This window comes from Spermophilus citellus (assembly GCF_964194105.1).
Source record: "Spermophilus citellus genome assembly, contig: SCAFFOLD_191, whole genome shotgun sequence".
NCBI lineage: Eukaryota > Metazoa > Chordata > Mammalia > Rodentia > Sciuridae > Spermophilus > Spermophilus citellus.
Window position 1 is genome coordinate 449,760 of NW_027673194.1, and position 144,179 is coordinate 593,938.

The 144,179-nt window shown below is 36.9% G+C and overlaps 1 protein-coding gene across 1 annotated transcript; it reads left to right on the top strand.

Annotated features, from left to right (window-relative positions):
* Positions 1-7,486: 7,486 nt before the first annotated feature.
* Positions 7,487-79,742, top strand: LOC308640012 (trans-2,3-enoyl-CoA reductase-like). Its single transcript, XM_081312086.1, is given in 12 exon segments — positions 7,487-7,818; positions 27,724-27,786; positions 50,407-50,535; positions 61,918-62,033; positions 65,346-65,451; positions 66,708-66,780; positions 68,455-68,498; positions 72,256-72,313; positions 76,566-76,651; positions 77,181-77,226; positions 78,108-78,193; positions 78,198-79,742. Coding segments are annotated over 12 exon segments (1,077 nt in total). The 5' UTR covers positions 7,487-7,584; the 3' UTR covers positions 78,234-79,742.
* The last annotated feature ends 64,437 nt before the right edge of the window (positions 79,743-144,179 follow it).

Genomic DNA, 144,179 nt, shown 5'->3' on the forward strand with positions numbered 1-144,179 from the left:
ATTGTCTTTCCTACTCCCATTCTTTCCCTTCCCTTCTTTACCCTTTGTCTAATCCAGTGAAATTTCTACTCTCTACCTGCTTATCATGTGTTAAAATCCGTATATGAGAGAGAACATTTGGCCTTTGGGTTTGGGGGATTGGCTTATTTCACTCAGCATAATAGTCTCCAGTTTCATTCATTTACAGCAAATGGCATAATTTCATTGTATGGCTAATAATCCACTGTGTATACATACTATGATCTCTTTATCCATTCATCTATTGAACAGCATGCAGGTTGCTTGAATAACTTACCTATGGTGAAATGAGCTGATATAAACATTGATGTGGCTGCATCACTATAGTATTATAATTTTAAGTCCTTTGGGTATATACCAAGGAGTGGGGTAACTGGGTCAAATAGTAATTCAATCCAAATTTTCTGAGGGATCTCCAAACTGCTTCCCAGAGTGGTTGCACCAGTTTACAGTCCCACCATCAGTGTATGAGTGTACTTTTCCCCTCACATCCATGCCAACATTTATTGTTGCTTGCATTTTTTTTGAATTTTTTAAATATTTGTTTTAATTAGTTATACATAACAGTGGAATGTACTTTGATACATCATATATAATAGAGTATAATTTATCATTCTTCTGATTATAAATGATGTAGATTCCCAACAAATAGTATACATGAACATAGGATAATAATGTCTGTTCATTCTACTGTCTTTTCTACTCTGGTACCACTTTCCCCTCTCTTCACTGACCCCTACTTAATCTAACATAACTATATTCTTCCCTACCCCACACCCCATTGTGAATTAGTGGCTGCATATCAGAGAAAACATTCAACTTTTGGCTTGTTGGTTTGAAAAAATAAAAGACCCAGAATAGTTACTTGCATTCTTGATAATTGCCATTATGACTGGAGTGAGATGAAATCTAAATATAGTTTTAATTTGCATTTTGCTAATCGCTAAAGATGTTGAACATTTTTTCATGTATTTGTTGACTGATTGTCTTCTGTAAAGTGTCTAGTTTCTTTGTCCATTTATTAATTAATTGGGTTATTTGTGTTTTTGTGTTAAGGTGTTTTTTTTTTTTTTTTTTTTTTTTTTTTTTTTTTAGTACTGGGGATTGAACTCAGGGGCACTCAACCAGCCCTATTTTGCATTTTAATTAGAGACAGGGTCTCACTGAGTTGCTTGGCTCTTCTCCAGGTGCTGAGGCTGGCTTTGAACTCCAGACCCTCCTGTTTTAGCCTTAAGCTGCTGGGATTACAGTTGTGTGTCACTGAGTCTGGCAGGTTTTTGAGTACTTTATATATTTTGAACATTAGTGCTCCATCTCAGGTGCAGCTGGCAAAATTTTCTCTCAGTCTGTAGTCTCTCTCTTCATGTTTTTGATTGTTTCCTTTGCTGTGAAGTAGTTTTTAGTTTGATACCATCCTATTTATTGACTCCTGATTTTACTACTTGCACTTTTGGAGTGCTGTTGAGGAAGTCTTTTAATAAGCCAACATGATGGAAAGTTGGTTCTAAATTTTCTTCTAGTAGAAACAGGGTCTATGGTCTAGTACCTAGATCCTTAATTCACTTTGAGTTGAATTTTGTGCATGGTGAAAATTTCCAGTTTTCCCAGTACAATTGAAGAAGCTACTCCAAATATGTTTACTATGACTTTGTCATGTATGAGATACTGTATTTACATGGGTTTGTCTCTTTGCCTTCCATTCTATTCCATTGGTCTTCATGTCTGCTTTGTTGCCAATATCAAGCAGTTTTTTTTTAACTAGTTTGTACTATAATTTAAGGTCTGATTATTGTGATGCCCCTTCTCACTTTTCTTGCTAAGGATTTCTTTGGCTGTTCTGGGCCTCTTAACTTTCCAAATTAATTTCATGACTGTTTTTCCTATTTTTATGAAGAAAGCCATGGGAATTTTAATAGGAAGTGCATTAAATCTGTATAATGCTTTTAGTAGTATGGCCATTTTGACAATATTAATTCTGCCTATCTAAAAATATAAGAGATCTTTTCATCTTCTAATGTCTTCTTTAATTTCTTTCTTTAGAATTCTATAGTTTTCATTGTAGAGACTCTTATTTTTATAGATTGACTCAAAACTAATTTTTTTGAGGCTATTGTGAATGGGATAGTTTTCCTAATTTCTCTTTCAGTTGATTCACCATTGATATATAGGAATTCCATTTATTTATGAGTTTCAATTTTTATACACTGCTATATTGCTGAATTCATTTATGAGTTCTGAAAGTTTTTTGGTGAAGTTTTTTGATCTTCTAAATATAAAATCATGTCATTGGCAAATAGGAATACTTTGAGTTGTTCTTTTCTTATTCATACCACATTGTATTTTCTGCTTAATTGCTCTGGCTAGAGTTTCAAGGGCTATGTTGAATAGAAGTAGTGAAAGAGGGCAGCCCTGTCTTATTAAGTTTTTAGAGAGAATGCTTTCAGTTTTTCTCCATTCAGAATGATGTTGGCCTTGGGTTTAGCATATATAGCATTTACAATGTTGAGGGACGTTCCTACAATCCCTAGCTTTTCTCATGTTTTGAACACGAAGGAGTACTGTATTTTGTCAAATGCTTTTTTCATCAATTTATTTCTGTACATTCTAAAGTCTTTCAGTGACATTTCTTTCACTGTGGTGTTGATGGATTATTTTACTGAAGTATCTTGATTTGCTTAGGGTGATTGGTTTCCTTACTTTTTCATGTTATTTTTGTGTCTACCCATCTAACAGTATTTATCTGAGGCAGTTGAGTTTCTACCCTGTAGACTTATGGTATCACTGAAGGTTTCCAGTACCTCAAAGTTTAGGGGGAGACAAATAATAGCAACAAACAAGGTGAACAATATAAGACAGTAACCCAAATAGTTCCTGCTATGACATGTACAACATTCAACATTAATTGTCACAATAAACAAAAATTATATGATCAGTTATTGCCCACAGTAAAAGCATTAAATTTGAAAAAAAAAGGCTTACAATTTCAAATGGTAGACAGGGAGAGAACAAAAGTGATGTAGGAAGTGATGATTATGAAGGAGGAGGAGAGAAAATAGAAGTAAAAATTTAAAGAAACAGTGAAAGAGAACAATAGTTTGACTGTTAGTGTAAGGCAAGCGAGAAAGAGAATCAAGGGAAACAGATAAGTGAGAGAAATACATATATATATGATAGAAATTTTAAAAGTTAATAAAATTAAAAATAAAATAATACAAACCAAAATTGAAATTATTAAACAAACATCCTAGTCCTAAAAAAAAGATCCATAAAAATGTCGGCTTCAAAAATGCTAGAAATGCATAAAAGCACAAATATGAATATGAATAAATGTTCATGAAATATTAGGGTCACAATTAAACAGAATAAAAAAGAAGAAAGATCTCCATTAAAAGTTAAAGAATTTTTGTTCAATAAAGTTCAAAAGATTCTCATCCTCTCTTCTCAGCAGTGCTAGGTGGTGTCACCTGGACTGTGATGCCTGCTCTTCCCTCAGGGTGGGTTTGCTGGAGTGAGAGAGGAAATCCTGCGGGTCGACCTTCTGGAGGTGGGTTTTAGGCATAGCTGATCTCCAGATTTTTTTTGTTGAATTGCAATTTGGAGATTTTAAATCAATACATCTCCAGGGCCCAGCAATTGTCAGGCCGTGATGGAAGACTGCACCCTAGGGATCTCCCCAGGGTTTCACTTATTCAGTGAAGGAGAAAATTCAGTCCCCTCTGTCACCTGTGGACCCTACATTTTCTGCTCTGGGTTCAAGTCTCCTAACTCAACATCTCCTGCCCCTGCCCTTTTGAATTTTGAGCCAGGCACATTTCTCTTAGCCCATCTTTTGAGCAACTGGAATTGGAATGTGAGGAGAAGAGCTGGATGGGTTTCTACAGTAACTATTCTCCTGTGTAAACTCCTCTCCAAGTTTGATTTTCCCCTAGTGTCACCTAGGTACACTCTATGTCATGCAGTGTGGGTTTTCCAGGCTTGTGTTTCAGGCCAAATTCAGATTTTCCAGGAATCAAATTCCCCAGCTGCTGTACCCTTCACTGCAGCTGCAAATTGGGTCCTTCCTTTGTTCTCTGCACACTGTCAGGAGAGATGTGGCTTCTCTGAGCACAAGAATATTGTGCAGACCACCTTTCAGTTTACTTGGGCAGTGTCTTTGATCTCTGAACTCTCCATGCCTCAGGCCACCTAAAAATGAAGGTTTCCTTAATTCCTTTATCCCTTCACTTTGCTTGAAGAAGGATAGCTCTGACTGGGACCTCCAGTGGCAGCAGTGCCACTGGGGTTTTCTTCTTATTTTATTATATCCAAGCTACTGAGTCGCCAATCTGCTTTAAATGTCCAGTATTAATTTTCATCAAAGTCCCTCTCTTTTTTTTCTTTTTTCCACTCACCATGATGTAAAGCTGCTTTTCTGCAGTCTTGCTCTAATACCACAGAGTAGTCAGGGAAGCAACCTTCTCTATTCCATCATCTTGAAACATCCCCCCTCTATTTTCTCTTTATACCTTTATTATTATTAATAGAATAATAATTATTATTTTGGTGGTGGTGGTTTATTTTATACTGTATATTTGGAATTTTTTAATAAAAACCTTGGAAACAGAGTATCAATAATTTTTTTTTGAATCTCTTCAGTGGGCTTCCTGAAATTTAGCATCTTTCTCTTCAATTTGTCAGTCTCTTCTTTGTTTCCCCTATTCATTAGAGGTCTTAGTTTTTTGTTTTGTTTGTTTGTTTTTAACTCAGAGGCACTCAGCCACTGAGCCACATCCTCACTCCTATTTTGTACTTTATTTGGAGACAAGGACTCACTGAGTTGCTTAGAGCTTTGTCATTGCTGAGGCTGGCTTTCAACTTGCTATGCTCCTGGCTCAGTTTCAAGAGCCTCTAGTATTACAGAAGTGCACCACTATGCCTGGCCTATTCATTAGACTTTCAAAGAATATTGTTGAATACTTGCTGGAATGCCCCACTGTTTATATTTTCTGTCTTCACAGTTGTATTCAAGTAATAAGCTGTCGTGCAATAACACATAGATGAGGTATTCTGATCTCATATGATAGTGAGTTCATGATAGAAAAGTGACTATTTGGGGTAATATGAGACTCAGTCACATTGTTAAGATACAGACTGTCTGCCAGATTTCTTATCTATAGAGTTTCCATGTTTCTCTCTGCATTACTTAATTTTTGTAAGTCTGTCACTCAGTAAAATATATACTTAAGGAGAGGATATGTACATATATTATTTGAAGTTGTTATGAAGAATTTTTTCCTTTTTTATCATGTATTTAATAACAGTATGGATTTATCAGTATTTTATTGTTTTTTGAGTTACAATACATTATTTTGATACTCGTATTGCTGTTGAGTTATTCTGACTTTGGCTATGGGAGCTTTCTTAGGTTTTTTTTTTTCTTTTTATCTTTTTTTTTTATTTTAAAGAGAGGGAGAGAGAGAGAGAGAGAGAGAGAGAGAGAAAGGAGAGAGAAAGAGAGAGAGAGAAAGAGAGAGAAAGGAGAGAGAGAGAGAGAGAGAGAGAGAGAGAGAGAGAGAGAGAGAAAGGAGAGAGAGAGAGGAGAGAGAGGGAGAATTTTTTAATATTTATTTTTTAGTTTTCAGCGGACCCAACATCTTTGTTTGCATGCGGTGCTGAGGATCGAACCCAGGTCGCACGCATGCAAGGCGAGCACGCTACCACTTGAGCCACCTCCCCAGCCCTATATTTATCTTTTTGACTATTCTTTTTTAAAATATAAATTATCTCTGATAAAACGATTATATGGCTCATAGTTATGTCATTTTATACAGTACACATAGTTAGAAATACATCATTCTTCTACTCTTTCAAGATGTAATTCTTGCTCATACATTCATTTTTTTTTATTTACTCCATGTTTCTTGAGTACTCACCATTTGCCAGTCTCTGTTTTAGGAACTGTAGATAGTCTAGAGAATGAGTTCAGTGATGTAATAGGGTGCTCAATGGAGTAGAGCACTGTAGACTTTTGTATAGAATTATGGCTTTTTCTTAAGAAAAAATAAGATGCTCCTATAGTGTACTGAGCAGATTACTAAATTAATTGCCCAGATATAAAACCAGATTACTAAAACTGCTATGTTAAAATGAACTATAGTTTGGCAAATGTTCCCAGGGAGATCAATTGGGAAAAATGATAAAAGTGAGGCAGATGATGTTATGATAGCTATGAGGATAGTGAATAGATTGCATTCTAGATTTCTGACAAATCAGATCTTAAGTATGGGTAAAAAATCACTCCAAATGTGGAGCCCAGAACAACTGAGTTAAGGTTATGCAACACATGTGCACAGAAGTGTATGCAAATGCTTGTGCAAATTTCCACACATCATTATATTGAGTATAATGATGATGCACAACATGAAATTATAACTGAACCATATATAAATGAAACTGATGTCCTTATTGTGTAGTAAACATTTGAAAAAAATTTATATTTATTTTAAAAAGTAAAGGGTAGCCTCATTTACATAGCTGAAATTTTTTCCTCCATACTTTTAGCCATTTTCCTTTAAATGTTTTTATTTAAAATAACATTCTAGAATGTTCTCCTTTAATATCCCTTTGAATCACTGACAATATATTTTAGAGTATTTTTCTTGCTAATTTTTCTTCACCACATATAAAATCTAAGAATAGTTGCAGTCTCTTTATGAAAATCTCTCTTTCCAGGTTGTTTATCACATTTCATTGTTTATTCTGAGATTATTTAAATTTGCCCCAATTTGATGTTGTGGGAAGTGTGATGTTTAGTACTAATTTTCTATATCAATTCAATAATTTTCCTAAGACACAGAATGTGTAGAAATGCTAAAATAAGATTAGGTTCTTCTCCCTAAGTTATAAAATTGTCGTCTACATATTCTAATCTCATTGTTTACCATCTTTTCATTCCATGTATTGAGTGAAAACTTCACCATTTTTGATGTGTTATCTTGAGTTTTTTGAAATGTATAATAGTGCTGATGAAAATAAATCTCTCAGAATGTTGTAAATGTAAATGTGCATATATATTAATGTGTATATATATATGACATTAGTCTTTCTTAAGATAAATTTTAAAATGTGTTACATAATGCAATTTTTCATAATTGGAACTATGAAATGGTTTAACTATATTTAACTAAAGTTAAATATAGCTTAATGTGAATGTGCATGCAACAGTATGCATGTTTTTGAAGATAAGCGCATCCAGAATTCAGAAATAATAAAAACTATCTATTTTCATGCTTTGGAATCTCAGATAAGACTGGTCATATTAAGAAGCAGAGATAAAAAGAGACAGCAAGAAATAATTCAAATGCTGGTAAAGTAATACCCTATCAACACTGCAGCAATTCTTAATGTGTGTTATATATAGAAATAAGATCAGTCATTGTTTTCAAGCCTGCTAAATAAAACTGAACTCTCGGAATGGCATGCCACTTGACCTCTCAGGAGTTCGCCAGAGGTATTTAACTGGTGTAAAGGGGACTCACTTGCAAGTGTCTCCTGTTTGCATGACAGTTTCTCCTGCTAGTTCACACAATGTTCAAAAGACACAAGTCCCTTGCCTCAGATCGCAAGCGAGAATTATTCTTCCAAAGAGTTTCACGGTCCATAATGAAGAATGATATAAGAAATTTCCACTCTTTGTCGCAACTTGTACTCTCAGCAGGTCCTCTAAAAGCAACTCCAGCAGTCAAGCACTCAAAAACTACTCACTTTGAGATAGAAATCATTGATGCTCAAACCAGGAAACAGATATGCATCGTAGATAAGGTGAGTTTTATTTACTTAATTGGTTTAATTATACCTCAAACAAAGATTATTACTCCCTTGATTAATTGCTGACAGGACTGTGTTAAGAAAACATTCCTAACTTTTAAACTTAATTTTAAATTGAACAGGACATAAACTTTATGAATTGTTTCAGGGGAAGATATTTGCTGTGTTTTCATATTCTATTTAAATTAATTAAATGGTAAATAATAATTAGGATTTGGTTTTCCAGCTTTCTGTTGACCATTATGCCCAAGTGAATTTCTAATGCTCAATTTCTCAGCCTATGATAAAACTATTTCTAGATTTTCTCATCAGGCACTTTATTGCATGTGCAAATTAGTATAGAATTTCAAGTGTTTGTAGAAAACAATAAGCAAAATGTCATGGAAGTTACCAGTAGCAATACAAAGTATTTATCATAAAATCTAGCCATTTTAAAACTTGATGTTAAGGTGTTATTTGGCTTAAAAAATAACTTTTGTTTGTTTAAAAACACAAGTTCACTTTTGTTTTTTTAAAAAACCCGAGTTAAAATTCCTGAAAAGAATGTCTTTTCACATTCATCCAGTTTATATTCATATTCACAGATGTGTCATTAAGAAATGATAAAATACATACATCTCAAGTGAGAAAATTTAAGTGTGAATATATGTGCACATTTTAGATATACATATACATGTAAAATAATACAAAATAATTTATTTCTCATAAAGTTGAAAAGTAACTAGTTTATGAAGAGAAAGGCTGATGTTTTTAATACAACATTTCCTAATTTATTTTGCTTTAAAAACATGCTGCAAGAGTGTTTGATGTCAACTTAAAAATAAAATTCAATTATACATTCCATTTAATCATTCTCTAGATGGGCTTTTAGATAAGAGGAAAAGAGAATAAATTATTTACTGCTTTTAATTCCCAAGATCATCTGTAGTTTCATGTTTACTAATCATAATAATATAACCAATCTATTAATTGTGCAATATTATTTATTTGTGATGAAAAAAAGATTAAGGACTTTTACAATGACATACAGATCATAGATTGTATTTAATAGATCAAAAAACTTTCTTTTTCTACAATTTTGAATAATATGCTTTTTAATATTTCTACTGGGGAATATATGTGATTAATATATTATATAAAATAGAATTTTGATATATGGACTTCATGCATGATATAATTTCTTTTTACTATCTCAATAAAGGTTTGGATTTTTAAGAAGCATACAAGAATATCATAAACTTAGAAAATAAAATTATCAACCAGAATTTGCTACTGTTGGCAATATCTCATTATCAATAATCAAAATTGTATAACAAGGATACCATTAAATCAGGGGAGATTAGGCAACTAATGGAATAGAAAGAAAGTAAGTCAGATTTCTACCTTGAAGTGATAGGAAGTAATCAGTGTCTAATTAGTTCCTTCATACATGTAAAATATGTATGACTGAGATTTTATTTGAAGGTAAGAGGAATTTTTGTGTTTCTGGATATCACTTAGTTTGAAAAAAAAAGAAAACATTCAGAAAGTCACCATTCTTAAATATTTTTTCTTATTAATCTCATATGTGAACTGTTAGAGTCCTGGTATTTTCACCTCAAGTGGAAAAACTTTATAGAAGTCCAGTAGGCTAAATAGGAGATTAACTTTGGATTCCTCACCTTCCTGTACTGCACAATCAATTTGTAGGACATACAACATACTGTATTCAAACCTTTGACTTCACAGTAGAATTGAATTGGATTGTTTTCTTATTTTTATTTTGTAATTTGGTAAAGTGTTTCATAATGCTTATGGCACACTTGAGACAAAAAAAGTGGATGACTATTTTTTTTTGATTCAAGATTCCTAGCAGTTTGCATTTATAAATATCAGAAAGACAAATTTTGTTTCTTATTCATGACACTGTTTTTCTTAGACAGGTTAGTAAGCTATTTAGTAAGATCACATTAAGCCCTGTTTTTTTGCACTTGGCTTTTACTCAACATACAAAAGAAATGTTGCTTATCACTTGGTCCCTGTCTTTCAATACTTGTCATGTTACAAGTTAGTACAAGTTAAGTATGATGTACTTTGGAACTAAACATGCCTGAATTGAATCCTTGCTACATCATGTCTATGTATGAAGACTAAAAACAAGCCAATCAGTTGCTTCTCCCAGGGCTTTTACTTAGAATATAGGTTAATAAAATCTGTTTTGTGAGCTTATATTAAAGAGAAGAATAATGTCTTAAACATGACAGTAACAATTTCTTTTAATTTTAATAATAATTTTGAAAGACAATGTGGTTTATACCTAAAATCTAAAAAAAAAGAAAACTTTTATATCTGGCTTAAAATTTTAAATATGTTTTTTGATATTTGATTATCCAATGACATGACAGTAAACCTTCTCTCCTTCTACTAATTTCTACAGCTTCAGCCTTTTATTGTCCTTGCTTTCAAGTGCTGTAATTGTCTACCTCATTTGGCTTTTCTCATTCTATGTAAGCCTCTTCTATTACTGCTCAGAATCAGAGCTTGCTGACCTCACCAGTGAGGCAGTTGCAAAATCTTTTGCTAAATTTAAAAGGCCATTCTCATACTATGTTGACAACATTTTCCACTGTTAATAAACTCATTTTTTCTTTCTTTTTTTTTCTTTGTGGTATAGAGGATTGAATCCCAGAGTGTTTTACTACAGAGTTGCATTCCCAGATCTCTATCTACTCCTCTTCCTCTTTCTCCTCCTCCTCCTCCTCCTCCTCCTCCTCTTCCTCCTCCTCCTCTTCCTTCTCCTCCTCCTCCTCCTCTTCCTCTTCCTCCTCCTCCTCTTCCTCCTCCTCTTCTTCCTTCTTCCCCTTCCCTCCCTCCCTCCCTCCATCCCACCCTCCCTTCCTCCTCCTTCTTCTTCTCCTCCTCCTCCTCCTCCTCCTTCTTCTTCTTCTTCTTCTTCTTCTTCTTCTTCTTCTTCTTCTTTCTCTCTCTCTCTCTCTCTCTCTCTTTCTCTCTCTCTCTCTCTCTTTCTTATTTTGGGACAATATTTTGCTAATTTGCCAAGACTAGCCTCAAACTTATGATCTTCCTCCCTCAGCTTTCTGAGTTGCTGACATTATAGGAATGTAATCAGAGCCTCTTCTACAAAATATTTTGTTGAATTTTGTTGAGTATAGGTAGTTTAACCTGTAGTACTTTGTTGGTTACTCCCTTTCCTTTCTGCTGATTCATTATCTGGTGTATTGGGTGTGGATGCTCAGCTCAGGCATAGGAACTTCTTTCCATCTTCAACAACTGCCATATTTAGTTCTATAGTTACAACTATCATCTCCCTATTGATGACTTTAAAGTTTATAACTGCAATCTATTTCCCTTCCTGAATTTTCTTTTTGTTCATCTGTATATCTAGCTATCTAGTTATCTATCATCTATCTAATCTATTTACTTATGTACAATCCATCTGGATCTTTCTAGGTATTTCAAACTTAGTATATCTAAAACATCACTTTGTCTTTTCCCAATAATATTCAACATTGTTCTCCAAATAAATAAGTGGGAACTACATTCTTCAAATAGCTCAAGGCAAAGACTAGAGGAGTCCTTATTCATCATCTCTTAATCTCACCCCACATGAAATCCATCTTCTTGGCATTACCTCCAAAATATTTCCAGACTTTGACAAACTTCCACCACCTCTAATGCCAGAACTCCTAAATCTTTACCCTGCCTTTGTCATTAGCACTCTCAATATATTCCCTACATAGAAACCCGAACCAGCCTGTTGAATTATGTCAGATAATACCATGCTCTTCTCAAAACTAGTCAAAGCCTCCTTTATATCTTAACAGGTATTCCTGCAAACCTATTGACTATTTAAAACTGCTATTTAAACACTATTACTTTTCCTGTTTTAATTCTTTATTGAATTTATTACCATCTAACATACATTTTTTAAATTAGTTTAGTATTTGGCTTACCTTAATGTGTCAGCTTCACAAAGCAAAGATTTTGTTGGCTACTTGTTTTTCACTCCAGTATTTTCTGGGTTTATAGTAGTGTTTGGCACAACGTGTTCAACCAGTATGTAATGAATAAATGGACAGCTGTTTGAGAAGTATGTGGATTTGAAAGTGCACATGTCTAGTAGTGAGAGTTTTAAGGTGGACAAATATAATATTGAAAATACATCTATTTTATGAATCGAATTATTATTGGAATAAATGCAAATACATTAAATTAAAAAGGCATTTTCTAAAATCATTTCACCAAATCCCAAATTCCTCATAGCCTGCCCCAAACACAGATGCAGATAATGTAACTTTGTATTTGTGAATAATTCATTAATAGATAGTCATGCTCTGATGACAAAAGTTAGCACATTTTAGCATTATCAGATGGAGATATTGATTTAATTAATTTAGTTATTTCCCATGAGTGCTTAGCATAATATAACCAATTAAGGATGATTCAAACTGAAATATCAAAAATAAATTTTAAAACTTTTCTTTTTAATTTTTTTTAGTTGTAGATGGACACAATATCTTTATTTTTATTTGTTTATTTTTTATGTGGTGCTGAGGATTGAACCCAGGGCCTCACACATGAGGCAAGTACTCTACCACTGGAGCTAAAACCCCAGCCCCTAAATTTTAAAACTTTAACAATGAATTATTTCCAGTTGTTGCCTATTTTTGCCTTGCTTCTATTTTGGTAAATGTCAGAAGCTTATCTGGTGATAAGTCACTGAATTGAGAGCATGACAAGAACGCTAAAAGCTAGGACTGAAAAATGTTTCCAGTATCTTCCCAGTCATTCTTTGATCTTTTTTCCAAGGAAATTGACCTCAAAAGATCACTTTTTCTGGTGATTTTTTTTTCATTATATCGAAATTCTGAAAAACTTTCTTGATTTCTTACAAATAAAACAAAGTGCTTAATGATTTTCTAATCTTTCTAGTGGCCAAAATAACATAGAATAGTAGGCAGCATTATGGAATTGGAAGACTGCATAAAAATTGGGCATTTAACTCTTAGAAATTTAGAGAATTCTTGGGGCTGGGGATGTGGCTCAAGCGGTAGCGCGCTCGCCTAGTGTGCGTGCGGCCCGGGTTCGATCCTCAGCACCACATACCAACAAAGATGTTGTGTCCGCCAAGAACTAAAAAAAAATAAATATTAAAAAAATTCTCTCTCTCTCTCTCTCCCTCTCTCCTCTCTCTTTAAAAAAAAAAAGAAATTTAGAGAATTCTTGATTGACAATTGTCAAGATGGTCACTTTTAATGTTTTACTTTGCACCTGATACTTTTCCTTGTTTTGAAAATGAGATGTACCTTAGAATGTCTTCTGGAAGTTTCAGAACCTCATGTTTCTTCCCTTTTCTTCCTTTTTCTCTTTCTCTACTTCTCTTTTCCCCTTCCTCTCATTTCTGCCCGTTTTTCTTCTCCTTCTCAGTCCACTTGCTCCTACTGCTTCAGATAGAGCATGACATAATTAAAACCTTATAAGCTTTGAATTCAGATGCAAGAGAATTTTGATACAAACTTCAAGGTGCATTTTCTTTTTTCTTGGAATTTTTCCAATATCTCTATCCATTATTATCCTTTTCTGCAAATGAATTTAACATTATTTTTCTATCCCTTTATAGAGGAAGACATTGTAACACAGAGATAGTGATAGATAGCTATGAATAAAATTGTTCATAACAAGAGGTCTTAATATTCTACCCTGAGAAGCATTAATGAGTGCCCTTAGACTAAATTGGGTTTTGTTAATTTCATGGCTGTAAACTATAAAGATATCATTATTGTCCTCTAATGTAGGAAATGTAATGATACTTTATTTAGAAATTCTACATAAATAAGTTTAGAAAATGCATTTTTTTATTCAGAAGTCCAAGCAAGATAATTTCGATGATAAGGGAGACATTGGTAGTGTCAAAGATTGTTAAGAACCATAGATAAATATTGTAAGCATTCCTGGCATTGAATGTCATGGTGTTTATTGTCGTATTTAATAGGCTACCTTAAGTAAAGGGATTTGAGGGGAAGTGCAATATGGAACAGGTTACGACAATCAGTAGAGGATAAAAAATTTGACTTTGTTGGCAGATATTTCTTTTGTAACCAGTTTATTTTCAGCTCTGCACTCTGTCTTATGATAAGTTCTTGTGATTCCTCTTCTTGGAATTGCTTTAATCTGTTCTCTATTACTACTGCATGTTTCATCATTCTAACCTGCTCACCATTCCTAGACCACATTTTGCAATTTCTATTTTTTGAATTTTGAGCAAACTTGATTCCCTTGATTCCTTTGCTTGGGGTGTTTTCTACCACAATCTGTCCATTTCACAAGGTCCAATGGAGCTGATAAGTCCTTTGTGTGGCACATACGAGATCCTATATGCAGATGTGTTCTTCGTGCCAATAACACTTGCTTCAAACATCCATTATATCTTTTATCTAATAGTTGGTAATGTGATTTTGTAAGCTATCACGGAAAAATGAAATAATAACGGTGCTTTTTCACTCTGATAATAATAATGAAGTGGGACTTCTCATTGCTAAACTAGTATTTAATTATTAGTAATTTATTTTCATTGTATTTTCAATGTATCAGTTCATGAAAAATAGAAATAAAAATGCAACTTTGTGTTACATGGTTTGAGAATCACTGAGTTAGAGGGCATGAAAATGTACTTCTTAAAAATGACATGAAACAAACAAATCATGTCACCTAAATGTTTTTGTACAAGGAATACATATTGGATATAAAATTAGAACATGTCACATCCAGGCTCCTCTTGCACTCTATTCTAAAGATAGCATTCTGTTGACAGGCAAGGTAAAACTAATAACTCTCAATGGTATGTGTTATAAATATAGAAAATAGGTAATAGCTTAAATGACTTAAACTTTTAGACCTTGGGCTGGGGATGTGGCTCAAGGGGTAGTGCACTCGCCTGGCATACGTGCGGCCCGGGTTCGATCCTCAGCACCACATACAAACAAAGATGTTGTGTCTGCTGAAAACTAAAAAAAATAAATATTAAAAAATTCTCTCTCTCTCTCCCTCTCTCTCTCTCTCTTTAAAAATAAAAAAATAAAAAAAAACTTTTAGACCTATGAAAAGAGAATAAAACTGTTTTTTTTAAATTTTTTCTTTAAATAAAATCAAGAAAGATGGGATAGAAAAGAAATGCTAACCATTAGGGAAAGAAAAATAAGTGGACATATTGTACAATTAAAAGAGAGTCTTTTTCTTATTAAATTGAGATTGAATGTAAAAAGTTAATAGTTAAAAACACCTGTTCAAAAAGTACATAGACTTTGATAACATTTCTGTATGAGGAAATAGAGTAATGACTATGACCAAGACAGATAAATAAAGGTGAGAGGTGTATGCCTATTTTGTTATTCATATTGCAGAAGGAGCTATTTATAAGTGGCTACTACAGATTACATGGGTTGAAAATTAAATATTTTTCTTTCTTTACAATATAGGAGCCTTCCTGGAAAGAAAGATTACACATTTTAAAATAAATTGTAATATAGCACATGGCAAACACAAATTCACCTCAAAACCATACTGAAATGGCTATGGAAATAATTATTTGTCTATGAAGTTTAGGTGTGAAGATCAGAGTAAAAGAAGTATTTCATTAAAGGATGCATTTAAAAATCTTAAAAATCATACAAAACAATATGTTAGCCTGGGTGATGTGGAAAGAGCATTCCAAGAAAGAATAATTAGCATATTACAGGCAAAGAGCAGGTAGGTAGCAAGTAAGACTCCTGGCCTAATGTTATTATGTGTATGAATTTTGTTGTAGAATGAAACAAACAGAATAAAATGGTATGGCATGGCTGATGATAGAGGACCTAGATGCCTTGTTAAGGCATTCAGACATTACATCACAATTTAGGGGAGTGCTTTTTCAGAGCTCTGTTTCAGAAGATTAAATCTGACAACTATGTGGAAGATAGAACAAATATAAGAGTTTGAAGATCGTTCAGTAAAACTGAGAAGCAGATCTTTTGTGAGCCTGCTCAGGAGTTCCATATTTGGGAGGCAACATGATCTCTTGGGATTTGCTTAGGCTTTGCAGATACTCAAACACCTCTTATACTTACACAGCTCATGACATTAGGCAAGGCTCTTATTATTTTCATTCCCCTTATATTGATATGTGATATCCTGTTGGAGGTATCCCAAATTACCACCTTCCATAAAGAATTTCCTCAAATTGTTATAACATACAGCCTTCAAAAACTTAGGCTATAGTTAACAAATTGACATTTATAAATTTAATAATAAAACTAAATTCTCACATCCATTATATATTTAGGGAATTAACATATAAAGAAAATTCAATAAAAATTTCACATTCTACTAAAAACACTAATGTAAATACATTTTCCCCCTGTATATGTGCATAATCTGACTTTTTCAAAGTAAGTACAAATTTTTTGAAAGTAAGTAAAAATCTTTTAGTGCATCTTTAAGATGCGCTTGAGCTTTTAAGATGTACACAGATACATATTCTACTTCTGTCTTTACTGCACATCAGTAATCTGTCTTAATCAGTTCGGGCTGCTATAGCAAAATTATCATAGATTAAATGGCTTATAAAAACAGAAATTTATTTCATAAGATATTGCCAGTTAGGAATCCAAGGTCAAGGAGCCAACAGAGTATCTGGTAAGGTATTCCTTGTGTAAAAATGAATGGCCACCTTCTTCCTATGTGTTCATATAGCAAAATGGTCTAGCAAACTTTCAGGTCTCTTCTAAAACTGAACTAATTCCATTCATGAGGGCTTCATGAATCCTTGTTATTTTTCTTATTGTATGCATATCATCAACTTCTGTGCTCTAAGTTATTTACAAACTTTCTTTAACTTATTCCTCATTAAAATTAGCATTTAACAAAATGAGCACTAATCTAAAAAATATTGAGAAAGAACATTCCATTACCATATATATTAAATTATCCAAAGCCATAGAAAGGTCTGAAAGGGCAAGTCTGTATCAGGACAACACTGATAAATTATAGCACATTATGACTTGAAGTTCTCACACCCCATATTTCTGGACACAAATTTGTACTCCCTAAAGGTTTAAGCTTGTGTTATCAGAAGCCTATGAGTGATTAAATGTATTTTTTTTGTTATAATTTGTTTAAAGAAACGCCTAAGATCTGCATAGTACTAAATTATATATAATTGTGATTAATCTGAAATTTACCTTTATTTATGTAGTATCTTACTTTATGCCTTGAAAATTATGCTATGCACATAACCACATGACAAGAGCGCAAACATTTGAATGAAAAGCTTCATTTGAATATGATATTACACCTGAAGTTCATTCAATTGATTATTATGAAGTAGCGAAAAAATATGTTGCACAGTCATAAACCTAGAATATTTATTTCCTTCCTTCCCTTCTGTGGATGTGGTGTTCCACATCCACAGATTTTTATGTCTGAATTTAATATGCTGAAAAAATTGTAACTGAACTGAGTATCTATCAACTGTTTATTTGTATCATTGTTCCCCCAACACTACAGTGTAGCAACTACTTACATAACATTTAAATTGTATCCTGTGTTATAATTAATCTAGGGAAAATATAACACAAACTATAATACAAGTAGGAATAAGGTGCAGATTGAGCCCAAATGATACTTTTCTACTGAAGTAATTTGAGAGTAACTAGAAATCTCTTCCAGTTTTAACAGTTTCAGCACATGGAAAGATTATCATTGGGATGTCTCTAACAGTAAAGGGCAGTCTTTTACAGTAGAAATTACCTCCTCTAAGTGCCTTAGATCCTTGGCCTTTCAGCTTTAACTGAAAGCACAGTACAATAGAGACACTTCTGAAGAGTTCAGAAATGAATGCCAGGATGAATTTATTTCCCACTTAAGGTTTTATATGTGCAAATCCCTCAGGTTGAACACCATTAGTATATAATATTTTATTGGTGGATTTTTAAACTGACAATCATCAAATAATCTTCAATTCATGTTGATCCTCTGGGATTTAACTGAGTAACCTGAGTGAACCCTGTGTCACCACATTAAGCCTATCGATATGGAACCCGCTTAGTTTTCTACCAGAAGTTGGTTCTGTTTGTAAAAGATTTGTTTTGAATTGTGCACTACATCTAGATAACTTACTATATTTGAGAATTAATCATTCCTTCAAGGAATGTTCTACCTCTTCTTTCTTGTAAATTCATCATTCTAATATGTTTTTGTGAAAACAAAAGGAATTATTACCTGTCCTTTTTTCTTATTTCTTTTTGAGTTTTCCCATTATGCATTTTTAATGCCTCTAAAACAGACCCTTAATATTTTTTCAAGTTTGGAAGTGTATAACTTTTCAGTTATTGGTTATTTGACTTGTTAAAAATTATAATCTAATGTAATTAGTAATTTCTTTTAGCAAAACATTTGATGAATTACTGTCTGTCTAAATGAATCTTGTGTTTGTCAATACTGTCTTATACACCACTGAATATGGATTTATTATGTGTTCCTCAGAAACTTCATTTAATAAAATCCAGTTACAATCTTAATTTAATCAGGACTTTAATATAAAACCTGAAGAAATGATTCAGATTTTATATTACTGCCTTTCAGAAATCTCCCAGTAAAATTCTTAATATACTGCCTTTATCTTAAAAGCTAATTTTTTAATGTAGAATTCCTTTAACTCTTGAGATAGTAAGAATGTAAACATCCAAAACGTCACAGATCTGAATTGTTCATTGCTAAAATAAAATGGTTCATTTCAAACTGGAAATAAAAGTTAAATAGTTTTTTTTTTTGTAATTATAAAATAGAGTATTTATTTATTTATTTTTATTTTAATCAGCATTCCTGGCATTCTATAAACCTGATTTCTTTTTAAGAACTTCATTTAAAAAGAATTTCTACAATTTGAATTAATAGTCCATTTATATCATAATTTTAGTATATAAATATATTTTGGCTAAAATATCTAATTTCCTAGGATTTTTAGATTTTTAGGAAGTTATTTTTCATCTTTTAAAAAAACTTCCTATCACATACTTCATAAGGTTGTTTATGTTGTTTATCTGTATAGATCCTAATATAATGCCTGCCAACAATAAGTGCTCAGTATATTTTTCTATATCTTCCATTCTCACTTTATCCTCTCCTGCTAAAGAGTGTAGTGTAGTGGATAAGAAGAAGGTTTGGAACCCAGCTATTTATATTCAAATTCCAACTCTGTAGTTTAATTATGTGATTTTGATAAATTATTTAATCATGTTGAATCACAATTTTCTCATCCATAAAATGGAAATAATATATATTAAGCCATAAATTTGGTGTGTGAATTAAATTATTTAATAAAGGTAAAGGTCTTGAAATAGTACAGGACTTATTAAATATTCAATGATGTTAATCATTACTGTTAGCAATTTTATTAATGATTCCCCAATGTTATGTCGCCACTTAGTAATTTTAAAAAATGTAACAAGAATGAAATAAGCATTTATATATAACACAAAACTAGCTAGCAAATTTACTTCTGTAATTAAAAATTCTAATTTCTATTGAAGTGACAGAAAATAACATTATATATATATAGCATTGAAGTTGTCTAACTTATAACATTCAAAAACACTCAGTTTCTTTAAAAGTCTATTGTTTTTCTACCTATGACTAGGGGAGCAGAAGTAAAATCCCTTATGAGTATAATTCTTTTTGTCTCTGTTTTCTGATGTATTTATCGATAACACTTTTACTTCTTTTGCATTTAAAATTATCTTGGGGGCTGAGGTTTTGGCTCAGTGGTAGAGTGCTCGCCTAGCATGTGTGAGGTGCTGGGTTCAATCCTCAGCACCACGTTTAAAAAAATAAAAATAAAAAAATAAAAATAAATAAATAAAAACAAAGGTATTGTGTCCAAATACAACTTTTTTAAAAATTTTTTTGAACATTTTGATGCATAATAATAGAATTTGGAATTGCATATGATATTACCTATTCTACACAATGATAAAAAATCTACTTTCACATCATAATATTTGTCACTTATATTTGCTTCCCACAAGAAAAGGAGCCCAACATTTATTAATGCAACACTACTGTGTTTTTTTTTACAAAAATCACTGAAACATTATTATTTTATCATATTTTACTGAGCCAGGAATTCCTTATAAGATAAAAATAAAATAAAATTCCAGGACTTTTTAGCAGTCTTTCATGGCTTTATCTACTAATTTTGGGATTAAACTTAGTCAAAGAAAAGCTTAAAGAATTTGTACACAGTTACATTTAAAAAACAATTAAAATGTAAGTCAAACTTAATATAATTAAAATATTTCAGTGAATAATTTTAATAATTCATATTTTAATTTGTGACTTACAGATACAAATGGTGTTTGATACTCTAACAATACATATGCTAACTTTATTATATTTATAGGAAATTTCTGTACGATGTTGGAAGTAAAAAACACAGAAAAAATAGAAAACCAATAGCCAATATTTCTCAAAAAAACTGAAATACTCTCATCCCTTTTTCTATTTTTAATATCCTCATGAAGTTGGCATAAATAGATAACAATCTCTCTTACTAGAGGAATTTAAAAATTATATATAATTATATTTAAAATTTTTATCACTGAAAATTTCTGTAATAAGATTTATTATTTTTTTGCCACAAATTTGAGTTAAACCAAAATTGGAATGATTTTTCTTCTATTTTTAATGTAAGTGGTCTCATAGGTCATGGTCATATTTGTAGTTAAAGTCCTAAATTTAGATACTAGGAAAAGAATAATCTTGTATTGAATATCTATCATGATCAACAAATCAAATTTTATTATTTTGAGATTCTAATATATCTTGGTTTGTCTATCAGTCAAGTATAACCTATATGATGCTGACACGTGCACCACTTCATACAAAGAATGGTGTGATGGGGTAATATTTAAATAATGCAACAATAGCTTAATCATTTTTTAACAGAGTGAGGGAAAAATCAGAAACTGTAAATATAAAAACCCTGGTGGTATAATTATAAAATAATTGCTAAAAGTATTGCCTAAATTAACTTATGGATTATAGTATAAAACTAGTAAATTTGCTGATATAGAAAAATTGGTAGGGATAAATTAACACTGCCAGTGGTTTGCTATTGTATCCCTTTAGCAATGGGTTGTAGAAGAAATGAGTTCACATAGTAGCACAAGTGCTGTCAAACAAACAAACAAAAAGAGTTTGAGCCTACTTTCAAAAAAAAAATATATATATATATATATCAGTCTGGACTAAAAAGAGCTGTGACTTTTTAAATACTCAAATAATTGTTGACTCCTAAACATGAAAGAGTAGGAAGAGAACTCCAGATCAGATAATTCAAAGACTCTGAAATTTGAGCTTGATTCCATGATCAGAAGGAAGTTTACAATACTTCCACAAGAATAGGGAAAATGTATTTTAAAAATATAGAGAATATTGTACCAAATATTTGATGATCAGAAGAGAGAACTCTGTAAATATTAATAGTCGTATTAAGGTGTTTTTTGATTGGTTGTCATATAGGAGCATGTTAGGAGTAAACTTGCCTACCTCATGAAGTAATTTTTTTTGTGCTGTGAAATACAGTTGAAGACATACATTTATTAACACAGGGAAGCTTTAACAATTAAACTTATTCAACACCTTTCTAAAAGTGTCTGCCCTCGAAACAATGTTGTAGATGATAACTGCTTTGTCAGATGCCAGGGTGAAATAAATGCAGAAGGATATACTACTAACTAATCCTGGGAGTACATGTCTTATGTGTATGGAAAATAACCACTGGCTATTTTAAACCACTGAGGTTTGCAGCACAATCTTGACTATTCTAACAGGTACACAAAATTAAACTGAAATTAAAATTGCTTTCAAGATTTTGTCAGTTCATCATTAAAGATTGTTTAAGCATCAGAACCATCCATAACAAAGAAAAAGGATTAAGAAAAGTTTCTCTATGTCATTGTCAAATACTTCTGCTTAATTCTTTGTATACATGTCAATGTCAAACATCATATAAAACTCTATGTCAGAATTACAACGTTATTGTTCATGTAGGGCATTACAAATTGATTATATTAGATAATCTAACCATGGGATTTTTAACTCTTTAATGACTATTTAGTGAGTGCCTAATATATACTAAGATTTTTAGCAAGTAATGTGTATGTGTGTGTGTGTATTAGAGATTTAATCCACTTTAACACTGAGCTACATCCTTAGCCCTTTTTATTTTGAGATAAGAAGCTGTGGAGGGCTTCACTAAGTTGCTGATGCTAGCCTCAAACTTATGACCAGTTTACTTCAGCCTACAGAGTTGCTGGAATAAGAGGCGTGTGCAACCATTTCTGGATCTAGCAGGTAACATTCAGTGTAAAAAAAAAAAAACAGCATAAGAGATCTGATTTTAGATATATGAAGTTGAATCAATAGAATTATGAAATTTCTCAGAATATGAAGTTCAGCTATGATGATGATTCTGGCTTGAAAAATTTTGTGACTATTGATGTCATTAATAGAGTGGAAGCAGATCTTGGACAAACACATATTGCATTTAGTTCTGTTTAATTTGAGCTTAGTTGAGACATCCATGCAGACATGTTAAATATCCAACTGTAGAAATAAGTTTGCAGGTATAAAAACAACTTGGCATTAAGAGTATACATTTTGTAATATGATATTAAGGATATGGCACTAATAATATCCTCCTTCTACATAAATAACTTATTTTTACACAGGATAACAAAGGTGATATAATGAATGTGATAGAACTTCATATATCAGTTAATCTTCAAGCATTTTTCAAAATTTCAAACACACTTAAAGCTAAATGTTCATTGTTCTTTAAGATGAAAAATACTCTGAATTTAAGTGTTCAGAATGAATTATTTTGTGAACATGCAATAAGCACAGTTAAATTTGGAAAGTTACATGATCACTTTCAGTGGCTGACAATGTATAATAGCATTTATGAGAACACTGAGTCAAAGAGGCAGAAATAATTGTAGCCTCTGTCTTTGTGGTTTGATGTCAAGCAGTCCATTAATAATATGAACTCTCCAAAGTTTATTTTCCTCTATAATTATTTTTTCCAGGAGCTCCTTTCACATTGTCTGTACTTTAAAAATTGTAACATAAATCTTGAGGTAGGTAAAAAACACAAGAATATAACTTCAAAGTTTGAAGTGACCTTTTAAAATTTGGTTTCAAAATTTATTATAAATCTGTATTTCTCAGGGTTGTAGGATCTGAGTTTGCATATATCTAAAAAAATCTTAGCAATTTATGATATATAAATATATAATAAACAAGCTTACTCTCAGTAATGATTTCAAATAATCAATAATGTTTTACAACCAATGTTTAATGCTGTCTCAAGTGATATGCCCAATCTGGATGAACTATGGCCTTGTGCTGAGCTCTCTTTGTTTTAGAATCAAATTCATTAAGCAGTTCTTGTAACTTTCCAAACAAATGAGCGGAGTGGTAGCAAACTTCCATGCTGCCTCTAGAAGTTTCCACCTAGATGATAATGTGTAACTTCCTGTCACATTTCACAGGACAATCAAGTCACATGACTATGCTTGAGTTCAACACAGTAAAGATAAAAAGTATTCCATCTAGGAGGCATGTCTAGATAGGGATAACAAATATTTCAATAATTATAAATCTGTAAAAGTAAGCTAGGGCTCTTTGGAAAAAACATATTTATTCAAAAATTAATGTGCTAAAATTAATTCACTATAACCATATAAGACATCCTGATTCTTCATTCAAAATCTATTAACTTATTTGCTTAGTTTTTAATAATCTGGTTTCTAAGAAAGATGTGAGATCCATAGTAGATACGTGCAGGAACAAGTTCAAGAAATAAGAACCAGCAACTTTGAGAGTAAGTACTCATCTTGGTAGAAGTGAATTGCTTCCAGATATGTATGTAAAAACATACAATGCCCTTCAAGTACTAAAACTTAAAATGGAAATACTGTCTCTACTGTCCACATTCCACTAGTCAAAGTAAGTCAAAATGACAAGTCCAGCAACAGCAAGCATCTCTTCCTGAAGAAATGGGATGAGGATTAGAACAAATATTTACTAAAATTCATCAATTTGCAACAGTTCTTCAATCTCCCCCAAACCACTTAAATTACCTTTATCCACAAAGTAAAATAAGAAATATATTAGAATGAGAAGAGTTTTCAGATTGGGTGAATTGAAAGTATTTGATGTTTAAAGAAGTAGGTATGTTCTACTTTTTAGAAAACTGATGTCTTTTCCCAAATGATGCTGTGTATGTTAAAATTGGGGTTCCTGAATCATTAGGGAAATTGATGACACATTTTATGATTTCACATATTTTTTTTGTGTGTGTATAAAATTTGTACAGTGTCTTTTCTACCCTGCACTAAGTATTTTAGTTATATTTTCATAGCTCTGTATGTAATAATTTATATGTAATTTATCTTTCCATCTGTTCTTTCTGTGATTTTGTAGACATTTTTCTTCACTGTGTTTACTGTCAGTTTCTGGTTTACATATTATAATTACTCTTCCAAATGAATTTCTAATAGTTATTGTTTTTTATATTACTTAATTGTCATTCCTCTAAGCAGAATCAATAGCATTTTGGAGTTATCACTTAATTTTAGAAGTTTAAGAAAGTGGTCCAAACTTTTACAAAGAAGTGGTTAGCACCATTGCCAGCCCTGAGCATTGTGGAATCTTAGCTCTTAACAGTACCACTCTTACTGTTACCAGCAAAGTATTTGATTAATTTGATCAATTTTGAGATAAAAATCAAGGAGAGACAAGCAAATAGCAACCAAATGAAATTTTATTGGAGTTTATGCTTGAGCATAAGGGAAATAATGCCCAGGTCAAGTGTTCCTGACTGGCTTTCCCAATGCACAAGGAGTAAAGATTATAAAGCCAAAGAAGTGGGCTCATGCAGACTGACAGTCACTTGCTGTGTATAATCTCAGGATTTTTGCACACATTTTGTCAGCTATTTGATCTGGCACCAGGGTTTTCACTTGAAGTGGTGATTTGCACACATGCATCAATTCAGTCTGAACTAGACTCTTGACTCACAAAAGATGGTCAAGACACTCACTGCTGCCAATCCAGGAAATTATATCTTAGTCATATCCTGGCAGGAGTTGCAGGACAGCATTGAGGAAGAATCAGGAGCTCCTGGATCTGGTCATTGGTGGAAAACCTTTTTTCTTTTCTTTTTTTCTTTTTCTTTTTTTGAAAGCAGCTTTTATTCAGTGTTATTAGGTGGGAAACCTTGGGAAGAGGGTCCTGCTCTAAATACAAGACAATTTTTCTCTAAAACAGAACTTTATTTTGAATGTGAAAAAGCTTTTTCGTGTCCATGAAATGAAATATGAGATAAAGTAATAATGCACCAAATGTCAACTATAATCAGTTAAAATTTAAAAGTGAATTTTGGGGTCAACTAACAAGTACCATTTAGCTTTCTATTTACTATTTTATGTTTCAATTTCCTCTGATGAAAAATTAACATCAATAAAGAGAGTTTTGGGGTGGCCAATGCAGAAATACTTATTTTTCCCATTTGTGCAATTAGTTGTGATTTATGAAAATGAATAAATTACTGTGATGATAATTTGTCCTTTTTACGATGCTAAAAACTGGCTACAAAATAGAAGTTATTATGAATAAACTCCCTGATGAAGCCACTGGAACATCAATTTAACAATCAAAAGGTCTTATGTGCTCTGTTAATTATCATCGTCTCTTTGTGTTCTGAGTACAACTAAAGGACTGAAAGGGCAGATAAGCACAGTCTTGTGGCTAATTGAGTAGATGTATGAATCAATTAGTGGTTAATTTTTTTCTTAAGTTTTTGTCTAAAAGCGCTGTAGAAAGGGAAGATCTCAAAAACTCATTCAGATCAGAACTTTTCTGAGATGAAATTTAAGAAAAATTTTGTTAGAAGTTTTAATACAATCCCATTCAACAAGTAGTTTCTTTCAGGAAAACATAATCTTAGCTTAAAGGAGTGCAGCTTTGAGGGGAAAAAAAAGTCCTATATAGAATTAGAAGATTGTCATTCAAATTATTATGATGTAAAAAATAGCATAGTATTCCATTTAAGAAAGATATTGCTAATCTGATTAATGAATGTGAATTTTTATACTGTTTTCACATGAATTTACATAAATTCATTGTTTACTTTTACAAAAGCTAAAATTTCATTATGTGCTTTGCAGAATACTAACTGTTGCCACACAATTTATAGTCACAGCAGGTCATTGTCCTCAAGATCCTTATAGGTTGAACAAATATAAAATAAGTTACCCTCATAAGGTGCCAAAGGAACACACACTAAATACTTATTGAAAGGTTGTTGCTCATCAAATGCTTTCAAAATCTGGGAGCCCTTGAAAAAACTGATGGGCAAATATTTGTTACCCTAGGAATAGCACAGGCTTTAGGCTACCCTCTTAGAGGAAGTAACATAAAAGTGATGAGTGAATAAATAACTGAGATGAAACAATGGAGTCTATTAAAATAAGTCATGTTTTTAAAAAATAAGTATTAGATGTCAATCATAAAAATTGCAATTAAATACAAAGTGCAAAAAATATAAATGTATATTACATTCTCTATAAACCAGTTTTCTAATATTTCCTAAAATGTTTTAGAGAAGAGTAATGATATAAAATATCAAAAACTTTTATATTTACAGAATTCCTCACATAAGTGAGAATTAATATCATTGCCTAAGACTTAAATCTTACAATTTTCTTATAAATTTTCTTATAATTTTCTTATAAATTAACCACATAGTTAAATAAATAAAAAATAATTCTCACAATTTACTGAATCTTTATAGTCTTATTAAGCCAAAGAATATAATTTTTATTTATTTATTCATTATTAGAATAAAATTAATAATATTAATAAAAATTGCCTGGTCAATTATTATGTGCTTGACTATGCATTTTTCACTTAACTCTTCCATAATAGAGTTAAGGTGATCTTAATGTAGCACAAATAAGTAAAATGCATGCTTGTATAATTATCGTATATTTCATCAAGCTTCTATTCATATTCAGAGAAAAGATATATATTTTATTAAATTATCAAATGAAAATAATCAGAACTGGAGGATGTGAATTCCAATTTGAGAGTTTGATAAGAATAAAGCCAAAAAGTCAAAAACCACTATGATGGCTTCATCCATTTTCATCCGTTTGATGGTAATATCATCTTCAAGAACTTTATAATTTAGATGAGTAAAATTTTCTTTTATTCATTTTTATACTTTAAAGAGGTAGTTTTAGTAAATTAAGACAAAAAATTTGGTCAAACCATTATTCAGTTAAAGGATCCAAATACCATACCTTGAATGTATTTTAATGGACCTTTCAAATATTTAGCTGGAGATTTTAGTAACAGAAACATGGGGCTTCTAAAGGTGATTTTTCACATGCTAAATCTGACATAAACATTTCCTTCTATGCTACATAAATCAATTTCATGTTCTTATACTTCCTTGTGCATTATGTCATATTTTTAATTGCTAATTTCATGAGTTTTGAAGACAGAAACTGGATGTTTAGGACAGAGAAAATTGCAAAATATGTTTTAGAGATAAATCTTTGACTAAACTCATAAAATAACATAATTACTGACATCCATAAATAGAATTTTTAAAAGATATGTTATTATTTGTAATGTATCAAGATGGCAAATTAGCAGTAATTAAAAGCTAAACAAACTAAATATGCTTACTTTATAAAATATTATTCCCTATTCATATTAAAATATATTTCCTTCTTAAATGTATAGAAAAAAATTACACTTTTTCTTATGTTTTCTCTTTTCCTTTTTCAGGTGACACAAACAGCTACTATTCATGATGTTAAACAAAAGTTTCATAAAATATGTAAGTTCTACATATAATTTAGAATATGTATTATTTTTTTTCAAAATAGCTCTAATTTATGTATAAGAATAAGTTAAATATTGTGATAGCAAGAGTTATAGAAATCATATTTTCGCAAGGAACTAAGAGTTAATTCTTCACTGTAAATATTTTCACGTTTAACACAAATTTGTTCTTTATTCTTTAGCAATATATTTTTGTTTATTAGTATTATTTTATTTATTTCACCCATTTTACTTTATCATAAATTATTTCTTTTCATCATTTAAATTTATTTTATCCTAAAAGAATAAAACTCATTAATTGACGTAAAGTATTTATATAAGCAAATATTTTATCCCATTATTTATACTGGTCAAATTTTTTTCCACATAGAAATTCTTAATAGAAACATGCATATTTTATTACTTATTTTATTTTTGTATTTGTTATTCTTTAATTTGTGTATTAGAGGTATTTTTTAAATTAATTTTTTAAAAAATAAATGACAGCAGAATGCATTACAATTCTTTTTAAAAAATATTTTATTAGTTGCTCTTGACAATACAATGATCATACATTTGATTCAAATGGGGTATGAATTCTCATTTTTCCACATGTACAGGTTGCAGGATCACATTGGTTATATGGATATATATATATATATATATATATATATATATATATATATAGCAATACAAGTGTCTATTGTCTTATTACACATATACAGCACAATTTTCCATATCTCTGGTTATATATAAAATATGTTTACACCAATTCATGTCTTCATGCATGTACTTTGGATAATGATGTCCATCACATTCCACCATCCTTGCTAACCCCATGCCCACTCCTTTTCCTCCTGCCCGCCCTATCTAGAGTTGTCTATTCCTCCCTTGCTTCCCCTGCCTACCCCGTTATGAATCAGCCTTCTTTTTTTTTTTAAGAGTGAGTGAGAGAGGAGAGAGAGAGAGAGAGAGAGAGAGAGAGAGAGAGAATTTTAATATTTATTTTTAGTTCTCGGCGGACACAATATCTTTGTTGGTATGTGGTGCTGAGGATCGAACCCGGGCCGCACGCATGCCAGGCGAGCGCGCTACCACTTGAGCCACATCCCCAGCCCAAATCAGCCTTCTTATATCAGAGAAAATATTCAGCATTTGTTTTTTGGGTATTGGCTAACTCCACTTAGCATTATCTTCTCCAATGCCATCCATTTACCTGTGAGTAATAACTATGATTACTTTCTGAACAGGGTTCATTACAATTTACTTAAAATATTTATATTTGGTATACTTTTTGTAGATTTTTGTTTTTATATCTTTTTAATGAAATTTATTGTAATCATTGAACATTGTAAAAATGTCTGTAATTACTGGGAACCATGTTTTTTACTCACTTTATTTTTTGAGCACTTTTATTTTGTACAGAAAAAAATTAAGTGGAAAATACAGACATTTTACAACTACTGATGACCCAACACATGCCTACTTTCTCCTGTTTTAAGTATCCCCCCCAAAAAAATGGTGTATTTACTATCATTGATTATAATTTCAATCATAATGACAAAAATCACTGGGGTTAACTTATGGTGTTTATTTCATATTAGTTTTGCTAGAGAGCATTTAAAAAAATTAGGACTTTCTTGAACAATGCTTCTTTTGTAAAAATAATCTTGAAGTTGACGATTAAATGTATTAAGCCATTTAATAATATTGAAGAGAAAAAATGACATTTCATTATTTTCTTTTAAGAAAAATATAGAATACATACGGAATACTTTCTGTAATTATAGCATTATCTCAGGAATAATGACTACTTCAGAGAAGGTAGAAGATTGTCATTAGCCTTCAAAAAAAGGCTCATATAACCAATGTAACAAAAAATTGTAAACATTTTGGGGAACAACTGTTTAGAATTTAGAATTGAAATAATATATGGGAAACATATATGGGAAGAAATAGAATTCTTTAAAAAATTCTTACATAATTTTAAATTCTTGAGGAGGCAAGTACTGATAATTTTAAAAAGAGACAAAAATTAAAAAAAAAAAGAAAATAGCACAGCATTGTAATGAGATTAAAACTGAATACCAATAGAAAAGAATAGAAGAAAAATGGACAGAACCACATAAATACAGTCATCTGATACTTGACAAAGGTGCCCAAATCATATATTGGAGAAAAGATACCCTTGTTATCAAATGATGATAGGAAAAGAAGATATCTATATGTTCTAGGAAAATGAAACTATATCCCTATCTTTCACCCTCCACAGAAGTCTATTCAAAGTGGATCAATGACCTACGAATTATGCCAGAAATCTTTGTCAGCTACTCCTCCAATGGGGGATTATTTTCCAGAATATATAGATAACTCAAAAATCTTAATGGCAAATATGGGAACTGCCCTCCGACAGGGGTTGGGGAGAATTGCTAGACCAGCTAATGTCTCCAGGCGGAGCCAGAGGGTAAGTGTCCAGGACCCGGCCCGCCACCCAGCCTGGCAAAAATCACACCGAGTTGGGAGTTGAGTCAGCCGAGATGATGCAGCAACTGCACTTTAATTGCAGAGGGGGAGGACTTATATAGTGGAAGAAAGAAGAGAAGGGGTGGGCAAAGGCAGGAGCCAATCAGAGATATGTGCGGCCCTGTTGCTGGGGATTTATTCTTTGTGTTTGCGGAAGCCATATCTTGGGACCATTCAGGCACGTATGTGTAAATCATTTCCTCATTTCAATTTGCCACATACACGGAAATTCCACAAGATCAGAATCACAAGACTGTTTTTTCATACATTTGTAGCTCTGTGGTAAACATAGGCTCCAACAGGCAAAAACAAGTAACTCGATCAATAAATGGGCAAAAGAACTAAACATTTTTTTTTTAAAGAAGAATTACCTATGGCCAACAAATATATGAAAAAAAATGTTCACTACCTGTAGCAATCATGGAAATGCAAATCAAAACTATACTGAGATTTCATCTCACTCAATTACAATGGCAAGCATAAGGAACACAAATAATAAGAAACAGTGCAGTAAAGGTACGCTGTGACATTGTTGATAGATAGGACTACAAATTAGTACCACTTTGAAAAGCAGTATTAGAATTCCTTGACAAATGAGGAATGGAACTCTTCTTCTTTTGACCCAGTCATCCCACTCCTTGGTTTTTACCCAAAATAAATAAAATCAGAGTATAGAGTGTTAGAGACACATGAATGTTCATGGGAGCACAATTCACAATAGTAAACTTATGAATTCAGCCCAGGTGCCTATCAACAGAAGAATGGGTAAAAGAAAATGTGGCATATATACAGAATGGAATTTTACTTAGCAATAAAAAAGAATGGAATTATGGCATTTGCTGGTAAATGGATGTAATTGGAGAACATCATGTTAAGTGAAGCAAACCCAAGTCAGAAACTCAAGAGTTAAATGTTTTCTTCCATGTTTGGAAACCATAATAAAATATGGAAGCAAAATAAGACAATAGAAGGGAGATCCATGGAGTAGAAGAAGGGGGTAGGGGTGAAGATTGCAAAAAAAAGGAGAAACTGAGGAATAACATTAACCAAATTACGCTATGTACATATATGAATTTACCACAGTGAATTTCACTATTATGTATATTCTAAAGCACCAACTTAAAATCAATCAATAAATATAAGGAAGACCAATAGATTAGATGAAGGGGGATAGAGAAAGAAAGAAGAGAAGGAAAAGAGAAAGTCCTGGAGACTGAAATGGAATAAATTGTATTCCGTGCATGAAGGAGCATGTCAAAATAAAACCTACTATTATGCACAACTATAATTAACTAACAAAATATTTTTAAAATAAAATAAAAAGACATTAAAAAATAAATTGATCTTGGATTGTAGAAATGAGAAGACGTTTGAAAATGACTTCTTTTTAAACTGAAAGATCAAAATATATTATAAAATGATTGCACTGTAAAAATTATGTCAAGGTAATAAGTATATTTATTGTCTAAAAATGACATCTAAGTTTAATCTACTTTTTATGGTTTAAGTATTAGGTGTCCCCCAAAAGCTCTTGTGAAACAATTTATGAAAGTTTACAGGAGAAATTTATGAAAGTTTATTAGGTTATGAGAGTTTTAAGCTAATCAGTGCATTTATCCCCTAATAGGAATTAGCTGGGTGGTTACTGTAGGCAGTTAGGGTCTGGCTGGAGGAAGAGTAATGGAGCTCTTAGTTGGCTTTCTCATGGCCATGTCCTGAAATGCTTTTCTTGAACCAAGAGCAATGGAAACAGCTGTCTGCAGACTAAAACCTCTGAAACTGTGAACCTGGAATAAACTTTTCCTCCTATAAAATTGTTCTTCTTAGTTATTTTGGTCACAGGGTCAAAAAGGGGGACTAAAAACATTATGTGTATAAACAATCACCTTAAAAGAAAACTATGGCTTATTTTATGATGGTATACACACATTACAGTTATGTAAAACCTTAAATACTAGATTGAGAATTTTGGTGTTTATGTGATTGGGGCCCATTTCTATTAATTAGAAAAAAAAAATGAAGCCAAGCAACGTTTAGAAAATCTTAGAAATATCTTAATGCATAAACTTGCTAATTAAAAATTAGCAATAACATGGTTAGTTGCAGTAGCTATAGTTAGACTTAAGGATTGGTTGACCATGATCATTTTCTTTTGCAGGCATAGTTTGAGACGTTAAGACGCTTATTTAAACTCTGACCTTTATACTTTTTAAAAAACTCTCTTAACTTTGACAGTTATACAAATTTATTTAAAGGCTATAAATACTCAGGCATGGTGGTACATATCTGTAATTCCAGCTACTGGGAGGCTGAGGCAGGAAGGCCCCAAGTCCCAAAATTAGCATATGCAAATTAAGGAGATCCTATCTTAAAAATTAAAAATTGTTGAATATTTGGCTTAGTGGTAGAACACTACTGGGTTCAATCCCCCTATACCACAAAAAATAAATCATAAAATAAACTAGAAAAAGAGAAATAATTTTCAGCATTTTTTGCATTTATTATCCTATCTTTCAAAATCTTACTGTTCTTTAGTTGTCATAAATGAAAGAAACACAAAAGCATATTTTGCTGTACTACATTACAAAAAATATTTAAAAATCAATTCAGTTTTATATATTATACTTAATATGCTTGGCAAAGCATAAAAGACATTTAAAAATACTGCTAACATTAGAATCTGGGATGATTTGGACAATGGTAACTTTTTAAAAATTGTGTGTTCATTGTTTTCAGATCTTATATACTTAGCATATTTTAAAACAAGATAACATTGAATTCTAAAGCATATATAAAAAGAATAATCATACATATACAAAACTGCAATATCAAATATTTACAAACTTACTCCTAGAGTTTTTAACACCTAAGAGATTTTTTTTTTCTTTTGTTTTTTCTGACACTCTTCATTTTCAGGACTAATCTTATAAGTAAATGAATAAATAAACAACTCTTATCATAACCCTGTGCTTTCAAACACTGTGTTTCCTATCTTTTATCTCTAACCTTTGTTCCCTTAGTTTTTCCTAAGTGATAGTGATCTTGATATTTTGTCTCTCTACAACTTCTCCAACATAAGCTTTACATTTTATTTTAGAGTTTATTTGGCTGTTATTTTTTCTACCCCTTTACAATGATTATCTCAATGCTCTTCCAAGGTTAATAATTTTTAGTTCTTTGTTTTTGTAAGAATCACCATTTAGATGACTCTAAAGAAACAGAAATGAGGAAACCACACTCAATGTGTATGTTGATAAGAAGGAAAGAGCAATGGCTTCCATAAAAGAGAAACAGCTGTGAAATTCATCTTATGTTGTGCTTACACATGCAAACATGTAACTTCACCTATTTCTTTTTTTGTCCTCACTCAGTGCTTCAAAAAATGAATGAAGTTACCTCTACTGGGACTACTCTGTTAGTCTTTCTTTTTTTTTTTTTTTTTTTTTTTTTTAAAGAGAGAGTGAGAGAGAGGGAGACAGAGAGAGAGAGAGAGAATTTTTTTAATATTTATTTATTTTTTCTTAGTTCTCAGCAGACACAACATCTTTGTTTGTATGTGGTGCTGAGGATCGAACCCGGGCCGCACGCACGCCAGGCGAGCGCGCTACCACTTGAGCCACATCCCCAGCCCCTGTTAGTCTTTCTTTATCTCTACACAGGTGCCCCTTAACACTTGTAATTATCACTACTCTCCTTGTATCTTCAAATGTCTCTTGGAGATCTTTGGCAATCTTCACACAATGTCCCTGTATGTCCCTATTAATTCTCATCTTCTCATAAAAGTTGCACAGAATAAACATTATTATAAAAACTGAGTGATCCTCCTGCCTCAGCCTCCTGAGTATCTGGCATTATAGGCATGGGACACTGCACCATGCTATTTATATATTTTGTATGATTAAAATAGTGTCAGAGCAGAGAAGATTTTGAAAAAGTAGAGAAGGTCACAGTATAAATAAGTCTCTTAAAGATTAAAACTGTGCTCATAAAAGACATTAATATGAGTGCTCAATAAATTCTTGGATCTTAAAGCTATTGAAACTAACCATGCTATGTTGTATTTTTCATTACCAATTATTCCCCTGGATATTTCTATAAAGGATTATGTGAGTCCAGGTGACACTGTGACACAAAATATGTGACTATATTCTAAAATTTCAATAAAGATTTAAAAACTTCATATTTATTTTTAATTACATATTCTAGAGCTGTCATATTATTGTTTCAGGTTATTCAAGTCAACTATTATCTCATTTATTTTCTATTTTAACTGTAATTTATCTTAACGTACAATATGTCTTTATGTGAATATGTTTAAAATAAAAAAATTAACGAATTTATAGATCCATTTGGCTTTTATTAGTAATGTATGATCACTTCAGTGATTGTTTAGTGGGGATAAAAACATAGTGTAATTTAAACCATGTTTTTGAAGTTAGGTGAAATATAAAAAGCAATCAGTATTTGAAGAATATTACAATTCAAACTTTCTGAATTGGCAAATCATATACCTTTTAATATGATTCTTTCAATTATGTGAATAATTATATTTTGAAAACATTAAAATTTACACAGAACTAGCAGGATGAACCATGTGAGATTTTGATTCAAGTGAGTATATGTACCAAAGAAATACTAGTTTTCTTTGTAGATAGTGGTAAATACTATGGAAAGTTTCTTGAGATTAAAATTGCGATATTCTTTTTATCAATTATTAAGTAATCTATGTTTTATAGTGTTTTCAGATCATGTTTCTTTTAAAATTATCAAAATCATTTCGGATAAATAAAGAGTAAAGAAAGAAAGTCATTATAAATAAAACCACTATGTAGAAGAGTACTTTACATATATTCTGCTCCCAAATTTTGTGTGAACTTGACATATATTTGTCAAAGTTAATTTAGAAAAAATGTGTGTTTAAGATAACAAAAGGAAACTGTGAAGTGTTAGGAATAAAGTGAGCTTTTGTCTTTTGATGTTAGTCTTGTTACTATTTATTTTTATGTCCTCAGACCTATAAATTATTAGTATCCTTGTGCTCCTCAAACATTATCACTCAGATATTTACACAACTCTCAATTTTTGTCATCTTCTGGGATTGATAAAATGTGTTTTCATAGGACAATTTAGTTCCAAAATTGACAGGTTTAATCTTTACAAGACTGTCCCTCAATACTTCAAAATCAACATTTCTTATTCAAGCAAGTTTCTCTTTGTTAATTTTCTTATTTTCCACAAATGATTAAAACATTATTGTTTCTTGGTTTTTTAGACAGTTGAATTGCCTTTAGAAAATTGTTTATTAAATTTAAATTTTCTCTTAGGCAGAGTACTCTTATTAATTTTTTCATGCTTGCTCATGTCTTTTTATACCAATTAATAAGATTTCTTTATTTAAAAAAAACAGTTATCAAGACTTACATACTTTCTTCCTATATGAGAATTGCCCGGAGTATCCTAATTTATACTCTCGTGTGTTTTTACATTTTAGAATGATTGCTAACATCAAATCTGAGCGTTGCCATCAAGTACTGTGCTTACAATACTGCATGTTATAGTTTAGCTATTTTGCATTAATATTTTAAATAAGAGCAAGTTTTATTAAATTTTATAAAATGCTTACTCATTGCCATGAACCTCCTAATACATTTCCATGTAGCAAATTTCTAAAATATCATGACAACCCTATAATCACTTAAGTACAATAATAATTTTCATTTAATGAATGAAATTCTTTAAACAAATTTATAAAGCTTGCTCAAGATCACATAGCTAATAAAAGTCAGAGCTGTGATTTACACAGAGGCAATATGTCTCTGTACCTGTCCTAAAACCAACTCTATTACCTCTTTTACTATTTTCTATTTGTCATCAATTTTAGATGACCAAACAATACTGGTTATTTTTTGGAGGGAAAGGCTATCATTAGTTCTCATATTTAAATAGGGAACTAGAAAGTTCATTTTAGAAATTGTGTAATGCATAAGAATAATGTAAATCTAATCACAGTTCACAATGAGTTATTCGTTACTACTACGTAAAGAGCACAGTGATACTAGTAATTCGTAAAAACAGCTGTCAGTAGAAATAAGGAACAATGCAAATATGCCTCGAACTTGCTAATGTAATCTTTTCCTGTGAGACTAGTGGCATATGAGCCAATGTAAAAAGTCAATGGATGATGAGCAATTGCAATGTAATTTGTACACTGACTCTGTGTCAAAAAAAAGAAGTTTCTGAAAGAAAAAGCAAAATCATTTCTCCCATGAATTCTTTGTTATGTATTGGTTGACAACACCATAAAAGTTTCAACATTTATTATCTATTGGATTACTTGTCTCTGCAGTTCCTGTAAGGAACCATGGGAAGAAAAGCAAGGGAAAAAACAATGAAATTAATTTTAACCACACAAAGGGATATATAATTTATTATGGCAGTTGAGAAGCGTATAAATCTTTGCCAAGGGCTAGGGGATATAAAAAAATACCAAACTTTGAAAGTTTAAAGACTAGTAATTCAGGACAAAGATAACAGAACAGAAAGATTTATCACAAATAGTATGGAATAATGGGTGTTCTCTAGTGTTCTTCCACACTGGAGGAGACTTTTACACAAGAATCTCTTGATTTCTCACCAAAAAGAAGTTAGAAAACTGGTTTATGCAACCAAAGAAAGAAGTGACAAAACAATTTGAATACTATTAAATCAAATTGTAGCTAATATTTTATCTCATGGTTTATTCAGTAAGAGAAATGATTACCCTCGTCAAAAATGTATATGGAAAAAGGGGATAAGTTAGCAAGTTATTTATATTTATTCTTTGTAACTGTTATGATTACATTTTGGGAAAACTATGGGGAAAATGATTATTCTAGGAACTTTCTAGGAACATAAAAGGTTCATTAATACCTTTTAGCTAGTTGGTAGTAATAACAATTCTTTTGATACTGTATATAAATTTGAAGATTGCAATAAATTAACAAAAATTTTAGCATTGATGCTCTGGTCAGTAAAGAAATCTAAACAAGTGTGCCTACTGAACACAAAGAAAACAAATTCCATTCTTCTTTTTTCTCTTCCCCAGCTGGTCACAGCAAAAGAAATCCTAATTAGGTAGTTGCATCCTCAGTGAACATGAAACTTTTTCAGAAAAAATGTTTTCAGGAATTGCATTTTATCAATTTAAAATTAAACAGATATTCTATTCTTTATGTGGCATACTTTATAAGTTCTTTATATAACTTACATAACATACTGTTAATTTTTCTTCAATTTCATAAAAGAGGAGTATCATAATTTTGTCACTCAGTAACTGTAATTTACCAAATTTTATTTTATATTATTTTTATTGCAACTGGACCTTGCCTTATTGGATCTAATTTAAAATACTGATCATGTTTATATTACTATAAAATTTTGTTGTATATTCATATTCATGTACATATTTTTTATATTATATTGCAATATAAATTGGTACTCAAATGTGAAGAATTCTAGTATCTGATTATTGTGTATTTGCTTATATTTTTCCTTTTTTGCACAAACAATAATGTTCTAGAATATATTACTAAAGACTTTGTCAAAATTATGAAATTTTCATTTTATATTAGTATTATTAATGTTACTCTGTGTAGTCATATAGTCACAGGTTTTCTCTTGAATCTTGTAGGCATTTGTCAGAATATTTCAAATTTATCATTGCTTAAGCATATTTCAAAGTAACAATTCTTTTACGTTAATTAAAAAATGTGTAAATTTAAAACAAGAAATTTTGAGGAAAGTAGTTTCCTAACTTACAAATTTCAGGGAAATCAATGATTTATTTACTTCTATAGTTCCAAGTTACACTAAAAAATGTCTAAAATGTGTAACATCCACCAGTATAATATCAAGGTCTGTAAATTTGGTGAAAAATATCCTTGAGACAAGACCACATTTCAAATCTATTCCACTTTACTAGTTATTATATAATGCTAATAATGATACGTAAAAATACATTATTCAGAACGTATTTTCTTGTGATACATCACTAATGTTTTGTATTTTGAAATTTGCATAACGACATAGAAGCATAATAAAATAATCTTATCTATAAGCCTACTTGATTATTTCCACTAAAAGGTCCTTGCTGTTAGTACATCCCTTAAATTTCTTAAACCTATATTTTCTTTGTGGCTTCAATATAAACTACAATATAAACTCCTGGAACATGTTTGATTTCCAAACTACATTTGGCATTTAAAATGGACTCTTCTCTCTGTGCCTACTTTAAAATACTGGCCAAATTTATATTGCTTACTGTCATTGAATGTTCATATAAGTGTTGAAAATTCTATTTACCTATCTGATATATGATTGTTTGCTAAATCATAAGAGAATAAACTATTAGGAAGGGATGGCCATTTGCCTGTCAAGGTTCATGTAATAAAACTGTCATAACTAATAATAATTCTTAAACTGCATGAAGGGCGAGCCTGTCTATATATGGTTTGTTTGTCATTATGCTACAACATTAAAGCTGCATGCTGCGGTACAATGTCAGGTTTATTTTGATTCATCCTTTATAATATGCTGATGTTTCCCAAGCCTGCTATTACAGAATAATGTTTTATAATTCCCATACTCTAGATTGTTGAGTTAGCAATCTTTGAATTGGAGCAAGCATTTAACATTATAAATGCCCCCAAATATAAAAAGAAATATTATATTTATAGCAAAGTCATTTCTTTCATATGTATTTTTGAATATTCAACAATATGATGACATTTTAAACTCAATGGGAAGTAGATATCTGGATAGTGATAAAAATGGTTTATCCTATTTCTAAAAGGAATGCTCTCAATAATAAGAATCTTGAAGCAGATGCAGTACTAAAAGCATTGTTAAAAAAGTTAAAGGCAGTGCCTCAAGCTTTAATAAATATGTTTGTTTTTATTTTTTATTTTATTTTTTGCTTTTGGCAGCTACAGTTTCTAAATTTAATTGCATTTTTATTAGGGTTATAAGAATATTTTATGTATTATGAACAGTATAAAAAAGAAGGGGATACTAGAGGCATGGCTTGAAGCTTGAAAAAGGCCCCTCTTTTCATTCCCTCCTGAGATTTTTCTGCTTAAGAAAATTTTCAGAAAGAAATGGAATGCATTGGTATGGATTCCATATAATAAAATAAACACAAGCACTTAGACTCTTGAGAAATTTTTTGATAATACATTTTTATTTCAAGGAAAGGTAAATTATGCTATTTCTTCTTATATATATTTTACTAACATGGTTGGTTAAAAAATTTTGTAATTATTTACAGTTCCTAAAATAGGTCATATTTAAAGTTGTATAGATGCTAACATTTAAAATGTTATGAAAATACAGTTGATCTCACTGTTAAATTCAGATGTGGTAAATGGTAACAGTATTTGCAGTTATCCCAAAAGTTAACAGTATATCAATATCTGATTTTCATGAGTGATTTTTAAAGACCATTTGCATATACTGTCTTAGCAAAGCATCCTATTTAATACAATGCTGATTATTTTTGTGAGATATTAATAGTTTACATTCTTACTATAATAAAATAATGTGTATAATAGATATAACAATGAATTGCACCATTATAATGAACCAACAAAAATATGGGGAAAAAGAAAAAAAATTCTTAAAAAGAATAAAATATTACCCACCTACTATTAATATAGTGTTTATCATTCTCCAAGAATTTCTCACATTATTCTATGGTGACACCTTCATTAGTCAGCTTTCATCACTGTTACTCTTAATTTTCCTGAGGAATATATTATTCATCTTTATTGCTACATAATAAGGGATATTTGTTTAAAAAACACAACTTCTCTGCCCATTTGTTGATTGGGTTATTTGTTTTTTTGGTTTTAATTTTTTGAGTTCTTTGCATATTCTAGACATCAAAGCTCTATCTGAGATACTGATGGCAAAGATTTTCTCCCATTCTCTAATCTCTCCTTTCACGTTCTTGATTTCTTCCTTTGGTGTGAAGAAGCTTTTTTATTTTTATTTTTTTAAGGCCATCCCATTATTTATCCTTGGTTTTACTTGTACTCTAGGAGTCTTGAGGAAGTCAGTCCCCAAGCTGACATGATGGAAAGTTTGAACTAAATTTTCTTCTAGTAGGTACAGGGTACCTGGTCTAATGCCTAAGTCCTTGATACACTTTGAGTTGAGTTTTGTGCAGGGTGAGACATAGGGGTTCAATTTCATTTTCATTTTGGATACATACTTTTTTGTTTTTCTTATAATTGTTTTGTTTGTTTGTTTTGGTGTACTGAATATTAACTCGGGGACACTTTACTATTAAACTACATTCCCATCCCTTTTATATTTTGTTTTAATTCTGTGACAGGGTCTTGCTAAATTACATGAAATGGCCTCAAACTCGCAATCCTACAGTTTCAGCCTCCTGAGCCACTGGGATTACAGGAATACACCACCACACCTATATTTTCAAACACACACACACACACACACACACACACACACACATATGTATTTGTAAGCAAGAAATGTTAACTTGCTAGAATAAAAATTAACTTTTCTAGAATAAAAATTAAAATATTTTTTACTAAGTTTTAAATTCTTCTTTCACAGAGCTTAATACAAACACATTGAAGATAGATTTCTTTTTTTAATAGCCTTCTTTCTTTTTACTGAAAATAGTGATTCATGAGTCATCTATATCTTTCCACACATTTCACTGGTGTCTAAGAAACTAAAGGAAAAAAATCTCGTCAGCTAACCGGGAACAGTCACCCGTTTAAGGTACTGATCTCTACAGAGCTATGACAACGGGAAAGGAAATAAAAAGTTAAGTGACTGTAATGATAGTATATTCTCAGAATTCTTTAAGTTCCATTCTTTTTAGATTTTCTTATAAAATTCCCTAAAATTATAATTCCATTTTTGTTTTTATAATTCAACACACAGCTTTAGACGACTTTCAGACTTACATTACTGTAAAAGCATGAGGAAGAGTGTCCAATTATGTCCTTAGAGATTTAATTGCACAGACATCTTTAAAAGCATCAACATTCTCCATAACTGAACAGCTCATAAAAACAATGTCAAAAAATAAAATAAAAACACATCAATAATTCCTTTTTTCTTTCTTTCATTTTTTAAAGATTTTACTACATAATATTCTTCTTCCTAGAATTTTTGTCTCAAGGTGTAGTTAGTAAGAATAAAAAAATTGGCCAATTTATACAGAGGAAATTTCTCTAATCATTTAGGCCAATCATTTGGAAGTATGTCAAACTGAAGGGGATTTGTTGTTTTGATGATATTGGTTTTATTTCTTTTTTAAGGTAATATTTGACCAGGTTTCATTTACTTTCTTAAAGACAAATGCAATTTCCATTAAAAAATTTCAATATTTAAAATTAAAGACATAATGTTGACAGAAAATTTTTGGCATTAAGAATGTTTTTTAAAATTATATTTTTGTTAAATATATTTTATCTTTAAAATTGGTTAATATGGCAGACAGTTTAAATTAACTATAATAGAGTTTATTGAAATATGTGCTATCTTTGTACTTTGTTGAAATAGTTTTCTTTGGCTGTGTAATGTTTAGCTTCTTAAAACAACAGAAATTTCTTATTTGTCAATTGTATTAGACTTGGGTCTGAATGGGTGTCTCAGATTCTTTGCCCCAGTCTCAAAAGGCTAAAAGTAAGTTTCTGGCATTTTTCTAAAGGTTCTAGAACAATCTGCTTTCAGTGTCTCATTGAGTAATTTGTCAGAAGCCATTCTGAACTATGACAGGCTTCCTATATTTCTTTTAGTGTTGCCTCACCATCTTCAAATCAGTAGCCTTGCATCCAGTCTGTCACGCTTTCAATTTAACTTCTGTCACATCTCTTCTGACTCTAATCGGTGTCTCATGTAGACTGGACCCACAAAACAAATCCAGAATAATCTATGTTTTTATTACATTTTCAATATCATTTTTAGCATGACATGTATCAAATTTTAAGTCTGATAATTATATAGAGTGAACATCTTTTAAGGGCCATTATTCTGCTTACTACATATCTTAAGTATTTTTATGTCTTTTAAATATCCTAACATTCAGTTCATTACACTGTAATATTTCTACATGTCTATATCAACTTTTGGATAGGAACATAGTAAAATGACTATCCTTAGAATCATCTAGATTCCAATTGTGCATTTAATTTCAATTATAAAATGGAAACATACTTAGCATTGCTTTTGTCATTGCTATCTCAGAGTCAAATGTCACAATTTTGAAATGAGTCAAGTTAACTACATACACTGTTTTCCAAGAAACATTAATTTTACTATAGGAGAATATTTATTTCAAATAGAGATATTTTGGAAGACAGGGTGATTTATTTGGCTGAAGTTTATGTGAAAAGTTAATATCTGCTCAAGCTATATATCAACATAAATAATATTTCCTTGATTGAAGAATCACTGAAAACTTCTAAGTTCAAGCATCTTTATCTGAGATGGGCAACATTATGATCAAAGTTGCAAGGCTCCCCCAAGATTTATATACTACTTATATTTGCCTACCTTAATTTATATATCCATCTGTCCCTCCTGCAATAGACTTTGCATTCCATGATGCCTTTTTGCTGATGAATCAGGATTCTGCTTAAAAATAGCTTATTTCACTAATTTCTCCAGTAGAGATAGTACCATCTACCTTGTTGTCTATATAACCTTTTCAGTGATGCACTCATACCATATTTGAATTGCTTGTGTCTCTGTTGTTACACTGTGAGTTCCTTGAAGTGATGGAATATGTATTTCCTTTCATCATTCTTCAACTAGAAAAATACCAGTTTTAAACACCAGTAATAATCATTCTATCAATATTTGGTTAATCATTAGTCTGAGACCAAGAACAAAATAGTTATGACATAGATTTTGGATAGGAACATAGCAGTATAACAATTTACTCTTTATCCTTAAAATCATCTAGAATCCACCATGCATTTCATTTCAAATATAAAGTGAATGCTGCCTAGCACTGCTTTTGTCATTGGTAGTCCAAAGTCAAATCTCACAATTTTGGAATGGATTAAGTAAGTGTATGTACATAGTTTTCTAAGCATCTTTAATTTTATTATAGCTTAAGAACTATATGGTAATTTTACTTTAGCTTAAGAGTTTTAAAATCTGTGTTGGTTATCTAATCTTATATGAATTACCAGTTAAAATTTCTGTTAAAACTTACTTTTAAAATGACCAATTCACAGGAGATTTTACAAATATCCCAACTATCTATACTTACTACAATAGTTAGGGTTCCCAAAAGAAACAAAATGACAGTGTGAGTGAGTGTGTGTGTGAGGGAGAGAGAGACAGAGAGAGAGAGAGAGAGAGAGAGAGAGAGAGAGAGAGAGAGATATTAAAAGGGTTAAAAGGAATTGGTTCACCGGATTGTAGAGTTTTGGAGAATCCAAATTGATGGAATAGGCCACCAGACTGGAAACTCAGGAAAGAATTGCAATTTGAATTCAAAGGCTGTCTGCTGGCAGAATTATCAATTATAATCTTTGAATGACCAGATGAGTCCTACCCACTTTATAAAGTGCAATCTGATTTATTCAAAATTTACCTATTTGTGAATTATTCTCATCCAAAAAAGTATCTTCACAGAAATATCTGTGAAATTGTTTGGACACATTAGCTATATAATTTGATCTCTTATTAAAAGGAATATGATTGCTTATTCTATGTACCTTATCCATAGTTGGCATCTACAGGAAGCTTTTTTGAAAATATTATAAGGCAAAATTAGACAGTAAGCGAATTCAAATGGAAAAACTCTGCTCTTCTGTCATCATTCTTCATGGCGAGAAAACAAAACTATTTCAATATATTTTCTGCAATAACTTAAAATTAAAGTTGTATTCTGATCCAGTTTGTCTTTCCTTAAGTTATAATTTTCTGCAATATAGGTAATATACAATAACTTAAAGCAAATCCTGTTTCTATGCAGAAGGTAGAACCTTTATCTCTTTTTGTATTAAAATTTTTAAAAAGATACTATGTATTCTTTAAACACTAATCATTAAATAATGCTACACATTTCAAAATTTCTTATAAGTAGTGCCTTAGTTATTTTAGAACTCATATCAGAAAAATAATTTTTAAGAATTAGCTTCTACTTAGTTTTCTAAATAGTCTTTTTGCTTTCAACTATGCTATAATTGTTTACATATAAATGTTATTATTTATCTCCATCTATCTTCAGTAAAGGGGTTTGTTTGTGGAATAAAATTGGCCTTCCAGAAATGTTAGAATTCTGTCTTATTAGACCCACTATTATTATGTCTCTTCAAATTCACCATCACAATATAATATAACTTTTAGGATCTATTGTATCTGTGGTTTCACTTTCTACAGTTTTAGTTAGTTCTGTGTGAAAATGTTAAGTGGAAAATTCTAGAAATTAATAATTCATAAGTTTTAATAGTGTGATAAAATTTCAATCCTTCTCTTTCTCTGGCACATGAGTCACCCTTTTGGCCAATGTCTCCACACTGTGTATACTACCCTCTTGTTAGTTACCTCATTTATCAGGTCATTTCTTACAGTATCATAGGTCTTGTGTTATAACAGTTCTTGTATTTGGATAACCCTTATTTGACTTATTAATAACTAAAACATATAAGAGTAGAAATGCAAAGGAGACAATGGGATATAAAATGTGCCTTTAGATGATGTGGCCATGTACTATTTTCAGAAGAAATGGGAGATCTTTAATGTGTCTCAAAGATCTGGACAATGTTGCATTGTAGCTTTCTTGCATTGCTGACACAAAATGGAGGATGAGGAGGCTTCTTTCTGATCTGGAATTTTTTGTGTGTCTCCAGACAGTATTATCTAGGAAGGTACATGGTTCCAAAGGCTCATTCTTGTGAGACACATGTTCTGCTTTAGAAGATTTTTTTTATCCCCCTACACAGAAACTGCAGGAGTTGGTACATTGTAGAGTTTAAAGATCAACAAAATTTTCACCAGCATGGTAAACAACAAAGTGGAGAGAAGAGAAATACTTCAGCAAGAATAGGGGCAAGGTCTCCAGTTTGGAAAGAATTCAGAGACTATATGTGAGATAAGCCTTTCATGAGCAGGAGACTGGGAGGAACTTGCAGACAGTACTTCAGCACTATGCACCTCATTATGTGAAAGCCACATAGAAACATCTAGTGCAGAGGGGTGTGCAGGGATAACTTTTATATTGGGGGAAAAGGACTAAAAATGCAGTGAAAATAAAAACAATCAGCTGCAGCTGCACATTTTTCTTCAATGACAAGTCTATATATGAGAAAGTCATTGGGTGTAAAGCCCATGTTGGAAATGTCTGTGCTACATTGCTAAGCTCAAAAAATCAGAAAATTCACACAGGATGTATAGGCTTTAGAAGGGCAGGAATGTACTGTCTTATTATTCAAGAAAAGGGCTCAAACTAGAGATCTCTTGAGAGTGACTTTGAGAGGCACTCAGCTGGAATTTGAACTTGATCTGCACTGGCAGTTTTCCCAATCAGTGTCAGCTGTGTGAGAAAATTTCAGGAGCTGTGTTATACTTTATCATAGTCCCAGGGCCTTGTCAGAATTATGTCAATGCCAGGGCCTATGGAAAAAGTTATTTCACACCTACTAGCTCACAGGGTCCCTATATAGCATCTACATCATTTGTGATTTTTCCATAGAAATAGCACTACTAGGATATAGATATAGAGAAATGAATGTAGAGGGACATTATCATGAAAGATTGGCTCATGTGATTTTAGAAGAAGTCCTGTGATCTGCTGTCTTCCATCAATGATCTGGAGATGTAGGAAAGCAAGAAGACTAGTTCTAGTACAAACCCTGTCTTAAGAATTGGTAGGGCCAAAAAAAATGGTGTAATTCAGCTACAAATATAAATATTCAAGAACTAGAAGTGTCAGGGTTTGAGTGCAGGAGAGATGTATGACCTCCTCAAGTTGAGAACAAATTTGCCTTTTCAAAGCTTTTTTGTTCTGTGTGGGCCCTTAGAAGATTGGATGATGCCTAAGCATGCTGGTGATGATCTGTTCTTTACTCAGTCTACTGATTCAAATGATAGTCTGTTCTGTATGTCATTTTCTTTCTTTTTTTTTAATTGGTTGTTCAAAACATTACAAAGCTCATGACATATCATCTTTCATACATTTGATTCAAGTGGGTTATGAACTCCCATTTTTACCCCAAATACAAGTTGCAGAATCACATTGATTACACAACCACATTTTTACATAATACCATATTAGTGACTGTTGTATTCTGCTACCTTTCCTATCCCCTACTATCACCCCTCCCCTTCCCTCTCATCTTCCCTCTCTACCCCATCTGCTGTTATTCAATTCTCTCCCTTGTTTTTTATCCCCTTTCCCCTCACAAACTCTTATATGTAATTTTGTGTAAAAATGAGGGTCTCCTTCCATTTCCGTACAGTTTCCCTTCTCTCTCCCTTTCTCTCCCTCCACTGGTCTAGATGAATGGCATTTATACACAATGGAGTATTACGAAGCACTAAAAAAGGACAAAATCATGGATTTTGCAGGGAAATGGATGGCATTAGAGCAGATTATGCTAAGTGAAGCTAGCCAATCCTTAAAAAACAAATGCCAAATGTCTTCTTTGATATACAGAGAACAACTAAGAACAGAACAGGGAAGAAGAGCATGAGGAAAAGATTAACATTAAACAGAGATGAGTGTATGTCATTTTAAAAGACATACCCTGTAGTGATATTTAGGAGTGAACTGGGCAGTTCTTAACACATACACATCAAATTAACCATTACTGTAAACCTCAGCCCCTGCTCCCCCAAGAAGCTGGGGAGACAGTAAGTAAGACAGTTTTCGATGTTTGTTCTAGTGCCTGTTGGCATCATGAGGATTCTGAATTCATCGGTGGGCCTCACTCCTTCTCACTGGCTGTTAGGACACTGACTGAGGCCCCCTCAAGAGGACTTTAACTGGAATCTGTTTGTGACTTAGAAAATCTTTGTCTTCTTTAAGAACTATCTCAGTCTTGGTGTGTAAAATAATAAATGCCATTATTTTAGGACAATAAAAACAAACGATGTGGAAAATAGAACTTCTTGGGTATTTTGAGATTGTAATCCCTATTTTCTTTTACCAGTTATTCTTTTTTTTTATGGTGCTGGGAATCAAACCCAGGGCCTTTTGCATGCAAGGCAAGCACTTTACCAGCTGAGGTATATCCCCAGCCCACCAGTTACTTGTTATTGAACACCATGATTGTTCTTGTGCGTTTGCTTTGTAGTTTTATTCAAAACCTCAAATCCATAACTTTTTAACTAAGAGTTATGTTTTAAATTACACCTGAAACTGCATGCACCATTTCCAAAATTCACCACAAATGTTTGCAAATTAAATAGTAGACAATTATCAAGTCTTTCACCTCAGTCTAATTTCCAATCTGAATTAACTAAAGATACTTCCTTTTTTACATTATTTATATAAAATGCTCTACATTTGATTCTCTTCTATTAGGACACAATGTCTCATACCACACTTACAATCTCAAATTTCAAATTATTATATCAAAAATTGTTTAAAAAGTATATATGTATGTATATATATATATATATATATATATATATCCCAAACTGTACTGTTATAGGTATATAGAGATAGAGAAACTTAAATAAAAATGTAGTACAGATTATATATAAATATATGTATATATATAAATATATGTATATATACACATATATGGGTTATATATACACATACACATATATTGGTGATATTGTTGTTATAATGTTATACACCTGGATGTTTCCCTATGATTTTGCTACATTTTTTCCATACCAGTTGTTAATGGTAATTGGTTTACAATGCATTCACTCATACATTCCAGAAATACTTATGCATGGAGCATTATATTTAGGGATAGAGTATGTCTTTTTATCTACTAGAATTAAGGGAGATGTATTTTCTTCCAAGATTTGTATTCCCAGGCTTTGGGAAAGATATTTTTCTGCAGCTGGGAAGGATAATTTTCTCTCCACAAACCATGACATTTTGTTTACTCCTTACTTTTTAAAATCTATGGCTGTTAAGGATAATTGATAATTCATATTTGATAGTAATATCCTGAAAGATTTATTTATCAAAAATCTTCCAGAACATTCTGTAAACAAAACATACTTTTGTGACCTGAAACAGCTATTAAATAATTTGTGACATGGAATTATTTTAATTATTTTCCATTTAACAACATTTAGCTAATTACCTGAATAAAATTTCTAAGCTTTTTTGTTCTGTATGGGCCCTCAGTAAAACGCTGACTTTGCTTGGAAAGAATATGTTAAGTAAACTTTGTGTGTGTGTGTGTGTGTGTGTGTGTGTGTGTGTGTGTGTGTGTCCCTGAGCACATGTCCACACATACATATATTGGTGGCAGTCCAAAAAAAAAAAAACACTTAACAGATAATTTAGAGTTGGGTAAGAGATGGTTCTTTGATTTATTTCCTGATGTACACCTGATTGGAACTGTTTATAGTGTTTATTTTTATTTCCTATAACAGTAAGTAGCTTGCATTTAATTGATAAATAGGATTACAGAATCAATATAATGTGGAATTTATAATGTTGATACCCATATTTGCTAGCATGGTATCATTTTTTTTTACATGAACTAACAGTAACTGAACACCAACTAAGCAACACAAACAGATGAAGATATAAACTAATAACAAACGCTGTATTATGCAATATGTTTCTTACCAGATTTCATTCCAACATTTCCTCTGACTTTAAAATGTTTTTTTATCTATTTTACACTTGTTTGTTAATTTTAGCAGTGGAAACTACTTTTACATATATTTCCTTTACCTATTCACTCTTTTTTTTAAAGATAAATATTTATGTTTTTGAAGTATTATTTTATTTTGAATCTTTTAAATGGTGCTGGTATTTTTATTATGACTATTACTATTATTTTTAGTGATCATAATTCAGAGTTGTGAAGATTTTAAGTTATTTTCTCTTAATTCTATTTATTACCCCTGTTATTTTCACAGTATGATTTTTCAAAAAGAAATTTCAAATTATATGTATAATGTCTTAGTAGAAATGCAAACAAAAATATAAAAAGTACAAATAATAAATTTTTACTGTTGTTGATATACTTTAATGAGCTCCTACTATGTATTGATAATTTGCACTTTATCTCATTTAATCTCACAATATCCCAAATAGTGAGATAACTCTGCTATCCATCATATTTACTTTTACTTTGGTAAATAGGTGACTAAAGTAAGAATCACAAAAGTTATTTCCCTATGATATATATATATATATATATATATATATATATATATATATATATGTAACAACTGGCAAATCATTTTCTGAAGAGATAGGGAAATTATTTACTACAAATAACTAATATCAGATTAAAGTAAAATTATGGTATGTATATAACTTTTTCCAGTTCTTTAAAAGAAGCCTGGATGTTTATTGAAATCTCATAAAATCACCCATTTCTATGTCAATCTTCTAACCACCATATGCTGGTGATCAAAATGTTCAACAGTGCCTGTTCTCACAGAGCTTGCACAATAATGAGAAATGGACTTTAAATATCTTAATGGAATATAAAATAATTTCAGAGAGAAAGATCAAAAATTACAGGAGAGGAAATATAACTGCATGATAACCTGGGATTTGCTGTCTTGTAGTGTCAGGGAAATGCCTTCCATGTGGAAGTTGTTCATTAATTCAGAGATGGAACAGTTGAGCTTAACCAGAGTCAGGGTTGCCAGTTAGTAAGACAGAAGGAAAGTAAGGCAAAATAGAAAACCCTTTTTGTCAGGGTGTGATTTTATTAATGTCTAAAATTAAACTGTATAAAAAAATCTTGTATCTTATTTGACTAGGTTCTAATTCTAGATTTTTAAAAGTAGCTATACATTTATTTTATAAAATGTATTGTTCATTATTTTCAGTTTGAAAGATTATTATGCATTTTACTTTCTATACAAATTTCTTTGCAGTCATTGGTTTCAAATTAAGAAAATATTTATCTTTATTTTCAAATTGTATTTAAATAGTATTTTCTTATTCTTTTTATCTTAGGTGGACCTTTTTTGAGGGACCACATCACTATTCAAAGTGTTGCAGCTTCCTCTATTATAACACTGTATTTTACAGACCTAGGTCAGCAAGTCAGCTGGACCACAGTAAGTGTCAACTTGAAATGCAATATACATGTCCCATATTTTGTTCTAATTCACATATTGACAGATTATTTCTATCAAATAAATTGACAGTGTAACAAGTATTGGGCTGGATGGATGGTATTTTTATTTCTACATTCTTAATATAATTGGTAGTCAAAGTTCTATTGAAAAATTTGAGCAACAGAAATTAATGGCCAGGTGCTACAGCATACACCCATAATCCCAGTGGCTCAGCTGGGAGGATTCCAAGTTGGAGGCCTCTCATTGGAATTTATGGAGACCCGGTGTCAAAAGAGTGCCCTTTGGCTCAATCCACTGGAAAAAGAAAGAAAGAAGGAAGGAAGAGAGGGAGAAAGGAATCCCTGGTTTAATAAAGGAAATATGGATTTATACACACACACACACACACACACACACACACACACACACAATACACCTTCTGACCTGGGGCACCAACTGTGCTTCTTCTCTGCTTTGTCAGGTGAAAGGTATCTCTTTACTTTTCCCTTCTAGGAGCCTAAGGACATCAAAGAATCTTTTGTCTTTTGACTATGGAAAGGGGAGGGATAGAATATTCAGTAAAAAGAGAGCAGAGGGAAGACTTTTAGGAAACTCTGAGAATGAAGAAGCAAGATTTCTTTCAGCTTTTGAAAGGTTATTTTGGCTCTCTTTGGGCACAATAGGAGCTCTCAAAATGGCCACAGTTGATTTCAATAGCATTAGAAGAATGAGGACTACAATAAAGAATATGAAGTGCTAAAAAAGTAAAAATACTCAATGGTCATTCACAGTCATTGAGCTACTCTTAAGTGATGGAATGAGTTGAGGAAAAAGTTTCAGCAGCAAGAGAAAATACCATAAGATTTTTAGTAACAGAGGCAGGTAATGTTAATCTGACAATCGTGAATAAAGAATAGTGCATTCTATTTTTTTCAATTAATTTTTTTCACAAAGGGCATTCTTTTACGTGTACTTTTTAAATTTGGACCTTTTTATTTCAAATTACATTTCGTGTTTGCCATAAAATCACTGTTATTTATATTTTTCTTTCAAAGTGGCTTTCCTTTTGATAACATTAAAAATCAGCATTGTCATTCATAGTGCTTTGAGCTTTTCCTTTAAAGAACCAATTTTAAAAATTATTACAAATGCAGCTTAATTCACACATTATTATTTAATTCTCTAAAACAGAAATTCAAGTTTACATTTATTAATTAAAATATCATCATATCTGTCAGTTTTCTAAAAATCTTTGCTTTTGAGGTGTATTTTCTTTCTGTATGGTTTTTTTTTTCAGTTCTAATTTAAAGGTCTGATGTTATTGTTGTAAATAGTTGTTACGGTTTACAAAATCTGTGGAGCTTTTGAATGATAATTTGTTGCACTAAAAACTGAATTTAGATTGTTCCAAATTCTTGAAAGTTATATTATAATATTTGGAAAAAATAAAAAACTATTCATGCATGCATTGTGTACACAAAGTTTTTAAAACTTAAACAGGACACCTCCATAGCCGGTTTAAAGGGATTCTGGACAGGATGATTTGATCTACTGAAGTTAAAATATTTGAGGATTCTTTTCCCACATTTATGATGAAAAGGGAATTCTGTTTACAGAAATTGTGTCAGGGTGAGCAGCATTAACCATGAGTTCATTAAAAATTTCCAGCTGCAACGTTTGGATAAGCTCTGCATAGTAAAAGCACTAACGAGGAATTCTATGACAACTGTACTAGAAAATTATATCTTATTTGAGGAGAAAGTTATCTAAATGACAAAGAGAACTCTGGAAATAGGCTGGATATTTTTAAATCAGTCCTCTGGTTCACACATCATTTTTCACCAACTGAGCCAGTCCTATTAAATGCTAAAAATATACACATTACATTGCAATCACACTCACTTTATATCAAATAAATTATACAACAAAAGCAATGGCTTACAACATACAACATTCATATGCATTTATAAAATATTAAAATGTGCTCCTAAGCATTTTGTGGGGTTTTTTTTTTTTTTGGAAATAATCTATTTAATTTAGCAAAGTAAAAATTTAGATTTTAATGTTTTGCACAAAGTAAGTGTGCTACACATTATTGAAAAACCTCCTACCTCAATAAAAGATTGAGGATAAAATCTTAATATGAAAATATCATAATCATCATTACTAAATACTATTAAATTAAGATCTTAGTTTTCAACATTTTTTACATTAATGTGTATGTCTATAGACAATTTATTCCCTGCCTAAATTCATGCCTCTACAACCAAGATCAACTTCAGAATTATTTTATCTCCTCTAAGGAACTCTTTCATGTTACTCCTGTATGTTCACATACCCTTTTCTCTATCGTGGGGCAACCATCTCAATATTTTTGTCTTGTGAAGAATGATGTAATAAACAGTTTTTTGGGCGAATGACATTGATTTTTCCCTAAGTAGGATGCCTTCATGATAGTTATTATATGTGTCAATACTTGGTTCTTTTTTATTGATGAATAGTATTTGGCTATACACTGGAAATGTAGTTTATCTGAATATTCACCTTCTGAAATCCAGTTGCATGATTTTCAATAATCTGCTACTATAAATTATACTGCAAGAACATCTGTGTACATTTCTCTATGCACATATTTTTTTAATTATCTGTGATAACAGTGAGTTTTGAGAGTTCTTTATATATTCTAAAAAAAGTCCTTTGTTTAATGTGTGATTTGCAAATAATTTCTCTTCATCTTTAACTTTTCTTTTTATCTTCTAACAAGAATTTTCACTGTGCAAAAAGTTTTCAGTTTGAAAATGATTTAATTTAAGAATACTGTCTTTATAGGTTTTCAGGTATCTGGAATTCTCAACCATGTCTTTGAACACATAGACAATAGGCTTTTTTAACTCTCTCTCTCTCTCTGTGTGTGTGTTATTCTTGTCATGTGAATCTTCAATGCATTTATTTCAAATGTCTGCTGTTCCACTTAATTTGGGTCACAATATCCCCCGTCATGGTATACCCACATACTTTTGACAAGTACAAAAATATTATGTGAAAAACTTTGAAAGCTAACTCAGTCTGAGGGTGATGTTATCTTCTTTCAAAGATAATTTATCATACTCTGGATGGACTGATTGCACTATTGGGTCCAGGTCATCTTGATCTAATCAATGATTGAAATTATTTCAGGCTGAGCTATAGTACCTGTGAATACAGTACTTATTAGGTATCTTCATCCCTGAGAGATAATGGGCCACAGGTTTTTAAAATTAATATTATTATTTACATTCCTGGGAATGGTCAAAGATCTGCTTATTCATTTTTCATGCTCTTATCAGGCTTCATATCCCAGATTCAATTGGTTTTCTCCAGAGCACTTTTTCAAAGGTTTGAAATCCCAATTCTTCAAAGACTCAAGAGCTCTCTGGAACCTAAAAATACTATTAAAAATATTTTGATAAATTTTTCTCTCTGTGCTCATAAGAATGATTTGTTTAAATTACCTATTATCTAAACTAAACTTCTCCATATAACAATCAAATATAACAATCAAACTAAAAATATGTTAAAACCAATTTTCATGTAATATTATGTTATCTTCAATAACATTCATTAATACGAAGTGATGTTATTTTTGGAAAGTGTTCTCATAATTTTATTTGTACTTCTCTTTTCTTGAGAATATGAAGATTGGAAACACTTTATTTTTGTTGTTAATTTCCTATAACTCTGAAACAGGCAATTTATTTTGTTTCCAATTTCCATTTGGTAATTTTATGACAATAAATTAATTCCAACACCTTAACATTGTTAGTGCTAAAAAGATTTCCGTTTCAAGATAGGATCAAATGCAATAAACACTGTTTGAGTATGCAAGTTCCAAACAATCAACAATGCAGCCTCATGTTGTTGCTTTTATTTATTAAAAAATAAAGTTGCCATTTCCCCTTTGCATTTTAGAAATATACATATGCAGTTGATTTTCCATTTCTGTGGGGCACTCTATCCATGGACTGAAACAACCATGGATCATACACTATGCTGTTATATGTAAAATATTTGTATCTGTACTGGACATAAACACATTTATTTTTCCTCAATATTTTTTAAACAATACAGCATACAACTGTTTGCATACTATTTACATCTTATTAGATATTTTAAATAATCTAGATATAATTTGGAGTATACTAGAAAATGCAAATGGTAATTTGTAAATATTATGTCATTTTACAGACATGGGCAACCATGGCTTGTGGTATCTGCACTGCTCCCAGAATCCATCACCATAGATAGTGAGGGATGATTGCATAACAAGTTGAAGATTTTACAGAATTCCAACAGCTCTCAATTACATCATTTGCCTAGCAGAAGTAATGAATTTTGCATTAAAAGCAATATGTTACTTTAATCCAGAAACTTTGTAAAAAGTATAAATGAGTACAGGTTTATAATGGAAATAAGTCAAAATTTAAATGTAGATTATATCTTCAAAATAAGTAAAAAATGTAATTACTTCTTTTGATATAGAATCTCAGATTATGGTTTATATTGGAGATTTTTTGTAAGTTCTTATAATTCACTTGACCTGTGTACATATGCATTTCTGTTTGCTTATGCCTGATTTTTATATATTTTTAATTTTTTAATTCTTTGTGGAAAAGCAATTCTATTTTGATAAGCTATTATATTAACATTTTAATATCTGGTCCTTATATTGAAACATTTTTTGATTACTTTCTCAGCTTAGTAAAACATCTTTCATCTTTTCTTATATTTAGACTCCAATGATTTTTTTTCGAAAAATGCATTGTCCAAAAGTTAGTTATTATCATCCTCTAGTGATTTAAATACGTACACTTCATATTTATGTACCATTTTAACTTCCATGTTTCAGCCTTAACAATATATGTGATAAAGTATTGAGCCTTCTAAAATATATTCATGTACACTAGCATGCTTTTCAGATTTCTTTTTATGAGACATAGTGATAAGAATATAATTTAATTTCCTCTGGTCCAAAGAAACTTCATATCTATGGTAGGCTTTTATTAACTTAATAAATAGTGTCTTTTATTCAGATTAATTATTGTTCACATCATTGTTCTTTTTTGATCTATGTCTAGAGAATTTGCTCAAATGTTATTTTATTAGATTATTTGATGCTGAGATACATTTTTAAACTTTTTTTGTCGTTGTACAAAAATGTTCACCTTCCTCATTATTACAATGTGTTGACAAACATTCAATAGTGAACATTCTCCTTATATTTGAAAAATCTGGCATAAGTCATAAATTAAGATAGTCTCTCAAACAAAGTTGCTTTTACAATGGATCAACCAGATATTGTATTATGTTTACCCCCAGAAGTCTTTCTTGGCTTATGAGATATATATTGCTAAAAGTAGAATTGTAACCAGAGACCTGCATGTAAAAAAGGCCATATTTATTATGTATTATTATTATAAAAACCATGTAATATACTTACATTTAAGTATACATTTATATAAGATCACACACACATACATATACATAATAAATTCAAATTTCAGTAAAGTGGTGAACATAATTTTAACAAATGTCTTAGTTGCATATTTGAACAAAGCTTGCAGATTCAGTTTTTTTTTTCCTTTAGATAATGGTGAAAACAAAGCAGTTAATGGCAGTCAAACTTAGCATTATCTGTATGATTTCTATTATCCTTGAATACTCAGAAGTAAGTTAATTACATTTCCTTTTCTTTCTGAATATTTCAGAGTGACTTTAAACTTGTTTTAGCATTAAAACAAAATCATATAATGACCAGTTATCAGATTTGTAAAATTATCAGAAAACCAGTCAACCAGCTATTCTTTTCTCAGTCACACTGTCTTGTTTCTGATGATTTTTTTTTCAAATTTTGTTAGTGTCTTGTTAGTTAAAAATTCTGCAGAATATAATTTCTCCCTGCCCTAGAACTTTGAAGTCAATTCTTTTTGCCACACAACTACACTCATTAGAATTAAGGTATGATTAAAAAAAAAAAGAACTGAATTATTTCAGTCTGAATCAGAGTCAAATCAACTGAGTTAAGATAATACATGGAATATGACAGGGACAGTTCTTATGGAACAAAGAGTATACATTGGGTTGAGGAAGTGAAAAAAATACATTAAAGTTGTTTAGTGAAATAAAATCTCCTTTCTTCCAATTTTTAAAAATCAGTTTGTTAGTTTCAGTATTTTCTATTTTCGTATTAATGCAGTTTCACTATTGTATACTGTTATAGTTGTCCATTTTATTTTTATTATTTATTGTATTGTAGTTATACATAATAGTGGGGTTCATTTTGACCTCATTATATATGGTATGTAATTTGCTCCCTTTCAGTCCCCAGTATTTCCTCTTTCCTTCCCCCTGTTCTCTTTCCTCTATGCTTCTGGTCTTTCTTTTATTTATTTATTTGAACTGGGGGCTTTATAGATATACATTAAGGCAAATCTACTATGGTAAATTCATACACATACACACACACACACACACACACACACACACACACACACACACAGACACATACCATAATTTGGTCAATTGCATCCCTCAGTTCCTCCTTTCTGCATCCATTCTGCCTCCGTCTCTACTACCTTCCTCTACTCCATGATCTCCTTTTATCTTCTTTATTTTGCTTTCTTATTATTTTCCTTAGCTTCCACATATGAGAAAAAACATTAAACCCTCAGCTTTGGGGTCTGTTTTTTTTTCCATTTAGCATAATATTCTCTAGTTCCACTGATTTACCATCAAATGTCATAATTCTATAATTCTTTAAGGCTTAGTAAAACTCCATTTTGTAGAGATACTGCATTCTCTTTATCCATTCATCTGTTGATGAGCAATTTGGCTGGTTCTACAATGTGACTATTGTGAATTGCACTGTTATAAACACTGATTTGCTTGAATTGCTTTACACTCTGAATTTAGTTCTCTTGGATAAATACCAAGGAGTGCTATAACTGGGTCATATGGTGATTCCATTCCTGCCTTTTGAGAAATTGCCATACTGTTTTCCATTGGATAGATTCATTTGCAGTCCCTCCAAAACATGTATAAATATATCTTTTTCCTCATATAGTTTCTGATATGCCATCAAGTTTGTTGATTCTTACTTTTGTGTCTTGACCTTTAGGGGCCTTGTTAAGGAAGTTGGAACCTGTACCAATAGTGAGCCTATGCTTTCATCTGATAGTCTCAGTGTTTCTGATCTAATTTCTATGTCTCTAGTTCTATATTTTTCTATGTAGTTCTATGTGTTTCTGATCTAATTTCTATGTCTAAGTTCTATGTATGTAGTCTACTTTGAGTTGACTTTTGTGCAGGCAGGGAGATAGAGATCTAATTTCATTATTCTACATATGGATATTAAGTTTTCCAGCATCATTTGTTAGAAAGGCCATCTTTTCTCCAACAAGTTTTCGGCACCTTTATTTAGAATCAGAGTAAAGTATCTAAGTGAGTCTGTCTTAGTGTCTTTTATTTTATTTCACTGTTTTTCATGCCTGTTTTGATGCCAGTACCATTCTGTATTTGTTACTGTACTTCTGTAGTATATTTTGAGATCAGGTATTGTAATGCCTCAAGCATTACCCTTCTTGCTCAGTATTGCTTTGTCTTTTCTGTATTTTTTATTGTTCCAAATAAATTTTAGCACTGTTTTTTCCAGTTCTGTAACTGTAATAATATCAGTTGTATTTCAGTGGATATTGAATTTATTTTTTATGAGACTTTTGTTAATATGAACATTTTGATGATGTTGATTTTGTCTATGCTATAACATATGAAGTCTTTCCATCTTCTAATGTCTTCTTCTATTTCTTTCTTCAGTATTTTATAGTTTTCATTGTAAGAGGGCTTTTACCTCTTTAGTTAGATGATTCCTCCTCCTCCTCCTCCTCCTCCTCCTCCTCCTCCTCCTCCTCCTCTTCCTCCTCCTCCTCTTCCTCCTCCTCCTTCTTTTTCATTTTTTGAGGTTATTATGAATGAGATAATATTCCTAATTTTTTCTCAGAATATTAATTATTATACTCCAGGATAGTGATAGTTTCTCTCCTTCTCCTCTTTCTCCTCTTCTTCCTCCTCCCCCTTCTTTTATATTGATTTTGTGCCCTGCTACTTTGCTGAACCTGCTTATCATCCCTAGAAATCTTTTAGTGTAGCTTTTTGGGTCTTCAAATACAGAATCAAGTCATCAGCAAAAATAATTTAACAGTTCTTTTTCTATTTGTATACCTTTAATTTACTTCTCTTGCCAGATTGCACTGGTTAGACTTTCAAGAACTATATTAATAAGATTGGTAAGAGTGTACATTTTTTCCTGTTCCTGATTTTAGAGGAAATGCTTTGAGTTTTTTCTACTAGCATTATGTTGGTTTTACATTTGTCAGACATAGACTTTATAATGTTGATGTAAGTTCCTTCTATTCCTTAATTTTCCAGAATTTTTAACATGAAACTATGCTTGATTTTGTCAAAGGCCTTTTCTGCAACTATTGAGATAATCATGTGATTCTCTTCCTTAATTTTTTAAAATGAATTACATTTATTGATTTGCATACTTAGAACCATATTTACATCAGTAGGATGAAACCCACTTGATCATGGTGCACTATCTTCTTAATGTTTTACTGAATGTGGTTTGCTAATATTTTAATAAAGATTTTTACATCTATGTTCATCAGGAATATTGTTCTGTAGCTTTCTCTCCTTGACTGTGTGTTTGTTTTTTGTATCCAGATGATACTAGCGTCTTAGGATGAATTTGTGAGTTCTTTATTCCGTCTTTCTCTCTCTTTGTATTTCATGGAATAATTTAAGAAAGATTGATATTAGTTATTCTTTAAAGATCTGTTAGAACTTTGCAAAGAATCCATCTGATCCTGAGATTTTCTTTGTTGGAAAGCTTTTAATTTCCGTTTCACTCTCATTGCTTGATATTGGTCTGTTTAGGCTACCTATATCCTTTTGGTTTAATTTGGATAGGTCATTTGTATCTAGAAAGTTAATAACTTCTAGATTTTCTAATTTATTGGAACATCAATTTTCAAAACAGATTCTAATGATTATCTGGATTTCAGAAGTATATGTGGTAATATCTCCTCTTTCATCTCTAATTTTGCTGATTTGAGTCTTCTCTCTCTTTTGACTCATTTGGCTAAGTGTTTATCAATCTTTATCATTTCAAAGAGTCAAATATTTGTCACATTAATAATTTTTATTACCTTTAATTTTTAATTTTACTAATTTTGGCTTTGATTTTTTTCCGTATCTTCTACTTATTTCATTTTTTTTACTTTTCTATAACATTTGATTATTTATTTGGGATATTAATTGTTTTGTTTTTTAATGTACAATGCTATAAATTTTCCTGTTAAAATTGCTTTCATAATATCCAAGAGAGTTTTAATTGTTTTAATTCCATTCTCAATTGTTTTTAAAATTGTTTGATTTCTCCCCTGATTTCTTCCATAACCCATTCCTTACTCAAAATTCTATTAATTAATCTCCAAAAGTTACAAATAGTTTCTGTTCTTTATTTTGTTGATTTCTAATTTTATTCCAATATGATCTGATAGAATTTAATCTCTCTCCCTCTCTCCCCACCTCCTCTCTTTCTTTGCTAAGATTTGCTTTGTGTCCTAAACTACAGCCTATTATAAAAAAAGGTTCCAGGTTCCATGTCCAACTGAGAAGAAAATAAATAAATTTTATTGTTCATACATGAAATATAACATGTTATAGATATGTTAGGTTCTTTATCTTAACAGTATATATATATATATTTTTTTTTTAATTCTGAAGAACTTTTAGTTTATGTCTGGAAATTTAGGAACTCACAGCTGTGGATTCTGGGGCACAGAAACTATTTCCATGGTTGTTATGGTTTTCTTGCCAGATGGTGCTTGTTAGTTAGACTAGAGATCCAAATCTGCATGTTTGGTAGGGTGGTACATCTTCTGACTGTTTTTGTTGGGTGTGGAAGCACAGGGTGCAGAGCTGAGCACTGTTGCTGATTGGAATGCTGGCAACCTGCTCCACACAGCTGGAATTTCTTTATGGCAGCATAAAGCTTGGTGATTGCAAATGTGTGGCACCTGAATGCAGGCTCCCTGTGAGCAGTCTGTGGCAAAAACCTCTCTTGTTCTGACTGATGTGGGTGACTGGAGTACTTTTCCTCAACTGGAGTGTAGGCTGTTATTGGGCCAGGCTTTGTGTGAGCTCCGGTAGCTGTCTGGTTATTGTGAATTCTTGAGCACCTGCTCCCCTCTCCTGGGGCTTCTTTGTAGCAATGTTATCTAAGCACATGGTGGCTGTCTGCAACTGAGGGGCCTGTGAGAGCAGGCTTCCTGCTGACAGACTGTTGCACAGAAGTCTCACCCTGATTACTGCACATCATTGTTTTTTACCTGTTACTCTGAATAGGGTAGGATGTCAGTTTGCCTGTCTTCATCTGAAGCAGAGGCTGTGGTGAGCTCAGATTGGAGTTAGCACTCCCTGGCAGTGATTTATTTGTTATTATGTCAGCTCTAACCCACTCCCCTTGTGGAGGGCAGGGGGGAGAAGGTTTATGAACCTCTACAAGTTTCTTCTAGATGGATCACTGAGACAATCCACCTTAGAGGCGCTCCCTATGGTTTTATTTGTTGCTATCTGTAAATGGGAAGAAGATGTGTTTATTCAATCTCTTCTAAAGAGGCTGGCTAGTTGTGGACTCTACAAACTGCTTGCCTTGCCTGAAACAGATTTCTGACCACAATTTGGGATAAACTGTGTGATTTCCTTCACTGTTCTTGCTGCTTCTGTCCCATTTTAATTTGATTCACATTTCTTTTCAACTATTGTTAAGTCAGGATTATGGGATTTTCCTCTTCTTCTTTCTCTCTGTTACCCCTCCACCAACTATACACTGGTCAGACTTTAGGGTTAGGAAATGTCCTGATTTTCTACTCCAGTAACCAAATTCCAAGTCCCCCCATCTCCCAAGTAGTCCAATACTGAGTTTTGGCGGGGGGTTATTCTGTCACCCACCTTTCTGGTCAATTGTTCTTTTACTGCTTTTTTTTCTGGAATTTGTAGAAGAGTCAGGGTTTGCTGCCTAGATCCACACTGCCATCATCCGAGTCTCAATATTTGTTTTTATTTTAAATTAACTTTTTGCATATAATGAGTTCTCCTTAACTCTTGCATGGTTCTTCTAAGGAAGATTTATTTATGTTAGCATCTTATATAATTATTTTAAAATAGAATGTCTTCACCTAGCCATTTTACCAGTTCAAGCAGTAGATGGATACTAACGAAGATAAGTAAACCTTGAAAAACTTATAAAATTATTTTAAATCTAAATTACCTTCTTCTTTCCAGGTATTTTTGGCTGAATACACAGGACCTCTGCTAATATACCTCCTGTTTTATTTGAGGATCTCATATGTATATGACAGGAAAGAGAACACTAGAAGTATACGCCACCCAGTGGTACAGTAAGTGATTCATATAGCTCTTACAGTTTTGGGAGGAGATACTTCTCAAATTACAGAGGGTTTAGGGCTGGATAATCCAATTATAAATTGAAAATTTCATTTCTAAATTCATGTAGTATGCCTAATTTATGGAACATTATAGCTTCGCAACATAGTAAATCGTAGACTTATCAGCTATTCACTTTTATGATTGTGTGGCAATCAGTGATGTATAACATTCTGTTGCTGCCCAGAACACCAGAGTCTTGTACCACATCTCCCTTGCTAGGAACATATTCACTACAAATTTTAGTTTGAACTAAAATTTGTACTGAATATGTATGGATTTCATAAAAAATTAAAACATCACTGGGCGAGATGGCAAAGCCTCAATAAAAGCAAGTTGCTAAGCAACTCAGTGAGACATTGTCTCTAAATAAAATAAAAATAGATCTGGGGATGTGGCTCAGTGATCCAATGCCCCCGAGTTCAATCCCCGGTATCCTCTCACTCCCCCCAAAAAAGAAAGTTAAAACATATTTACACAAAATTTATTGTTATATTTTGAGAAAATGGAAATTTTAAATAATACAGTTATACTAATAAAAGTAATAGATTTTTAGGGATGACAAATTTTTTTAGTGCATGGTAGCAACATAAAGAAGTCTAGGATAGCAGAGATAGAGCCAAGTAAGGAGACATTGGATCTCACTGATGATGGTCTTGCCTAGGAATATTAACTTCTTTTTTTTTCCTTTAATGAAGAGAATGTCTAATTCATTTAGAAAATGACTGAGGCTGAGAGATTAGAAAGAAAATGTAATGGCTACCACTAATTTTTTAGAGCAAATATGTAACATGTACTAGATACATAGCACAACATAAATAAAAAACATTTTTAAGCAGCATTCTCAAAAGAATTAACTAACAATGGTTACTACTCTTAAATGCAAACACAAAAGCTTTAATAATATTTCTTTGATAAATGTTTGTTTGTCATATTGTTTCTGAAGAACAAATACAACAACTGCATACGAAGCATGTCAGAGTAGATGTCAAACTCCTTTTGAAATTTAGGCATTTAACAGAAATGTACAAAATGATCTCAAGACTTCTAAGATACTCTAACTTCAGGATAATATTGTTTCTCAATATTTAGAAGATCAATTTTCAAATGCCACACCCAATTGTCACAAACTCAAATATTAAGTCATGCAAATTGCTTTCAGTCATGTTATAAAGTCAAAATCTTTTCTGCTTTGTTTAGTTTTGCTAAATTTATACAGAATGTTTAAGTACCATGAAGTTCATTGGATCTCTTAGAAACCTTTGAGCACTGGGATAAAGACATATCTCCTGCAAAATCTCTATCTTCATCAAGTATTTCCTGAATACCAACCTATTAGTTAAACATTTCCTTCATCATCTTCTTCAAGAGAAACCTGATGTTCTGCCTCCCTTGTAGCTCTGTAGAGTTAAAGTTGTGCTTTACTTCATGACCCTCACATCTTGAATCTTTCTTGATAAAGGATAAGATATTCTCAAATATTATGATTGGAAAAAATAACTAGACCCAAACTTATTTGTGGATTTACAATAAGTTTGGGAATGGACAAAGAAAAAACTGGTGCTAGATAGGAAGCCCAACATAATCAAATAGAATAAAAATATTTCAAAATGAAATTAGACTTGTTTAGTTATCAACTATGTACAGTGGGGCAAATATCTCAACAGGAAGGCTCTAGCTGTGTATGCTATGTATGGTCTCCTCTTTCCTATGCCCTTGTGTTATAATAATATAAAACAAACTGGGGACCTATTTCATGCAAGAAAATATATTTAAAGGAAGGGCTTAAGGTGTGGAAGAGACCTGATGTGTCTGATCCTAACAAAGGGAGAAAGCCCTCAAATGCCACCAAAGGTAATTATTGGGAAGAAGCACTCTTTGAGATAAACAAGAGGTGATAAGCTGTGGGAAATTGGCCCTGTTAGGGCCCTTATCACTTGCATAGTAATTCTTCCTCCAGGCAGCTGGTGCCTGAAGGCACACTGGTATCTCTTTTACCTAAGGCTAGCAGGCATCTAAATTTATAGCTATGATCTAAATTCCTTGCCACATATGGGAATTGACTCCATTAACAGCAGCTACCTGTAAATGGGCCTGTCTTTCTATACCTTGGAATGGAAAGATTCCCAGATGCAGCAGTCAAGATGTCCAAGGCTATGAAGTTCAAAGTAATAATTTATTTGCCACTCCTGACACTATTGTCTATTCTTGTTTGTTTGTTTGTTTTCCTTAAAGTAACTACCAGATAAAGCAGAAATCTTTTTGCTGTTGTTGTTTGTAGTGCTGGGAATTAAACCCAGGACTTCCCACAAGCTACATAAGTGCTCTATCACTGAGTTACACCTCAATTAATGAATTACCCTCATTAATTCATTTTTGTTCAAATAAATTTTTAACTAGATAAATCATCTCAATATCTTACTTTGCAAAGAGTAAATGGTATGCTAATTTTTATGTTCAAACTTTATTGGTAAAGTTACATAATCTTTGATCCATACTGATTTCTTAATAGCAAAGCTTTGAGATTTGACATTTTTTTTCCTTCAAACAAAATATGTACTAATTTTAATGAAATTCTTCTTGATATTTATAAAAATGATATACTTCTGTAAGTCACATTTAATATTTACTTTTAAAATAATAGCTACGTTAAAATGACAAGAGGCAGCAACTTAGAATACAACAAAAACAAATATATGAAAAGACCAAATATTACAACATCCTACATGGGTAAGAAGCAAAGAAAAACAAATGATGCATTAATGACTCTATAGAAAATGAAATTGTAACTTTCTCAATTTTACTACCTTCTAAAGGAAAACCAGACCATTAAAATTATTCTGTATATTATTAAATGTCAAATGCATCTATTTGAAGCACATAATTTATAAATCTTAAAAATCTACTTTTTAAAAATTTGTAAATTGTCTGCTTCAATCTTGAGGCATTTTGGTATGAAAGCATTTGCAATTATGATATTTAGATTATTTGTGGGGCAAGTGTGAGCATAACAGTTTAGGATTTATATCATAAAACATTTTTATTATCAGAAGTACAGATTCTTACAACTGTTATTTCATTATTAACTTTAGAAGAATTCTAGAATAAAATATAAAAGTAAACATTTGTGTTTGGTTACCAGAATCAATATTTTCTAATATGTGGATAGTGTAGTAAAGTAACAAACATGTAAAATAATTAACACAAAGCAAGAAAGAATTTTGGGAGAGAATTTAATGTTTATGTTTATGTATTTTTTTTTCCAGTTTGGCTTGCCTCTTCCATTGTATACATTATATCCGATATCTTTTGGAAACTTTATTTGTTCACAAAGTTTCTGCAGGACGCACACCTTTGAAAAATTTGATACAGGTGGGAATTAATGTTATTTGTATTTTAATTATTATTGAGAAAATGAGTATATTGATCATTAGCAAAGCTTTAAGCTTTGAATCATCTTTTCCTCAAGACTAAATTTTTCTGATTGTGTCAACATTTATTAAAACTTATGTTCCTAAAATGTCCTTCCTTGAGCAATTCTATTTGAGCTACCCTCAGCCAATAAAGTTTAGAGAGATTTGCCAGGACCTTATCTTACAAGATCAACTAGATACTCCAAGGAACATTTTTCATTTTGGGAAGAGTGAGCACTGAATTTGGATTCTTTAAGTGCCTCTTGAAAAGGATAGATATCACATATGAATACTCCTAAAATACACACTTGTGTATGATTAATATGACAATAACTATATCTTATTTATGAAAGTGATAGTGTAATGCTAAAGTTTTTGCTTTTCCCAGAAAAGGTGAATGCAACAATAATCAACTACCAAAAAGCTATCAAACATGGGAAATTTTTTAAAAGATTGAGTTAAAAACTTATAATGGACACCATTGGTCACTTTGATTTGTCATTTCAAATTCAAATTTAATTTGATTTTCAGTTTGAAATTTATTTAAAAGATATGTTCTCACATACACACACACACAAATGCCCCGATTTTTGGCAAATATCAGCTTTCTAAAATGTCCCCATCTAATTTTGTTGTTGTTGCTCTTGTTGTAACACAGCAGTAAGCCCAGAATGCTAAGAAAAGATATATCATGCAAAGAAGCAATTATTTATTTATTTATTTTTGACAGAAGGCAATCAAATTTATTCTATTGGTAGATGATCTGTATGTTATAATTCAGTACTCATAAATCTGGTCTATATTAGAGAGGTTCTATTCAATCAAGATATATATTTGCTAATGATTAAATAATTCATTATTTTTCCATTTATGGTTAGAACTTTTTATGCAGTAATTAGTTTTTATTTCATTCATATTTTTAATATGCAAAACCATTCTTGATAAATCTTTCTAAAACATAAAAATTACTTTTTACCTATATTGTAAATATTCATTAATGTTAATAATAGTGGTACTAGGGAATATACATCCTTAGTGATACAGAGTTTTAAAATGCTCCCTTAACAATTGAAGAAATTTATTTTTCTAGCTTAGACAATTTATATAATTTTTATGCAAAAAATTCTCAGTATATGAAATGAATATATGAGCTGGCTTTAGAGTATTTGACAAGTATAGTTTCCATAACTTCTGTTTTACTTTGTCTATTTGTAGGGTTGTGCCTTTTACTGGGGATTCACTTCTTGGATTGCCTACTACATTAATCATCCACAGTATACACCACCATGTATGTAGAATTTCTTCTCATATAACCATATACTAAATTGCTAATATCAAAATTCTAGCTTAGACAATTTATACAATTTTTTATACAAAATATTTATTGAAAATATTTGTTAAAATATAAATTTTCTATTTCTTTTGTAATTGAACATTATTATGTAAATGTAAATTTAAGTAGGATTCAAATTAAGTGAAACATCTGTTACATTACAATACAGATTTCAAGTGGAAAGTAAGTATCTTGTATAGACAGTCCACACCTTACAGGTTTGTAATATATATTTATTCTAGTGCCATATATCATGGTTTAAATTTCAGTTACCACAGCATGTTATTGCAGTTATACAAAGTGCAAATTTTGCAACTAATGCTTAAATCTATATAACTTTACTCTATTTATAGATATACATAAGTGACAAGTCATGTCTTGCATTAGTTGGTAACTGCACACCTGTTATAATCACTTACTTAGAAGCTCTTTTTGGTACATTTATCAAGTTTACAAATTGTCATTCATCAGCATGTGAGCATGTTATTAGTATTTGTTTCCTGATCAGACTGTAAGTTCTATTAAGGCAAGATTTGATTTTGGCTTTTCCTATAATTTATCACAAGCATACAGTAAGTGCAGTGTCTGTTATATGAATTCCTAATGGAAATTGCTGATTGAAGTTATGTCAAGTTGTATCAACAAGTAAAAGAATAATGCTAAATAGAAATTAGTATAACACAATTATTACAATTTAGATAAAGAAGAATGTTTCATTGTAAGAAGAAACATATATAATATTAAGGGAAACAACAGGTATAAGTTTTATAATAAAAACATAATGCTGCTGGACATGATGGTGCAGGTCTGTAATCCCAGTGATTTGGAAGGCTGTGGCAGGGGGGTCTCAGCATCCAGACTATCCTCAGATCCTCAGCAACTTAGTAAGGTCTTATTTCAAAATAAAATATTAAAATGGCTGGGAGTTGGCTCAGTAGTTAAGCATTCTTGGGTTCAATCCCTTGTACCAAAAAACAACAACAACAAATATATATATTTATATATAGATAGATAGATATAGATATATAATATATTTAATATTATATATTTATAATATTATATATATTTATAATATATATTTATAATATATTTAATATATTATATAATATATATATTTATAATATATTTATCTATACATATTTATATAAACTAGCTAACATAGTGCCTGTTATAAAACACTCCCATACATTTGACCAATTAAAATAATGAGTATTTAAAAACAATTATGCAAAATACTGATTATTATTAATATTTTGTGTTTATTGTTAGAAATTAAATAAAAGGCATTTTGTCATATTATTGTATGTTGTTAGGCCATTATAGTTTTGTTTTTAAATTGAGAAATGATAAATGAGAGAGATAAAATATTTTTTAAAGAGCTTAATGACATAAATTAATTTTGGAGATTTTCTTTAAATGTCCTTATAGCGCTAGAAAAGAGGTATTTTATTTTCAACAAAAACAATTACACTTTAGTATCACGCTAAGATGTAAATAATATATCTCACCATACTGCTGGTTAGGGAATAGTCATGACCATGAGGCCATTTAACATTTTGTGAATTACATCTGTAGGGTGACAATACAAAGTGAGTGTTTGCATAACAAAATTCTTTTCCTACTTTCTAGCATTTGGAAATAGGGAAGTCACAGTATATGCTATCAATTTTCTGGTATGTATCAAATATTTACTTGCTATGCATGCTCTAAATTTGGTGTTATTCAGAACATAAAATACTTTGCTTTTTAAGATTTGTCATACAGAAAATAAGATCTATTTTTGTATCAACATATTATATATAATGCTGTAAAATGAAGTAAATTAAATAAATTCCTATAATCAATTCATTAGCTCTCTAAATCTTTTAATCAAAATGTTGTAGTCACTTATAAAGAAGAAGAATAATAATTTGAATTATTGTAACCATTGAAAAATATAGTCAGTGATTCTTCCCATTATAAAGTCACCAATTTATAAAATTTTAAGAGCAAATACTTTTACAAGTATACTAAATAAACATCCCCAAAACAACTTTGGCCAAATTGTCAATGTATTTAGTTCAGTATGAAGAAAAAGTCTGTCCTCAATTTTTTATCTTTCTTTTTTTTTTAATTATTTTATGTGGTTTTGGGGTTTGAACCCAGGGCCTGAGTCTTCCCAAATTCTTTCAGTCCTGTTCTTCAGACCTTTCTATGGAACCAAACAAGTATATTGATTGAATTATGTAAAAATTGATATCAATTTGCATATTAGTAAGTCAAACATAATATTACTTCAATTGTTAAACTACTATAAAGCAGGAAATGGTGCTGTTGCTTGCATATTTATTTAAATATTATTTTTTAGTAAATTTGAACAATGTTGTTTTATGTTTCTGTATGTTCATTATCTATGTTTGTTATCTGTTACATGGGACTATATGTTTTGTTTTATTATCTAAGAAAATTTTATTATCTAACACCATTTAAGCTTTAAATAATGTAAATCAAGAGCAATGATAGTAAATGCCTAAAACTTTAGTTATTAAGTCATTTTGTTAACATATAATATGGTAAATGAAGACTTCCAATTTAAGAATGAATACACCTTAAATGTGTAAATCATGCTGAGTAGCATACCAATGTTTCATATTAAAGTTCTTCTGAAATTAACCAGTAAATAATGAAATCATATACTGAGTTTTAGAGCAAAACAGAATTTTCTAATTCTACTCAGCCCTAACCTAAGAAGAAATTATACCAACAACATTTATGCAGGCTGCTTATTATTCTGACTTCTATTATAGTTCCCAGAGTTTTAAAGCTGGATCTTAAGATGAAAATTACTGCTAGTCCTAATTACTTAAAATCTATTAGGAAGTCATTCATTTTTGTAGCTAACACACAACAAGGGAAGTTCGGAGGGGAAGAGTAGAAGTTCAATATATTTGACAAAGGGGAATGAAGGGAAGGGGGAATGGGAATATGAAAGACTGTAAAATGAGTTGGACATAACTTTACTATATTCATATATGAATATGACCAGTGAAACTTCATGTCATGTACAACCACAAGAATGGGGTCCTAATTAGAATAAGTTATACTTCATGTATGTATAATATGTCAAAATATACCCTACTGTCATGTATATCTAAAAAGAACTAATAAAAATATATTGAAAAAGAAAAAAATCCATTATGAAATTTCTAAGTTGATAATAAATTAATCATTTCTAGGGTTTAGATATAGTTGTTTTATTTTTCCAACCTTAGAGAATATATAGATAAGTGTTTCATCAGGACATTGCAAGATGAAAAATATAGCTTATTGATTTACCACATTTCATTCACTTTATATTGTGTTTCTAATTTTGGTATGTAACCGGTATGTTTGGGGAAGGGCACCCAATGATAAATTATGTATCAGTACATGAATACTCCGGCTTTGTATATGAAATATTATGTCCTGGACATTGAGTAGAATATTGATGATTTCAATGTTTACTTTTGTTGTGACGAACAGGAAGAAGAAAATGGGTTGAGGGTTAAAATGGCCAAAATATTGATAATCTCAAACTAAACATATTCATCAGATAAAAAAATAATAATTTTCAAAGATGTTTTGTTTCTTAATAAATATTTTTATCATAATCTCATTTTTCATTGTAAGTGATGAAAAAAAGTATGACATGATATCTATATTGAAATGTGCACATATAAAAAAGGTATACATGTAACATTCATGTAACAAATCATTAATTTACAATTAATTGTTTTGTGAAGTTGAAAATGAGACAAAGTTAGAGAAGATCAATGTAGGATCTTCTAGTAATTACATAGGTAACTAAAATTATCACAAGCTTTATTGAACAAATAATATATGTCAGGTACTTGAATTAATCATCATAAAGTCCTTAGATTTAAGAATTGATATTTGCAGCTGGCTGGGGATAGAGATCAGTGTTGAGTAATTGGCTAGCATGTGTGCGGTACAGGATTCAAATCCCAGCACTGTGAAAAAAGAAAGAAAAAAGAATTAATATTTGCATTTAAGAGACAAGAAAAAATTCAGAATTTCTAATTCACTTACTGAGTCTCTCACAACTACTAAATGAAAGATGTGGTGTGAAAATATAGACTCATGTAGCTAAAATCTTATATTTACCCACAGTCACAGGTAAAAACAAAACAAAATAAATAAAACACAAGCAAACAAACAAACCAAAATGAAGCAAAATTTATTAAGTGAAAACTCAAAATTCAGCTTTATATTCCTAATGATGACTTAAAAATCAGGGGCTCTCTTATTTTGTGGAATTATCTTTGTGTGAAATTAATAATTATATTGTTTTGGGTATCTTCAAATATTGTTTTAGTGTATTCAATATGTTTTTAATGTTATCTACTGAAAGAACAGTTCTATCTAAGTTGATTATTTCAAATAACAGTTTTACAAAGGAGAAATGGATTTGGGTTTTCTCTTTCAATCTACTTCTTTTCTAAAATTTAAATATGTTGAAATCTATGCCATCTGTTTTGTGTGAATTACCTAGACTTTGCAGTCTGTTAAAATATTATTATATGTGAAGAAATGCATACAAAAATGTTTGAAAAGAAAATAAGAAATCAGATAGTTTTAAGAGACTAATAAGTATTAAAGGAACTAACTTTAAAGGATGCTTGGATTTGGGGATTTGTTACTTTTAAAACGATAGTGGCTTTAAATAATAATGCTTTTGAATAATAATCTATTATCAATAAGAAAGTATTTCTTTGTTGAACTCATACCTTATCATATCAGATAAGATAAATATGGCAAACAAAGGAAGTATCTCACCTTCAAAAGATAGATATTGCAAATTTTCAGTATTATTAGTCCCAGGAGACTGTGGTAAGTCTTTGATCTTTTCAGAGGATTATAGTGACCTATAACAGAACATTAGTGGAAGAGCCAAGATCAAGAGGACCAATGACATACGAGCAGTAAGGGTCCTTGTGGGGCAGTACTGCTTACAATAGTCATTTTAAGAGCTGAAACCACTGGGATTCACACTTCCTCACTGACTCTGAGAAGATTGTTACTGCATTAATGAACTGAGAATACTGTAAGAAGTCTGTCTTCAGCAATGTGCGCTATGTGTTCATGGTAAGAAAATCTATGTAGAGTAACAAGCTTTAAGCAAATAATAAACACTAATTGATTAATAAGGTGATTTGAACCTGGTTATCAAAAAAGATAAAGTATATTTTCAGAATTTCTCATTGTGTCTAGTTGTTTTATATTCAATATAGTCAAATAGTTGCTTACAATGTTTTAAAATTTTCTTATTACAAGTAAAAATGTTTGTCTTGCATCTTTGGAATTAATATATTACATGGATTTTATTTTGTCTAGAATAAAAATAGGCATTGGTTTATCTCTTTATCACACTTAATAATTTATATGTTGCAGGTTTGTGAAGCTGGGAATCACTTCATCAATGTAATGTTGGCTCATCCCAATCATACAGGTTCGTTTCTTTTGTGTTTTATCTTCCCTAGAGTGAATTTTGTTGATAATTATTTTTAAAAAGCTTTATTTCAAGTTTTTTTAAGGAGAATATTAACAGTTGGAAATAACTTAAGAATAATGTACCACATATTTTGTTTCTTTGTTTGTTTTATATATGTTTTCCAAACTAAATGACATTCATCCTAATGATAATTCCCTTAAAATGCAGCTTGCAGGTCTTCAGCTACATCCTTCATTGACACAAACCAAACAATCACACTAAAATATGTGATAAAAATTCTCTTGATTAAGAAGTAAATTAGTACAAAATCAGTTGATGAATATTCGAAATTCCTGAACACACAATCATGATCTGATTTGCCAATATTTATATAATCCTTGATAGTTCAAATGACTTTTTATTTTTTTTCCTAATGAGATTGAACTTTAAAAAAAAAAGCCAAAACTCAATCACAGTAAAATAGGCAGTACCTGGAAGAATATTTTAAATTTAATAGTTATACATATTTAAAAAGTTTATAGTGTGTGATTATTTAAAGATGGCTTTGTTAAATCAGTCCTCTTGTTTAGATTTAATAATATACAACAATTTCTATATAGTACATACATTTATTGTAAACTTCACGTAGAAATTGTCAACATTTGGACTTCAGTTTATTGATCCAGCTAAAAATATAAAGGCAGAATTATGTTTTCAAGCATGTTTTAAGATCTACCTGAATTTTTTCACACTTTCTTGATAGGCTGATGAAGTATGTTAAATGCTTTCTCAAATAATTGCTGAATTCAATAAAATATACAACATTACAAAGTAAATTTATTATCATAGAATATTTGAAAAAGCAGTGCTGTAAGAATATATTTTATTATATTACATAAAATTATGATTACTCCTCAACTTTTTGAATTTGTTGATCATCAATAATGTGTGTGGATATCTAAAAATGCTATGCCATGATTTATCATGGTGAGAAAATTTCACATAGTGCAAATTCTCTTATGGTTTATTGTCTTCATTTGTATTGAAGTATAGCTTACCTTTCATAAAGAGGTTAAATGTTATTTTTATCTGTTTTAAAATGATAGTATATACTGACTCTCTTTAAAGGCATGTGAATCTCCAATAAAAATTTTCTGAGAGTCTAATATTTTTTGATGTAGAGAAAAACACAATACAATTTAATAAAAATGCTAAACTTGTTAATGTTATTTATATCACAAATTTTAGTCATAATTTTGGCTTACTAACAATTTGTCAAGCTTCTTAATTTATTTGGATTATGATGTGATTACTTCAAAATGAAAATTTTAAGACAGCCTGCAATGTTAAAATTATGCATGCAAGAAAGCCATCGTATTATAATATTTACTCCACAATTTATCTAACTTTGCATATTTCTTTTGAGAAATCATATCCTATCCTAATTTTCTTTTCTTGATTGAGTTGGTCTTTTTTTGACTTAAGGCTTAGGTGACTCTTTTTTATCAGAACAGTCTATTAATTTTTAAAGTTATGTGACAGAGTTGGTAATTCAAGATCAGTTTTCCCAGGACTTTAGGTAATCTTCTACTTGGCTGATTCATATTTTATTTTAGTTATAGAAAATTTTGTTGAAGTATGGTTTTAAAGTTAGTTTTGTTATAGTGTGAAATGTAAGGGAAGTTATACATCATATGCCTCCAGCATCTTCATCACTTTCTATTTTTATCTTTTGTTGTTGTGGGATTAACTTTTTATCTACATTTAGTACATAATCACCTATAGGCAAATTGAAAAATGTTCCATATTATTGAGGTTGATTTTCTTTTTTTACAATTTTTTTCTTGAGTTCAATTAATTTATTTTTTACCTTCCTGTTTTTTCAATATCTACTTAAGTTTTGGAGGGTATTTTTGTGATTATGTTCCCTGATGTTCACAAATGCTTGTGGTGTGTGTATGTGTGTTTGTGCTGAATGTATTTTCTTCTTCACTAAGGTGGGTGGTTACTTTGTTCATTCTTCTATGTGCGTTTTAATACTGTGTTTGTTTAATCTTAGCACTACTGTTTACTATCCTAAATACTAATCATAACACTTTTTAGCAATTGTTTTCTCAAGTATGTTGACAGAAACTACCACTTCATTTCACTCTTTGAATTATACTGGATAAAACATTCCTCTCCATCAATATAACATATCAATATTCCATTAATAAAAGGTTTCACACCTGCACTGCTATCTTATTTTAGAAACTATCTGTTTTGCATTTTTGAGCAGTGAAGTACTCATTGCAGGCTCTTCATTAGGTTATTCTACTCTAAATGTCCATTCTAGCATCTGCTTTTAGAGCTACTCTTGGTGACAACCAAGAGATGCCAATGCAAAGGTGAAGGTTAGTGTTCAGAAGTTTTGTAGGGAGGTGATTTCATAAACAACAACATAGAAATCATGTTTATGTAAAAAGAATGATAACAATGCATTCTCAGGAAGTATCTACAATGAGCATTTGGGGCATTCTAATGCAAGAATGAATAAATTACATTGTTATGGATTGAGTCATCTTTTATTGTATTGATCAAATATTTGATGAAAACTAAACCAAGAAGAGAGGATGACCTTGCCTTAGATTGCTTTCTTCAGCCAAAAAATCCAAGAAATGCTAAGACATGAAGGTGTTCTTCCTGGAGCACTTCCTGAATCAACAGAATAAATTCTTTCCTCTGGAAGAAAAATCTGGGTTGTGGAGAAATTTAATGTGAAGACCCTTCTGACTTTCACCAGGCATGGTAGTGCACCTAGTAATCCTACTCCGGAGGTTGAGGCAGCAGGATCACAAGTTAAAGGTTATCAGGGCAACTTAGAAAAAAGAAAAGGAATCTTATGATTTTCATTTTATAGAAACTCTATTATAACAAGTGTAGGTTAGAAAAATCATGGAGAATGTGTGTATAAAACTAGTAATCTTTAAACTTATATACTATTAAAATTAATACCAACTATCTACACTAGAAACAACATTTTCTGTATATATATGTTTTTCTGTGTCATAAAACATATCCATTAATCTACAAATTACATTTAGAAGAAATGTGAACTTGTGTTCTCTTGATCATGCACCCACTTCCAGGGGCTGAAAACCCATAAGTTAGAGGCCTTTATCCAAATTATCTTTTGTGCATATGGTACCACTGAAATTCAATGACTATTACTGGGGTAAGTTTCTCAATTATCTCTCTTTTGATTACTACAGGCACATTACACAAAGGTGTTTACATAAATCTTATGAGATAATCTCTGGTATTAAATGGCATTTGTGTTTGCCCTTATCTTGAAATGAGCAGTGCATGAAATCTGCACAGTGCTTAATATATTTTTTACTTTGATATTTCAACCATAGTTACAATTTTGAAAATAACATACTGACATTTCATTATGACTTTGGAGTTAACAACCAAAAGAGATTAGTTGATTTGTTATCTGATTAAATCTTGTTATGGAGAATAAAACAGTACATTTATAATTCATATTTAATTTTACAAATGTCACAGCTCAAAGTTCAACTTCATATCATTATAAATTTCATTTTCTAAAATGTTTCTTGAAAAAATTTGAAGAAAAAAATAACAAAAATCAAGTGACAATATGCTAAATATAATGAGAACTGTAAATAACATTCTTAATTGCTGAGAAGAAATAATTTATATGGTATTTCTGAATATTAACTATACTGATTTTCAACTTAATCTTCTTATGAGAGATTTTCACACTCCTTTGATATAAATGGCATTCTTATATCTTTTCCTTTGGGTTTTTGCTAATTTAATACAAAGGGAGTTTTGAGGTATTTGATAATCTCAACCAAACACATATACTTTGACACTAAAGGAGAATGTGAAGAAGCATGCAATTGTCAAAGCATACTTTATAATTTTAGCATATAACACTGCTGCAGCTATTATAATATGAAAAATAAATTTAAATATTTTTATTTAAAATATTGAGGACTTTCTTATCCTTAAGTATTGTGCAACGTTACAGCAATATAGTTATAGATATGGTAAAAAAATGATAGCTATTTTATCTGAGTCAAAAAAGGTCATAACATTTGAAATTGGGTCTCTTCTGAGCAATTTATAAAATAGGTTGTTGTAAATATACAATGTAATTTCATGTGGTATGTAGTTATTCTCAGGAATTTAGGATTATACAAGCATATAATCAAATTTACAATATGTGACATCATTGACATTTTACTCTACTTTCTAAAAGGAAATAATGCCTGTTTTCCACGTCCAAATTATAACCCCTTCACATGGCTGTTTTTGCTGGTTTCTTGTCCTAACTACACCTATGAGGTATGTTGTTCATAAATGTAAATTATAGAACTTTATATGATGATGTGCAAATTATGTGTTCATATATATATATATATATAATACATTATCATATATAATGATCTATTATGAAATGTATATTCGTTTTATCTCTAGATATGGGTTCAGAGATATAGATTTCAATTCAAGTTATAGATTTAAAAAGTATATTTCAAACACTATTTTCACTGTAAGAAAAAGAATATTTGTGCATAAATGTATCTGCATTTAAGTAGTTTGAACACTTTATATAAAATGTCTTTAGAGATTTTGAGAATTTTAATATTTATCCAAGTTTTTAAGACAATATTCTCTATTTTATTATGGCTAGGGTACTATTTTTGGAATTTTGGACTTTCATATGTAAAAATTGAAGTATTAGTTTTGGAAATTTAGTCTATGTCTATATTTTCTAATAATTTAATCTTTTAAATTACCTGTTTAAGTGCTCAAGTGAACAAATTATTATATTAACTGTATGCATGTGTTAATTTATGTTTTAATTTAACAGATTGGGTCATGGATTAGTTTCACAGTCATGACACAAACACTGCCAGGTAAGACTTTTATTGAGAATTACTCAAAGTGAATTGACAGGTTTATTGACAATTACTCAAAGTGCATGAATATTTTAAAAAGAGTGGTTTCTGAGATTAAGATACTGTTGTACTAATTTGGTGTGTTTGCAAATGGATTTTAATACTTCTTTATTTTTATTTTTTAGTAGTATTAAAAGTACTGAAACATCATTTATCTCTATATGATTACTGCTGTAACCAAGCTAAGAAATGTAATTCAAGTATATAAAGCAATGAGATTTTGTTAAAAATAGTGGTAATATGCACTTCATTTGAAACTTTCTCTTGTACACTTATACAATCCATTTTATGTCTTATTTATGGAAGTTTTCATGAGAATCTAAGAAGGGACAACTTGGGAGCATGAATGTGAAATTTCAAATATGGTGCATCTTAGTGCATGGTAGAAATTTGATTGCAGTGCTTTCTTTATATATTAGAAGAAATATAGGTAATATCCATTTCATCTATTTGTTCCATTGTACAATTTGGAACCATAATTAATGTGGTTTATCACATTATGTGTTTGTTTATATATGTAAAGTCATATTACATGTATATGGAAAAGTATTATTGAAAAAAAATTTCAGATCAAAAATTTATATTTGGAAGTATAGCAGTAAGATATTTAAAATGTGGATTAATTTTGAACCTTGCTATGTATTTTTATCTTTATTCATAAATGCAATAAATATCGATTGAATATACATTATGCTAGTCAATTAATGTAAGGATATGGATAAGAAACTGCAATATTTCACAAATGTTTTTAAAGTTGTGTCTGATACTGGTTCTTTGTTCAAAATAAGTTATTGTATTCATCATAGAAATAAGAAAGGATAATTTTTTTTTTCTTCTAGTTGGGATATTTACACTTCTGATGAGTATCCAGATGTCTTTGTGGGCACAAAAGAAACATAAGATTTATGTGAAGAAATTCAACACATATGCACAGGAAATCAGCAATAATTCCATTCATATTATAAGAAAAAAGATTCTTATCTTGTATAAAGAAAGGCAATATATAAATTCACTAAATAAGACTTTGTGAAAGATAGTTGACTGTTAAGCTCTAGCGATTCTTTCATAAGACAATTAAAATATTTGAATTCTAAAATAAATGTTTTTGAAAGTCATAGCCTTTACATCCCTGGAATTTCATACATTATTTTGAGAGCAATTTAATTTTTTCCTTTATTGTTTATTTTGTGACTCTGTGAAATGTCTTATGTTATTAATTTCTTGTGAAAATTTTACTCATATTGAAAGTGAATTTTACATAAATAATCACATTTTATTTATTCCTAATCTATACATTGTATATTATCATTCTGAAAACATGACAATGAAAATATTTTCAAAACATTATTTGTTAAATCATTTTAAATATGCATTTTGATAAGTTTATGTATAAATTATTTTATATCTATATGTAATTTATTTTATAAGATAAATTATAGGATATTTTCAGATATATACACATATGTTATTCAAATGGATTGTATGGCTAAAATTACATTAGTAATTCATGGGCATTTAGAATAGAAACATGTTTTATTTTTACATATGTTAAATGCCTATAACCTCTCAGGTCTGTGTGCAGGTGTGTGTGTGTGTGTGTGTGTGTGTGTGTGTGTGTGTGTATGTGTGTGTGTATGATTGTGCATATAATTATGCACATATGTTTCTCAGAGAAGACTGATGTTATAAAGACCAAAGTGTATACTTGTTAAAATATTTGAAAGAAATTCTCAGTTTATTCATTTTAAAATTGGGATTCTTTAGATTGGTAAGTTTCGAAAGCCTTTCTAATTCTCAGATTTTATAATTGTGTAACAAAATATCCTAATCAAAGCTCTTAGATCATATATACATATGAAAAAACATCTTGGGAAAGGTAGACTTATATGCACCAAGTAATTGTTTATTGTATGTGGTCAATTATTTAAGAAATAAAAGTTTCATCCCTTTAAGAGCTTTAGCTTCATTCCTAAATGTTTACTGTTAAAATATCTCAGGTTACAACCACCACTAACTCTCTAATACCTATACAGCAAAATAGCATGACATCCATATAATGGTCTTAAAAGTAATGGTTAGTGTATTAAACCACATTTGTCTCATATAGGTATGTAATTAACTATCTATCATAAATATCCTTCCTGGAAACATTAAGGGAAGTTGGTGTTTTTATACCTGAATCTTGAGTGAAACTAGGCAAAATATGCACATTTGTTTGCAAGTAGGAAATCTTTATTTTTGCAAAGAGGAAGGAATTCATATCCAACTGACCTTTCTCTTTGTATTGTGTATATATGCCCTTATCTCGGTTGTTCATTCATATTTGTTTCTTCTCAATTATTGTTGTAGACATGCCTTAGTTAACAGATACCTCGATTATGAAGTTTTTCAAAATTTATTAATTATTTTTACTTCTTGGGTTTCTGTATGTTTTTCTCTACATTATTCTCTGTATTTTTCTCTATTGTCAAACACATCAGTAAGAGAGCTTGATAAAATTATACCATCTTTTTTTACGTTGGTGGACAAGCATATAAAGTCCTGCACCAGCCACATATACACCTTCAGTTTAAAACTTTTCTTTTTCATAGAATTTCATAGAGTTGCTGTACCTCAGGGCATATATACTGCCCACACACATAAATGAATGTACATAGGCAGACTATAATTTCTTTGAGTTGTGTAATTTCTTACATATTTCCTCTTTCTCTAGCCAAGACTTTCATCCCCACTGTATTTACCTCAATTGTTTCCTAATTCTGGACTTCAATACATGTTCATAATCATGCTTTGAAAAGTAGGATGGGGAGCAGAAACAGATCTCTTATGATTTCCTCTGTATTTAAACTCTTTAAATGAATGTGTATGGCTTTTTCTCTTAAATGTAAAATAAAAACTAGAATGAAATTCTAATAATATGTATTCATTACATAATATTTTGTATCATTATTTAAGAACTTTGCCATTCCTTTTGATACAAAGCAAATCTCTGATAACATCATACATTAACCCAGATGTTCTTTTGACACAGATAACTTAATTTCAGCTTATGGGATCTTTTGTAGAAAAAAAAATTCATTACTGCATAGATTTTAGGTGTCCTTACTGGTTTTAGATCTCTGTGGGTTTGGTGCTAAGGGGGAGTGTAATTGCTGGAGATAGTTCAGAAAATTGGGCATTTAAGTATAAAGTTAAAGTGAAAATTAATATATGCCATATTTCATTTAAAGTGTATGTAATAATTTGACCATATCCATTAAAAAAACAAGGATAGGGCTTGGGAATGTGGCTCAAGTGGTAGCACACTTGCCTGGCATGCGCAGGGGGCTGGGTTCAATTCTCAGCACCGCATAAAAATAAAAAAATAAAGATGTTGTGTCCACCGAAAACTAAAAAGTAAATATTTAAAAAAAACACTCTCTCTCTCTCTCTCTCTCTCTCTCTCTCTCTCTCTCTCTCTCTCTCTTAAAAAAAACAAGGATAATTTAAGGGTGAAAACTATATACACATACATTAGATAAATTAACTATAACATTACTAACATAGTTATTGAAGTAATATCCTGCCCTACATGTATTTCATTGCACCTTCTTTTCACAAAATGCCTACCCTCTACTCTTATAAAACAGTACTTACATTCTCAGACCCTAAAGTTTCTGTAGGTGTGATTTCAATACTTGTAATTTTTATGTCAAAGTAAGATTCTATTGATATTAATAACTAATACATTCCATGATTTTAATAGATAAATACATGAAGGTGTATTTCTAATTTAATGAAAGATGTATATACTTGGTATCTCCATAAAAGTGGTAAGTGGTGGGCCAAAAATTTTCACATTTGGGAAAGGGACAAATCTATTGCTATCATCAACCATATCAATTGGAGAACAGTAAAGGGATTCTGACACTCCCTATCCAATTTTTCATATTTCAGTTTTGGATAGATCTGTTTATGGAATTCAGTGTTAGATGTGAACAATCAATAAGAATAGAGAAGGGACTGAAACAGCCTCAAATTTTTAGATAACTTGCTCATTGAAGTGACAAAAAAATAAACCAAAATTGAAATTCTGCATATTTCCTTGCTTGATTATTGAATATTTAAACCTTAAATATTCTTTAAAATATGCATATGCACAAAAACAAGATAAAGTTGATAACTGCAGCCATGCAATTCTCCCACACTCCTGGGATCCATTTGACTCAGATTCCTCACAAGTACATGTTTGCTCTTCTCAAAGCATCCTACATTTCTTTTGACACTTAGAAGTATGCCTGTCCCTTTCATTAATGTCTTAGAGTTTCATGGATTTTTTTGTTGTTTTGTTCCAATTTTACTATTGGATGATTAAACGTCCTTAAAATCTGTCAATAATTGTGACTAAAGGAATATTATTGTTTTGAAACCAATTTGTTATCTATGTGTCACTCAGAAACACCTGCACTTGGGGGCTGTGATTCTGGCTCAGCAGTATTGCGCTTGCCTAGCATGAGCGGGGCTCGGGTTCCTTCCTCAGAACCACATAAAAATAAAGGTTTTGTGTTGTGTCTATCTACACCTAAAAAATAAATATTAAAAAAAATTACCTGCACACTGTCCCTTCCATGCAGGAGACTATAAGACTTGAATTACAATCAAACCAACAATTTGCAGTTTGAAAATTGTTATGAAGAGGTTGTTTCATTATTTAAAAACAGGAAATAAAGTCATACAAGCACACCACAGTTTTAATATAAAAATAGAATTATTAATAAAAATAAAATAATCTTCAGGAGAATTAAAGGAAGATAATTAAAATGCATGTAATTAAAGCAATATTATATTTTATCCATATTTCATCATTTTGTCACTTGAGTTACAGAGGATGATGTAGAGTGATGGATGGATATTGCCCCAACCTGCCAGTGCTTATTTAAAAATCACTAAGATTGACAAATGTCTGAGTTATGTGAGATGGATGTGGTGGTATATAGGGACTCTATATACAATCTTCCCCAATCCTCTAAGTTATGTGTACAGACTCATGATCTTGATATTAGTCATTATAAGAAACTCTAAATTGATATATATGATACATATGCCCTATTAAGATACATATGCCTTATTAATTTTCTTCTATGTAATCTGCCACTGGTAGTATGTGATGACCCAGAGTGCTATTTTATAGAGTAATTTTGTCAATTGCTAATTCTTATTTTGACTATGCATTATTTGAATAGATTTCCAAGACTCTTGGTAGTATTTTATCATATATTATCTATATGTGGAGTGCAGCTTTGAATTATTCTTATATAGCTGGATATTTCCTGTATGTACTACCAAAATTATGTATTTTAACTAGAAAATGTTGTTTTGAAATTTCTTAGGGAACAATAATACCATTATCTTAAAAGAATTGTTGTGAACCTGATTCATATTATCAGTCTTCTGACCATTTCTCTATCTAGGATTATAAGTTTTTAGAGTGAATTTGTTCTCCTTTTTTATTAATTTTGCAGGACATAACCCTTTGAAAAATAAAAAAACTCTAAAAATTAAAAAGATCACGACTACCTCTAAATTTTTCTTCGAAAAAAATGTATAGATATGTACATTCATATTCAATACCTTCACAAATTGTGTTCCATTCATTTACTTGGTGTTTAGTAACTTTTTTCCCCAGGTTCAAAGATGATTCAAGATGAACCTCCTCAAAGAAAGACTGGACCAGTTTGGTACCCCATCAATGTAGGACTCTCTAGATCCACTTAGATAAAGTACCTACTCCAAGCAAAAACTGAAAATTATATCAATTAGAAGGGGAAAATAAAATCCAGACTTCAGTTTCCACACTAAAATTGTTTAAAACAATGATTATTATGACTTTTCCAGGTGATAGTTTTTTCACATTGCTTTTGAAGTTTTCCCAGGTGACAGTTTTGCACATTGCTTTTGGAGTTTGTTAAGAAGTGTAGCCAATAAATTAATAACATAATGCTTAAAAATAATTTAACCTATGAAATTTAATATATTTTAGTACATTTTCTGGTTAATACAGTTTTGATTTCATATATTATTAAAACTAACAGGAAAGTTCATTTGATCTAATCATTACTCTGATAACTACTTTTTTAATATTTATTTTTTAGTTGTAGTTGGTCACAATACTTTTACTTACTTATTTTTATGTGGTGCTGAAAATTGAACACAGGGCCTCACATGTGTTTTTTTTTTGTGTGTGTGTGTGTGTTCTACTGCTGAGCCACAACCCCAGCCCCTCTGATAACTACTTTTGGAATAATACTTTATTCCAAAACAAGTTGCAAAAAAAAGTGTTTTACAAGTACCACAGCTTCATCTCTTACATGTTTTTACAAATATTACCTGGAGAGAGAAATATCAAAACATAAACAAAGGAATCGGCTGCCAATCCAATCCATATTGTTACAGTATGCTGAATCTCTATTTTTCCCCTGAATTGTTTTCTACCATGAACTGCTACATTTAAAGTGTATTTTGTATTTTTTAATTTCTTTGTTTAAATTTGATTAAAAATAGACGTGTAAGGGATTTTGGTTTTTGTCAAACTTTTCTGAAAAAATTATTCTCTGAATCATACAAGCACACACAACACACACGAATCAACTCTAAGTGGCATCACTTCTTACACAAAATATACAAAATGAAAATATTCTCAGTTTTAAATGTGTATGTTCACTCTTATCTCTCTAGAAAATGCTATGCATAACACCTAAGCCAAATGAAATCATAAAAATCATAATCATGTTTGTATGTTGACTTTTAGCCTTCTTCCAGTAATTGAACCCATTTCAAGATATTTAGGTTCAAATTTGAGTAGTCAGCTTTCAGCACATGGTAACTTTTAGCAATTATTGGTCAACTATAACATTTATGCTCACAAATTTAAGAAAAAATGATCTGTGAATCAACTATGAGGATTTCTTCTATTTTTACTTGTATTCAACAAAAAGGAGAAGAAAACCCTGTAGTTGCTCCTGGATTTTAGAGGTGATTATAGCAAATGTTGTGCTATAAGCACAATTAAAGGTATTTACCCAGTTTTTGCATAATGATAATAATTAAGAAACATTTATTTTAAAGGCTGCTTAAAAGTTAATTTTCACCGGGGTGCAAACTGAAGCCTATAATTTGCCTTCCTTCAGAGGAGTTTTGGTTGTGGCAATGTACAAAATCATCTCCACAGACAGACTCTCTGCTAAAACAGAATTTTGGGTTTTTAACTCTAGTTGGTAATGGTACTTAAATGTGTGATAGAAAAAAAATGAATGGACAGTCACACAAACTTATTTTATTAAGAATAGGGAAGACATATTTTCATATTATTTGTTTGAGTAATTAAATTTTATAATCCTGCTGTCAGAAATGTTATTTGCATCACATTCACAACAGCCTCAAAGCATAATTCCCTTGTATCCCCTCTTTCTACCAGCTTAAAAATCATTGTGATTTCTTTGATCAACTCTAACCCATAATTCATTCTTCCTGTTTCAATGATCTTAATGCTACCCCTTATCCAGATGAAGCTCTTCATACTTCCTCATAGAATATCCAAGTAGAAGGTTTTATTATGCTTTCATCATCTATAACTAAATCAAATGAGAACAAAGTACTATACGTAAATCCAATAGCAACTTTCTAATTCAAGTAATCTTACTTTAAACTGAAGTTAATAACATTAAAAAATAATTCATCTTGGAAATATATGTAATTTATTTAAAACTGACACTGGTTAAGTTTGCATATGTTTTCACACATGAATTTTTTTACCTATAAAATGAAATATTCATAACCCATAATAATATTTGTTTCCTATATACTATTTCAGGAAGCTAATATAGATTCAAATAATTTTCAATTCTCTTTGAAATGTATAAAATTACATTTATAATCCATTTTTGAATTATATTAACAGCATTTATTTTATGCAACATAATCTTAATAAATTTACTGGAAATATTTATTAATGTTTTGTACGTAAAACCAAGTCCAAGCTCTATGAAAATAAATAAGATTACTTCTTTAATGGAGTTTCTTTTCAAAGTAGAGAATCAGAATATAAGAATAAGTGAGTGATAACTAACTTTATACTGGAAATGCTAAAAATAAAGTAGGTATGAAATATGACAAAATAGAGAGCAACGTATGAGGTATGATGAATCACATGGTGTGATCTTAATTTCCTCTAAAGGGCTTGAACTTTCAGCTAACACTTACGAATATTCAGGGAGGAGTATTGTTACAGGTAGAATATTTTAGATTATAGAACAAAATAGAGAGAAAGAGAGAGAGGCGAGGGGAGGAGGGGAAGGAAAGAGGTAGAAAGGGAGTCAGGGTACGGGAGGCCAGAGGAAGGGAAAGGATATCAAGGAAAGGGAAATGAAAAGGCCAGAAGGCAGAAAGAAGGAAAAGATAAAAGCAAACTCTAGTTTGAGGCACTGACACAGGTAACTTTGGATTCCTTGAGAAACTGCAAGCCACTTAGTGTGATTGGAATGTACTGAATAAAAAGAGAAGAGTCTGCACATTCTGAAGCTGGAAAGAGTGTGAAGCAAGATGTCATGCGTGGCCCTTAGAGGAGTCTTACTTTGACATGCAAGTTTAGAATAATCCATTCTGTTGCAGGAAAGAAGAAAATATGAATTTGAAACAACATAAGAAATGACATCTAGCAAATTTACAAAAGATTAAAAAATAATTTCTATTTATTCTAAATGAAAGAATAAAATGTATGATAGATAATCAAAAACATTATGTGATCATATATACTTTTAACATCCCTTATTCTGTTTCTTATGTGGAAAAATTAAGATAATGGGAAAAGAGACAACATAGATAACATTTAGAAGAATGCAGTAATATCCAGAGAAAGAATTATTTATTTGTTATGCAATTCTCTGGGTTTGGCTTTCACTTTACAAAGAAAACGAAACTTATAACATAGGCTTTCCAACACTGGGTCATTTAAGTTGAGGGGAGTACGAGAGTGAAATCAATGTACCCCTGATTTCCAATCTTACAGAAGCATTTTCATTAGCTCAGTACACAAGAAAGCATTTCAGTGTCAATAATTCCATGCACCTGGAAGAGTCAGCAGCTGTTATTGTTCCTGCCAATTGTCACATGTGTATTTGCCAAAAGTACCCCAGAACTACACTCCCCATTAGCAATGTAGGATTTTTTTCAAAATCTGTAAGTCTTCCCAAATACATCTTTTTGGAAAGACTGAATGGGTGTCAAAGTGAAATATTCCAACCACAAACTGTCTCATCAGCAATGGTGGTGTGTCCCAAATACTACCAATGTCATATGTAGACCAGTCCAAATAATGCAATCATCAAAGACACATGTGACAGTTAGATTATCTTTTTGAGATTTCTAGGCCTTCTGAGGCAAGAAAGTGTCATTAGGGGTTCAGAATAAAAATTACAGTCAGCAACCTTGATCAATTGTAATTACTAATTGTAAGAACAAATAATTTCTAATAATTGCCCCACCAAAATAAAAGATTTGCTATATTTTAAAAGGATATGTATGTTCAAATTTATATGTACATACATGGTAATAATGCTTAGGCACACATTAAATGTGGACGAGAAGGAGAATATGTCTAACAAATCAACTCACACTATTACTAAGTCATGAGATACACTATGTAGCTTTTAGAATATATATCCTGTGAATTTTTATTAGCAGAATAAGATTTTTATCAAAGTTCAAGTAAGTATAAAAATAGACAAACACTTTATCTGAGTTTGCAGGTATTTTATAACTTTTAATAATAATAATCTTGAAAAACTACTAAAGAAGACAAAATCAAATTTATATATTAAAGTCATAATGTAAGGCAGGATTAACACAGAAGATACAATCATAATATTTGCAATAACTTGTGACTTGAAATATTAAGAATATTTTTTTCTTCCTATTATTCTGTTTTCTAGATTTTCTATAAAAAATGGTAATATATTCCATTTTGAGATTTGAAAAAAATATGTTGTATTGAACCCAACAAAGTCTTTATTCACAGTTTCCTGTGTTTAGTGAATGGGACTCTGCCTATGTCTGACTACCCATGGATGCCAAGGGCAAAATAGGTATGTTGCAGTGCCTCCCACCTTCTGATGGGCCACCAAGAGAGGGTGGTGTTCCCATTGCTAATGACAGTTGATTAGGGAAGGAGATGGGGGCTGAGGGAGAGGAGGCTGTGCGAGAGCCAGCAGCACAGAAGGCAGATGCCATCCAAGCAGGATACATACAGAAGATGAAGATGTCAAATGAAGCCCACCAATCTGTGTGATTAGTTTAGCTGCATAATTGTCATGTTTTTAAATGAAACAAGGTGTTGAGGAGGTCCTCACAATGGCCCAGGTGCAGATAATGATCTTCACATCACAAAAAATAAAGAAAACAATGCCAGGGAGGTTCAGAAACTAATGTGAAAGACAGGAGAGTCACTAGGGGTGTGTCCAGGTGGCAGCCTCACCACAGTGACCATTCCTTGTGATATCATTTGAGATCATGTTGAGGAGGATGAGCCCCCATAGAAGAGCCCAAGAAGACAATCTTGACCAGAACCTGGCTCTTCACACCAACCACCCTTGGCATGAAATGGGCACAGGAGAGAGAGGAGAAAACAGAGATGAACACAGCTTAGGGTAATGTAGTAGACTCACCTTGGGAGGGTTATTGGTGATTTTTTAAAGTGAGTGAACTGGAGTCTGTTTGTTTGCTGTGTTTTGTTTGTTCTGAGCAAGAGTGCAACACACAGGAAGGTCATCCTTTTACAGGGAGGAAAAAGTGAACAGACTGTGTTATAGTCAGCTTCTGAACTGCTGTGATGCAAGGACCTGACAAGAAGAATTAGAGGAGAAATTGTGTTTGGAGCCTCAGGGTTCAGAGATCTCAGTCCTTAGACTCCATTGTTTGGGGCCTGAGGTCCAGCAGAAATCATGACAGAAGAGCGTGGCAGAGAAAGGCAACTGGGGACATGGTATCAGGAAGCAGAGGGAGCTCCGCTTACCAAGGATAAAATATAAACCCCAAAGGCACATCCCCAAGGACCAGCCTCCTCCAGCTACACCCTACCTGCCTCCAGTGACCACCCAGTTAACCTTCATTAGGGGGTTAATGCACTGATTAGGCTCATACACTCATAACCCAATCCTGTCACTGCTAAGCTTTCCTGTATTGTTTCACACATAAAAAGTTAAAACTTTTTGGTTTGTGCAAAAATGATGGTTGATTGGCACCTTATTATGCAAATGAGAGTCACCAGGAAGAGATGGAAGAAAACAACACAAAAGCCACCAAATGAGGTGAACATTCCCATGTGACTTATTTTCTATTCACCTTTCCAGTTTTGTTCTCTAATATCACCCTATTTCCCTCACAAAAATTATTTCTTATTCATTAAACAGAATATAGTTGAAAGAACGATCAAGGCTTGCCATTGGAGAAAATGCCCATTTATTGAGGAACAGTTCTGAATATTTATAGAGCCAGGAGTGGTTTGAAAGTTGGCATGAGGTACTTTTTGATTGGAGGGTAAGGATCAGGTGAGCCAGCAGGTCTAGTCTGATTGGTGGGTAAGGATCATATGAGCCAGCAGGGCTAGTCTGATTGGTGGGTAAGGATCATGTGAGCCAGCAGGGCTAGTCTGATTGGTGGGTAAGGATCATGTGAGCCAGCAGGGCTAGTCTGATTGGTGGGTAAGGATCATGTGAGCCAGCAGGGCTCATCATTGGATGGCAAGATCATTTGAGCCAGCAGGGCTCACCATTGAAGGGCTCTTCTTGGGGGATGGGGAAGTTAGTCTTTGGAGCCAGGGTGACTCCCAACAATAGTTCTAAAATTAAGGCCTAATATTATATGTGGCCCTGACATCTGGGGAAATTTTAAAGGACTCAAGTTACTTAACCTTAAGTCCCCCTTCCATCCTGTTGCTGCACGGCTGGTCTCCTGGCCAGGCACTTCCTGTCATTTTCAGGCAGCCTCTTCAGATTGAGTCCAGCAAACCAGTTGCATCTTCTAGTAGGAACGGGGTCACTTGGCCCTCTTCACACGAGGAGGTTGTCTCTGGACCTTGCTGGAGGGACTCCATCTTCTCCTGTGAGTCATTCCCATAATGAGTCACCTGTGGCCCCAAAACAGCCTATGCAGCCCATAAGTATCCTGTACACCTCTCTTGCCTAATGAAAGGTGATCACAAGCTGCTGTGGGCTCTTTTGTGTGGTATCTGGTGCTGAGCTCTTAGTTCTTCTCATAACCTTTTCCCCAACAGGTGAGTGGGAGGGCATTAAAGCAAGTCTGGGAGACATTTACTTGTTCAAGGAGGTCTAAGAACCCAAGGTAGTCCAAAAAGACACCCTGTCTAAAGTTTAAATTCCATGTCACCCAGCCAGTCCTTTGTGCTGTGACTGAGATTTGCAGGTCCTGCCTTCCCAGGATATCGAGCTGCTCAGAGTCTGTATGTGTTACCATCTATTTCTGTGTATCAGAGCTCCCCAACACCTTGTTATGTAAAACAACACAGAATTACCTTGGGTTTCATGGCTCAGAAATTCAGGCATAGCTGAGCTCTCTGCTCCATGATCTCTCACAAGGCTACAGTGACTGTCCCAGCCTTAGGCTTCTTATAGGACTGCAATGAAGATAAGAGCCAGGCTCCAATATTCCTGATCCAGTGGCCCACTCATTGGTTGCTAGAAACACTCTGTACCCTGCACAGTGTTTGTCTGAGGCCCAGGGTCTTTGCTGTGCTTGGTCAAATCTTCCTTCAGACTCTGGTGGGGTTGCTCTCCCCAAGAGTTTAGAGTGAGAAAAACAAAGGGTCCCATGGAGCAGGGCAGTCAAAGTGTGATTGTGCAGCATGGCTCTGGGGCTCTTCTTGGCCTATCTGTGCAGCATTCTTTCCTCCTAGGGACAGGCAGAAATTCTTCTGAAATAGGGGTCTTGTGATCTACTACCAGACAAGGGAAGTCAGAGTGTTTGTTTGTGGCCAGTTTCAAGACAAAGAGGTGGGAATTTGTTTTATTTGGGGGAAGGGGCTCCAGTTCCCATGAACTGCCTTGAAAAAAAGAAATTCAGAATTCTAGTTTCTAGAGATTTCCTGAGTGGTTGAGTAAGGGGAGGAGGATAGAGCCATTGGAGGCTACTTCTGGTCTCAAAGTACCATGCTTCGGGATGCCATATTCACAGCCCCAGCAGTGTGAATGTCAAGAGGCAGGGTCATGGGAATTTCTCTTAAGATCTGTGCCCCTCCTGGGCTTGATAACTAGACAGGCACAGTAGGGCATCAAAAATTTTGCTTCCTATTACGAAGGGCAGGCCTCTTGCTGGAAGGCAGTACACCCCAAGACCCTATTTCCAGACTCTCCCCAGGGGCTACACAGCCAACCTTACCCATGGTGAGAGCAGCAGGAACAGGGTCCACCTCAGCTTCCCACACTTGCTTGCTCTTTTTCTCCATCTTGAACATCCTGCCCATGTTGGAGGCCACTGGTGAACCTGCAAAAGCCACAGCCAGAATGGCCTGAACCCCTGTACCCACTGCTCAGAAAAGAACCACCCCACGCCCTGAACCAGAATGTGAGACCTGTTTAATGAGAACCCATCTTCAGTCATGGCTCCACCTTAGTGTGCTCTGGAGTTTGTTGAAACAACTGTCCTTGTGCTAAATGATACATGCATGCATCTGTGCATTCACATGCATGTGTACACACACATACCACAATCACATTTTTTTCTGAAGCCCTTTGTGGGCATCCATGTGCCATGAGTCCAGCATGTCTCCAGAGTGTGTAATGAAGACTGAAATAATTATCAGGAGAGAACCCCAAATCCATTTTTTGCATGCATGCATGAGAGAGGCTGCTGATTTTAGGGCTTGTTACTCATAAGGGTTTTTTTTTAATATTTATTTACTTATTTATTTAATTTTGTGTGTGTGTGTGTGTGTGTGTGTTTGTGTGTTGTTTTCTTTATGGTACCAGTGTTATGCTCGAATTCAGGACCCCCAAAAGACCACCAGAGACCAAGATTGATGTAAACAGCAAAGAGGTGTTTATTGCGAGCTAACTCGGTCCTCCGTGTGCACACACAGCAACTGGTGATGCTGAGAGGCCCGAGCCCAGGGTTTGCAGCAGTTTTATACATTCTTTTGAGAAGGCAGGGACCCCCACATACATCATAGCATCTCTTAGCAAACCATCACACACCACGGGAAAATCATAAAACAACTCTAAAACATGATTAGCACATTCACTGGTGGAAAAAAGTTGGGTAGGGATGTTTGGTTACTACAAGAGGGGGATTCATTTGAACTGATTGGTTTAAGCCAAGAGGGGTGTATGTACTGAACTACATGATTTCCCAACATGTTATCAACCACCATAAACTGCTGTGAGGGTCATCTGTCATCCCAGGTATTTCCCTGTCTCATGCTGATTGGTGGCTGCTAGGGGGTTGCTATGGGCCCCCACCTAGCCTGACTGAGTCAGGGACACCTGGCCAGCAGATCTCTCCTGTTATTTGTAGATAAACAACTTAGCAGGGTGGGAATGTGCCTAGGAGTACTCTGTGGGTTTTTCCAAGGACAAAGGTCATGTCCCCTCCTTGGACAGGCTTTTCTCTGAGGTAGAGGCTGGTTTTTCACCAGAAATTCAACCCAGAGGCATTCATCCACTGATTCACATCCCCACCCCTATTTTATATTTTTATTTAGAGACAGGGTCCCTTTGAGTTTCTTAGGATCTCACTAATTTTATGATGCTTCCTTTTAGCTCATTCTCCTCTTGAGTCCTGAGATTTTTAAATGTAGGAGAAGCAGTATCTCAAACCCAAAACAAAAATCTGAAATCCAGAACTTCAGCTTAGCTCTTCATAGGTCTCAGAATAGACCCCTAGTTTTCTAGCTCCCTGTTCACATATCCAAATCTAGGGTTCTCTGTTCACAGTGAATAAGAATAAAATTGAATAGATATGACGACCATGTAATCAGGATAATGGGCCTCACTCTACCACACCTGGAGGCTAACTGGAAGGTATGTTAATGAGCACCATTAAGGCCTATTTCAAATGTAAAAGACCTTGAAGCCCACTTGTGGGAACACCTTCAACAAAGTCCTTTGTCCCAGGAGTGATTCCTGATTGAATTTGAAAAAATAAAAAAAAGATGGGTCACAGAAAGAATGAAAGTGAACCCATATGGTAGTCAGGATGCCTTTCCCAAAGTCTATTCTAAATGCATTTTGCTCTATGTTCTGCCCAAAATCATCATTAAACTTCTAATGAAAGGGTAAAATTTCTCAGCTGCAATGCCTGAATTAAAATATAAAAGACCCGGCATCTAAAGTTCCTCTGCTACACCCAGAACCTGAAATTCCTGAGATAGTTAAGACAATGCCCTACTGGCCATTTAGCCTAGGGCCCTGTGCAGTTTGTCACGTAAGCATACAGGGCCCGAACCAATCAGTTTGAATGTGTACCCCACTTAGGAGTGACCAATCACCCCCACCCGACCTGTTCCCACCAATGAATGTGGTAATCATGTATGAGAGTTGTTGTTCAATTTTCCCGTGCCTCATACTGATTTGTTCTGATGTATTCAAAGCCCCCCCCCCCGCCCTCCCAAAAAAGTGTACTTAAGCACTGCTTAGCCTCTGCTCTGGGCTCTGGGCTGCTCTCACTTCTTGAGTGAGCCTAGAGCCTCAGCGCGCTGAATTGGATCCTCAATAAATCCCCTTCTGCATTTGCATAAGTCAGTCTCTTGGTGGTCTCTTTCTCCGACTTTTCATCGGACCCTTACACTAAGATGGCATACCAAAATGAGATTTTTTCTGGTATTATTCCTCATACCACATGGTGGGAGTTCTATTTCTTCTTGCTTAAATAGATTTTTTCTTCAAAATTTATTAGACAAGCACCCAGATACAATTAGCAAACTGAAAAATTTTGGTTCATCTCAAAACTTCACTTTCAGCATTATCAATCATTATTTTCCCATGTTTTATTTCAAATGGATGCATCATTTATAATGTTTTTCTTCATGAACTGGGGAACATTTTTAAAAGATTCTAATTTAGCATTCTGAGATTTTCACATGAGAAGAAATCAGAATAAAGTTAGGTAACATTAAAAAGAATAAATCTCTCCTAAATGATGTTTATGTGTCCCAATTAAAGATTTTTAAAAACTGTAAATTGAGGGTTTATTTATTTATTGTCAGACCATTTTATTAAAATAACCCACAGAAGGGGCTGGGGTTGTGGCTTAGCAGTAGAGCACTGAGACCTGGGTTTGATCCTCAGCACTGAAAGAAAACTGACCACAACACTCAGAGCAACCAAGAGATCTTTATTGCAGCAGTGTAACAAAGAGAAAAGAAAGAAGGAAAGAATTGGGAGGGGGGCAGCTGGGGAAGGCTTTTATAGCCCTTCTGCTGTGCTGCCTAAATCTAACAGGGTCTCTGGGTTTGCAAGCTTCCTTGTTGGCACACAGGGGGTTAAGTGCTTGGCCTTGAGCAGCAGGCTACATGTTCAGCCTTGAGCAGGGGGGCAAAGTGCTCAGCCTTGAGCAGGGGCTTGGATGTTTGGGCTTGAAGCAAACAGGTGATAAAGAACCAGACAGAGGGTTTGAGTGGCCAGGTCATTCTGTAGCTAACTTTGTTTGGCATGCCCTGCAGACAGCTTACACAGCCTGTCCTGCACCTAACAAGCACCACATAAAAATAAATAAATAAATAAATAGATAGATAGATAGATAGATAATAAATCAATCAATAACCCACAGAAACATTCCAAACATTTCAGAAAACTCTTCTGGTATGGCAGGAAAAAATAAAAGTGGGACTAACTTGTGTGGTGAGCCGTTTCTGCGGACTGTGGTCGCCATTACAAGATGGCGCTGGCTCCGCTGTGGTCTGTAACAAACAACTCCTTATTTGGGAGAGTTGGCGCATGGTTTTTTAACACCCTATGAGAAAGCTCCACGTGGCAGCTTCGCATTGGGGCTTGAGATGCTTTATTAAGGCTGGGAGAGGCATCCGAGAGGAAGAAGAAGAAATATCAAGGACCTGAATAAACGGCTGAAAGAAGATTCCTGTTGTTGCGTCTTCCTTGCGGGCAAGGGGGTCGCGACAAGTGGTGCCGAAACCCGGGAACCAGAACTTTCAGTCGTCAGGGGTGGTGCACCGGATAGTCCCAGGTAAGTGGGACCCGCGACCAAAGCGGGGATAGTCCCAGTAAGTGGGATCCGCGACCAAAGCGGGGTCAGCTCCTCTACAAAGAAAGAGAGAGCCTCATATTTTATTGCAGCTGCAATGTGTACTTTCACTTTTGTTTTCTGTGTTTCTTTTGTCGTCTGTGTCTTTTGTTTTCTGTGTTTCTTTTGTTGTTGTGTCATGGGTGCCGCATCTTCAAGTCCGCTTCTCCTGGCCCTAGATGGCCTGTTACGTTCCAAGGGCCTGGAAGTGAAGCATCGTACTTTACAGAGATTTTTACAGAAGATAGATATTGCTGCACCGTGGTTTGCATTTTCGGGCAGCCTTACCATACCTAGTTGGGATAAATTAGGCAAAGATCTTGACTTTGCTTCTGAGCAGGGCATATTAGAGGGCGGGGTGATACCCCTTTGGAGAATAGTCCGTAGTTGCCTCACAGAGGACAGATGTCATGACGCACTTACTAAAGGACAGGAAGTTCTAGAACAATTACATGAGGAGAAATCAGAGACGGCAGGAAGTGAGGTATCTCGGGAGGATGGAAGTGTGCGGAGCGTGAAACAGGGGAAGAGGCGATTGTATCCAGATCTCAGTGCGCTGCGCACACCTCCATGTGAAAGTGGGTCAGAGGAAGAGGAGAATGAGGAGGAGGAGCTTGGGAGGCTGTCTCGCCAGCTAGGGAGTTTAGCTGTAGGAGAAGGGAGCAAAGATAAGCAGGGGCTCAAGAAATGTGATCCTCCGGATCCACCGCCGTATGGTGGGGGTGTTTCGGGGAGAGCTTTCCATGCTCAAACATGGAAGGCTGTTCACGCTGAGATGGGTCTTGCTTATCCAGTTTTTCAGGACGATAATAGGGGAAGATTCCATGAGCCTTTAGATTTTAAAATTGTGAAGACCCTGGCGGAGTCTGTGCGCACTTATGGGGTGGATGCCGCCTTCACACTAACTCAGGTGGAGAGTCTGTCTAGATACTGTATGACTCCCTCTGATTGGGCTAGCCTTGTTCGGGCTTGTGTTTCCCCAGGTAAATATTTGGACTGGAGAACATTTGTGTTAGAGGGCGCAATAGAACAGGCCGCCCAAAACCATGCGGCGGGACATCCTCATTGGGATAAGGACATGCTTTTGGGGCAAGGTAGATTTGCTAATCAACAGACAGGATTCCCTCTTGAGGTATATGATCAAATTAATAACATTTGCATTCGGGCATGGAAGTCACTTCCAAACAGAGGAGAGGTATCTGGTAATTTGACCAAGATTATACAAGGCCCTACAGAACCCTTTTCAGACTTTGTAGCAAGGATGGTGGATGCCGCTGGAAAGATTTTTGGGGATCCTGATAGAGCCATGCCCCTTGTTAAGCAATTGGTCTTTGAGCAATGCACCAAGGAATGTAAAGCAGCAATCGCTCCTTATAAGAACAAAGGCATAGAAGCATGGATGAAGGTGTGTAGAGAGATTGGAGGACCTTTAACTAATGCAGGTCTTGCAGCTGCTGTCCTTCGGATTGCAAAAGGGGGCGGTCCTGCCGCCGGAACGTGCTTCCATTGTGGTCAACCCGGTCATGTCAGACGTGAATGTCCCAAAAAAGACAATTTTACTGGACCTCCTCACGGTGGCCCTTCCAATGGCTTTCGTCTACCGGGGTTGTGTCCAAGATGCAAAAAGGGGAAGCATTGGGCAAAAGAGTGTAGATCAGTGAGGGACATTCATGGACAACCTATTTCAGCTGGGCCAAAAAACGGCCGACGGGGCCCTCGACCCCAGGGCCCACAAATATATGGGGCAGTGGAGAATGTTACACCCGAACCCGAGACATGGCCATCTCTACGCCATCCCATGAAACGCGGAGAGCCACTACAGGTGCCGCGGGATTGGACCTCTGTTCCACCTCCAGACTCGTATTAACACCTAAGATGGGAGTCCAATTGGTGGAAACTGAGTTCAAAGGGCCTTTACCACCTGGCACTGTAGGTTTGCTAATTGGACGTGCATCCTCTATTTTACAAGGTCTTCGTGTTTTCCCCGGAGTCATAAGTCCTGATACTGTAGGGATAGTAAAGGTTATGGTGGAAGCTCCAAGGGGCATTGTGTCCATCTCCCCAGGAGATCGGATTGCTCAATTACTAATTTTGCCTAGTTTGCATAATCACTTCCCTGCTGACTCAAGGTCACGGACAGGGAATGAGATTGGTGCCACCGGAGGGAATTGTGCTTGTTTGTCACTAGATATGAGCAATCGCCCTACTTTGGAATTAAGCATAGAAGGTAAATCTATTGTGGGATTACTTGATACAGGAGCAGACAGTAGCATTATAGCGCTTAGGGACTGGCCTAAGGGATGGCCAGTGCAGACTTCTGATCAATCTCTGAGAGGACTTGGATATGCCCAAGCTCCTCAGATTAGCTGTAGACATCTATTCTGGAAGGACGTAGAAGGACATAATGGTACCTTTCAGCCTTATGTGCTTGATTTACCTATCTCTCTATGGGGTCGTGATCTGATGAAAGACATGGGGTTCACTCTTAGTAATGATTATTCCCCGGTGTCTCAACAAATTATGCAAAGTATGGGGTATAGGCTAGGTTTGGGACTAGGAAAACATTTACAGGGACGTAAGCATCCTGTACAAGGTCATGAAAAGCTTGACAGATTTGGTCTGGGTTTTTCCTAGGGGCCGCTGGGGCTCAAATACCCATAGCATGGCTCACCGAGGAGCCTGTTTGGGTGCCTCGGTGGCCTCTTCCCTCGGTTGGATTAGCAACAGCCCATGCTCTAGTTAAAGAACAACTTGACTTGGGTCACATCCAACCTTCTACTTCTCCATGGAATACTCCCATATTTGTCATTAAGAAAAAATCAGGGAAGTGGCGCCTACTGCATTGCCGCAGTCTTGGCTGGGCACAGAATCACGAGCCACCACACAGCTTTGTAGATTCAAACAGCAATTCTTTATTCCCGAACTCACACCGGCCTCCACACACGTTCTCGGGCAATCCCAGTTCTGCTGCCACCCAATTCACCTACTCCACGAGGCTTATTTCCCAAAAAATGCTCTCTGAATCTCACGAGAACTCAATGGGAGCTTAGGCAGCAGGAACGCCCTAATTCCAGCAGCAATAATCCTCAACATCGAACTTCCCTAAAATCCAAGGTCTTAAACTGGGAACGCCTTAAACCGGGAACGCCCTAAACCCAAGGATTGGGATACTTCCTCAAACTGCAGGATACACCCTAATCCTGGATCCACCCTCGTCCTTGGGCAGGGTCACCTAACATGCAATGTCAACAGCGAAATTAACATGGGGTACGCTGGCAAGGAAATTTCCTACTTGGTAATGGCCCTCAGCATCTCCCCCCTTCTGATTAATTAAACAACAAGCAATGTGGCTTAAGGACCGTGCCTGGTAGGTTGTCCAATTCAACATATGGTTCTTACCCGTCATGGGAAAACTGACCTTTAGGCGTCAGCCTCCTGTCTTAGGTTGAATCCACTGCAATCAGATCAACCCGTCACTGACTACCGGTCCAGCATTCAGCCAAGCTTGTGGAAAGGCCTATGCACCAGTGGGGGGGTGAGGTTTCTTGCCTCACCTCTGTTGGCCCCCAAATATCCTTGGTGCCAGTGGGGGGGTGAGGTTCTTGCCTCACCTCTGTTGGCCCCCAAATTTTAGACCATCACTAGTAGAAGGGAGGAGGATACAGAAATGCCACGACACCAAGCCAATTGACGGCTCCTTTGGAAAAATTGCGTCACTGGTGACACCATCAGCAAAGATATGCCAGCATTACCACAATTAACATGGGGTGCGCTGGCAAGGAAATTGCATCACTGGTGACACCATCAGCAAAGATATGCCAGCAGTACCACAATTCGCTGCATCAGATGATATTTCACAATGCATGCAACTGATATATAGTCCAGGCAAGTTCTGCAGGCAGTTCAAATCGGAGGAGTCTATCAATATGTCCATTTCCTCCCAAAGTAAATCGAGTCCTTGATTGAGCATAACTTGTTGAGTTATATTCATTGATGCATCAGTTTATACAGTTACTGTGATGGCTATCATAGAAGCTGTAGTTTGGTTTTATCTTAGTCTTCACCGGCACTTGGATGGAGATGGGAATTCTGGCAATGATGCTAAAGAGACATTATCCTGAACAGAATTATTAAATATAATGAAAAGGAAAGGTGAAAGTAAACTAACAGATCTGTTAACCTCCTTAAAAAACAATCCTTAACAGCTGTTTACCTAATTAAAATTAAAGCATTTAAATCACGTGAATAAAAAAAAAAATTCGGATCCATTTTTTCATGAGCGCTCCTTATATATGAAATATGGACATACACACATACAGACATACAACACAAAACAGAAATGTGCACACATAACATACAACACATAAGACAATAAAGGCCTTGTAGTTTTACCTAGGTGAAATCTCCATTGCAATGTTTAAAAACTCCAGTCAAAAAATAAAACACAGTCAAAAAATAAAACTAATCAGAAAAACATTAACCTAGGTTTGTATGAGCTCAAAAAATAAAATAGAACTTTACGATGTGGGAAAAATGCAATAATAAAATAGATATTGAAAAAAACACCTTGGTTAATCACTGTCGCAGATGTAAGAATAGCCAAGCTGGAGCTCTGGATATCAGCTGTTATGGATTTGAGTCAAATTATCTTCTTTTTGGTCTGTAGAAATTGCTTCAGTTAGTGTCTCTGGAATCCAAATTGGCTGCTGTTCTCCCTGAGGAAACAAAAACAAACGGAACCCCGACTCCAGACAATAACTGGATCAGGACCTTTCCATTGTCCTGTTAGAATATCTTTCCAAAGTACCTTAGGCTTATGTACATTTTTCGGGTACATGTCTTTCTGCAGCACTAAGTCCTGATGAATCCAAATTTAAAAAGTTTAGAGTAAAAAGGGTTATTTTAAGTTTATCTTTGGGGGATATATACCCCTTACCAATTCCCTCTTTTTGCTTTAATAGGTACGTTTTAATAGTTTGATGAGCTCTTTCAACTATGCCTTGTCCCTGTGGATTGTATGGGATTCCTGTTATATGAGTAATACCGAATGATGAGCAAAATTGTTTAAAAGAGGCAGATGTATAACCAGGACCGTTATCAGTTTTTAACTGTTTAGGAACACCCACAGTGGCAAAATTTTGTAAGCAATGAGCTATAACATCTTTAGTTTTTTCTCCGGCATGAAGGGAGCCCATCAAAAATCCAGAAGAAGTATCAACTGTAACATGTAAATATTTTAATTTTCCAAATTCTGGCAAGTGTGTGACGTCCATCTGCCAAATATGGTTAGGTATCAGTCCTCTAGGATTGACTCCAAGATTAACTTGTGGTAGAAAGGTCACACAATTTTGACATTGTTTTATTATATGCCTGGCTTGTTCCTTAGTTATTTTAAAACGCTTTTGTAAAGTATTAGCATTAACATGAAACCTTTTATGAAAATTTGTAGCTTCTTCTAATGTAGAGAAAATATGTACGTCATGTGTAGTTTTATCTGCTAAATCATTGCCCAAACTAAGGGCTCCAGGCAATCCTGTATGTGCCCTAATATGTCCTATAAAGAATGGATCTTTTCTGTCCCATATTAGACTTTGTATAGTGGAAAACAAAGAAAAAACAGTAGAGGAAGGGGAAATCCTACCAGCATCTTCAAGGGAATTAATAGCATTAACTATATATTGACTATCAGAAAATAAATTAAATACAGAATCTTTGAACATCACAAAAGCTTGTAAAACTGCATTAAGCTCTACCTTTTGAGCTGATTGTTTGGGTACTAAAAATGTAAAAGTTTGATCAGGGGTAACTACGGCTGCTGTACCATTATTAGACCCATCAGTGAATATATTTGGAGCATTCATGATAGGTGTTTTCCTTGTCATTTTAGGAAAAATTACAGGATGCTTAGACCAAAAAGACAACAAAGGATTCGATGGCAAATGATTATCAAATGAAACATTAGATTTACACATGATTATTGCCCAAGTATTTAGCTCATTAGCTAACTCATCAATTTGATCCATAGTATATGGAGTAATAATTTTATTGGGAGAAATTCCAAACACTCCTTTTGCTGCTCTTATTCCTTTGAGTATTAATTGTCCTACAGCCTCAGGATACCTAGTAAGAATAGTGTTAGGAGAATAAGATAAATGTATCCACAATAATGGACCTTCTTGCCAAAATACTCCTGTAGGAATATTTTTTGTTGGTAGTACAATAAATAATAAAGGCAAACTTATATCAATTCTATCTAAATGCATATTTTCCATATAAGTTTCAATAATTTTTAATGCCTTTCTAGCTTTAGGAGTTAACATTCGGGGTGAATTAGGATCTGATGGACCCTTTAGAATATCAAATAAAGGTCCCAACTCTCCTGTTGGTATGCCTAGATAAGGCCTTATCCAATTTATGTCTCCCAATAACTTTTGAAAATCGTTGAGTGATTTGAGTTGATCTACTCGTATTTGAATTTTCGGTGGACGGACCATGGTTGAGGATAATAGAACTCCTAAATAATTAATTGGAAAATTTAATTGTACTTTATCTATTCCTATCTCTAGATTATAATTTTTTAATAAGTTCGTAAGTGTGGCATAACATTCCAGCAATATGTTTTTATCTTTATGTGCTAATAATACATCATCCATATAGTGAAATATTTTTAGTTCAGGATTTTGATTTCTAAGTGGCTGGATTGCTTTATTTACATAGATTTGACACATAGTTGGACTGTTAGCCATACCTTGAGGGAGTACTTTCCACTCATATCTCTCATCAGGACCTTCATGATTTAATGCAGGGATAGTAAATGCAAAACGTGGACTATCCTCGGGATGAATTGGAATCGAAAAAAAACAATCTTTAATATCTATAGATAAAACATGCCACGTTTTTGGTAAAGCAGACAATTGAGGAATCCCTGATTGAGCAGGTCCCATAATAACCATCTCATTATTAATGGCTCTTAAATCTTGCAATAATCTCCATTTACCCGATTTCTTTTTGATGACAAAAATGGGAGTATTATGGGGAGATACGGAAGGTTGTAAATGTCCTTCTGCTAATTGTTGTTTGACCAGATCATGGGCTACTTGTATCTTTTCTTTAGTCAAGGGCCACTGAGGAACCCACACTGGTCTTTCTGATTTCCAAGTAATTTTGATTGTCTCAGTGGCCCTTTCTGAAAATCCGACCCATGTCTGTCTGTTCCTTGATCTAATTGAATTGGTGCTGCTAAACCTTGTTCTTGTTTTCCTAATCTTTTTTCTTTCTTAACACCTTGTCTAGCCCTAGTAGTGGGTGCATTAGAATTGATGTTATTTGTTAACATCAAACCTAGTTGATCCAGGACATCTCGTCCCCATAGATTAATAGGAAGGTGATCCAAAACATATGGTTGTATAGTTCCTTCACATCCTTCAGGATCCTTCCAATCTAATACCATAGAACTTCTATGGGGATTAGTAGCCACTCCTAGGCCTCGAAGCGTTTGAGTGGCTTGTTGTAATGGCCAATGTTTTGGCCATTCTCGACGAGATATAATGCTAAGGTCAGCACCTGTGTCCAGTAGCCCATTAAACTCGTGCCCTTGAATATTTAGTTTTAGCATCGGGCGAGAATCTAAATTTAAAGACAACATAGCCCAATCTACCCCTGTGGAGCCTAATCCCTTAGAACCTCTTTCTACATTATGACTAGAGAACTTATTATGTAGGCTGGGTATTATTAACAACTGTGCTATTCTATCTCCAGGTGAAATTACTGATATACCTCCTGGAGAACTAGCTATAATTTTTATTTCACCTACATAATCGGGATCAATTACCCCAGGACTTATCATAAGTCCTTTTAATGTAGATGAACTACGTCCCAATAATAAGCCTACTGTTCCTTGGGGAAGAGGTCCTTTTACTCCTGTGGGAATGATTTGAACTCCCATCTCTGGAGTTAATACTGCTCTGGCAGAGGCGCAGATGTCCAACCCTGCGCTCCCTCGGGTTTGTCTGATGAGGGATTTAATGGACAATGTGTCCTGGGCACCACCCTGATGGTGTTGCTGGGTTCCTCCACTGCCCCGTATATTTGTGGTTTTGGGCCCCGGAGCATTGGGCCCCTCACTCCGTTTTTTGGCAATGAAGCCTGATGCCTTTCTCCACGATATTGTGGGTAAATACCTGATCCTTGTCTGTTTTTTGATAACGGAGTACCTTCTATGGTGGTTTGAGAACGGCATTCATTAGCCCAATGTCTCCCTCTACGGCATCGTGGGCAAATACCCGGTATTCTATTCCTTTGATTTCTAGTTTTGTTAAAACCTCCTCTTATAGGGCAACTCCTTTTAAAATGTCCTGTTTGTTCGCAATTATAGCATGTTTCTGGCCTGGCATCTAAAGCCTGTTGTACTGCAGCTGCCAAGACTTGCCCTTGTTCATTAATATCTCTACATAGTTTAATATATGTATTTAAGTCTTCATGTCTCCATGGTCTAATAACCTCTCTGCAGCAACGATTCGCTTGGTCATAAGCAAGTTGTTTTATTAATGGCATTGCTTGATCTGTATCCCCAAAAATTTTGGCGGCTGTTTGAATAAGCCTATCTACAAAGTCAGCGTAAGTTTCATTAGGTCTCTGTATTACCTTAGATAGCTGACCTTGTGAATCTCCATGTCCTTGTAAAGTCTTCCATGCCCTAAGTGCGTCTACAGCAATTTGTGCATATACAGCAGGATCATATTCAATTTGTTGCCGTTGACCCTCATAAGGTCCTTTTCCTAAAAGCATTTCTAGATTTCTTTGAGGGTAACCGGCTGCTGCATTTCGCCTAGCTGTCTCCGTGCAAAATTCCTCATTGGCAACTTTCCATAACAAATATTGTCCTCCATTTAGCACAGATTTACACATGCTAGCCCAATCTGCTGGCGTCATGTCCAAGTTAATAATGGATTCGACCATGCTTACCGTGAAGGGAGCTTGGGGACCGTAGGTTGTTACAGCCTCCTTTAACTGCTTCACTGTTTTAAAATCTAAAGCACGGTGAATTCGTTGCCCTCCTACCTGTTCAAGTACAGGGCATGCTAATCTTTGAGGTCCTGTCTCAGGATCCCACTTATCAACTACGGGGTTTGAGGGCCACTCAGCTGTTTCCATCGGTGGGGCTGTTGGTTGAATTACGCCCTCTGGTAATAAAACGGAGTTAGTAACAGCCTCTTGTTGTGGCCTTTTTCCTAATAACCCCTTTTCCTTTAAATTTTCTTCCTCTGTCTGACTAGCTCGAGAGACCTTCTCTTTTGCTTGATCTAAAATGTCTTTCTCCATGGTCTGAATCTCTAACACTTTGCTTAACACCTTTTCGGTTTCTTTTTTACTAATTTCTAATCTTCTATAAGAATAACGCAACCCAATAAGATAACACAGAACAAAACCGAAACTGAATGAAACAAAAACTGAATAAAAATTCGCTGTATCAATTTTCTCTTTCTCTGGGCTGACAAACTTCAAACCTTCAGCCATCCATTTTTCCCAGTTTGCCTGAGAAATTTCTAGGGACAGGCAGCTTGAAACAAAAACGAAATAAATCAAAACAAGAACACATTGTTTTTTAAAATAGTCACCCATTCTCTCGCCTTCCCTCAGGGGCGAGGAATTTCACTTACCTCCAAGTTTCAGACGTTCCGCGTACAGGCCACCAAATGCCGCAGTCTTGGCTGGGCACAGAATCACGAGCCACCACACAGCTTTGTAGATTCAAACAGCAATTCTTTATTCCCGAACTCACACCGGCCTCCACACACGTTCTCGGGCAATCCCAGTTCTGCTGCCACCCAATTCACCTACTCCACGAGGCTTATTTCCCAAAAAATGCTCTCTGAATCTCACGAGAACTCAATGGGAGCTTAGGCAGCAGGAACGCCCTAATTCCAGCAGCAATAATCCTCAACATCGAACTTCCCTAAAATCCAAGGTCTTAAACTGGGAACGCCTTAAACCGGGAACGCCCTAAACCCAAGGATTGGGATACTTCCTCAAACTGCAGGATACACCCTAATCCTGGATCCACCCTCGTCCTTGGGCAGGGTCACCTAACATGCAATGTCAACAGCGAAATTAACATGGGGTACGCTGGCAAGGAAATTTCCTACTTGGTAATGGCCCTCAGCACTGCATGATCTACGAGCAGTTAATGCTCAAATGCAACTTATGGGGCCCATTCAAAGAGGGCTGCCTCTGCTCTCCTCTGTTCCTCAAGGCTGGCACATTATTGTTATTGACATTAAAGACTGTTTCTTTTCTATTCCTTTGCATCCTAAAGACTCGCAGCGTTTTGCCTTCACCCTTCCATCGTGTAACCACGAGGAACCAGATCAAAGGTTTGAGTGGGTAGTGTTGCCGCAGGGAATGGCTAATAGTCCCACGATGTGTCAGATGTATGTGGGGAAGACACTCGCACCTCTCAGACAAAAGTATTCCTCCATCAAGATCATTCATTATATGGATGATGTATTATTGGCTGCTAAATTAGAGCAGACAATTCATGAGGCCTATAAAGACCTAGTGAAGTTGTTAGCTCAATATGGACTGCATATTGCACCTGAAAAGGTTCAAACAGGGGATTCTATTAAGTATTTGGGAGCAACAATTGGGTATGGCAAATTACGACCACAAAAAATCACCATACGAACTCAGGATCTCCAAACTCTAAATGATTATCAAAAACTGATATTTACATATTTCTAATGTTATGCTACAGCCTTTGTATGCTACTCTTAGGGGTGATCCAGATCTTACTTCCCCTCGTAGCCTCACTAAAGAGGCTAGAGCGGCCCTTATGACAGTAGAAGAAGCTATACAACATGCTACTTTATGCAGGCTCCAGAGTGATAAACCTTTCCAATTATGTGTGCTTGCCACTATGCGGCAGCCTACTGTTGAGCGTGCTCATCGCACCTTAAAGGAAACTTTACAAAAACAAAAGGGGGGAATAGGAGCTGAACATACTCCTAAAGAACGCCTGTCCTTAGCTCTCTTTACCATTAATTTTTTGAATTTGGATATTCACGGTCGCTCTGTGGCCGATAGACATGTGTCCCCTCAGCCCTCTGTGATTGGCTATGTTAAGTGGAAAGATGTTCTTACGGGCCAATGGAACGGCCCCGACCCCGTGCTGACATGGGCACGAGGATCTGTATGTGTTTTTCCCCAGGATCGCACGGAACCATTGTGGGTCCCTGAACGCCTGACAAGAAGAGTCTTGACGCCAGCTACTCAGCAACAAGAAATACCACAGCAATCCCGTGATGAGGATCTTCATTCTGCTGAGTGCTCTGGCTCTGGTGCTGGTGCCGATGACATGGACGACACCAATGCAGTGGTGGGCAGCGGCACGGGCTTGGCCAATGCCGATGCCGGTTCATGATTTAATGATTCCAGGAATGCCTCCCGTATCATTGGCGAATATTTGGCCGGAAATTGGTCCAGATAAAGCTATGATCATACAAGCTCTTGCAGCTTTAGAAAATGGCATCTCACCTCAAGTCTGGCTTGCGCAGATTAAACAATAAATCTTTGACATGGTCGTTGCACCCCAAGTTTTATGAACATTGCACTGGGATCGACATGTCTTTCTTTGTTATTCTTTTAGTGTTGGAAAGCCCTTGCACTCTGCCGGCTTTACTGCCATTGCACGCAGATGGGTTTCCACACTAGTGCTTTTCTATCGCCTTAAGACGCGTGCCTTTCTTTTAGGGTGTTGCCAACTTGTTTGTCGTCGTATTTCTATACAGCCACAGTTCAGCCTCAGCCATCCCCCTTCGTCCACCATCATCACGATACAGGATGCGAGGCAAGGCACTGCACTTGAGTGATCCTTGAAGTGGACCTCAAGGAGAGCATGTCCTATTGCATGCGGGTTAGACGCGTCCACGCCCCGTCCCACGAAAAAAGGCGTCGGCTGATATGGCTTCAGATCTGGGGAAGGGCCCTCCTTGGGGCTGAGCCATACTATGCAGCCACTTCTGCACAGTGGGATAGGACCTCTACTCTCGCCTGTATTGTTTTTGGAAAACAAAAGGGGGAACTGTGGTGAGCCGTTTCTGCGGACTGTGGTCGCCATTACAAGATGGCGCTGGCTCCGCTGTGGTCTGTAACAAACAACTCCTTATTTGGGAGAGTTGGCACATGGTTTTTTAACACCCTATGAGAAAGCTCCACGTGGCAGCTTCGCATTGGGGCTTGAGATGCTTTATTAAGGCTGGGAGAGGCATCCGAGAGGAAGAAGAAGAAATATCAAGGACCTGAATAAACGGCTGAAAGAAGATTCCTGTTGTTGCGTCTTCCTTGCGGGCAAGGGGGTCGCGACAAACTTGGATTTAAATTACATGCAAATTCAATCTCAATCTCTCTCTCTCTCTCTCTCTCTCTCTCTCTCTCTCTCTCTCTCCCCCTCTCTCTCTCTCTCTCTCTCTACTGGCGATTGACCCCAGGGCCTCATGCTTAGAAGGCAAGCACTCTACCAGTTGAGCTATCTACCCAGCCCCAATGTTTTTTGGGGGAAGACAGGGATTGAAGTCAGGGGCACTCTACCACTGAGCCACATTCCTGCCCAAATTTTGTATTTTACTTAGAGACAGGGTATTACTGAGTTGCTTAGTGCCTCACCATTGCTGAGACTGGTTTTGAAATCATGATCCTTCTGTCTCAGTCTTGTAAATAGCTGGTATTACAGGCATGCACCACCATGCCTGGCCAACTTCAATCTCAAGGGCTAAAGTACACAGCAAATTAGATCAAAGTCCATGTCAATAACTTGGTATATTATTAAAAAAAAAATATATATATATATATAGAGAGAGAGAGAGAGAGAGTTGTTGATAGACCTATATTTTATTTACTTATAAATGGAGCTGAGAATTGAATCCAGTGCCTCACATGTGCCAGACAAGTGAGCTCCACTGAGCCCCAGCCCCAACCTCCTGGTACATTTTATATGGGGGATATTGGAGACTGAACTCTGGAACACGACTAAGACACATCCCCAGGGTTATTTATTTATTTATTTATTTATTTATTTATTTATTTATTTATTTTTATTTAATTTAGAGACAGGGTCTCAATGAGTTTCTTAGAAACTCACTTTTGCTGAGGCTGGCTTTGAACATTTTTTGATCCTTCTTCGTCAGCCTCTTCAGCAACTTGGATTACAGGCCTGCACCAACACACCAGCTCCTGGTGCATTTTTAATACCTGTTTTAAGTAGATTTTAACTAGTAGCCTTAACTTTTTTCTAGTATATGTTTGAATTGAATCCATAACCCAGAAGTCTATGAAACAGAGAATCTATTTTATTTATCTCCAACACTGCTTTCAGTTATGACAGTGTTTGAGTTAAGAATTCTCCATTAAAGAATTTACTGTGTGTTGTATTTTCATTCTGACCTCCAATATGACCTAGTTCTGAGTTTTAGAATATCTGAAACAAGGTTCCCAGAGATTTCACCTTTTTTTTGAGTATTTAGAAAACACCATTATCGGAGTCATACCTTCTAGGGACAAGTTTGTATTTTAAGTGTGTAGCTTCTGAAGGGATGGACTAATTGGATGCTTTGCAGCTGGAAGGCATTTTCTGATATATTTTCTATCTAAAAGGTACTTCATTTGTTTCATTTTATTAGATACTATGAATAAAGATACAATAAAAATAGAAGTGTGGCAATATCTTTAGCAAAAGGAATCCAATTCTTTTTGCTAAAGGATCCAATACTGGATTGTATGGCTTTTTTTTTTACCAAGAATTATTATTTATATCTTTAAATTAATGTGGATACTGGAAATTAACCCATGGTAACTTTACCAGTGTGCTACATACCCAGTCTCCAACACTTATTAATTAATTTATTTTTGAGATGGGGTTTTACTGAGCTTCTTAGGACCTTGCCAAGTTCTTGAGGCTGGTCTTTAACTTAAGAATAAACTCCTAGTTTTCTACCTCTCATCCTCCTAAGCCACTGGGAGTATAGTCATATACTATTGCACTGCTACCTCAAATTATTACTAGTGGATTTTGTGAAATTTTTATTTTGGGCTTTTAAAGAAAATTAATACTTTTAATAAATATCTTTATTAAATTTATATTGTTGGGACTGGGGATGTGGCTCAAGTGGTAGCGCACTCACCTGACATGCACAGGGTGCTGGGTTTGATCCTCAGCACCACATAAAAATAAAATAAAGATGTTGTGTCCACTGAATAAAACTAAAAAAAATAAATATTAAAAAATTCTCTCTCTCTCTCTCTCTCTCTCTCTCTCTCTCTCTCTCTCTCTCTGTTTAAAAAAATTATATTGTCACCAAAATTTTTACATATTCATGTACTCTGGAATCACTATTAATTATGATATATTTGCTTGGTTTTGTTTGGTTTGGTGCTGAGTAGTCAACCAAGGAGTGCATACCACTGAGGCACATCCACATTCCTTTTTTTTATTGTTGGTTGTTCAAAACATTACATAGTTCTTGACATATCATATTTCACACTTTGATTCAAGTGGGTTATGAACTCCCATTTTTACCCCGTATACAAATTGCAGAATCACATCAGTTACACTTCCATTGATTTACATATTGCCATACTAGTGTCTGGTGTAATCTGCTGCCTTTCCTATCCTCTACTATCCCCCCTCCCCTCCCCTCCCCTCTTCTCTCTCTACCCCCTCTACTGTAATTTATTTCTTCCCCTTGTATTATTTTTCCCTTTACCCTCACTTCCTCTTGTATGTAATTTTGTATAACCATGAGGGTCTCCTTCCATTTCCGTGCAATTTCACTTCTCTCTCGCTTTCCCTCCCACCTCTCATCCCTGTTTAATGTTCATCTTCTTCTCATGCTCTTCGTCCCTACTCTGTTCTTAGTTACTCTCCTTATATCAAAGAAGACATTTGGCATTTGTTTTTTAGGGGTTGGCTGGCTTCACTTAGCATAATCTGCTCTAATGCCATCCATTTCCCTCCAAATTCTATGATTTTGTCATTTTTTAATGCAGAGTAATACTCCATTGTGTATAAATGCCACATTTTTTTATCCATTCATCTATTAAAGGGCATCTAGGTTGGTTCCACAGTCTTGCTATTGTGAATTGTGCTTCTATGAACATCGATGTAGCAGTGTAGCTGTAGCATGCTCTTTTTAGGTCTTTAGGGAATAGACCGAGAAGGGGAAGAGCTGGGTCAAATGGTGGTTCCATTCCCAGCTTTCCAAGAAATCTCCATACTGCTTTCCAAATTGGTTGCACCAATTTGCAGTCCCACCAACAATGAACAAGTGTACCCTTTTCCCCGCATCCTCTCCAGCACTTGTTGTTGTTGGACTTCCTAATGGCTGCCAATCTTACTGGAGTGAGATGGTATCTTAGGGTGGTTTTGATTTGCATTTCTCTGACTGCTAACGATGTTGAGAATTTTTTCATGTACTTGTTGATTGATTGTATGTCCTCCTCTGAGAAGCATCTGTTCAGGTCCTTGGCCCATTTGTTGATTGGGTTATTTGTTTTCTTATTGTCTAATTTTTTGAGTTCTTTGTATACTCTGGATATTAGGGCTCTATCTGAAGTGTGAGGAGTAAAGATTTGTTCCCAGGATGTAGGCTCCCTATTTACCTCTCTTATTGTTTCTTTTGCTGAGAAAAAACTTTTTAGTTTGAGCAAGTCCCATTTGTTGATTCTAGTTATTAACTCTTGTGCTATGGGTGTCCTATTGAGGAATTTGGAGCCGGTAGCCAACTTTTTCTTCTATCAGACGCCATGTCTCTGATTTGATATCAACCTCCTGGAGCCATTTTGAGTTAACTTTTGTGCATGGTGAGAGAAAGGGATTCAGTTTTATTTTGATGCATATGGGTTTCCAGTTTTCCCAGCACCATTTGTTGAAGATGCTATCCTTCCTCCATTGCATGCTTTTAGCCCCTTTATCAAATATAAGAAAGTTGTAATTTTGTGGATTGGTTTCTGTGTCCTCTATTCTGTACCATTGGTCCACTCGCCTGTTTTGGTACCAGTACCATGCTGTTTTTGTTACTATTGCTCTGTAATATAGTTTGAAGTCTGGTATCGGTATACCACCTGATTCACACTTCCTGCTTAGCATTATATTTGCTATTCTGGGTCTTTTATTTTTCCATATGAATTTCATGATTGCTTTCTCTATTTCTACCAGAAATGCCGTTGGGATTTTGATTGGCATTGCATTAAACCTATAGAGAACTTTTGGTAATATTGCCATTTTGATGATGTTAGTTCTGCCTATCCATGAACAGGGTATATTTTTCCATCTTCTAAGATCTTCTTCTATTTCTCTCTTTAGAGTTCTGTAGTTTTCATTGTATAAGTCTTTCACCTCTTTTGTTAGGTTGATTCCCAAGTATTTTATTTTTTTGGAGGATATTTTGAATGGAGTGTTTTTCCTCATTTCCATTTCAGAGGATTTGTCGCTGATATACAGGATTGCCTTTGATTTAGGCGTGTTGATTTTATATCCTGCCACTTTGCTAAATTCATTTATTAGCTCTAATAGTTTCTTTGTAGACCCTTTTGGTCTGTTAGGTATAGAATCATGTCATCTGCAAATAGTGATAATTTAAGTTCTTCTTTTCCTATTTTTATGCATTTAATTTCTTTTGTCTGTCTAATTGCTCTGGCCAGTGTTTCGAGAACTATGTTTAACAGAAGTGGTGAGAGAGGGCATCCCTGTCTTGTTCCAGATTTTAGAGGGAATTCCTTCAATTTTCCTCCATTCAGAATGATGCTAGCCTGAGGCTTATCATAGATTGCTTTTACAATGTTGAGGTATGTTCCTGTTATCCCTAGTTTTTCTAGAGTTTTGAACATAAAGGGATGCTGTACTTTGTAGAATGCTTTTTCTGCATCTATCGAGATGATCATATGGTTCTTATTTTTAAGTCTATTGATGTGGTGAATAACATTTATTGATTTCTGTATATTGAACCAGCCTTGCATCCCAGGGATGAATCCTACTTGATCATGGCAGGTCGCTAGGCCTCTTCCGGGCATGGGCGGCGGCTCTGCTCTGCCCCTACTCCAATTGGTGTGATGTGTCTACCCCACCAGCAGGCCGCTGGGCCTGATCCGCCGGTTGGTCGCAGGTCTGCCTACCTTGCGGGCTCGGGCGGCGGCTCTGCTCGGCCACTAATGCAGATGGGGTGGGCGCGGGCGGTGGCTTTTCTCTGCCCCTCTGGCTTCCACAGTATTCAGCAGGATCCGGACCGAGAAGCAGTATCCGTGGGTTCTTTAGCCCTGGGCCAGAGCAGTTCCGGGAGCCAGAATTCGGCTGCTCTTGGCTCGGTGTATGTTCTGATAGGAGCAGGCTCCCAGAAGCAGTTTCCAAGGGTTCTTTAGCACTGAGCCTGAGTAATTTGTCTGTGAGACGCAGGCGAATGGCAGCCTGAAATTACCTGTTCTATAGTTGATTGAGCTGTGATCAGTCATTGTGACGTCAGCTCTCCAAGATGGTGGCCACTGGCCTCCTCTGTGGTCTGACCGGTGTGGAGAACCAAACTGGACCGCTTCCTTCCCCCGTCCCAAATCCAGAATTCAGCACTGTGTACAGTGCTTGCACAGCTGGCAGGCTCCCACAGAATCCGCAGCGCTGTATCTTTGCGTTGCTTGCTCGCTGCTTCCCAGCGCGTGCCGCAGATTCTAGCTGCGGGGCGATTTGCTGAATAAGCAGCGTGACCCTCCGTGTGGACGAATCGCTCTCATTTGAGCCCCTATAGCTGATCCTCGTGCAATAAAAATCCTTCCACTAGGTTTTGGAGCACCCCAGTTTTGCTAGAAATTCCTAACAAGATAGTTTTTAGCTGTTCTAACTCATCATTCTCCCGAACAGTGATGTGGTACATGGGGGTGATGCACTCCCTTCGCCGCCATCTTAAAAAAAATTCCTTTTTATGTTATATTTTCAGACAGGATCTCACTAAGTTGATTGGAGCCTTGTTATGTTAATGAGGCTGTCTTTGAATTAACAATTCTCCTGCATCATTTTCTATAGCTTCTAGAATATCAGGCATATGCCACCATATATGACAATTTTGGATTTTTATAATAGCCATTCCAACAGCACTACATAGGATACATAAAATCTATTCGATTAATGCATTTAATTCCTGAGGCAAGTTTATTTGAAGTAGCCAGTTTAGGAGTATTGTATAAAGATTAGCAAGGATGGTGAAATGTGATAGACATTATTATCTAAAGTACATGTATGAAGACAGGAATTGATGTGAAATACTTTATATACAAACAGAGGTATGAAAAATTGTTCTATATGTGTAATAAAAATCGTGATGCATTCCACTGTCATGTATTTAAAAATAAAACAACAACAAAAAAATATTTTTGGGGAATAAACAGGGATTTTCTTAACCTCTTTTGTGAATTATTGTTGGAATCTATAGTCCTTAATAGTCCTAGAAACACATGTAAATTAATTTGTTTGCAAGTTGTGAATATTTGTACATGCTTAGTCACCTTTTCATGTAAAGCTTGGAACTTCAGAAAATAGTACCTTGAACAAAATATTTAAAAGTTTAAACACTCATTACACCAACACATTTATTTTAGGAGAAACTGGTAGTTGTTGAGTTATTTCTGCGATTAGCTGTGTTGGGGCAAGTCTCTGGAAGTGTTAAAATCTCACTCACGGTATTGGCAATTTACTGTATTTTACACTATCCACACCCACAATACAATACTGCCAGCCAAAGCCATTGGGAAAACATGCTGATAAATGTCTTGAAATAAATGGACACCTTTGATATTTGGCTATTTCTCTGCATTGATACCAGATCATGGGAAAGTTGGAAATACATTCATGATACCTAGACAATCACCATATTATCTGTGCCTTAGATACATGTGTATCACTTCTTCCACATTTCTCTTTACTGAGGGTAATTCTGGCAATTGGGGACTTGCTTGCAGATGAGGTACTTTGCTCCAGACACAGCTGATGCTCAGTGTATTCCAGCTTTTTCTGCTGACTGAAGGTATATATTTTCTAAAGTTTCCAATGTATCTAATCTATCTACTCATTTTTTACTTTAAAAAGAGAAACTTATAATATGAGTAGCTTTCTATTAAGTGTGTATGTAGGTAGAGGAAAGATCCATAATTTTAATATTTTGCTTTATTTTTAACATCACACCCCCCTTAAAATCTGCCATTTTTGTGTGTGTTGCTAAGGTTGTAACCCAGTACCCTGCACATTATGCACACATGCTTTACCACTGAATTGTGTCACCAGTATAAAATTCTAACTTTAGATGGATCAGTTTTATGCCTTCTTGTCTAATGTTATTTTTCACATGATTGAATTTAGGTAGACCTTTCTGTTGCTCTTAACAATATTAAAAGTGGACATAAGTATGGATACAGATTTGTTCACATTGTAATTCTTTTGTCTGTATTATTGCAATATAGTTTATAATATGTGTATATTATATGGCATATAACAATCAGTATTGTACTTGTTCTAAATTAAAGGTGTGGGACTATATTTTACATATTTTATTTCCCATATAAATTTTAAAAATTGGGTTTGTCTCTTATTAAAACAACATCATGCTAAAATTTTTATGGAAAAGTTATACTTTAAATTTAGGAAAAATGATTTGTTTTGCAATTATGAGTTTTATTTACACATATGGTATTTCTAATTAAGTATTTTATGGGTTTCTGAAAATTTCTATTTTGTAATAAGTTTTACATAATTTCCTTGAAAGCCTCTATACATGTGATGTGTTACAAAGATATCAATTTTATCTAATATTTCTGTGATATTTTGTTCAGTTAGTTAAATAGGATGTAATGAAACAAAATGTTTCTGGGCTCTGAAATCCAATTTTTCTCAGACTTCAGTATTTCTTTCTTCTTGAATATACATTCTCTTTATGCAAGTATGAAATAATATCGTAGGAGCCTTATGCTATCATGTAACTATATACTAACATGGCTGGCTCACTATGATACTTATTGAGGAGCATCATATATATTAAAAAGGTAAACAGTTTGCAGAAATGAATAACAGTTATTTACATCTCCACCTTTAGTTCATGAGAATTTGTTTCATGTCCTCATCAATACTATGTAGTTTTTGTATATGATACTATTTTCTATTTTTGTAATTTGTTATTTTTTTAATTTTTGAACATTTCTCTTATATAGTTATTTAAGTCTCTTATCTGCTGTTCTCTTTGTGTGTCTTTCATATTCTTTTTTTATTAAAAATGCTTAGTTATATGTGAGTTCTAGTTCTATTGTTTCTTCTCTTTGTACCTTACAATGTATTATTTATGAGTAAAATTTTAATTTAAAGGTAGCCAAGTTTATGAATTTTTAACATATTTTGTGTAATTTTTTGAGAAGAAATAACATCTTTTTTTGTGATTGAGATTAAAGTCAAAGGTGCCATTTCATTGAATTTTATCCCCAGGCATTTTTGAATTTAATGTTGAGACAGGTTGTTAGTAAGTTGCCTGAATTGGCCTTAAAATTACAATCCTTATGCTTTATCCTCAAAAATATACAGTATTAGAGGCATTTTTTATTATATTGACACTATAAACCCCCCCTTTTAATTATGGTGCCTGGGATTGAATTTAGGGGCACCTGATCACTGAGCCACACCCTGAGCACTATTTCGTATATTGTTTAGAGACAGGGTATCACTGACTTGATTAGCACATTTCTGGTGCTGATGCTGGCTTTGAACTCAAAATCCTCCTTCCTCAGCATTCCAAGCCACAAGGATTAAAGGCATGCAGAACTGTACAAAGCTTTTTAAAAATTATTTTCTAGTTGTTGATTGGCCTTTATTTATTTATATGTAGTGCTGAGAATCAAACTCAGTGCCTTGCACATACTAGCTAAGTACTCTGCCATTAAGACCAAAATCCAGCCCATACCCAGCTTATTATACTCTCTTTGTAGTAATGAGTAACAACTTTAAAAATTAAAATTGCATTTATATCACTTTTCCTAGTAAAGTAAGGTGTTACTAACTAAAATTTTTCTTAGTATTTTAAAATCTCTTTAGATATGCTTCTGTCCTCTGTTCTTCTTATGAACTTGATTCTGTCAAATGAGATTTATGTGGGTATGGTTCTCTCTGAATTTATGTTTTCTTTTGTTTTTTAGGATTTTGTCAGTTATATCATGTAAAGCTCTGTCCTAAACTCACTTTGGGGGCTCTTTTACCACCTGTTCTTGACTGCAGAGCAGAGACCCATTTCACTCATTCTGTGCAATGAACTGACTTTTGTCAATCTTTGCAAACAATGTTTGGAAGAATAAGCATATTGTAGAGTCTTTCATATCCTATAATATTATTTTCTGACCCTGTGGGGTTAGAGAGTAGTTACTTGCTACATTAGAAACATCTTCCCTATGAGAAGGGCTTATTTATATTTTTTTTTGTTTTGAAGGCCCCCAAAACACAGAAGGGAAGCATTTATGGTCACAAACAAAGGAATGCCAGAAGCCATTAGATGTGAGAAAATGCACAAAAAATTTAAAATAAAATAAAAAATAAAAAAAAACCTTCTCTTAGAGCTTTTAGAGGTAAGATAGCCCTTTCTTCCATGACTTTTATGAGTCCATTCACAGTCACTGACATTGAAAAACTTTTATTTAAGTCATCCATAAATGTAAGAGAATAATTTCTGGTTATTTTATACCAATAAGTGTTTAATTCCTTTATTTCATAGCAGGAGTAGAAAATCAGAGATTATTTCAAATTAGGTCTTCAATGTGATCAAATTTTCATCATGATCATTATGTGATCAGCATTAAGTTGTATTTATCAAAACATTGACCAAAGCTGCTAAAAAACAAGACTGAAGCTTCATTGACTTTTCTGAGTTTTAGCAATAGCTTGATCAGGCAGCTTTTAAGTTTTAATATATATGTATGTGTAGTTGTGATTCTTTTCTTACTACAAGCTTCCTTGTGATGTGAACTAGGTTGTGTTCCCTAAGAAAATATACCATTTATTCCAGACACTAAGATGTTTTCTTTGCTTTCAGTTACTTCTGGTAACTTCTTCCTTAGTGATTCTTATAATTGTTTCTTTATGAAAGTAATGAGGAAACATTTTATTTTGTTAAACTAAAAACCTGATATTCACATAAGGAGATTTACTACTGTTATTAATTTCTTTTTTTAGATAGAGAGTGAGAGAAGAGAGAGAGAGAGAGAGAGAGAGAATTTTTTTAATGTTTATTTTTTTTTAGTTCTCAGCGGACACAACATCTTTGTTGGTATGTGGTGCTGAGGATCGAACCCGGGCTGCACGCATGCCAGACGAGCGCACTACCGCCTGAGCCACATTCCCAGCCCTGTTATTAATTTCTTGATGCCTCTTATTTTACATTTTGGAGATTCACTGATACCTTTTCAAAATTTTTTCATATTTATTTGAAACTTGGACAATTTATTAAATTTATTTTTTGTTCTAATCGATTATTCAGGACAGTAGAATATTCTTTAATTCATCGTACACACATAGAGTTCACAGTTTTACTTCTCTGGTTGTACACAAAGTAGGGTCACACAATTCATGCAATCATAAAAGGGTAAATGATGTTGGTCTCATTTCACCATCTTTCCTGTCCTCATTGCCACTCCCTTTCTCTCTGTCCCCTTGCACCAATCCAAAATTCCTCCACTGGTCCCATGCTTCTCCAAGTTATGAATTAGCATCCACTTATCAGAGAATTAATTTGTCTTTTTTGGGGGGGAGAGGGATTGATTTGCTTCACTTAGCATGATATTCTCCAACTTTATCCATTTATCTGCAAATGTCATAATTTTATTCTCTTTTCATGCTCTGTAATATTCCAGTGTGTGTGTGTGTGTGTGTGTGTGTGTGTGTGTGTGTGAAGGTCTTTATCTATTTCTTTATAGAATGGCGTCTAGATTGGTTCAACTCTTTGTCAATTGGAAACATGAGAATTTTGTTTACTGCTTTTTTTTCCTGTTATCTTTTATATTGAGTGAATGTGATTTGGCCAAGTATAGAGTTCCATCTACTTTTCTAGCTTATAGATATTTGTGCCTTCTTAGTTTTACATCAAAACCTTTGACTTTATTAAGGGGGTACTGGAGATTGAACTCAGGGGCACTTGACAACTTAACTGCAGCTCTTTTTTGTAATTTATCTAGGGACAGAGTCTCACTTAGTTGCTTAGCCTCTTATTATTGATGAGGCTGGCTTTGAACTTGCAATCCTCCTATCGCATTATCCCTAGCCACTAGAATTACAGAAGGCTTTTACTTGTGACTTCATCAAGTAAAGAACCCTGGGAATTTCTTGTGCTTTTTTGTTTTTTGTATTCTTAATTTGGTTTTGTCATCATCATACTTGCCATAAGGTAAAAATTTGTTTCATGAGGATACTTTTAAAATAAACACCAATGCAAATGTGAGAAATTGAGTAAAGATGAAATAAAAAAGAAGTGAAAGTCAACAAAGTGATTGGGACTGTGATGGAAACCATGTGAAAAATCTGATCTTTTTTGTATGTTTTCTTATGATTTTTTTTATGGTCCTAAGAATTGTAACCAGGGCCTCATGCATTTAGTCAAGTACCCTAATATTTAGTTACAAACACAGCCCCTGGTTGAGTATCACTAAGGGACTGCATTTTATGTTACTCAATTCTCAGAAGGATCATGGAAATGTGACACTTTTTTTCCTTGTAAAAGTTAGCCACCAACTATATAACTGTTCTTACAAGTAAACTGAGGGAGTGCTTTTAAATTTGAAAAAAAAAATCTGTGCTCTAAACCTGAGTTTCAAGGCTCAAGAAGCAAAATACATTAAAATACACACACACACACACACACACACACACACACACACACTGTGCTTGGTTCCTACATAAGAGATTGTCTTCTACATCAGTAACTAGGCTTTTAGGTGTTCACGCAAGTTTATATGTACTTGTTTCTTAGTAGTGTTGAAAGAAATTAAAATTATACTTTTAGTTGCTGAAAGCCATAGCCTAGTCAGAATGAGGCATGGCATTTTTGCCAGAATGGAGTGGTTGAGAGGTGATGCCAGCAAGCCATTGAGATGATAATGGTTATGTTAAGCTGTGTATTCAATTGTATATTAGACCCCTGCTGTCGACTAGGCCTGCTACTTGGGAGTTCTCGCAGTAATTCCTGGAGAGTTCCCATTGGTTGGGGAAGTGCGGGAGGAGGGATTTTCCAGAAGAGGGATTTCTAGTTGATGTGGTGTGTCCCGGGAGAAGGCTGTGTGCTTGGCGTTCCCTGGAGTTCAGAAATAAAGTTGTTCCTGCTTCAGTGGCTCGTGATTTTCGCCCAGCCAGACTGCAGCATTTAGTTACCATTTTCTTTATACATTGCAAAATGAGAGGTAAAATCTAAAAAAAAAATAGAATTTTCAGTATAAAAAAATAATAATTCATGCTACCTCAATAGCTTTTAAGGTTAAAATCGGTATTCTTACTCAGGGGACTCGACCACTGTGTCACATCCCCAGCCCTATTTTGTATTTTTTTTTTCTGGGAGGTACTGGAGTTTGAACTTAAGGGCACTTAAACACTCAGTCACACCCCAGCTTTGTTCTTTGTATTTTATTTAAATATAGGGCCTCACAAATTTTCTTAGCACCTTGCTTTTGCTGAGGCTGGTTTTGAACTTTTGATGCTCCTCCCTCACCACGCTCAGCTGCTGACATTACAGGCATGTGCCACCACCTCAAGCTAGATCTTAACTCTTTTAATATTATGTTATGGAAAACTTGCACATGCAACTAAATTGCTTTTGGATAAGATATATTTCCACAGAGTAGGTACCTATTGATGTAGTAGCAAAAGTTTTGTGGTATGTTTCTCTATGATTTTTCACTATTAATTACTAAATTAAATATATGATATATCATTAGGTTAGTTTAATATTCTTGACAGTGTTTTACAACATTTAAAACTTTTTTAGAGAGAGAGAGAGAGAGAGAGAGAGAATTTTTTAAGATTTATTTTTTAGTTTTCGGTGGACACAACATCTTTGTTTGTATGTGGTGCTGAGGATCAAACCCGGGCCACACCTGCCAGGTGAGCGCGCCACCACTTGAGCCACATCCCCAGCCCAACATTTAAAAATTTTGTAGCTATGTTGTAACTAAAAATAAATCAGCTCTTATATTTTTTTTTTCATTTTTATACAATCCCAATATAGTTAGTTCAAGAAATACTTTTCAGTGTTTCCACTCAAATTTGTTACTTTATGATAAGCATACCAGGTCATCATCACATCTGAAAAGCCTATAATGACTTCTTTATAGGCGATTGTGAATTGTTTCAGTTTAATTCTTCTTAGTAGTTAATGCGCTAGTACAATGAGTTCATTGGAATCATAGCTCATAATTCACTCTGTATGGCTGAGGAAAAAAATCATTCATTTTCAGTTAATCCATTTATTTTCAATTAATCCATTTCAGTTAAAAAATATTCATTTTCAGTTAATCCAGCTTTTTTTCTTTCTTTCTTGTTAGATGTATAGGAGCAAACTCTTTTTTTTTTTTTTTTTGTAAATTCTGTATATCTACTAACTTAACTCTGATACTGATTAATTTATTAAGTTATATTTTGGAAATTACTGTAGTAAATTAATGGCTTTATCCCTATACTAGATACTTTTTCTAAGGAATCTCTTTTACTGAGGATCAAACCTAGGAGTGCTGTATCCCTCAGCAATTTCATATCTGGCCAAGTTGCCCAATTGGTCGTGTATTAAAAAAAAAAAATTGTACCAGAGATTAAATCCTAGGGCACTTAACCACCAAGACACATCCTGAGCCCATTTTTTGTTAGTTTGGTTGTGGTTGTTTTGTTGTTGTTGTTGTTGTAATAATAATAATAATAATAACAACAACAACAATATTCTAGGCACTTAAACCAGTGTTGCAAAATCACTAAGCCACATCCTTAAGTCTTTTTATGTTTCATTTTGAGATAGGGACTTACAATATTTTTTTTTTTAAAGAGAGAGTGAGAGGGGGGAGAGAGAGAGAGAGAGAGAGAGAGAGAGAGAGAATTTTTTTAATATTTATTTTTTTTAGTTCTCGGCGGACACAACATCTTTGTTGGTATGTGGTGCTGAGGATCGAACCAAGGCCGCACGCATCCCAGGCGAACGCTCTACCGCTTGAGCCACATCCCCAGTCCCAAGGGACAAAAATTTAGTGAGGCCCTCAGCAACTTGCGAGACCCTGTCTCTAAATATAAAAAGGGCCAGGGTGGGCCTCCTTGGTCCAGCAGCCCTGGGGTTCAGTCCCTGATACAGGGAAAAAACAAAACCCCAAGTCGGGAACCTTCAGCCCAGTTAAGCACTGTGCCTTTTCTCTCTGCCCTGGGGACTTGGGGCTGTGCCTGGGGCCACCGCCAACCTGCCTCAGAGCAGAGCAAATGGAGCCCAGGGTCAGACAGCATGTGGGTGTGTGTGGGGAGGGGGTGGACTGGGTCTCAGGCCCCGCCTTCATCCACCCCCACCCCGCCCCAGTCATGTCTGCAGCCGACTTCTGGTAGCTGGTGAAGAAAGTAAGGCCCAGGGCAGTAGGAGGCCAGGAGGCAGTTGGGAGGCCAAGCTCCGGGCTCTGCCTACCCCAAGCCCCCCTGCCTGCACACCTACTGCAGGCATAGCCTTCCTGGGTGGCTCCCCCTGGGGCACCTCTCCATGCTCTGCTTGTGGTCCTGATACGGTTGCGCAGGAGCTGGGAGTGTGGCCACGCCCAGGGGTCGGGAGTGGGCGGGGCGTGGGCGGAGCAGGGACCGCGCTCTGCCTGTGCGTTCGCGAGGGGGCGCTGCAGCCTTGAGGTGGCTGGCCTCGGTCGTTGCGCAGTGGTGGCGGAGCACGTCTCTGCTGCTGGTCGCCTGAGGCCCAGATGACCAGGCGGACATCCCCACCTAGTCCCGCTTGCAGCTCTGCCCCTCTAGGGAGGGCGGGGCTATCCCCCGCTTGGTGGCCAGCGCTGCCGCTGGGGGACCCCAGGCCTCTGTGGTCCTGGCCGGTGGCGCTGGGCTCGGGGCAGCCGCGAGGCCGCTGGTTTGCAGGGACGGTGGCCAGGGGACAGGTCACCTCAGGGGTCTCCCCGGTCGCCTGGAGGAACATACTGTAGTCGGGCGGGGTGCGCGGGAGCCCCAGGACCCTGGCAGCTTGTCGCCACCGCGTCCTGAGTGCGACAAGCTCCCGCTTAGGGTGAAGAATGCAGGCGGCCGGCAGCCAGAGATGCCCCTTGTCGCCCAAGCGCGGGTGCCGTGGGTGTGGGAGACCTCCGTGCGGTGGAGACCTCTGCAACAGGTTCGGGTACCGAGGACTGAACACAGGGGTGCTGGCCACCATGCCACTTCCCAGCCCTTTTCAATTTTTAAGACAGGGTCTCACTAAGTTTGCAGGCTGGCCTCGAATTTGCTATCCTCCAGCCTCAGCCTCCACCTTGGGTTGACAGGCGCCCTGGGGGATCTGGAGTTCACCAATGGCTGGGGCAACGGGGAAAGGGGTTCACAAGGGACAAGGGTGGTGGCTGAGTCTCCCTCAGGCAGGGGTGGGGTCGGGAAGCCTGCCTGGTTTTCACTGCACTCCCGCCCCCGCCCCTGCTGAAGTCCCTTGGGCCCTTGGATGAGCTCTGCACGGGTGCCGAGCTCTAGGGGTCCCCCTGCATGTCCCCATGCCCACAGCAGCCCACGTCTCCTGAGTCCCACACAGGTCCCGCAACGTTTCTCCCCATAGCCACCAGTGTTCCCATGAATCACGCGATGCTGATGGCGCCAATCTGCCCTCTGGCAGTGTGCCCATGAAGGCGGCGATGGCAGGTGATGCAGCAGACAATTGGCAGGGGCCCATGGGCCCATCTTATCATGCTGGCCCAGCCGCTGCCGCTCATGGATCTCACGGGGCAGGGAACGGGTTCAATGCAGTTGGGCACAGTGACAGCTGCACCCATCGTCCGGCCATGCAGCTGCCCATTAATAACCGCCTGCCATGGTGATGAGGGCGACAGAGGCCCCACCGGCGGCCTCCTGCACCCTGCCGAACACCCGCAGTCCTCCAAGTGGGAGGTGTTAGTTTGGTCCCCTGGGGAGGGGACAAGGCACGGTGCTGACTGATGGGTGAGTGGGGAGAAGGATGCCCTCTGCCCTCCGTCCCAGGCTCTGCTTCCTGTGGCCTGGGATAGAGGGAGGCCCCTGCTTCCTCCCCTGGTTGCAGCACTGGGTCAGCAGCCCAGGGTCTTTCTCCCAGTGGGGACACTGGGTGGAGCCAGTGACTTCCCCTGGTCTGATCCTAGGCTCTGGGGTCCTCCTCAGGCCTCTGGTTCTTATCCCCCAAATGGAGATTTTTCTTCTAAGCCCAGCGTCTGGGAGGGGAGGGTGGAGCTGGCCAGCAGTAGTCCCCTTATTGCCAGACTGCCAGGTCCTCTTCCTGGAGGGACCCGGATTGGGGGCTCCTCTCAATCCAGGCTGCTTGGGTGGCTGATCACACATAACCTCCCATGGGATATGGTCACACACCTCCAGTGATAGGAGACAGAGGCCTATCTTACAGATGGGGAAACTGAGGCTCAATAACAGAAAGGAGCTTGGCTAGATTGCAAATACCTTTTATCCCAGCATTTTGGGAGGCTGAGGCGGGAGAATTGAAAGTTGGAGGCCAGCCTCAGCAACTTAGAGAGGCCCTGAGCAACTCAGTGACATCCTGGCTCTAAATAAAATATAAAAATGGCTGGGGACGGGGGTCAGCGGGTAAGGGACCCTGGTGCCAAAAAAAGCCCTTCCTATTCTGGGTTCCCACACCCACAGGGGCCCCTGAGAGTGGGCTGGAAGCTGGGATTGATGGGCCACCCAATCCCGTGCTGGGAGGCACCCAAGAGCCTGGGCCCAGCTGTGACCGCCTTAACCACTTTATGGGACCAGCCCCCCCTTCACCTAAACATCACAACCACTTTTCAGGCTCAAGCTGAAATGGCACAAAAAATGGGGGTGCTATCATGGCCGATAGATGCAGTGTCAGAGCAATAAGATGTGACTAATCCCCTGCTCCCCCCGGGCTGTCTCGTGCTGGTAGTGGATGGAGACACTGCCAGCCTTGGGCCATGGGTCACTCGTCAAAACTCCCTCTGGGAGATGAATGTCATGAGGCCCAGCGGCCACCCCAACTGCCCACCCAGGGCCATCTCTGCTCAGAGCCAGCGGGCCACCTCCCTGACCCCTGAGGAGCAGGAATGAGAAGACCCCTCTTGTCACAAGAGCATCTCTGTCCCAACCCACAGCTGGGGCCTGCTGTCCCTGCGGCCTCTGGACTGTTCCTGGGAAAGGTTGGGGCCTGGGTCAGAGGACGAGTGGGGTGAAACCTGCCCTTAGAGGTCAGATCTGAAGACTGCAACCTCCAAATACCCAGGACTCTAGTGAGGCCAGTTCCACGCACCAAGGGAGGTGGTGCGGCCCAGGGCACTCTGGGCTCCCATGGCCAGTTGGCTTCCATCTTTTTACAGGGGTATCAGGGATTGAACCCAGGGTCACTCTACCCTGAGCCCCATCCCCAGCCCTATTTTATATTATATTTAGAGACAGGGTCTCGCTGAGTTGCTTAGGGCCTGGCTAAATTGTTGAGGCTGGCCTCCAATTGCAATCCTCCTGCCTCAGTCTCCGGAGCTTCTGGGATGACAGGCCGGCCCCACTGCAATGGCTTCTTGGAACTTTTTACAACCATGTGAGGCCCTGGGTTCGAAGCACAGGGCCACAAGGGGGGAACTTAGAATTTTAGAACAGTTTTAGATTTGCAGAGCAGTGTGACGGTGGCAGTGTATTCCTGTGTGTCAACCATCATCCTTTGTAGTTGGCACCCAATCACCACCTGCACCCACCGCCTTCCATTTTACCTGATGCCCCTTTTTCTGTCCTAAAATCCCAGCCGGGGACCTTGGTGTCCCATCTCTAGAGGCTTCTCTAGGCTGTGACCTTTTCTTCAATGGCCCTTGTCCTTGGTGACCTCAACAGTTTGGGGGAGGACTGGTCAGGTGCTCTGCTCATGTCCCTCAGCTGAGCTCATGGCCTGACTGGGACCCTGGGTGTGGGGAGTTCACCGTACCCTTGTGACCGCAGAGGCGCTTGCTGTGGACACGTCCAGTTGGCATTGACAACCACCTCCTGGCTGGACCAAGGGGATGCTTCAGACCCACATGTCCCTCCTCTCCTGTCCACCTGTGGAGGGCGGCATCATGGGCTCGGCTTCCTAGGCTGCACATTTACCTCATTAACTTGGAACCCACAGGTGACCGAGCCCAGCCCCCTGTGTTGACCAAGTTCCTCTGATGTCAGTGTGACTCGCATCACTGCACACTGGGTGACAACCCAGAACGACTCTCTCTGGTTGCTGAGACTGGTCCAGCTGGGCCGTTGAGAGCCTTCTGTTGGCTCCTGGCCCCTTCTGTGTATTCCCATCACTGACCATCTCAGGGTTAGAGAACCACTGAGTGAGTGGGAGGGGGCGGCCCCTGCAGTTGGCCATTCCAGAAGGTTCCTTCCCAATAGGCGGAGCACAGGGTGCATGAGCACACAAAGGCATCCCCCACATGGGCAGGACCTAAGCTGCCGGGATGTGGGGACATGGGACCGAGTGGACAAGGAGATTGTGGGCAGAGGTGGAGGTAAAGCTCAGGATTCACCCTGGCCCCCACTGTCCCCTGCGACAAGTGAGCTTGTGCCAGGGCCTGACCTGAGAGAAATCCCAACAGCACACAGTGGGGGACACGGAGGCACCCTTCCTGAGGACAGTGCCCAGAACCCACACCTTTGGCCTCGAGCCCAAGCCATGTTGGAAGTAATATATATAACAATAGTAGATAATTAAGATATGGTCAGCTGGGTATGGTCCCGCACACCTGTCATCCCAGTGGCTTGGGAGGCTGAGGCAGGAGGATCGCAGGTTGGAGGCCAGCCCCTGCAACTCAGCAAGTCCCTGAGCAACTCAGTGAGACCCTGTCTCTGAATAAAAATTTCCTTGGGTTTAATCCCAGTTATTCCCTGCCCCCCCAAAAAAGAAAAGTTTAAAAGAGGGAGAGGTAGGGAGGGAGGGAGGGAGATTGAGGGGGAGGGGGAGGGGAGGAGGAGAAAAGAGGGGGGGTCGTTATTTAAAAACACCTTAGGGGAGGGAGGATTCCACCAAAGCAATTCCAAAAGTTATAATTTAAAACAAAAAAAAAAGCTCTTCAGACAGAACTATCCACACCGGAAAGCTCACAGGAGAGGGGAGGCCCGGCCCAGGCCGTACACACTGCCTTCGTGGGGACGCAGTCTCCATGGAGTGCCCCCCCCCGGGTCCCTTCATGGACTTGTCCTGCTGTTTCATCCAGGATCTTGTCCGAGGATTTGGCGTCATGAGCAGCTCGCTGGTCTCCTCCATGGGCTCATGCTCAATGCTGTCCTTCCTGGTGATCTTGGCCAACAGGTTGGGTGGCGTCAGCAGCTTCACCAAGGACCTGCAGTGGACAGCTGGGCCAGGAGTCCAGCCGGGGCCAGAGGGAGTACCCCCCAGGTCCACGGGCAGCAGGACTCTGCCAGCTGGGCCTCCTCCAGGCTCTGGTTGGTTGTTGTGGAGCTAGAAAAGGACAGAGCTTCCATGACTGGGAACATCACAGTCACAACCCCATCAGGGAGGCCACCAGTGTGACATAACTTCTGGTCTTCACATTTTCACCCTAGTCTAGAAATTCCTCAAGCCGGGCACAGTGGCTTCCCAAGGGCTGTGGAGGCTGAGGCAGGAGGATGGAAAGTTGGAGGCCAGCCTCAGCAACTTATTTAGGTCCTGAGCAACTCAGAGAGATCCTATCTCTAAATAAAATGCAAAAGAGGGCTGGGGACGGGGCTCAGTGGTAGGGCGCCTGCCTAGCACTTGTGAGGCCCTGGATTTACTCCTCAGCCCCATGTCAAAATAAATCAACAAATTCAAGGCCCCTTGCATCTCCAGCTCAGAGAGGTTAAAAGTCAGTGAAGCCACCACCCAGCCAAGGCGGCTTGCAGCTGTAGGCTCAGCTGGACCCCAGGGACACGTGGGGGGCAAGGAAATGGGTCACAGGGCTTCGTGGACTGTCGGGGACACCCTTCCTTGTCTGGAGAGCCCACTGTCCTTATGCATCTGGACAGGAGATAGGGGCCAAGGTAGGGGCTGGGCTGGCAAGACTCCCATGGAGCGCAGGCTCTGGTTCTGTCCATCTCCTGTCCCAGAGGACGGTGGCAGAGTTAGTGACCTCCTCCAGAGGTAGTGTCAGCTGCAGGACAAGGGGGACGTCCCTCATCAATCTAAGTTTCACAAGCCACCTCAGACGCTCAGCAGTCTAAGCCACCGTGTCCTGGGACTTGTCACTCCTGGAAGCACAGAGACAGCCTGAGCCCTAGGAAGCCTCCACCTGGGGCCAGGAGGCCACACCTCACCTCAGAGTGGTCTTGGTGCCGATCTCCCCCAGGTGGGTGAGCACCTCCTCACTGATGTGGATCCACTCCATCTGAGCTCAGATCTTAATGATCCTTCAGAGGAGAAAAAACATGATTCACAGTGACCGGGCCCCAGGCACAGTGCCACACGCTTTTCATCTCAGCTCAGCAGGCTGAGGCAGGAGGATAGCAAGGTGGAGGCCAGCCTCTGCAACTTAGCGAGGCCCTGAGCAACTAAGTGAGCTGTCTCTAAATAAAATAGAAAAATGGCTGGAGAGGGGGCTCAGGAGTTAAGTAACCCTGGGTTCAATCCCTGGTTCCAAAAAAAAAGTGACAGGGCCCAAATGACACCTTTATACAGTGCTTTAAAATGACACTGTACAGCATCTCGTGCTGCTGGACTGGGGAGCAGGAGCCTGGCTGCACCCTCCAGAGGACCCGGGCCAGCTGCACGGCCAGTGTCCTGCTCACTGACTAAAGAGTACGTAGTGTCCCCCTCTGTCCCTGAACCCTGGCCCCTGAGGCTCCAGCCTCCCTCCGCAGCCTGGGACTGAGAGGAGCCATTTTTATTTGCAAGGTGAACATGACGGTCCAATAAATTAGAAGGTGTCTCCAGAATCTGGCAGCCTGCAAAGCATCAGCAGGGCCGTGTCATCTGTCACAGTGATACCTGTTGCCAGTCCCATGGGCACTGGGTGATAAAGGCCGGTGGATGAAGTGGCAGGTGGTGTGCTTGGGATCACCTGGGCCTGGCCTCGTCCACCAAGGGGATTGTTCACTCTGGAAGCTCTGTAAACAAGGTCTCAAGGATCCCTGGCTTCAATTAAAGCCATCAAAACATTCCAGGGGTGGAGGCACAGGGACCAGGGACACCCAGTCTTCCCTACAGCTTTCGCGAGAGGTGCTGGGACAGTCGTGTCCAAGCCCGCCCACCAGCTGTCCAGAGGAACAGAGCCAGGGATCCAGGGAGGCCGGGCATGCTGGGGCCTGCAAACAGAAGAGGCCCTGCAAGACCAGCAGGGTGGGGTCCAGGTGACCAGGCCAGCGTGCATCCCAGGAAGCGACCCCCTATGCAGGCCACCACTGCTGCAAGTTGCCCCAGCAAAGCCCTTCAGCTGGGCTCAGAGAACAGGCCTGTCATCCCAGCACTTGGGAGGCCAGGACAGGTGGTCCACGAGTTCAAAGCCAGCCTCAGCAGAAGTGAGGCCCTGAGTAGCTCAGTGAGACACTGTCTCTGAATCAAAGGGATAACAGGGCTGGGGACAGGCTCCGAGTTGAAGGCCTTGGTTCAGTACCTGGTTGTTGTCAGGTTCCTGTTTTTTAATCTCTCCTTCAAACTTAACCAAAGGGGGTTAAAGGTGAGAACAGGCAAGACCCAGGGGAACAGAGGCTCTGGGACACTAGACAATGTCCCCATAACCAACCCACCCTGCAGTTGAGGGGACAGAGCCTCTGGGTAACAGGAGCTGCCCAGAATGGTTAAGGGCCGGAAGTGAAGGCGGGAGGGGACCGTGGCAGGGGCGCACCTGCTTCATCTCCTGCGGGGGAGCAGAGCATGGTGCAGAGGATCATCCCGCAGTCCAGCAGGTCCAGGGGGATCCTGTGGGGAGACGGGATGTCCTCAGTGCCCCTGTGAAGGCCAAGAGGAGTCCCGTCCCCTACGCTTGTCTGAGACAAGACACTGGACACTGGGAACTGGAAAGGGGGCACTGACAGCCACAGAGAGCTAGGGGGTGACCCAAGGAAAGCAGAGCCAGGGACAGGAAATAAAATGACCCTCAGGTGGCTCCAGAGAACCCCTAGTTTTTTATTATGTTTGGTGCTGGGATGCTCCACCATGGAGCTCCAGATTCAGCCCTTTTCAATTTTTGTTTAGAGACAGGATCTCACTGGCTTGCTTAGGGCCTTGCTGAGGCTGGCCTCCAACTCGTGATATTCCTGCCTCAGCCTCCTCAGCCTCCTCAGCCTCTGGAATTACAGGTGTGTGCCACTGCTCCTGGATGGACAATGATATCTTAAATATGAGGCCAAAAACACAAAATAAAAAGCAGATACATTGCAATTCTTTGTTTTTTATATGTTTATGTGATGCTGGATGTGGAAACCAGGGCCTTGAGCACGCTGGGCAAGCACTCTACCAGTGAGCCACATACACCTCCAGCACAATCAACTGAAGCTTTAAATCAAAATTCAAAACTCATTTATGTCAAAGACCCTGTTCAAACACTGAAAAGACTACTCAAAGAAAAAAAAATACGAATCACAAATGTGGAAAAGGTCTAGTATCCACAATATATAAAGAGCTCTTACAATTCAATAATAAAAAGATAACATGGGCTGGGGATGTGGCTCAAGCGGTAGCGCGCTCGCCTGGCATGCGTGCGGCCCGGGTTCGATTCTCAGCACCACATACAAACAAAGATGTTGTGTCCGCCGAGAACTAAAAAATAAATATTAAAAAATTCTCACTCTCTCTCTCAATTCTCTCTCTCTCACTCTCTTTAAAAAAAAAGATAACATAATAAAAAAAGGCCAAGGATACAAACAGAGATTTCTACAAAGATATACAAATAGCCAATAAAACACAAAAAAATGCAGTCTCACTGGCCCTTGGCAAATGCAAATCAAGTGAGAGGCCACCGCACACCCACCAGGACATATATGGTGGACAGTAACAGATGTCAAGTGGCACATGGAAAAACCAAGGCCCTCAGACATTCCTGGCAGGAGTGTGGCAATAAAGCCATCTTACTGGCAGTACCTTGGAAGGTCAGAGGTGCTGTGTGACACAGCAGCTCCACCTCTCCACACAGATCCAAAAGAAAGAAACTGCAGTCCCCACACTTCTGCGGCAGTGTCACTCCCACAGCCAAACCCCCTGAAGGGCTGGGGCTGATGAGTGCACAGATCCATGAGCTGGTGAAGGCCCCATGCAGTGGGCACTCCTCAGCCACGGGGGATTCAAGGGCCTGGAGGACAGGGATGAAGCCTGTCAGTCACACCCCACACACAGCCACAGATGGCTAAGGGACAGAAAGCAGCCTCCCACTGCCTGAGGTCGGGGTGATGGATGGGACGCAGCAGCATAGGGGCTGTGGATGGCTGACAGGGTGGGGGTTGCAGTGTTCTAAAACCGACTGTGGTGGCAGCCTTGCGATTTTGTGGACACACTAAGCACTGCTTGAGTTTTCCAGGGTGTAGGAGCTGCATCTCCAGAGGGTTGTTCAAAGCCCCACCTGGGACCAGGCCACAGGCTCCCACTAGGACCAGACCACACCACTGCCTATGGCCTGGCACTTATGGCCTGGAGCTAGCCTGGCACAGGAGGCACTGGGCTCCCTCCTTAGCCCCACACAGAAGAAAACGAGGAGGCCAAGTCCGCCATCCAGACTCACCACCTAAGACTTAAAAAGACTGGATGCTGCACAGGCCCACGCCTGTCATCTCAGCAGCTTGGGAGGCTGAGGCAGGAGGATTGTAGCTGAAGGCCAGCCTCAGCAAAAGCAAGGTGCTAAATAAGCAGCTCAGTGAGTCTCTGTCTCTAAATGCATTGGGAGGGGGTTGGGCCTTGAAGCCAGGTGCTGCTGGGGTGGACACTTGCTGGCTCTGGCCTGGGCAGGTCCCCGAGACAGGACAGCCCCACGGGGCTCCCAGCAAGTCAACATGTCCCACTGCCCCCAAGTGCCCACGTGCAAAGCCAGGAGAAGAAGCCCTCAGCCAACACTGCACCTTCTCCTCCTGTCCCTCATGAGCCCTGGGGTCAGAGGTTGGTCTGTGGGGCAGGGAGCGGGAAGGTCCTCTTGGGAGCAGCCTGTGGGCAGCAGGTCAGAGGTCGCCCACAGTGTGCCCATGTCCCAGATACTCCTCAGCCCCCACCCCAACCTCATCTTGCCCAGAGCCCCGGCTCCTGGCCCAGTCCAGCCTTGGTCACAGCCCAGCCTGCCTCTGGGCCACACGCTCCCTGGACACTAGGTCACAGCCCCTGCTCGTGGGCTTGGGGGGCAGAGCCACGTCCCTCAGTGCTGCTCAACCATGTCCCCGGGACTAGGCACCAGAGTCCTGTTCTGGAGACCACGGGGCTCCAACCCCACAGGCAGGTTCTCGGGTCAGAGCCACCTTCCCATGGAGCTTTCTCTGGGGCTCAGGGTGGACAGAGCAGCACCATCTGTAGACACATGCTGGCCAGGCCAGGGACCCTAGGGGGGCTGTGAGCAGGGCTCCCCAGCAGGGGGTGCCATGTATCCATGTGGAGCCCTCGGCCAGCCAGGCAGGACCCAGATAAGGGACCCAGTGAGGGGATCCAGTAAGGGGACCCAGCGAGGGGACTCCTACAGTATCAGGTGGTGGCTGCAGGGCCCCTGGCCCCCAATGCCACTCAGGGTGCCTTGAGCTCCCCCAGCAGCTGGCCAGACTGACACCAGCTCCCCCCAAGCTGCAGGAGGCACTTTTGCCCTGATCTTGTTCAGTCATGTCAGGGGACTTGGGGGGACCACACAATGCTGCCCATGAGCCTGGGTCATTCACTCAGATCCCAAGGACAAGGGAGCTGCAAGTGGCAGGGACCCATGGGTGGCCTGGTGCTGTGGTCCCCTAGCTCCTGAGATGGGGCTTTTCCATCGAGAGCCACTGAATTTCCCACTGTCTGTCACTCAGCAGCCAGTCTGGGCAAATGGGGGGGTCACTTCTGGCTCTAGCCGTCCTGAGATACTTGGACCACATGGTCCTTTTCTAATTCCTACACAGCATGCATTCTCGGGGACTCCTCCCCATGGCCCTCGGCTGCTGCGGTGGAAGACGCCCTCCTGCCACCTGCGCTGAGCAGGCCCAGGCCCAGCTCCTGTTGAGCCAGGAAGACAGAAAACCCTGAGGGCGCCACCTCCCTACTGCAGCCGCTGGGCCTCAGGGGAGGCGGGAGGCCACCAGCACAGGGGCCCAGGGAGGAATGTCCCCCAGCTGTGGCACAGATAGCAGGGCCACGGTGCTAAAGATGTGTCCAAGACATTCTGCACCAGATCGCCTGTCCCCACGGCCCGGAGCAGCTGTACTCAAAGGCAGGCTGAGTCCAGGCAGGGGCCAGAGGCCCCGCTGTGTCTCCAGGAAAGTCTTACTGTCCTTACTGGTTTTGTTCCTGGAGAGACCTGCGTTCTCCTCAGTGTTTAGAGCAGCTCAACTCCCAGTAGCCAAGCTACAGAAGCAGCCTAGGTGCCCCAGAGCAGATGGGTGGATAAAGAAAGTGTGGTCCCTATACACAGTGGAATATTACTCAGCCACAAAGAATAGTGAAATGATGGCATTTGAAGGTCAATGGATGGAGCTGTAGAGGATCGTGCTGAGTAAGTAAGCCAATTCCAAAAACCAAAGCTGAGTGTCCTCTCTGACATGCAGATGCTGACTCACAATAGGGGAGAAGAGAAGAGAACTTCATTGAATGAGATAACGGGAAGGGAGGGGAGGGACTGGGAGAGACAGGGGAATGAATGGACCTCACTTTCCCATGTCCACATAGGAAACACACCTGCTGGCCAGGCCAGGGACCCTGGCAACAACCAGGGACACTCCACAGCAGGGCCAGCCACAGGAATGAAAATCACATCCCGTGTAAGTGACATTGCAGGATACACGCTGCTGTCACAGGGAGCTAAGAAGAACAAATTCACAGACAAACCTGTGTTCCCACCTATGACAAGGGACAAGGTGCGATGTCATTCAGCATCCTCATTAAAGTTGAAGTGAGCTCTGCTGGCCTCTGGGAGCCAGTGTGAGGGATCCAACACTCAGGTCACCAAAGCGGCCCCACCTCCTCAGGCCTTTGCTCTCCACAGGAATGTCCAGCCTCAGAGGCCTGCGGAGACCCTGCCCATCAGGGGCAGGGCAGCTGCGGCCTTCAGTCCCCCTGCTGTCTCTTCCCAGGGGCAACATGCACTCCCTTTGTCCCATCCTGACTTGTGATGTCACGGGTGGGGACAGACCCAGGGAGCAGGGACAGCCGGCAGCACCTACCTGATAACACAGTTGGAGGCCTTGGTTGGAGGAAAACATCACGAAGGGGGCAATGGAAGATTCCAGAGCTTGGTGCAGGGAGGTGAAGCCCTCGATGTCTAGCATGTGCACCTCACTGGGGACCAGCTCGAACATGTCCTGGTCGATGTACTTGTTCACCATCTTGTTGATCTCGCCTCGGACAGGGTCCCAGCCAGTGCAGGAAATGTCACCTGCTCTCTTCTCCCCACCTCAGTTCCCTCCAGACCCAACCCTGCAGCTTGGTTCTCCTACTGGCTCTCTGATCCCAGGCTGGGTACTGGACCCATTCCAGGTTTGGTGTCATCATATGAAAACAAGAATCATGCCAGGTGTGGTGGCACAAGCATATAACCCCAGCAGCCTGGGAATTTGAGGCAGGAGGATCACAAATTGGAGGCCAGCCTCAGCAATTTAGTAAGGCCCTGAGCAACTCGGTTGAGATTCTGTCTCTGAATAAAATACAGAATAAGGCTGGGGATGGGGCTCAGGGGTCAAGAGCCCCTGAGGTGAATCCCTGTACCCTCATCTTAAAAAAAAGAAAACAGGCATCATTGCACCAAAATGCCACAAAAAGCCTTTGGTGGAGCTGTGTGGGGCGCAGTGTCCAGGAACCACGCCATAGAGCCCTGAGCCTGATGGGGAGACATCCAACGTGGGAGCCCCAGGGAGATGCGTTTTCATATGCAGATTCTCCTCTGCTGCACTCAGTCAAGGAGCCATTTTTGGGGCCCTGCATGACAATTCTCAGGTTAATGAGCTTTCCATCAAGTGCAGTTAGAATCCTCTCTGCCAGGAAATCTGAGCAAAGAGGGTCAGAGCCAGCCCAACCTCAGCCCCCCAGAACCACTAGCCCCTGCAGAACAGCAGACCTGCCTCAGGTCGCAGCCCTCACCTTCCAAACCAGCACCACCTGTCATCTGGATGGAGCTGTTCCCAAAGAACCAGCATCTGAGGCCTGTCCTCGCCCAGAGCCATGATGTGGGGCTGTCAAAACCGAGTTCAGAGATGGATCTGCTCTTGGCCACTCATGGGGGAAGTTTAGGCTGCTGCAAGGCCTCAAGGCAATTGTGGATTCATGTTAAACTTACGTTTTCAGGGAGTAAAGTGGTAATGGGTCCGAGAAGGACACAAAATTGGGGAAGAGTTGGGCTCAGTGGCACATGCCTGTCATCCCATTAGCCAGGGAGGCTGAGGCAGGAGGATCATAAGTTGGAGGCCAGCCCCAGCAATCTAGCAAGGGCCTAAGAAACTCAGCCAGGCCCTGTCTCTAAATAAAAAATAAAAATGCTGGGATGGGGCTCAGTGGTCGAGAGCCCCTGAGTTCAATCACTGGCATCAAAAAACTTTAAAAAATTAAAAAAAACATAAGTCGACAAAGGAGCAAGGGAGACCCACTGGCTGGTGTCAAAGTCGGCACCTTTTTGGGACCTCAAAGGAAGCAGATGCTGACCTCAACAGGTCCAGAGCACACAGTTTGGCCACAGCTTCTAAAGGGAGTAAAGACTCAGAGCCGCACAGTGGGGGGGGGGCTCTCAGAGCCAGGAGCACATCAGAGGCAGGGCCTCAACTCCGCTCCAGGCTCAGGCTTCACCATGCATCTTCCCTGTGATTTCTGTCTTCTTTGGCTTCATCAACTGGCCCATCATGAACAGGATGTCTTGCCCCCCCTGTAGGAGAGAGGACTTTCTAAGGCAGCTACCAAAGCCCATCCTCCTGTCCCCTGTGGGTCCCTGATGTCACTCAATTTTGAAGCCTGAGGTAGACAGGCCTAGCACAGCTCCCATGGGAAGGATGAGCGGCTCCTGAACTCAGAGGGATCCCCTGGAGGTTCCCCCTGACCTTCAAGAATCAAGCAGAGTCGTGCGTGGTGGCATGTGTCTTTAAAAATCCTGCCAATTTGGGAGGCTGAGACAGAAGGATCGAAAGTTGGAGGCCAGCCTCAGAAACTTAGTGAGATCCTGAGCAACTCAGCAAGACCCTCTCTTTAAATAAAATATAAAAAGGGCTGCAGATGGGGCTCCATGGGTAAGCACCCTGGGGTTTAAGCTTCAGTACCAAAAACAAAAACAAAACAAAACAAAAAAAAAACCCTCCAGCCAGGTAGGAAGAAACTCCAATCCCAAGAGTCTCTGGCCTCTCCTGGACAAAGTTCAATGGGACAAAAAGCAAACCCAGATTCCCAGCAGAAAGCCCATTCCTGGTGGGTAGGAGGAGGCCCCCTTCAGGATGAAGAGCAAACCTGACTCTCTGCCCAGCGGGGCCCAGAGTTGCGCCACCTGGGAGCTGGAGGACTCGGGGCTCGAGCTCTGCAGAGGCCGGGGCCTCTGTGAGGCTGTCTGAAGCCCTGTGAAGGCTCCTGCCAGGAACCCCCAGCCCGAGGTGGAGAGCAGCCCCCAGCAGGCTGGCAAGCGGCCAGGGGCAGACCAGGCCCAGAGATCAGCTGTGACGGCATCTGGACATTGGGACAGGGGATGAAGCTCATGTCATGCTCATTGCTGAGCTTCCCAGAGGGCCTCCAGGAGGACAGCACGGCCCTGACCACTGGTTCCCAGGACCTTGGGAATGTTCTGGACCACAAGGCCTGTCCCTGGTGCCTGATGTGGGTCATGTCCAGGTCATGAAAAGTCCCGTCCTTCTTGTGCAAGTCTCCCTTGGGCAGGGCATTTCCTCCTCGGCCTCCAGGGTGAACTCCATGGACTAGGAGTCGCACCTGCCCTGCTTCTGCCAGCAGACCACGGGGCACCAGGACCACACAGAGCTCAGTGACAGAAAGGTCTCTGCTGCCCACCGAGGGCCCCCAATGGCACCCTCCATGTGTGCACCATGGCCTGGTGCCACACTGAGCTCCCAGACCCGCCCAGCCAACACCTGAGACTTTCTGGAAAATTCTCTACCCTTTCTTTTCACTCCTGATAAAGGAGCATCTAGGAGACTCACTGGAGCCTAGAGCCTGGGCTCTTCTAGGTGGTGATTTATGGGTGACACGAAGCCTTAGGCTCATCCATGAACCAGGGAGGTGCAGCCACCATGGGATGCAGCAGCAGGTAGAGTAGGAGGCACCTGGTACAGTCCCCAGGCTCAGAACTCAGGGAGGGACACCAGGGAGATAAAGGAAAATGGAAGACACCGCCTGGTGTAGTGGGAAGGGATGAAGGCTGTCTGGTCCCTGTCCCCCACAGGGTTTGAGTCTTGAACACTCTGCCTGCTGAAGTCACCAGGAGAGGAAGACAGCAAAAGCCAAGGTGACTTAGGTAAAGGGACAGCTGCTGACCTTCCCCCGTCCACCTCCGCTAAGCAATGTGACTTCCTGGTCACCCAGGTCTCCCTCTGGCAGACACTCAGGCGTGGCACTGTCCCCCAGGAGCATACCTTCACAGCCCCGCTGTTGTCCTCCATGTAGATGACGTCCCTGGCCTCAACTTGCTTCTTCTGCAGACTTTCAAAAATGCTGGGGCTCAGCTAATACCAAACCAAACTAGACAAAAGGGGACTCAGACAACCATGATGCACGTTCCAGTTCCTTCTGACCCCGAGGGAAGGCACCTTTCTGTAAGAGACTTGAGGGGCCAGGCACAGGGGTGCACACTTCTCATCCCAGGGACTCGGGAGACTGAGGCAGGAGGATCGCCAAGTTTGAGGCCCACCTCAGCAACTTAGCAAGGGGAGACTCTCTCTCAAAACAATACAAAGCAAAATAAAGAGGGCAGGCTTCTGGCTCCCTGCTTAAGCACTACAGGTTCAGTTCACAGGACTAAACACGAGAGAGAGAGAGAGAGAGAGAGAGAGAGAGAGAGAGAGAGAGAGAGAGAGAGAGAGAGAAAGACCAACAGACATCTGAGGTAGACAGCTAACCTAGGAGTGGGTGGGTTTGAGTGTATGTGGCAGGGCACAAGAGCCTGGACTGGGGTCTTAGCACACCAGGAGGTGAACCTGAGGGTGACTGTGTCTGCCTGCAGGAGACAAGAGAACGTCAACATTACTCTTCCTTGCCTTGCTTCAGGGGTCGCAAAGTGGTTGGAACATTCTCACAGGGACCTGGCTGCCCTTAGAGGGGACATGTGTCCATGGCCATGCCCCACAGGATCACCACTGCAGCTCCAGTCCTTGGCTTAGGGACACCAGAGCTTCCTGCTTAGCCACCTGAGGCTGCATTTGACATGGCCCGTGATTCCGGCTCTCTGGGCCTCGGTCTCCTCCTCTATGTGACAGAACCCAGAAGCAACCTTAGAGGAGTCCAGCTCAGAAGGGGAAGCATAAGTTGGAATCCCCCAAACTGTCTGGGTCAGGAGGCTGAGGAAGGAGGATCACCAAGCTGGAGGCCAATCTAGACCACACAGCTAGGCCCTGGGGCTGGGGCACAGCTCAGTGGCAGAGCGCTAGTTCACTATGGCCAGGGCCCTGGGTTTGAGCCTCAGGACCACAAAAAAGCAAATCCTAGCACCCTCTGCCCCGGGGCTGTGCACACACACATCTCAGGTGATGGTGCTCTACAGGGCCTTGTTCTTCCCCAGGGGTGTGCACGGGGCAAGGACAGCAGCCTCTGCAGGACCCAACTGGCAGACAGGTCCTGAGGCTGAGCTTCCAGGGCAGCTGCTACAGATGGCCACCCTGGAGAAACACACCTGAGCTCTGTCCCAGACAGAGTCCAGAGTCAAAGGGGGGTGTCGAAAGACACTACACGGATGCCCAGTTCAGGGCTCCCTCTGCAGGAGGGGGCCCCCAAAAGGCCAATGCAGAAACAAAGTCAGTATGTGGTGACCAAAGGCCAGGGGGAGGGACAGCAGGTGGCCATTCATGGGAATGAGGTCCCTTGGAGGGTCATGACAATTTTCTAGAATTAAGATGGGGTGGAAACTATGTCAGGCTTCAAAATCCTGTGGGCCACACACACTTAAAATGGGTGGATCTTGTTCATGACTGAACCCCAACAGAGCTGCCAGCAGCTCGCCAGGGCCCAGCCTCTCTGGCCTCCTTGGGGTACTGTGCAAACAGGACCAGGGCTGGGGAGTCCCCAGGCCAAGATTCATAAGCCTCCTTCAAACTAAGACACTTCACAACTCCACACAACACACCTGAGGTCCTTCTGTCCCAATATCTCATCCCTGTGGGAAAACTGCCCGGAAGATCTTGGGTTTTGGGGGGCTGGGATACCAGGGATTGGACTCAGGGGCCCTCGACCACCAAGCCCTATCCCCAGCCCTGTTTGGCATTTTATTTAGAGTCAGGGTCTTACTGAGTTGCTTAGGGCCTCGCTTTGGCTGAGGCTGGCTTTGAACTCGCGATCCTCCTGCCTCAGCCTCCTGAGCTGCTGGGATCAGAGATGGGTACCACCTCTGTTTTGAAAGACAATTTTTCTTTTCTCCGTTAGGCTCTTTTCTTTGAGAAAGTGGACAAAGAAGACCGATGGATGGCTCAAATTTCCACTGTGTTCCTGTGTCCTCTCTCCTATGTGGAAGAGGTCATTTTTTCTCTTTTCCTCTCAGGCACTTTTATATGATTGATTTTCCAGATGAACTGGCTCAAGGTGTCATTCCTAAGAAGGGGCCACCTTCTCAGAACCTCATTAATCCACGGTGGACAGGATGTGGTGAGGGATTAAAGAGAGAGAGAGAGGTTTGCGGAGCCAAGCTCCTGAGATGAAGGCCCCATTAAGAAAGAGAAAAATAGCCCTTGGAAAAAGTGATATTTTCATGATCTCCATAAAGCAGTGACCAAGAAACCACCTCAGAGAATCAAAGAACCATCAAATTATAAAATGGGGAAAGATGGAGAGATTCTATGGTGGATTCAGAGTGGTCTATAGATGAGAAACTGAGTCTCAGAGAGCTCAGAGAACTTGCAGGGGTCACCCAGCACCAGAGGATTCGCAGTCACCCTGACACTCAGCCAGCAATGGATGCAGGACGACTGTGGAGCCTCTTTCTGAGCCTGAGGCCTTGATCTGGAAAACAGGGGAAATGAGATTTATGGTGCCTGCACACATGGGCACACAGCTGTGAGGAACCACTGGTTAAATACCTCCCCAAGCCCGCAGCAGAGGACCTGGCTATGCAGCAGGGGACAGGTACAGAGCTAGTGTGTGTCAATCATAACACAGTGGATGAGTAAAAACATTATGAAAAAGAAAGTAAAAAGAAAACAAAATTATGTCCAATTTGACTTTTGGAGGAGGTGAGGGGGCAGTATTGGGAATTAAACCCAGGGTTGACTTACACCTGAGCCCCATCCCCATCCCCATTTTTTATTTTATTTAGAGACAGGCTCTCCCTGAGCTGCTCAGGCCTTGAATAAGTTGATGAGGCTGGCCTCCACCTTGTGATCCTCCTGCATCAGCCTCCTAAGCAGCTGGGATGACAGGCATGCTCCACTGTGCCTGGCTGCCCAATGTTCATGATGTGGGGGATGAGATGGCAGAAGCAATTTTTTGACTTAACCACACAACTCCCAGGAGCAATGAGAAAAGAAAGAGCTACCTCATGAAGGGATCTATGACCAAGCCCTCTATGAGGTGTCCCTTTATACTACACGGAGTTATCCTGAGTGTCCCATATGGCATCAACAGTGCAGAGACCAAGGAAAGAGGGACCCAGACGTCACACCACCTGCCCGGTGCCACAGTGCTGAGGGCAGGGCTCAGGATGGACTCCCCTTTAGCTGCTTGGTGCCCTTGGCTCTCTTGAACCCTATGATCACGTGGCTGATGGTCTTGCCATAGCCGCCCATGGGGTTCTTGGTCTCACATGGCGTGAGCTTGGTCACCTCCCCCATGTAGACCTCCTTGGGGACATGGTGAGAAGCAGGACCATCCTTCTCTTCACATCCATCCCCTTCCCACCAACAGCCTTCTTACCTCAAACTGCCTCAGCACAAGAACTGACAAGTCACCTTACAGTACAACACGGAGACACCATAATGGGTGGAGAGCAACACTACAGGGAGCGGTGGCCCACACCTGTCATCACAGCTCGAGAGGCTGAGGCAGGAGGATGGTGAGCTGGAGGCCAGCCTCAGCAACCCAGTGAGTCCCTGATCAACTCAGTGAGACCCTGTCTCCAAATAAATTCAAAACGGGGCTGGGAGGTGGCTCTGTGGTTAGGTTCCCCAGGTTCAATCCCTGGTTCCCCTCCTTGAAAAAAAAAAAAGGAAGAGATGAGGGTCGCTGCTCTCCTGACAAATGGGGAGACCACAGAGGACTTCTGCTGGCAGGTGGCCATCGGGCTCTCTGTGAGCTGATATAGACATGTCCCAAAGGCAGAGACACATGGCCACAGGATCAGACACTCAGGCCCCTTCCCGCTGTTCAAGGGGGGCATTATCTTATCACACCATCCCTTGCCTTCTCTTCTCCAGAAACCCAACCAGGATAAGGACCCTCAAGACTGGAAGCTAAGGTCCAGCTCTTCTCTGCCTGGGATCCACCTGAGAGCCCATAAATAGGCCTTTTGGAAAACACCCCAAAGAGAAGCCATATTCTGTGTTTGATGAACCAAATTCCCAGCTCCTGAACCCCAAGACAAACTTCCCAAACAAAGCCCAGAGCAGCTGCACACACCTCGAGTCACAGCAGCTCTGGAGGCTGAGGCTGAAGGATCATGGGTTAGAGGTCAGCATCCACAACACTGAGGCCCTGAGCAACTCAGGGAGACACTGTCTGTAAATAAAATGCAAAATAGGGCTGGGGATGGGGCTCAGGGGTTGAGGACCCCTGGGTTCAATTCCTGGTACAAAAAGAACAAAAGAAATTTCCCAGATAACATGAAGGTATCAAAAAACTCTGTCAAGCTTGGAAAATCCTGGGCTTTTAAACCTACTTTATATTTTTTTAATAGAACCTTATCTATTCTGCAAAGAGGAAATTCCTCCAAATGGAATGCCTTCCCATACTCACTGTCAGGGAAAAGTGACATAAAATTCCTCCAGGTGGGGAATAAAGGCATCCCCATCTCTCAGCCACTCATATTTTTCTAGAACGTTTTTGATGGTAACAAGTAGACAGGGGAAGGCCCAGTGGACCATGGGCCCAGCTGGTGGCCAGGAGAGGGGCTGTGGGCACTCTCTCTGGCCACGACAGCACAAAGGACACAGGTTTCATCTGCTGGCTCAGGTTTTTAAGTCCCTGACAGGAACCTTTATCATGCCAAGGGAGCTGCACAGATGGGGACAGATGAGCCTCTCTCCCTCCCTCTGCAGCTTCACAGGAATTCAAAGGTGCAGGGACAGAAGGCTCCTGTCTGAGGGGAGGCCACGGCTTGCCCTTTCATTCTGTGGCAGGATCTAGAAATTTCTCCTCACCTGCTGCCATCAAAAGCCCCTAGTGTGCAACCCCCCAGGGGCAACTCCCATCAAATGTGCCTGGTGACCTCTACTTTTTCAAATTTTAAAGCATTTCAGTTCCTGCTGAGCCACTGAAACACAAGCAACTGTGTGAAGGCAAGTTTTATCAGGATTTTGTCTCACAAAAATGGGGGTTTTAAAATTTTTTTAAGTTGTAGATGGATACAATTCCTTTATTTATTTATTTATTTATTCATTCATTCATTCATTCATTCATTTATTTATTTTTTATGTGGTGCTTAGGATTGAACCCAGGGCCCCACACACGCTAGGTGGGTGCTCTACCACTGAGCCCCCTGCACCAGCCCAGAAAAACGTTGTTTTATTTTTTAATTTAAGATCTTAAAAATATTAATATTCAGGTATTTGAAAGGTTGTGATATCCTAGTGGTCACATTTTTGGGGGTTTCTTTTTGGTACCAGGAATGGAATTAAGGGGCCCTCAATCCCTGAGCCCCAGCCCCAGCACCTTTTATATTTTATTTATAGACAAGGTCTCACTGAGTTGCTCAGGGTCTGGCTAAGTTACTGAGGCTGGCCTCCAACTTGCTATCCTCCTTCCTCAGCCTCATGAGCTGTTGGAATATGGTTCATATGTTTAATTAATAAGTTAAATAAAATCACTGGCACATGTTTAAACAAGGAAAAGTAAGCCAGGCACCATAGCACATATCTGTAGCCATAGTTACTCAGCATACTGAGGCAAGAGGATGGTTTGAACCCAGGATTTCCAGGACTGCCTGGGAAACATAGTGAGACCCTGAAAAATAGGAAATGAAAAGGGAAAAGAAAAGGAGAAATGAAGAAAAAACAACAGAGTGAAAAATTTAAAGTAAAACCCAGGTGTGGTTGTAGACACATATAATCCCAGCAGCTCAGTAGGCTGAGGCAGGAGGATCGAGAGTTGGAGGCCAGCCTTGGAAACTCAGCAAGACCCTGTCTCTAAATAAAATATAAAAAGGGCTGGGGACAGGGCTCAGGGATGAAGTGCCCCTAGGATAAATCCCTGGTACCAAAAAATAAAAATAAAAAGCCTAAGTTTAATGTGACACATAGCTTAGTTTCTGGACACAAGTTCAGAATTAGAACTCTTCAGTTCAGCATTAGTGTCACACAGGGTCTGGGGGTGGCTCAGTCACCATGGTCCCCAAAGAGACAGAGACAGAGACAGAGAGAGACTGGGAGAGAGAGAGAGAGAGAAAGCAGACAATTGAGACGAGGCCCCTGCTGATGTTGGCCCTGATCACCTGGCTGAGGTGTCTGTCACACATCTCCACTGAAAGTGACTCTTTTATTCCTCCATTGAGCACTGGTATGTCAGGCAGGACAATTGAGGGCAAAGCATTCTTGTGAGAATTCTTTGGCATGGGAATTGGGGCTTTTCCCCACATTTGCCTATTCATTCAATCATTTGTTTACACCAAAATGGACTTAAGACTATTTATTTGGACTCTTGGCTACAATCCACCTTAACTTCATTTGTTATTCAATTGCCCAATTGTTCTAGCTTTGGCCAATGGGAGCATGTCCAGGTGCCTCCTGTATTCCAGGGAGCAATATTCCTTACTGTATGCTTTTCTCTTTAAGCTCTGCCATACACTGGGGAACACTGACATACTCCAGTACCACTAGTGTATCTCCTGCTGGAGTCCTTTATCCAAGAATCCCCATTCCTTTGATGTGAGGAAGCCGGTAGGAACCAAGAGCTGGCTCTGGGATCCTCATGCTCCTTTCTGTGCATTATCACTTCTAGGCCTATCACACTCTAACCCCAAGAGCACACTCATTCACCACGTTTTCCAAATGTACCCCATCTGGTGAGAATAAGGCAAATCTGGCATTGATGCTGTCCTCTCCTTCAGTCCTACAACTGGGGCCTTCTAGACTTGGCTTACCTATTTGCACAGTAAGGAAGCTTGCTCAATATCCACTTTTCATTGTCCATTTCCAGTGTGCAGAGCCAGAGGGCCAGGGTGGCACACAGCCACCACAAGAGCAACCGGGGAGCAGTTGCATGTGGACTCCTTTGGTGCTGCCAACTTTGCTAAGGTCCAGTGACATTGTGGTCAATGCCTTTAGCTTCTGGTCCTAGATGTTAGGCAGCTCTGTGGTTTAGGGAAAACCTACATAAAAGAAACCCATCTAACTTTGATAGACTTCAATATTTCTTAAATTTTGCAAACACAATCTTGGTTTTATTCATCAAGTATCAGTGAATATCACATGAACTACAGAGTATAATTTATTCAGCTATTTGATTTTATACACCCCGTCCAATGAAGATAGAACCCATTTACAACTAGTACCAAAACCATAAAATATTCAGAAGCATGAAAACATGTTTTGTAATTGTGCAAGCTTTTTCACATATTAAACTCAGAACTTCAATATGTCCTTTAACATGCTGGACTGCTACAATTTGAAGGTTATGTCACCTTAAAATTCACTTGTATGAACAAGGCTTTATTATATCCACTCTCTTTAAGGTAAGAAGGTTAAAGAAGTAGATTTTGAATGAGTCAAGAACATAAAGAATTGGGCTTCACTGTACCCTGTACTCAAAGCAAGACAATGAGGAATGTAAAGATTGAAGCTCAAGGCTAAGGAAAGCCATGGGACACATCAAGAAATTCATCAAGGACAAGAGGAGCCAGTCACTAGAAAGCTAGTTAATACAGTAGATCAAATTCCAGAATCCCAGAAAACTATGAACCTTAAATATTAAGCAAGTTAATGGGGAAAGGCAGACATACAAAAG